Genomic DNA, 144,179 nt, shown 5'->3' with positions numbered 1-144,179 from the left:
TTGTGAACGGGCATAGTCTTCTGAGTATATGTGCCGGGTAGATCACAAAAGTCGCTGTTATCCAGTCCTGCAACCTCTAGGCCTGACACAATGCTGGTTTCAATGACCTTCCTTTGACCCATAGTTCTCAGCAGAATGTTTGACCTTTTGTTCATAAGCCCTAATGTGCAAAACGATGCAGTGCTGCCTGGGTCAAGAAATGCATAGGTATGCACTGTTGTGTTTCCCTTTTTAGCTTTAACTTGGACTGGTACTATGCAGAGTTTGCACCCATCTTCACCGGCCCCAGTAAGGCCACCTGTCTGAATTGAGGCGTCAGCAGTGTTTGCAGATGCTTCTTCCATTTCCTCCTGCTCATTTTCCATTTCCTTCCTTTGTTGGTAGATGTGCAACATTCTGGGATGATTTAGATTGCATATGTTGCACCTCATTCGTTTCTTGCAGTCTCTACTTATGTGTCCTTTACACAGGCAGCCAAAACAAAGACCATTTTCTTTAAGAAATGTGATTTTTTCATGATGTGTCCTCCTTTCTAAATGTGGACACATCTCCAGAGCATGTTCACATCTACAATACAAGCAGTTTTTCACAGCAGACAAAATCCCTTTCTCTACAGTGCCTCTGTCATATTTGTTTTCTGTAACTTTCACATTGGTTGCAAAGATGCTTCCTCTTGGATGAGGCTGTGGCCTTCTTATGTCTTTGCTTACGGGGGGGGGGGGGGGTCTTTAATGTCCCCAAATATGGGATCTGTAGCAATTTTTACTTGCCTTTCAAGGAATTCCACAATATCCTTGAAGGCAGCTCTTTGGTGTTGTTTTTCCTGGATGTCACATGCTACAGTTCTCCATAAATCCCTCAGCCTATATGGAAGTTTCTTTAAAATGGCTAGCATGTTTGCTGGAATGTTGAGCTCAAACATGTAGTTTACATCTTCCATCGCATTGCAACATCCTCTAAGGTAGACCGTGTATGCCTGTAGAGCCCTTGTGTCCTCAGCCCTTATTAATGGCCATGAAAGAGCTCTTTCCATGTATGCTGTAGCAATTTTATGTTCATTGCCAAAGTTCTGTTGCAGTAACTGTTTGGCCTTACTGAATCCACTGTCTGATGCCATATGTTGGCAACTCCGTACAAGGTCTCTGGGCAGTCCTGTTGTATATTGCTCCAGATAGTAGAGGCAGTCTCTGGGGTTATTGTTTTTGTTTTCAATATTAAATTCAAAAGATCTCACAAATGTTTGGTACTGAAGTGGGTCACCATTAAACACTGGAATGTCTTTCTTGGGCAGGGATGATAGACACTGTTGCTGGATTAATAAAGCGGTTATTTCATTTTGTTTTTCCATGACTGAAAATATATTGCACTTGTCACTGTTGCTTGTGGCAGTTACTGGATCTGGAGATGCTACATGTAAATGTTCATCTAGATTCCTGATGCCTGCATTGGGTGTTAGGGGAGCTGTATCAATGTTAGTGACAGCTCTGTCTGTGGTGGTTATGATTGGTTGTTTTAATGGTACAAACTGTATTTCCCTTTGTCCCGTTTCAAAGTATGACTGCATGCCATTGGATGATATAGAACAATTAGCTGATCCCCTGGGGGCTGCTAACACTTTCATTTTTGCAATGGTGGCAGCAATGTTTCCTTCTAATTCCATTTGCTCCTTTTGCCTCCTCAATTCCTGTTCCTGTGCTTCCAGGACATGTTTGTCCTTTAGGAGTTTTTGGAGTACTTTCATGGCTGCCACTTCGGCCTCAGCTTTTATGTGTGCAGATGCGGTGCTGGAAACTTTTGATCTTGAGCTTTGGCTGCTTTTTCTGCTACCAATGTTTGATATGCTGTCACCAGGTTGTATATCATCTTGTGTGCATGCTGTAGCCTTCATGTTTGACGGGGGAAAGAGAACGTCCTGCTGAGCCTCGGTGTGCTCGAATTGCTCCTTTACATCGGCGGGTGCCTTGTCTGGTAGAATGAGAGGAATATCTGTGTTTGCAGCGATTGGTTCATTGACAGTCACGTGACCCGTTTGCAGAAAGGGCCTCCTCCCTGTTTCCAAGAGCCATTGTTGTACATCCTCCATAAAATCATTGTTATGTTTTGTTATTTGTTGAAACCAGTTATTTTGTATTTCCAGGACGTCTTCGGAAAGCAACATAATAACTGATTCATGTGCTGTTTTTGCATTTTCATATTGATGAATTAATTTGTCCAGTTTGAGTCTAACATCCGTTGCATTTTCATCATTTTTAATTAGATGTTTGATTTCCTGTGTGCGTCCTTTAATCTTCTGCACGTTTGACTGACATTCTTTTTGTAGTTGTTCAATTTTGTAAGCCAAGCCTTTACTAGTAAGCTTGACAGCCCTTTTTCCCATTTCAACGTTTGTGTCACTCATATTTGATGCAATATGTGTGGTGCCTTAGCATTTCAAGTAACACGACAGTGTTCACTGGTATGAAACTTAAACCAGCGGGGCCCGGCCGCCACAGCAAAACAAACAATTCGAAAACTTCCGCCGCTCATGGCATAACAAGCACGCACAACCGCCACTCACAGCACAACACATAACAAAACTTCCGCCGCTCACGGCATAATAAACACACACAACAAAAGCCAAAGTCCCCAATGGACAAACGGTCACGCTTCCCAAACTGTGTCCAGCAAAAAATACACAAGAAAGGAAATAATCGTGCCTACCGCTTTTAGCTTGTTGTGCGCTGCAGTCAATGAGTGTCCATAAGTGAGTCCTCGTGGCTACTCCAATCCATATCGATCAGGGAAAAGGTTCCAAAGGTAGGCTACAAAATGTTAAGTCCGTTATCCGAAGCATCCAAGCGATCCGTAAGCTTAGGAAGTCAGCCGGTCCGTCCAGTTCGGTCGCTGATGGGAATCACCGAGCCATTTTTCTGTTGACTTAATGTGGCGGCTCAATACCCAGTTACATTTGAGTCGCCGAGAGGCTAAACTTGGCTTTAAACTGTGACGCGTTTTCGAAAAGAAAGTCCATGTTGAAACAATATAGTTGTAAGGATATTTAATAAACAAAATCAAAACATAGTAACTACGGACAAAAACGGTCAACAGAAAAAATGACAGCACAAGCTCACCCTCTGTCATGTGCACTCGACATCAACCAGGTGACTTATATAACCAAACCACACCCATGTGACAATTACCGGAAGTGCTCAACAAGAAAATAAAGGTGACGTAAATAATAATAATACAAATAATGAACTTGAGCTAAGTAGTGTTATGGCACCTACAATAAGGGTTAGTGCTGGATCGTATAGAGTAGCAAAGTCCCTCCCCTTCCGGTCGACCTCCGTGCCTTATTTCGGAAAAATTATGTATTGAAGTCAATGGAGAGAGAAAGATTATCTTTCGATCCCGTTTGAATTGTGCCACAAATGACACATATGATGTTTGTCAATTTAAAAGATCATTTTGCCAGTCGGAAAAAAAATAATGTGTCGTAAAACTGTGAAGTAACACATTTTTTTGTGTGAAACGCTCAATGAACTACATCTCTGGTCTCGCAGAACAACACACGTCACAAGATGGCCGTCACTACTGTCAATGAAACACGTCCAGAAGAATGTCATGCAAAGCTGCCTGCCTGCCTTCCTTTGATTCTCTAGGAACTGCCTGATCTTTTTAATTTTTAATGTCAACCATTTGTGCAGATAGCATGAAGTACAAAAGATCGCCGATGCTAATGTAGCGTTATAGCATTTCTCCCCCGGGCTTAAATGGTGTATTATAGAATGATCACACCGGTGTGACAGTACTCTTCAAAGGGTTCACGAAATATGACTGCTGTGATAAAACGCCATCCTGTTCTAAACCACATCGAGGATTATGTCTGAAACAGTATGGAGCTCAAATGCTTTTTTTCTTGAGGGTTTATCACAAGGTGAGTTCCTTTTTTTATTTCCTGCCTGTACTACTCTTACTGTTTAACATTTTGGGTTACTTAATGTTACTTCATGTTAAGGCTAATAAAAATGACAAGGCTAAGGCTGTAATGCTAACTAACGTGCTTGCTACTAGCTAGGTAGCTAACTTGATCCAGCCACTCCTGGTCCTTTCATCAGACGGGAAGCGAAAGAACGAGCAAGACCCATTGCTGATATGATAACAACCTGGTAAGCACACAGGCATCTTGTTAAAGTTATCTTATCTTAGCTATCTCTTATATTTAGCGGAGGAAAACAATTGTGACATCAGTTATGACATCCCTTACTCTGGGATTTGTAGTCTTTCTAGTTGCGTATTTTTCATAGTCTTATATTTCAACAGTTTTACGACAAACTGTGACTTTTTTGACATGGAAATGATTTTTTAAGATTGACAAACATCATATGTGTAATTCGTGGCACAATTCAAACGGGATCGAAAGATACGTTTTCTCTCTCCATTGACTTCAATACATAATTTTTCCGAAATAAGGTCCCATGGACCGGAAGTAGATGAGCGTGACTTCGCCACTCTATACCTCCTGGGTTTTATGCGGCGAAAGTGACGTAATAGTGGTCGTGGATGAGACGGAAACTTTTGTTGCACTCGCGCTCCAACAGACAAGGATGCCAACGCGCAACAATCAAGGATGCTGTTGTGGCAATTTAGCACTCACAACAGGAAAGAATGAAACAGAGAGGAATCAATTAAACACAAACACAGATATAGTTGATCAATTATTATTTCGTTGTACAACAATCAATAATAAGGAGGGAAACATTAACTCTGCTCTCAAGCAGTCCTACAGCAATGCTCCAACCCAGTAGAACTTTACAGAGACATATATACTGTAGGATTCTAAAATGACGCACCCTCATTTTCCTTACCTAAAACACAACATCACATGTTCTGCTTCTGAATGCTATACTTGTATGTTCCAGATGTCGAAAGTTTACTTATCTCATGACATCCTTTAGGAGTAGTCAACTAACAAAGGTTAACTGTTTTTATAACCTGAGGCCTTCTCTGAACTTCCTCTAACCTCGGTGTCAGCTCACTTAAAATGAATACATCTAATGATAATTAAGAACGACCATTGTCTCTCTAACTCTGTGTGACCCAACCCCTATATAGGCCTAAGTATATAAGTATAAGTATAATAATATATAAGTATATAAGTATAAGTATTAAGTATATAAGACGGTGTCACAATCTTAAGGAGAACCCAAATGCAGCACTCGAGAAACCAAGGAGAATTGGTAATAAACTTTATTGGAGATTCCACTGGATCTGAGGAATACCAACCGGGCAGTATAACGCACCGGAGGACAGCGGGCAGAAGGTGAGTCAGGGACAGGCAGAGGGTCAGGGAGTAAGCGAGGCGGTCAGCGTAGATACAGGCAGGGTCGGATAACAGGCCAGACAGGATAGTCGAGGGACAGGCAGGATCAGGGAACAGGCAGAGCAGGCAGGTCGGGGACAGGCAGGGTCGGAACCGGGTAGGCAATCTAGTTTCAAACGCGGGAAAGACAAGCATGAGGCAAAGTACAATCTGGCAAAGAGTGTGTGCAAGGTGCGGGTTTAAATACTGGCAGAAGCTAATGGGTGCAGAAGAGAAAGAGAGTGAGTTAACGAGTGGGTGTGGAAAACAGGTGAGACAGGTGAATGGAAAACTACTGGTGAATGATGGAGCAGACTATGACAGACGGGGCGGAATGGCCATCTGTGTGTTCTGGAGAATCACAGAACGGCCGGCCGGCTCGGTTCGCTGATGGCCGGCACAGCCGTTAATTTATTCATCTTTTAAACGGCATCATTTAAGTTGCGCTGACAGAGGTCCACAGTTTACCCGCAGCGAGGCTCCCCCCTGTTGACAGTTCACGAGCGTTCACACCACTCAAATGTTTATGTTGGTGTTCTGTGTTTTAATGCCTACAACAACTGAATTATAGGTTTGTAGTTTCAGCTTTCTACATAACACATAGATTGATAAAAGCGAAAAATACATGAAACTTTACTGTACATTCAGCAACAGGTTGAATTATCAGGCGTAAAGTTACTTAAGACATTTCAAATTCCGAGTGTCTTTCTAAATCTAAACTGACCAGATACATCTTGTATGGATAAAATATGTATTTTTATCACAAATGTTTCAATACAGACATGCAACCTTCACCAGGGAAAAATATATACTGGCAGTTGAAATGTGTACCATATGATAGGGTGCCATTCCAACTCGTGGGCACCAAGATATATGGATGCCAAGGAAAGGACAGGTGTACTCGGCAAAAGGAGAAGTACCAGGCACAAAAAGATAAACAAGCGGTATATTTATGAATTGACATGTTAAGCCCCCCTCGGCGGGGGCTTTTTTTTGTTTTTCACGACACTGTGTCTCAGGGCATCTTAATATTTAAGAACCTATTAATGTTTTTTACCAGATTAACGGGAAGAATCTTAGCTAATTGACGATATAAACCATTTTTACCAAAACAAAACACAAGTCTCATAAGAAGCATCTAAATGACCCCTGAGCGAAAAATGCTAACGCACTTTGGCACAGAACTCAAGATAAAAGATACCCTTATTACTTATCGTAGCTGCACATACAATATATCCGATTAAAGCTGAGGTTCCACATGTTATTTAGATATATATATCATCACTGAGTGATCCGAACTCGCGACAGGGAAAGCAAACACAGACATCACAACACGTACCTTTACAGCTTTTACGGGAGATCCTCTCACCGTAGCTATCAATCTGATCAAAAGACTTGTTCAATGCATAGACTGTATATATAAATGGACGTAGTGTCCGTGACGTCACCCATAGGATTCTGCAGAGTTGCCGAGAAGCCCTTAGTAGGCGGAGTCGGCCACTAACGGCTCGACTGTGACGTCAGAGTCTAATCCCGCCTGCTCCAAATAAGGGCAAAGAGGCGGAGCCTGCTGCCTCCGAACTGGAAGTAAACAGTGCTAGCTCAGGCTAAGCTAAGCTAACATGAAATACATGCATACCAAGTTACTGCTAACAGTGTCGTTCCCCTATATACACGTTACATTCATAATCAAATGAGACAATCTGCAAGAGAATTAGCTATATTTTGTTATTCTTAATGCTTGTCATTCACACGTTGAGAAAAGACGGACTCCACCGCCCGGACCTAGTGGATGAGTAATACACTAAAAAACATCAGTTTATCCTTGTTAATTACACAACATTGATTGGTTTAAATTGTGTACAATGCTTTTGTAAATAGTTTTTTCGGAGTTTAGGATGGACGAAGACACTACACTACCCATAATCCTCAGCTATCGTTTGGCACTACAACATCTGCTTTGCTTGACAAACCCCGTGATTAGTCCTCAAGCTCTGTGATTGGATGTTGGAGTGGCAGTGCGCCAAGGTTACGCCGAGCTCTTTGAAATGGAATGAAACCACGGCAGACTATCCAAAACTGGACTCGAACAGTCGAGATGTTGATGGGATCCAGGAGCGTTCCCCTGGTCCATAACCCTCCCATAAGTGCTTTGTTAATAGTTCTATCGCTCAAAGTGGAGTCGAAAGAGATGAGTTTTCAGTCTGCGCCGGAAGGTGTGTAAGCTATCTGCTGTCCTGATGTCAATGGGGAGCTCATTCCACCATTTTGGAGCCAAGATAGCAAACCCACGTGTTTTTGCTGATGGGAACTTGGGTCCCCTTCGCAGCGAGGGTGCAGCGAGCCGTTTGGTTGATGCAGAGCGGAGTGCACGTGCTGGGGTGTACGGTTTAACCATGTCCTGGATGTAGGAAGGGCCAGATCCATTCGCAGCATGGTACGCAAGTACCATTGTCTTGAAGTGGATTCTAGCAGTTACCGGAAGCCAGTGGAGGGAGCGGGGGAGCGGCGTGGTGTGGGAGAATTTAGGAAGGTTGAAGACCAGACGAGCCGCTGCATTCTGGATGAGCTGCAGAGGTCGGATGGCACATGCAGGTAGACCAGCCAGGAGGGAGTTGCAGTAGTCTAGGCGTGAGATGAAGAGAGCCTGGACCAGAACCTGCGTGGCTTTCTGGGTCAGCTGGGGACGCATCCTCCTGATGTTGTAGAGCGTGTATCTGCAGCAGCAGGTTGTAGCAGCTATGTTTGCAGTGAAGGACAGGTTGTTATCTAGGATCACACCCAGATTCCTTGCAGTCTGAGTCGGGGAAACAACAGAGGTGCCGATGTTGTTTGTTAGGTCAAGAGTGGGACAATATTTTCCCGGAAGGAAAAGCAGTTCAGTCTTGTCAAGGTTGAGCTTGAGGTGATGAGCAGACACCAATTAATTGGGTGTCGTCAGCGTAGCAGTGGTATGAAAAACCATGCGGGCTAATGACTGATCCGAGCGAGTTTGTATACAAGGAGAAGAGGAGGGGACCAAGAACAGAGCCCTGAGGGACCCCTTTAGTTCATTGACAAGGGTCGGACTCCGACCCTCTCCAAGTAACCCTGTAGGTGCGGTCTTTGAGGTATGAGGTGATGAGGGAAAGTGCAGAGCCTGAAACTCCAAGTTCTTGGAGAGTACGAAGGAGGATCTGATGGTTCACCGTGTCGAATGCAGCAGACAGGTCCAAAAGGATGATGACAGAGGATAGGGAGGCTGCTTTAGCAGTTTGCAGTTCCTCAGTGACAGCAAGGAGGGCAGTTTCTGTGGAGTGACCTGCCTTGAAACCAGACTGGTACGGATCCAGAAAGTTGTTCTGATGGAGATAACAGGAGAGTTGTTTAAAGACGGCGCATTTAAGTGTTTTAGACAGGAACGGGAGGAGAGAGACAGGCCTGTAGTTTATAACATCAGACAGGTTGAGAGTGGGTTTCTTTAGGAGAGGGTTTACTCTTGCCTCCTTGAGACTGTTTGGAAAGTGACCAGAAGTTAGAGAAGTGTTGATGAAATGGGTGAGAAACGGTAGAATATCAGGAGCGATAGTCTGAAGGAGGTTTGAAGGGATAGGGACCAGAGGACAGGTGGTAGGACGGGCAGAGGTAATGAGGGTAAGAACCTCACTTGGAGAGAGAGGGGAGAAGGAGGTTAGTGTGTGGGTGAAAGGAGGGTCTGGTGACCCAGCTGTGAGTAAAGGTGAGTCAGAAAAAGAAGAGCGAATATCATCAACCTTTTTTTCAGGTAGGTCTTACCTTTAACTCTTTTTAGGGTACAGCTATATGTTTTATTTATTACTTAAACAATCAAATTTCTTATCAAGCTCCACATTTGTGGAATCAGCTTCCAGTTTGTGTTCGGGCGGCAGACACCCTATCCGTTTTTAAGAGTGCGCTTAAGACCTTCCTTTTTGATAAAGCTTATAGTTGGGGCTGATTAGATTCAGCCCCTAGTTTTGCTGATATAGGCTTAGTTTGTCGGGGGACATCTTACTTCTTCCTTCTCTCTGTCTATACCCGTGTACACTCATGTTCCGATTAACCAGCTTCCCCAAATGTCTTTCTTTTTGGTGTCTATATACGCTGGGATCCGGAGTCATGGATGATCCTGCGGTCCGGTGTCCTGGATCGCGAGTCGTGGCTGTGGTCCTGGATCATCGGTCCTGGATGGATATCCTCGTGGATTCATCTTCCTATTATACACACATGCATTTCCAAACATTTGGTCTACCTATGTTGCAAATATATTATCTTTTCAATTTACACACGGCATCTATTGCACGTCTGTCCGTCCTGGGAGAGGGATTCCTCCTCTGTTGCTCTCCCTGAGGTTTCTCCCATTTTTTCCTTTAAACTGGGTTTTCTTCGGAAGTTTTTCCTTGTACGATGTGAGGGTCTAAGGACAGAGGGTGTCGTATTGTCATAATGATATTCTGTACACACTGTGAAGACCACTGAGATAAATGTAACATTTGTGATATTGGGCTATATAAATAAACATTGATTGATTAATTGATTTCAAAGTTGGCCCATTTTAATTATATATTTTCAAGTTCCCATCAGCAAAAACACGTGGGTTTGCTATCCTGGCTCCAAAATGGTGGAATGAGCTCCCCATTGACATCAGGACAGCAGATAGCTTACACACCTTCGGGCGCAGACTGAAAACCCATCTCTTTCGACTCCACTTCGAGCAATAGAACTATTAACAAAGCACTTATATACTAATAAAGGACTGGCTTACCTAAAGCCAGTTGAGTAGCACTTGAAATGTTTAGCTCTATGAAACCTGATGTATATGATTCTGTTTTCTTCAAGTTTGTATTTTGTTGGTCGAACGCACTTATTGTGAGTCCCTTTGGATAAAAGCGTCAGCTAAATGCAATGTAATGTAATATTTGTTCCTTCAAATGTGCAGAGGACTCCCGAAGTGCCGTGTTTAATTTATTTTAAAGTAGGCCTGTGTATTATTTGTAATTCCTTTGTTTCTTATTAGAGGTTAACAGTTTTATATAATGTAATACATAATAAATGCAAAAAAACTGTAGTTTTTGTCTATGATATAACAATAAATACAACTTTATAAGCTATCAAGCTATGAAATATGTTTTGCGGCTCCAGACAAACATTTTTTTGGAAAAGGGAGCAACATGGCTCTTTTGGTCAAAAAGGTTGCAGACCCCTGGCCTAAGGCATCCGTCCTTTTTTTCCCGGGCCTGGTGACCCGTTCCGCCGCAAAACTCCCTGTGAAGGGAAGATTTGACCATGGAGAGTCGAAACAGAAAGGGCCGATTATTTACTGAGGTCCCTGAACGCTACCACTACGGTAAACTGCATTAATTGGAGTCTTTGCTCGAGGCGTAGTGTGTTCTCTGACAGTAATACGCCGGCCATAATGTCCCTGTACCCGCATAGCACTATGATAGCACTGCCTGCGGTTTATCACTCTCATCTGCGCATGCCCACTAGCCACCTCCCTTACAGGAGCTACGACTGGGGCGGCGAGTGGGGAATTTGTACAGTCATCATTATGTGTAAGTGTAGCATTGTGGAAACAAAGGACACTTAGACTTGGATACAGATCAACTTTCTTTTTCTTGCAATAAAAATACTTTGTTGAGATCTGTGCATTAAACAGGGAGGAGGCGGGATTCGCCCTTGCGTCCCGGGAGGAGAGATTCTCTCCCCCCGCCGAGCCGCTTCCTCCCCCCGCTGTCGCGCTGCGCTCCCTCGCCTATAGGGAAACCCGTGGAGGAGCGCGCTGCGGTATTTATATATTTATGATCCACGTCACGTATTCAGTTTCGGCAGCATTTCTTCCAGATCTGTACTATTTAATGCAGCCGAACCGTGTATTACAATGCCGTTATGTGACGACTTTCAAAGAAGCAAACTCGGAATAAAGTATTCTTTTATTTAATTTATTTTTTATTTCGGATTTCACATCGCATAAACACCATATCCCAACGTGCATTGCGGCTACAACATCCAATCACCGAACTTCAACGATAGCTGAGGATTATGGGTAGTTCGATGTTTTATGTTCGATCAAAACCTCTGAAAAAGAAATGTGTCTCTCAGAATTGAAAAGGAAAAACCTATGGAAAAACACAAAAGCCGTGTACACAATTTAAACCAATTAATGTCATCTAATTAAGGATAAACTGATGTTTTTTAGTGGATGAGTAGTGCAGATATCACTTTAAAATCATTTGACAGTGAGAGGAATACAGTTTTATTATGAAAACTTCGAAACTGGAAATACTGTTTTCACCCCGTGAGGGTCGACGGTAACTTTACATGGACGCTGCCGCATATACACGTTCTCCTGGCGAGACCTCAAATCATCTTCGTAATATCTATCAAACTATAAATCCTACATATCCACTGGACGTGAATTCTAAAAGTACAATATACACTTTTCGCTAGAAATGTAATCAAAAAGCATTTGAATGGCCAAACTATTCTACAATTTAGGATTTTCCAGAGAGGGTTATTTGTGAATATTCTACCCTCCGGAGCGTTTGCAGTCAACGGGAGCACTAGAGGTCGAAAACTTTAAAACGTGATTATAGGTCGTAATAAGCGCTTGAACAATCGACCTATTTGGTCATATGAGTTGGAGGACTTGTTGCTCCAATCACTACATTTAACTCCATTAATACCGATACAATGGATAGTTGTAGCTCAAATGGTCTGAGCAAGAGGATTTATGTTCAGTCGTGGTGACCCTGGTGACAGACTTAATATGACTCCCTAATCATCAGACTGTCCAAACCAAAAAACAATGAAGAAAAAACTATTAACATGGCATTAAGTTGCATTTCTATTGGTACTTTAAAACTTTAAAATGATTTTGGATAAATTGCTCTGCCATGATAAGCAGTGGATGATACATTATTTCATTGATTTCTGTTAAGGGCCCTGTTTGAATGTCGAAAGCTTAGCCACATGAAAACGCTTCATATTGCCCCAAAGCTGCAGCACATCCAGTAATCCACATGCATGCAGCGTGGCTAAACAGAGCCAGCTGAATGTGTTTTCCTGAGTGTGTGTTTGTGTGCCCTTGCAGAGATGGAAGAAGGACAGATGTGCCAGAAGAACTGAGAAATTCCAAAGTCTCAAGCTTTGCCCCTTCCATATGTCTATCAGTTATTCTCTTCTTGTCCTCCATACCCTCAGTCAGCAGATGTGTTTGTAATGGAACATTTAGCATGGTCGTATAAAGAAACATACTTTTGTTTGCCCCAGAAAGGTGCACATATGAACATGCATGGGAAATATGACTGTGAGGGCTAGTGGAAAAGTCCTCTTAGCCAAGATGTACAAATGTATAGCTCCATTACGAAGACAGAAAGCGAACATAAGACAAAAATACTCCAAACAACAATCAGAATATCAAAGCAAATTCTCTTGCAAGCAAAAGAAAGACGTGGATGGATGAAAGACTAATGGCAGCAAGTGTTTATTATATTTGTAAATGCTTTTGGAATTTCAAGCAATTGAAGACTGTACCTTATGGAAGATGGATGGAAACTCTGCTTATGACAGTAGGCATTTATTTGTGTGTGGTCATTCTGCATATCATGACTTTTGCACTTTAGATGTCGCATTACATACCAAATAGTAGGAGAGTTCCATTAATAATAATGGATTACATCTTTTTATTTAGAGCGCTTTTACAGGTTTACAGGTACAGCACTTTACAATTACATATTACACATATTAGACATGTAAATGTCATTACTGTGGACATTACCCACAGGAGCAAATGCAGGTAGAGTGTCTTGCCCAAGGACGCAGTGACAGCCAAGGCGGGTTTCGAACTGGACTTCACCAACGCCCCTTGATCTGATGATCAACGCTCTAACCACTGCGCCAAAACCACCCCTTATTTGTTTAACCTTTCTTGGTGTTGTTCTTTCGTTCAAAGCGTTACATGGTGACTGCATTTCCACTGATACCGGTGTATATGTATGATCTGTGATGTCTGAGCTGCCGCTGTCATCCCTCTCACAGGAAGTCTGTCCCAGACATGCATTATCCAGGGAGAAGAGGGGGTTATCCCTGTAATTAGATGCCAGTTTCTCCCAACCCCATTCATGCACATGATTAAAAACAGCACAGAAGTGCTTGCAGGGCAACTTGTGCTTTGCCCAGTCTTTGCAGGTGCACGATGGCATGATGATACTTTCACCAAAGTTGATGTGGTGCTGTGTGCAAGGATGACTTGCCCTTTGCAACAACGTCATTCACCTCATAAAACTGGGCTTCTGTAAGCCTTGACATCCCATGGTCTGCTACACTTCTTGGTCTGTCTTTTAAGAACGTTGGCATGTTCTCATTGTACCTTCTGTAGAATGAGGAGTACTTGACTTTGGGTTCAATGTAATAAGAGAAGAGAACAATATCTTAGAAGTCTCTCTGTGACAGTTTTACACAGAAACATTATCAACCTATGGATTAACCGATTCAGCCGTGTTTTTTCTCGTTTTAATTCCATTGAACCAAGCGGCAAACTCTGGGGAAGAGCCGCGACGCCAATACGGAAGTGCCACACACTGCAGTTCAACTAGTGGCCAGTAGGCTGCAGAAGGGAGCAATTTCCGTAGACCCACATGTTAAAATGCCCAACTTTACAGCAGAAATAAACACGTTTACATCGTGGTTCAAAAAACCATATTCTCTGTATAGTTAGATTCCCCCTTCATGACTACTGTGTGGTGGGTGCATTTTTTCTCAACTTATCTGTTTAATTAATATTAAGCCTTAAATCTTTTGCATAAATTAGGGCGTGGTCACTTTACATGCCTCACTGTCAGCTAACAGCAACTTGTCCACTCTGCTAGGCTACAACCATAGAGGCTACAATGTTAGTTAGTTATAGTTACTGTACTTGACCCTTTAGCCGTGTTCGTGGTGATTGTGCCTTTTAGGGAATATTGTTACAAATACCAGACAATTAAAATGTCGTGCTGTGCGCTTGAATGTACTAACAGAACTTCCAAGAAGTCTAAAATGATAATATTATACATGTTAACCCCGTTCGCAGGTGTTTGTGTGCTTGGTAGCTTAGCTTGCTACTTATTAGCCAGCTAAGGACGTAACCCTTTATACATAAATATACATTTTAGTTTATGATTCAGCCTTGGGTAAGACTTTTATAGTCTATGGCTATGACGCACATAATGCTAAATGGGAGCAAATGTTAAGAGGGATTACCTGAACTGTATAAATAAATATAAAAAATGTTATATTCAAGACTTTGTCTCTGGGTCGCGCATTTGGGTTCATCAGTTTATGTCGAGGTCCTGACACCCCTGTATGTATCAGCTACTATTGAATACATACATATAGTACCTAATCCCCATAGGCGGCGCGTGAGGCTCAGGTTTGGGAAGGCTAAATAACTTTTTTTTACCTGACGCTACCCGCCTCCGGCGTCTATAGAAAAGAGGTCAGCTCAGTGAAAGTACCGCCTGCTGACCAATCAGAGCTCAGTGTGCAGAGTTTAAATATATCAAGTCATATTACAAGATAAAGGAAATACAGTTTAAACTGCCGTATGCAGGGAAGACGCAGACGTGTCATAATATATCATATATTTCCTTATCTGAGTCAGCTTCTGGAGCCGTATCTGGCCATACTGTATGCAGAAGTATTATTTTAAGCAACACATTGGGTTGACGAAACACTCAACTCAAATGTAATTAAAGTCAGATCCACTCGTGTCTTAGATGGGGCAGTGATATCATAAAACTGTTAAGCTTTCAAACACTCGGTAGTTTATTTATTTTTTAACCAGTTGTTCTATATTCACCTTGCAAGTGCAACTATGTGGCTTGTATCCTGGATTATATGTTTAAGTCATGGATGTTTAAAGTTAATATTTGCCTAATATTAGGTTACTTTTCATTAATGAAGTATGACGGTGCGTTGTCAGTACACTTGTCCCCGTTTGTGATTGTTCAAATGTTGCTAACCCTACCCCTTTCACATGAACGCGCTCTCAGCTGGTGAGAGAAACCGTGGCTGCAGTCGAATAGTCCATTTAGCTTAGGAACCTTCCTAACCGAGTGAAATTACCCGGAAGTCCCTCAGTGGCAGCCATGATAAGTGCCGAATTCTCTAGATGATAGGAAAGGAGGTTTGAAACTTCCTTTATAACCTCCTTTAGCTTAGGAACCACTGGACCACCCTCGACGAAAGGAGAGGAGAAAATGCTGCCCCACAATGCCTTGCAGCCGCATGCATTTGCAGTCACACAACAGTTGTGTTACGATTGGGTGAAGCAGGTAGGACTCAAATGCAGAATTTAACGAAAAGCGAGTTTTATTAAATAATATAAAGCTGTGGCAAAAAAGGCAGTATCCAAAATATCCAAAACCAACGAGCAGCACAAGGAACACAGACCGTGGAATAACATGGAGGGGAAACAATGAACCGCCATGGAACACAGGGGAAGACTAGACTAAATACACAGAAGGGTAATCACAGAACAAGACACAGCTGGGCAGGGGAGGAGAAACACAAGGACAACAGGTGAACACAATTGGGTAATCAGGGAGGGAAACGGACAGAAAGCAGACAGGCAGGAAACGGGGGTGAACACTTTACACAATAAAACAGGAAACCCAAAGACAAGAAAAACACCAACACAGACAAAACTACAAACGTGACATAACATGAGAATCGTGACAGAACCCCCCCCCTCAAGGGACAAAAAAAAAGGTCCAGCAAGGTGGGTGGAGGGGGACCGGAGGGAGGACACATAACTAGGGCCAAGAAAGGGTGGGTGGAGGGGGTCTGAGGACGGGTCTCGGGCAGACGGCCCGGGGGAAAGGCAGAGACCAAGGAGGGGGTCTCGGGCGGAAGGCCCGGGGGCAAGGCAGAGACCAAGGACGGGGTCTTGGGCGGAAGGCCCGGGGGGAAGGCAGAGACCAAGGAGGGGGTCTCGGGTGGATGGCCTGGGGGCAAGGCAAAGTTCAAAAAGGGGCGAAGGCCACAGCGGGCAAACTCAGGGGGCAAGAGGCAGGAAGAGTCAGGGGGCCGGGCCCGAGGGCGAAGACCCGGCTCTCAGGGGGCCGGGCTCTAGGGCGAAGACCGCGGCTCTCAGGGGGCCGGGCTCGAGGGCGAAGACCAGACAGCTCCGGAGGCCGGGCAGGACCCGGTGTCGGCCGAACAGGAACCGGAGCCAGTGGGACAGGCTTCGGCAGGAAAGAGGACCAGGAGTTGGCAGGACCCCCGGCGAGACAGGTGATGGTGGGGCCTCCAACGGAACAGGACAAGGGGTTGGCAGGACCCCCGGCAGAAGAGTAGTCGGTGGGACCCCCAGAGGAACAGGACATAGGATTGGCAGGATTGGCATTCTCTTATCCGCTATCCCTTAACCCCGTGACGTTTAACTCAGAGGTCAAGGAATAGATGATAGGGTTAGAACTTAGGAGCTGATTTTTGGACTATTCGACTGCAGCCCCTGGCTTGATTTACCGAGTTGATATTAACCAGCGCCGTATGACCGCTTAGCGAGATCTCGATTGGATCAAATTTAAGATTCAGCCGAATTAGTGTTGATAATGCAAGGAGACCTATTGTGTGAAAAGAAATGTACAGTAAGATGTTGTTTAATTGCTGATATATTTATGATCCACGTCACGTTTTCAGTTTTGGCCGCAGGTCTTCCAGTTTGTCTAGAAGTCTTCTCATCAGGGCTCTATAAATAGAGAACTACGGCAGATATGTAATATTTAATGCAGCCGAACCGTGTATTACAATGCCGTTATGTGATGACTTTCAAAGAGAAAAGCATGCACACTCGGAATAAAGTTTTTTTTTAAATGTTTTCGGTCTGTTTCCGGTATTTGTTTATGACGATATGATGTGAGATATGAGACTGGGTTGGAGAATTGCACAGGGGAAAACAACGTTTCTATGCCATAATTTTAGATGCGGATTTTGTTAATCTAATATGTTTGCGCTGTGGAACAACACTATACATTGACGGGGAAGGGCGTAGCAATAAAGATAACACCATTAAACAGTTACACAACATAACATAAATAATATCGATAGCAGCGTCCCTAGCAACCACCTTGGTAACAATGAAAACGTTGAATGGACACAATTTCCTGAAGTAATCTTCGTAATAACTAGCAAACTAAAGATCATGTACATCCACTGCACACATAATCTGAAATAACAACTCATATTTCTCGCATCAAATAACATCAACACGTATTTTAATGTTCAAACTAACCTTAAAATAGGCATTTTCCACCAAGAATAAAACGAATGTCGGCCATGTTTGTTTTTTTTGGAGGGAGAAATTTGAAGATCACGTGACAAAGACACCAGTCATTGGGATGAATGGTGGAAAACAACTTAGGGATCCTACAATTTCAGAGGCGTTTTTGTAGAAATACTACGTCCCAAGTTGTGGACCAACGTAGTTATTCCACGTTTTTTTGTGAGACTGGGTTGTCAATACCTGACAAGGTCGGAGATGAAAAACTTGGGTCGCAGGTTCCTAAACATTGGATTACAAGACATCTATCAATATGTGTGTATACCTCCACCATTAAACTGTCGTATTCTGCACATTTCTTATACTATCTACATACATCTTATAAGAGTATAATACATATGTATAATATCAGTTAAAATAAGTGCTTAAACATACATAAAATTGCAGGAAAGCAATATATTAGTACTTTATCAGGCTTAATATTTGTACCCCCAAAACTTTTTTCTTGCAAAATAATAAATGTCAATAACGTGCTTTAACCACCAGGTGTCCCTTTCTATCAGCTTTGCACCGTTATCGTGTAAATATACCAATATACCGATTGGATAAAATATAAAAGTCAGCCGAATTAGTATTGATACTGCAAGGAGACTTATATTGTGAAGAGAAATTGAAGATTTTATTTAATTGATATATTTATGATCCACGTCACATATTCAGTTTCGGCGGCAGTTATTCCTGTTTGTCTAGAAGTTTTCTCATCAGGGCTCTATACATAGCGAACTACGGCAGATATGTAGTATTTAATGCAGCCGAACCGTGTATTACAATGCCGTTATGTGATGACCTCCAAAGAGAAAAGCAAGCACACTCGGAATAAAGTATTATTTTATTTAAAAAAGTTTTTTTAGGATTTCACATCAACAGGAAGTCCGGTTAACTAAAATGTCCGTGCAGAACAATACCCCAACCCATACATCCGTGGGTGAATAATGTCAATCACCACATTACACACATCCCTTCACATTTTAAATTTAAATTGGCATTAAAGTATTTCGTGAAACTGTTTTTAAATATAATTACATGTAGGGTTGTAGTTGAAGAGTTTGTAAATTATTGCTTTGCCTGGCAACCAGGCCCGGTTCTACGGGGGTGCATAAGGGTGCATTGCACACTCAGTTGAGTCATTATGCACCCTCATTTGAAAAATGAAAAGTGAAAAATAGTACATATATAATAACAATAATAATAGTAATAATAATAATAATAATAATAATAATAATAATAATAATAATAATAATAATAAGAAGAATATAGTTGAAATAAAATAAATTGTAATTGTGGTTAAATAACATTGTCTGCTGCATTTATTTGGTCAATTTAAACGGTATTATAGCCTAACGTTATTATGTCAGGTGCGCTTGACCTGTGCCGCTGCGCGTTCGTCATCTGCAAGGTGCTTACACAGCAGTCAATGATGGACATCAGAAAATGGTTCAAACAACCAGCCCTTATCGCCAGCAGTAACACTGCAGATAATAACAGTTCAGATCATGGGGACATTACGTTACCCACGACCACTGTCGTGGACACTAACATCCTTCCGCCCGACTCGCCGGCTTTGCCCCGCCTCGCCCACGGAGGCGGAGCAGCCGCAGCCGTCTTCGTAGCCTCAAACACCGCAATCCCTCGGTGAACCGCAAGTGCCAGAGGACCTCGGCAAAACAGAGTCTGCCCAAATATATTTAAAAAAGTACCCAACTCGCCTAGTGGGGTAAGGCGCTCATTTTGCAGCTCATGGTTTCAAAACAGAGATTGGTTGGAATATTCATGTAAAAAAGCTGCTATCTTCTGCTATGCATGTAGACATTATCGGTCTTAAAAGGGGAGTGATTTGTAAAATATCCATAAAGAAAAAGTAAATCTGTTTACAGTTCTGTTTCATATGGGTGTTGAGATGTATCCATAGATCTCTTAATTTTGCTCTCAAAGTGCACCAGATTGATGCTTTTAAAGGTGGGGTAGGTAAGTTTGAGAAACCGGCTCGAGATACACTTTTTGTTATATTCCATGGAATGCTCTTAACATCCCGATAGCAATGAATATCTTAAGTGCTTTGACAAAAAATCCATTAAAAAATGTCATCTGTGGAAGCCGTGGCGCTGTAAAAAGCACGACCAATCATTTTAGCCGGCCCGGCTAAAATAACTGGATGGCCTACCTGCCTGTCAGCCTTCCATCTGTGCACAAACTTATCTCGTGCCCTCACTGGTCATGTGCGCGTTTGTGTGTGTTGGAGGAGGGGCTCTGTAAGGAAGTGGCAGATTTTTTCCGGCTGTATATTTTCAAATTCTAGCGCACTCGAGCTGGTTTCTCCAAAATTACTTACCCCACCTTTAACTTCAATATTTAAAAAAAAAAATCTGCCCGGGGGAGCATGCCCCCGGACCCCCCTAGAGGAAGTGAGGACCCCCCTAGAGGGTGTTAGGTCCACTCCCCACTTATAAAAATAGCACTTTACTACTGCACCCTATCTAATCTCAGATGCACCCTGAGTCATTTTGCCTGCTGGAAACGCAATCGCACAACGGCACGTCCATTAATTCCACAACCACACACATGGATTAACATCAATTTAATACATTAATGTAGCCTTTGTTTCGGCTAAAAGAGGTGTCAACCAGCTGGGGCAACAAGAAAATCGGCGAAATCGAGTGTGACTATTAAAAAATAAATAATTATTATATTAAAGGTGAGGTAGGTAATTTTGGAGAAACCAGCTCGAGTGCGCTAGAATTTGAAAATACACAGACGGAAAAAATCTGCCACTTCCTTACAGAGCCCCTCCTCTAACACACACGAACGCGCACATGACCAATGAGGGCACGAGATAAGTTTGTGCACAGATGGAAGGCTGACAGGCAGGTAGGCCATCCAGTTATTTTAGTCGGGCCGGCTAAAATGATTTGTCATGCTTTTTACAGTATTACGGCTTCTACAGATGAATTTTTTTATGGATTTGTTGTCAAAGCACTTCAGATATTCATTGCTATCGGGATGTTAAGAGCATTCCATGGAATATAACAACAAGTCTATCTCGAGCCGGTTTCTCAAACTAACCTACCCCACCTTTAATATTGACAATAACAACCGACCGCCGGGGAGGTCTATGAAGGTCTATGGGACTCCCTGCCCGTTGAAAACTGACTCCCAAGGGGTAGGCTACCCTGTCCGTAATAGAGTGATGTAGGAGGTTAAATAAATGAGATAAAAAAGGTCTTCAGTATTCAGAGTCTTAGTCAGAAGTTGTATTCATGATAATAAACCTAAGAACCATAATTAAGGGGACTCTTCACAACATCAACATCAACACGTATTTTAATGTTCAAACTAACCTTAAAATAGGCATTTTCCACCAAGAATAAAACGAATGTCGGCCATGTTTGTTTTTTTTGGAGGGAGAAATTTGAAGATCACGTGACAAAGACACCAGTCATTGGGATGAATGGTGGAAAACAACTTAGGGATCCTACAATTTCAGAGGCGTTTTTGTAGAAATACTACGTCCCAAGTTGTGGACCAACGTAGTTATTCCACGTTTTTTTGTGAGACTGGGTTGTCAATACCTGACAAGGTCGGAGATGAAAAACTTGGGTCGCAGGTTCCTAAACATTGGATTACAAGACATCTATCAATATGTGTGTATACCTCCACCATTAAACTGTCGTATTCTGCACATTTCTTATACTATCTACATACATCTTATAAGAGTATAATACATATGTATAATATCAGTTAAAATAAGTGCTTAAACATACATAAAATTGCAGGAAAGCAATATATTAGTACTTTATCAGGCTTAATATTTGTACCCCCAAAACTTTTTTCTTGCAAAATAATAAATGTCAATAACGTGCTTTAACCACCAGGTGTCCCTTTCTATCAGCTTTGCACCGTTATCGTGTAAATATACCAATATACCGATTGGATAAAATATAAAAGTCAGCCGAATTAGTATTGATACTGCAAGGAGACTTATATTGTGAAGAGAAATTGAAGATTTTATTTAATTGATATATTTATGATCCACGTCACATATTCAGTTTCGGCGGCAGTTATTCCTGTTTGTCTAGAAGTTTTCTCATCAGGGCTCTATACATAGCGAACTACGGCAGATATGTAGTATTTAATGCAGCCGAACCGTGTATTACAATGCCGTTATGTGATGACCTCCAAAGAGAAAAGCAAGCACACTCGGAATAAAGTATTATTTTATTTAAAAAAGTTTTTTTAGGATTTCACATCAACAGGAAGTCCGGTTAACTAAAATGTCCGTGCAGAACAATACCCCAACCCATACATCCGTGGGTGAATAATGTCAATCACCACATTACACACATCCCTTCACATTTTAAATTTAAATTGGCATTAAAGTATTTCGTGAAACTGTTTTTAAATATAATTACATGTAGGGTTGTAGTTGAAGAGTTTGTAAATTATTGCTTTGCCTGGCAACCAGGCCCGGTTCTACGGGGGTGCATAAGGGTGCATTGCACACTCAGTTGAGTCATTATGCACCCTCATTTGAAAAATGAAAAGTGAAAAATAGTACATATATAATAACAATAATAATAGTAATAATAATAATAATAATAATAATAATAATAATAATAATAATAATAATAATAATAAGAAGAATATAGTTGAAATAAAATAAATTGTAATTGTGGTTAAATAACATTGTCTGCTGCATTTATTTGGTCAATTTAAACGGTATTATAGCCTAACGTTATTATGTCAGGTGCGCTTGACCTGTGCCGCTGCGCGTTCGTCATCTGCAAGGTGCTTACACAGCAGTCAATGATGGACATCAGAAAATGGTTCAAACAACCAGCCCTTATCGCCAGCAGTAACACTGCAGATAATAACAGTTCAGATCATGGGGACATTACGTTACCCACGACCACTGTCGTGGACACTAACATCCTTCCGCCCGACTCGCCGGCTTTGCCCCGCCTCGCCCACGGAGGCGGAGCAGCCGCAGCCGTCTTCGTAGCCTCAAACACCGCAATCCCTCGGTGAACCGCAAGTGCCAGAGGACCTCGGCAAAACAGAGTCTGCCCAAATATATTTAAAAAAGTACCCAACTCGCCTAGTGGGGTAAGGCGCTCATTTTGCAGCTCATGGTTTCAAAACAGAGATTGGTTGGAATATTCATGTAAAAAAGCTGCTATCTTCTGCTATGCATGTAGACATTATCGGTCTTAAAAGGGGAGTGATTTGTAAAATATCCATAAAGAAAAAGTAAATCTGTTTACAGTTCTGTTTCATATGGGTGTTGAGATGTATCCATAGATCTCTTAATTTTGCTCTCAAAGTGCACCAGATTGATGCTTTTAAAGGTGGGGTAGGTAAGTTTGAGAAACCGGCTCGAGATACACTTTTTGTTATATTCCATGGAATGCTCTTAACATCCCGATAGCAATGAATATCTTAAGTGCTTTGACAAAAAATCCATTAAAAAATGTCATCTGTGGAAGCCGTGGCGCTGTAAAAAGCACGACCAATCATTTTAGCCGGCCCGGCTAAAATAACTGGATGGCCTACCTGCCTGTCAGCCTTCCATCTGTGCACAAACTTATCTCGTGCCCTCACTGGTCATGTGCGCGTTTGTGTGTGTTGGAGGAGGGGCTCTGTAAGGAAGTGGCAGATTTTTTCCGGCTGTATATTTTCAAATTCTAGCGCACTCGAGCTGGTTTCTCCAAAATTACTTACCCCACCTTTAACTTCAATATTTAAAAAAAAAAATCTGCCCGGGGGAGCATGCCCCCGGACCCCCCTAGAGGAAGTGAGGACCCCCCTAGAGGGTGTTAGGTCCACTCCCCACTTATAAAAATAGCACTTTACTACTGCACCCTATCTAATCTCAGATGCACCCTGAGTCATTTTGCCTGCTGGAAACGCAATCGCACAACGGCACGTCCATTAATTCCACAACCACACACATGGATTAACATCAATTTAATACATTAATGTAGCCTTTGTTTCGGCTAAAAGAGGTGTCAACCAGCTGGGGCAACAAGAAAATCGGCGAAATCGAGTGTGACTATTAAAAAATAAATAATTATTATATTAAAGGTGAGGTAGGTAATTTTGGAGAAACCAGCTCGAGTGCGCTAGAATTTGAAAATACACAGACGGAAAAAATCTGCCACTTCCTTACAGAGCCCCTCCTCTAACACACACGAACGCGCACATGACCAATGAGGGCACGAGATAAGTTTGTGCACAGATGGAAGGCTGACAGGCAGGTAGGCCATCCAGTTATTTTAGTCGGGCCGGCTAAAATGATTTGTCATGCTTTTTACAGTATTACGGCTTCTACAGATGAATTTTTTTATGGATTTGTTGTCAAAGCACTTCAGATATTCATTGCTATCGGGATGTTAAGAGCATTCCATGGAATATAACAACAAGTCTATCTCGAGCCGGTTTCTCAAACTAACCTACCCCACCTTTAATATTGACAATAACAACCGACCGCCGGGGAGGTCTATGAAGGTCTATGGGACGCCCTGCCCGTTGAAAACTGACTCCCAAGGGGTAGGCTACCCTGTCCGTAATAGAGTGATGTAGGAGGTTAAATAAATGAGATAAAAAAGGTCTTCAGTATTCAGAGTCTTAGTCAGAAGTTGTATTCATGATAATAAACCTAAGAACCATAATTAAGGGGACTCTTCACAGGTGTGTGTGTGTGTGTGTGTGTGTGTGTGTGTGTGTGTGTGTGTGTGTGTGTGTGTGTGTGTGTGTGTGTGTGTGTGTGTGTGTGTGTGTGTGTGTGTGTGTGTGTGTGTGTGTGTGTGTGTTCAAATCCAGTGGGTTTTCAGTGCAAGTTTCAGTAATTTTTCAGACTTATGTCTGAAACACATATCCATAGATCCATCATACCCTAAGGTTCTCATGTGCACGCACACACACATGCGCGCGCACACACACACACACACACACACACACACACACACACACACACACACACACACACACACACACACACACACACACACACACACACACACACACACACACACACACACACACACACACACACACACACACGTTATCATTGCAGTGTCGTGTCTCAGTGAGGGAGTATGTGTCTGTGGAAAGCTCTTTTCAACACAGTTCATGTATGGTGAAAGAGAGTCAGTGTGCTGCAGAAACACTGCTCATTTATTTGTGTCAGAGCAACCTAGCAGACACACACATGCAAACACACACGTACACACTGACTGCAGCCCGAAAACCCACCTCACACACCTCCAACCTGGACCAGCATGCACTGGGGTGACTAAAAATAGCTCAGCGGGTCTACTGTGGGCTTCCTTTGTGTGACGTTGTTTGGGACTTTATTAAAAAGAGGGGAGGTGTAATCAGCCCCCCAACACCCCACCCCCACACTATGACTGTCAATCATCCACACAACTACACCACCAGGTAAACTGACACATTTGTATTCACTTTTACAAACATTGCACATTTTAAACATATGTTGACCATTAAGGTCTATTTTGCCTCTTTAGTGCATCATGCATCAATAACATATATATTTTCCACTACACATAGAACTTTGGCTAGACAGTGGCCAGGATTATGGTAGATGCTGAAATAAAGTGTAGAAAGGTAATAAAGTCTGCCTCAGTAATGCCAGTTACAGTTTGTGCCCAAGAAGGTCTGGTAGTGGCACCTCTCCAGTTACAGGTCATGGGAATTGAACCAATGACTCCCCGGTTCCTAAGCCAAGTCCCAATGCAGCAGTAGCTAAATACTAAAATACTGTATGTTTAACTGAGCAATGGGAATGTGTTTAATTACCTATATGTATCTTTTCATCTGTAAAACGAGATTGCAATACTCCTTCTAATAGTGACATTATAAAAAGCAGACTTTACGTTTCTCTGCACAAACCCAGCTCTCTGTGTGCTCCCCTCTCTCCTCCTCTCCCCTCTCTCCTCCTCTCGCCTCTCCCTTCTCTCCTCTGAGCTGAAGCTGGAGGGCTTGTTTTGGAGCGACACAACAGAGTCTCTGTGCAGCGCTGCAGGAGTGGAGGAGGTGAGAAGGGAACCAGACACCAGGATCTCTCTGTGTCAAGTGGTGAGATTCACTGAGCCAGCCCTGAATCAAGCAGTTCCACTGTTTCTGCCAGAAGGTGCAGGACAGCGCGGTTATAATAAGCTTCAACCTTTAAACTAACTTTAGCACTTGCTAATCTGATTTTAGAACAGAAAGGGGGATATCTTTTTGAAACTGCAGCAAACAGTTATTGGTATTTTAGATATGTCATGCATTGTAAATGATTATTAAAGTTTTGCAAATAAATAGAAATTGTAATGCTAAAGTAAAATAAGTCTTTTAGCATTCAGAAAAAAACTTCAGTCTTACAGGTAGAGTCTTGAGAAGCTAGAAGCAGACGAACACATGCAAGTTTGACCTAGGCTGCACACTTTTGGCCAAGAAGCACAAACTGGATTAAAAGAAATGTGACAACAAATATCAAGTCATTGTGAGCCATCTCATACACAGATGTTGACAGCTACTTACTCATCCACTGACTGTTTGTGGTCAATACAATAAATGATACAACTCTTGTCTGATAATAAACAATGGATACATTATATGCTTGCATTTTTATTTCTCACCACTTCAACATATAGCCTTATCCAAGTGGCATGACCTTCTTGCAGGAAATTATGTCAGTAGGTGGTTATGCCACATGAGTAATTACAGACAATGTTAGTGCTTAATCCTAATATTAAATGGCCAGTGTGAAATAACACTTTTGCGACACTTGCTTAATGCTTCCTGGTGTAGACTTTGTACGGTTGGAGTCAGTAAGTTACTTCTCCGGTCGCTGTGCAACACTATCTATTGATTCTGGTCATATTTAAAAGGTTTGCAAAACAGAAGTTGTGAAGATAACCAGGATGGAATATGGCAGGAGCATGGAAAGATGGCACTCGTTCACACCTGTGAATCTCTCACTCTTTATTTCCAATCAGTCCCATTAGCCCCACAGCCAGTGATTTGAAGGCTTGACTCTTACACTATTGGTAACACTCAGTTGATACATGTAGTTACATTTTTGTTGGAAGCATGGAGGGACGCAAGGAAACCACGAGAAGCAGGGAAATGAGTTCCGGAGCCTCACGTCCGTTTGTGATGACGCTGCACAGCTGATCGCCTGACAGCAGCTCTGTCCCCGTTGTTTCCACACACACCCCCGCCTCTGTTAGTACACATTTACTGACACAAACATTTGTATCATCTGTTGTAGACCCAAATAAATAAAATCAAATAAGAACTCATTCTCAAAAAAGATAAACGCCATTCTTAAAATGTATAAACGAACATTAGTTGGATTAATATTGCTTAGAGTGCACAATAGAAATAAAATAATTCAGAGAAGAAAAAGAGATATGTTATCTATCAAAACCCAGTTAGATTAACATTCATTGGATTGCACACTTTGTTTGTTTGGATATGTAGCACATTAACATTTTAATAGCACTTAACGACTGAATGGAAATGACAATAAATGAAAATGTAAAACGAAAAAAGCGATCATGAAAATGTTTCCAAAAAATGAATAAAATGATTTGTGACCACGTTGTTGTTCAGATATATCACATATTTGTAACTAAATGAAACATGAATTGAAACAAAACACGGTATAAACTGAGGAGTGAGTCCCGTGAGGTTCATGTGTTCATCTGCTCTCATGTCAAGAAGCATATGATCAGTGCATGCACTGCATCGTCCAATCAGTGAGCGATACACAGTAAGGGGGCGGGGCGAGTGTCTGAGGATTTCATCGAAGGATGGTCTGGTGGTTCCTCGGTTATAGCTCCTCCGTTATCGCGTTTCACTTCTCTTATTTTTCAGGAGCGAAGAAATGAAAAATAAGAGAAGTGAAACGCAGCCCATGAGAAGCTTTAAACTCCCTGACAGCTGGGGGACAGAAGAACTGGATACAAAAACGCAGTGTGTGTGTGTGTGTGTGTGTGTGTGTGTGTGTGTGTGTGTGTGTGTGTGTGTGTGTGTGTGTGTGTGTGTGTGTGTGTGTGTGTGTGTGTGTGTGTGTGTGTGTGTGTGTGTGTGTGTGTGTGTGTGTGTGTGTGTGTGTGTGTGTGTGTGTGTGTGTGTGTGTGTGTGTGTGTGTGTGTGTGGGTGACGGACATCAGAACAGAGAGGGAAAGACGGAAAATAAAGATCTGTATGTAAAAAAAGAAAGAAGAAGAACATCTGCGTCCACATCCGACATCAGAATGCTGTCAACAAGAGTGACAATTATGACAGCGCTGTTTGCAGCCATGCATTACACCAGAGCTGTACAGGTTAGCGACTTCCGGCCTGGCCACATGAATTATAAAAATGTGTAGAGTGGTGACAGTGTTTACATACACCAATGGGCCTCAATTATAAACAAGGTTTGGGATGAGGGCCCCTATGGTCAAACAAACACTTCTCTCAAGCTTCCTTCACAGGATCAGTAGAGGAATGGTTCCGGGCTGACATGGTCGTTGTGCTTCTATATTGAACTTCAGTAAAAGTAGAAGTCCCAGAGTGTAGGGATACTCTGTTACAAGTCCTGCACTCAAACTGCTCAAGTGAAGTATTAGCATTAAAATATAGTTAAAGTACCAAAAGTAAAAGTAGTCGTTGTGCAGATTGGTTTATTTCAGAATAATATATATGATATGTTTTATAATGATTGATCATGAAAGTGTTCTCAAAGCTGGTGAAGGTGCAGCTAGTCTGAAGTACTTTGTAGACTGCAGGGTAGCTGGTGGATTTACTCCAGGTGGAACTAAAGTCTGATTTAACACTTGATTATATTTCACATCATTCATCCAGATCTGTGAAGTAACTAAAGGTATTAAATACATGTAGTGGAGTAGAAGTACACAATTGACCTCTGAATTATAGTAGAGTAGAAGTACAAAGTAGCAACATTTGAAATACTCAAGTAAAGTACAAGTACCTCAAAATTGTACTTAAGTACAGTACTTGAGTAAATGTTCTTAGTTACTTTCCACCACTGGACACAAAAAAGAACCAGCTGTTTTCACTGAAAGGCTTAGCGCCCAATCTCACGGTGAGCAAAGACAGAATTGCCAATCATGTGAAGGCAGCTTTAAGCTGAGCAAATATATCCCCCCTGGTTGAATAAAACCTCAGAGGGCAACACCATCTGACTCCAGCTTGTAGAGAAGCCCATATGTTTTAGTTTGTTACTGATAATCAACACTTTACCTGCCCAACAGAAGAACAAAGCAACTTGAGAGCGACTGACCGCTTGAGTATGCTTTAAATCACCTAATTTCTACAAAGTGTCAACCAAACAAGGCAAGTATTTTGACTGTTGTAAATACATGGCCAAATCATTAAAGTGTGATCAAAACGCTTTTGATGTAGTTGACAAACTCTTAATTTAGTATAGTGAGGTCTTAATGCTCTCACTGGAAGAAAGAGCAGCTCATTGTTGTCAAGGATGAGCTTACGGTGTGTGGAGAGGTCCACTGTGCAGAGCTCTGCTGAAAGGTCCAGCAGGAGGACAATGAAGGAGAGGAAGGCTGCCTCTGTGAAAACCAGGAGGCAGTCTCAGTGGAGTGGTCTGCCTCAAACAGACTGGGGGGGGGGGGGGGGGGGGGGGGGGGGGGAGGTTGTTGAGTGAATACAACATCAGCAAGTGCTTTAAGGTCTTTCATTTTTTATATTCAAACGGTTACATCTGTGTGTATTTAGAGAAGGTTCCTCTGGCTTCTAGCATGTTAGAACTAAAAATCTAGTTGCCTCTTAAAGTACAGGTACAGTCAAATTAAGAATCATAGCCACCATTTGGTTGGTTTGTGTAAAATATATAACCACAAAGAGCTGACAGCAAAGACTATCTGACCTTTCAAGATCTTGATTAGCTTGACGGCGTTTCCATGCAGCTGGTGCAAAAGTGGAAGAAAACAAACATTCCAAGATGTTAAGAAGATGAATAAGAATCGGCATTTAGACAAAAAATACAAACAAAAAAGTCTAACTGGAAACGAAAATGTGTCTAACCTGGTAATGACCGAAGCAAGAATTGTCAGAAAATTCTCAAATCCCATTACACGCTTGTAACCATGCAACAATGAACTGTTAGCAGGCATAAGGACAGCTATTAAGCAACGTTTAGCAGAATCTATTTCAAACTTCTCGACCCACGTTGAGCTTCAGCGTGGAATGAACTCAGCGCCATGCTTCTGTTTTGTCCCTAGCCATTGATTCGCCCATTATGGTTCTTTAATGCCAGCAGGGAGACTTGAATCACAAAAAGACATAAAGCTTTCAGATCTGCTGAAGAGGCCATCAGAATCTGGCTTTAAACCAAAGGAAAAAACGGACCTGATGCCAGAATCATCACTCAAGCCTCAAGAGGGAACATTTTACCTGAAATTGCAATTCATAATTCTATTCTGCTGGCAGATGTTAACATTGTATAATACCGTACAGACATCAACCATCCACTGAGGAACACTCCGGCCCCCGGCTGGGGACCCTCTCAGATGGCTTTCCCGTGTGCTGGACCTGATTTGGTGAAAAGGGCCACACTAACTGAAAGTGTGCCAAACAAAAACAGGTCTTGTTGATCCAGTCATCCGAGCCAGCTGGATAACACATTAAGCAACGGCTATGCTAGCTGCGCTGCACTGAGACCAGCTGTGCACGTGGCCAACAGAAACCACAGGAATAACAACAGAAGCCAACACCAATAGATATTACATCGCCTATATGGAAATGATTTACCTGACGGAGGCACTAACATATTCATTATCCAGTCATTTTGGATTAAATAATTAGCACTATGCTAGGTCAGTAGTTCAGGCTGGGGTTGAGTTGTGAATGCTTGGTTATAACTTGACACTATGACATAATATAGCCATGAAAAGTTGATTATACGTATATGAATGTTAGCTCACCTGTGTTTTTCTTTGACACAAGAGGACTATTCTCTGTGACCAAGACGCGCTGTGAATGACATGTTGAATCGGCCATGCGTCAGCCATGAAAGGCCAAATAAGGCGTGTCACGGCCGACGGTGCGGGACACACCAAATTGAGTTTGGGCGACAGGGCACGCTTCGTTGTCCGACTAACGAAAACAGCCGATTTGGGCCTGGTGTGTCAGGGCCTTTAGTCTAAGTTATCTCAGTGGGTCTGAAACGTTTTGATCACAATTTATGTAAACACATATTTCCAAGGCACTCCTTTATAGTTATTGGGATAAACAGGTTTTAAATCATTCCAATGTATACTATAGGACAGTAAACCAAAAATATCTTTTAAAACTGGAGAGATAAAAAAATATGCATAAATAAATAAATGTTAATAGGTCAAATAAGATATGAAAGAACAACAAAAATAAAATAAGTTACATTTATTTGTTATTGGCTATGGTAGGTTGTTGGTTAAGTTCACATACTTATTTGATGATTAAAATGTAAACCGATCTTTTTCATATGGGTGTTTTAGAGTTGTCCATCCCCCATTCTATTGTGTTATATTGGATACTCTATTGACCTTTATCTTTTCTACTGTACGATTCTCTGCTGAAATCTCGCCTAGGGCAGCAAATTGTCTAGAGCCGGCCCTGATCATCTGAAACAATTAATAGCTGTGATTTCCTGCGAAACGCACTCTCTGTAATGATTTGGTTCAGCGAACCAACTAGCTAGCTTATGGGGGCAAACTTCTCTTCCGGTGGGGGCACACTAACTTGTGCAATTTGAAACAACGCTAAATATTGGAAATTCACGCACTGCATACGTGTTGAGAGAGCACCACAGGGCAATGTACTAAGGGGACGTATTCAAATTGAAACACTGTTTGACATGCTTGTTATTAAACTTAAAGGTGGGGTAGGTAAGTTTGAGAAACCGGCTCGAGATCGCTAGAATTTGAAAATACACAACCGGAGAAAATCTGCCACTTCCTTATAGAGCCCCTCCTCCAACACACACAATGGTGTACATGGTTGTACCTTTTACAGTATTACGGCTTCTACAGATGACATTTTTGTATGGATGTTTTGTCAAAGCACTTCAGATATTCATTGCTATCGGGATGTTAAGAGCATTCCATGGAATATAACAAAAAGTGTATCTCGAGCCGGTTTCTGAAACTTACCTATCCCACCTTTAACGTCAACCAATGCTTGGATTTCCATGTTTCTAAAGTAGTGTTATGCTAAGGCTGGCGTCTGAGGGGGGTCAATACTGAAAGATACCACAGCGCTGCAATGGTTTTGCAAAAGGCACCTTTTTCTGCAGTCTCGTAATGGAAAGGGGTGAGCGGAGGGTTATTCAGTTGCTGCATTGTGCAACTGCAACACTACAAGCCACCAAATCCTGCATCATGTCCCTTTCAGCCTCGACACATTTACAGCTTTTACCTATACATCTATAAAGGAGTTAAATACACAAATGCCAAATTGTGATGGAGCATTCTGTGTTCCAGTCACACCGTTTTTCTTATTTCTCAAAGGTATAATCACTACTTAAACGAGCAAAATAGGCCAAGGCATCATCTTTGAGGATGCTGAGGGTCTTCACCCCACATTTAAAGAAATGGAAAAAATGGTATAGACATATATACTTCTTTAAAACAATAAATCACAGATGAGAAACTGATCAATTATCTCCCAAAATCTTGACTACTCTCCAGCAAAAGTAAAACTAAACAAAAATGTCCTCCATTTCACCTGTAATCATTTCCACAGTCCCTTACACGTCCACTGTGCTTCCTGAAAGCTGTTCAAACTGTATCTGAACATATTGAAGCTGTCCGACCCCTTACTCTGTGGTGACAGGTGAGGACAATCAGAGCCCAGCAGACAGTGATTCTATCTGTGCTTGAACTCAGTCGAGCAGGAACAAACAGGGCCTATTCTCTGAGCCGGGACATGTCTGACATGCACACAAAGCATTCGGCAGTCAGTTAGGATTGTGGGCCAGTGATGGAGATGATAAATCGTATATCATTTCAAGATCATGTTACATCCATCCATGCAAGCATCAGCCTCTGACATGCTTATCAAGTTAACATATACGAGGTACCTTCCTGAACAATGCTTTGCTTTGTCTCACAGTTTGTAAGTTATTGTTGAGCTAAAATGACTGATAGACATGAAGTGTTAGCAGAACAGCAGTCAGGCCAATAAAACCGGGAGCTGGCTGCTGTTGTTTTTCCTAATCGCTCTTCATTGGGAGCGCCTGCTGCTCACTGTTACTTTGGATCAGCTGACTCACTAGATTGGTCAAAGGGAAATAGGTTGTTTCCAGATGGTCGGCTTGAATGGATGTGTTTCTGGAGGAGATGGTGTTCAACATTCAAATAATCTTTTAAATATTTTCTTACCAAGATGTAGATTCTTCAAAATATACAAGTTATCATTCTGGTGTTTAGTATAGCAGGAGTTCTATTCCGCCTGAGAAACTCAAATAAACTGATACCAATAGTAGTGAGTAGGTGATTGTGTTTATCTGTTAAAATGGGATTATTGCAGCAGGCTTGGTATCTCGCAAGCAAAGTGTGGCTGTGATTAACTAGCCAGGAAGTTAAGCACAGCTCTGTAACATTTATTTTCCGAATCAAGTCGATGATTTTATATTAAAATTGTGGACTTCATTTTAGTGTCAAACCAACGGACTGTGGGCTTTTTAACATCTTTCAGCACATAGTTTGGGTTTTATGGCTCTCAGTTTCACATAGAACTCATCTTCTCCAGTAAACCAGGCAGCTGTTTGAAGTGCAAAGCTTCAAAAGCTTAGTAACCTGCCAAATGATATGTGCTTAGACTTGGATATTATTTCATGGCGTGTTGGAGGTTGCAAATGACAGTCAATACAACGATGCAATTTGAGTGTTTTGTGTGTTGCATAGTGGTGGAAGCCTATCAGCATTGACATTCTCCTTGCAACACTGACCATCTGTGGTTACCTGTCATCAAGTCACACAGTGAAGACATCTATACCGGATATATGCCTACATGTAGATGATGTTATATTGAAGGTTGATGGAGCATCTACAATTCTGGCTTCAATCCAAACTCCAAATGTTGTTTGTTTTTTGACTTGCGGACAGAAACACATAAGACATAATCATTTTAGATAGTTTACAAATCTGCATCATGATGAAGTTACTTTGGCATCCTTTTATCTGTTTAGTGCAATTAAATCACAACAACATCTGTATATTTGAGGTTTAATCCTCTGTAGTAAAATGTGCACGGTGTGAACACAACAGAAGAAGATTATTGTATTTTAACTTGTCGGGTTGTCAGAGACATAACCCCAAAGTAATGCAAATGTTGCTGCATGCTTACAATGATGTGTAGGATTGACTAAAGTGCCAATGTATACAATTAAAACAATAAAACGTAGCTGAAGCTGAATAGATGCAGCACGGTGATTTAGCATGGGGTTGCTATAGCAACAACAGTTATTTGGGCAACAGTTTGGTCAGTGTTGTGTAAATGAAATGTTTTGTTTTTTTATGACACATGGTTGGTGAACCCTTTAGTTATTCCGCCATGTACAGTAATGCTAGAAAACTCCATGATCCAAATGGTTTATTAGATTATAGATGGTTCCTTTCATTCTGAACATCATTAGATGGAAGGGCTTGATCAAATTGAAAAACAGAGGGGCAATGCTGAATCAGAAGACAAGTTCGACAAGGTCCATCCGAGGGAATGTATGACTCTTGTAGCAGGGCTTCTTGTACTCCCAAAAACACAAATTCCTGGAGAAATTAATGAGGAGTTCGTTTTTTGAACAACCTTTTTTTTATTGAGACTAATTCATCTCAACAATCAATTCTAGACAAAGCTGACATTCCCTTTCTATCCACGGATCAAAGTGTATCTTCACTGACGGGCGGGGGACTGTACAGCAGCTCAGCAGACTCCACCTGCCCTGTCACTGGCTCAGGAATGTCTGACACAATACCAGCGCCACAGGTCATGAGGGTGATCTGTAATCTTCATGTCAACACTGCAGCACTGACTCTTTTACACTCTGGGCTCATTGGACCGTATTGCTAACTTTAGGAGTGCTTGGAAATGTTGACATTCTCAATATGCTGCCAAAAGAGTTACAGCTTTTACACTGGCAAGAAGCTTTTATGAATGAGTGGAAATGTTTCGGCAGTTCCTACTTGGCACATACTTCTCCTAAATGAGAAGGCAATGACAATTTGGTCAAACAAGTGAAAATAGATATACTTTGGACATGAAAAGTGGTTTAAGCTTTACGTTTCAGCATGTCATGGAAACGTTTGCCTGACAACTGTGTGGTCTGCTACTGCCTGGCAACCATCACATTCTCCACATTTGTAGACTCTACAAATGTTAATACTTGTGTGAGCGGCCGTGCGTAAATGGCACTGGGCTCTGAGCCGGCCCTTTACAGAGGCTGCAGATTTATCATCAGGCTGCTTCCTTCTGATGCTGCAGAGATTTCCTGAGCATTTCACACTAAAGCAGCTGTGGGCAGCAGATACTGTAATATTGTTTCACACTCATAAGCTTTGCTGATTTGGGCTGGAGAAGACCTACGTCAGGCTGTGCTCCGGTAGTTTCAAATGGCACAACAGCTCTGAACATGTTAGCTCTACATGTCTTAATCGTTTCTAGATATTCTAGTCTTAATATTAGGGCTGTCAGTCGATTAAAATAGTTAATCGCGATTAATCGCAAATTAATCGCACATTTTTGATCTGTTCTAAATGTACCTTAGAGGAATATTTTTCAAGTTTTTAATACTCTTATCAACATATGAGTGGACAAATATGCTTTATGCTAATGTTTATTATCATTTGAACAATGAGAAATATTCTCATGAATATTAAACACAACAACCTCTGAACATTACAGATATTCGCCTCAATTCAACCTGGGACCTCTCTCATACAATAATACAATACAAATGGTGTGTGTGTGTGTGTGTGTGTGTGTGTGTGTGTGTGTGTGTGTGTGTGTGTTGGATCGTTGGAGCTATGTGCAACTCAAGGCATATGCTCGAACGGGAGCTGCCTGGACGCTGCAATCATGTTGCTGCAATCATGAGTGTGCTGACTTTTCGTACAATGTCCCGCTGTCTGCTTCCTGCATAAAGTCAAGTGCTCGGCGCAGTTGTGTGGATAGAGCGCTCTGTTTTCATTTAAACAGCTCCTTATATCCGTTAGCGCAGCTAGCTAGCACCAGATGCTAACAACAACAATGCACGTAAGGTCTCTCTCGCTCGCTCGGGCCACACACACCCTCCCGGTCCTCCCGATGGCCAGTCGGTGCCTGCCGGTGAGCGTGGAAGTGTGGTCTGCCACAAGCGGGCGGCAGGAGCGGGGCTGTCAGCATCAGCTTGTAGATGGTATTTTAAACTTGATGCGCTCTGAAACTACGGGGCGGCCGAGGAAAAAAAATACACATGCGTTAATCGCGTTAAAATAATTAGTGGCGTTAATTTTTTTTTTACAGCCCTACTTAATATGAAATGTATTTGCGCAGCAGATATAAAATCAGACAATTGCAGCCTGGTAAAACGAGGGAGAAAAACAAATAATTTCATCTTTAGTCCCCTGTGTGGTCCATCCATCTTCTCCCGCTTATCCGTGGTCGGGTCGCGGGGTAGCAGTTCCAGCAGAGAGCCCCAAACTTTCTTTTCCCTGGCGACATCAACCAGCTCTGACTGGGGGATCCCAAGGCGCTCCCAGGCCAGCGAAGAGATATAATCCCTCCACCTGGTCCTAGGTCTACCCCTTGGTCTCTTCCCAGCTGGACGTGCCTGGAACACCTCCCTAGGGAGGCACCCAGGTGGCATCCTTACTAGGTGCCTGAACCACCTCAACTGGCTCCTTTCGACGCGAAGGAGGAGCGGCTCAACTCCGAGTCCCTCCCTGATGACCGAACTTCTCACCTTATCCCTAAGGGAGACACCAGCCACCCTGCGGAGAAAACCCATCTCGGCCGCTTGTATCCGCGATCTGGTTCTTTCGGTCATCATGACCCATCCTTCATGACCATAGGTGAGGGTAGGAACGAACATGGCCCGGTAGACAGAGAGCTTTGCCTTCTGGCTCAGCTCCCTTTTCGTCACAACGGTGCGGTAAAGCGACTGCAGTACCGCTCCCGCTGCTCCGATTCTCCGGCCCATCTCACGCTCCATTGTTCCCTCACTCGAGAACAAGACCCCGAGATACTTGAACTCCTTCACTTGGGGTAAGGACTCATTCCCTACTTGGAGTGGACAGTCCATCGGTTTCCTGCTGAGAACCATGGCCTCAGATTTAGAGGTGCTGATCCTCATCCCAGCCGCTTCACACTCGGTTGTGAACCGATCCAGTGAGTGCTGAAGGTCGCAGACCGATGAAGCCATTAGAACCACATCATCTGCAAAAAGCAGTGGTGCAATCCTTAGTCCACCAAACTTCAGACCCCCTCCCCCACGACTACGCCTCGAAATCCGATCCATTTATATTACAAACAGGATTAGTGACAAAGCGCAGCCCTGGCGGAGGCCAACCCTCACCGGAAATGGGTCCGACTTACTGCCGAGGACCCGGACACAGCTCTCGCCCCTGTGTGGTGACGTATTTATTTGCAATGCTCATACAACATGGCAACAATAATATATTTAAAAAACGTTTGATGATTCAATAGGAGAAAGGCTGTGAAAACGTTTAGTTTAACATTTCTGAACATTTCTGATAATACTATCACATGTCTCAACTGTTTCACATCTCTGCTGTTGACGGCAGGGTTTGCTTTAAAAATATCAATAAATTCCTCATAGTCCAGAGTTACTCCAAGATCTCTATCAAAGTTAAGAGACAGAGCGATCGCAGGCGAGTGGTGAGCATAGTGCTTCTACTGGCAGTTTTTATTCTGTTAACACTGGAGAAATCACACTCAGCTGTACATGTCCAACCCAGTCTCACGGCATTTCGTGTTCACCAACACGATTTTTAATATATTGATTCGTGTTCACCATCACGATTTGCCCCTTTTTTTCGTGTTGCACAGCACGATTTTAAAAGCAATGTATTTCTACTGGTAACGTGTTTCGTGCCTGCAGGCTGCAGCACGTCTTTTTCTCCGGTCGGGTCGTGGAAGACCGGAAGCTGTGTGGTTCATAAAAACATGTTCTTACTCAATATCAAGCCACAATTATTGCTTTTATTTTAAATCGTATAATTTCGGACTTTTGTTTCCGTCTGTGAGGAAAATAAATGGGGCTCAGAGCCTCAGGATACTGAAATCTGTATTTTTAAATCTTTTTTTCCTTCTAATTTGTTATTCTTTTCAAAATAACACACTGTTATTTACTCACCAATAACACACAATTATCCTTGCTTTTATTTATTGGTTTGATTCCATAATCTCGGGCTTTTTTGGTGTCCGTCAGGAACTGAATTTCAAAATAAAAATAACCGGAAACAGACGTAGGCCTATAAGGGACATTTCGAGCATCATTGCGATTGTCAACATTTCTGAGTTTAGGATGGCCGAAGACACTACACTACCCATAATCCCCAGCTATCGTTTAGGACTACAGTTCCCGTAAGGTTACGCAGAGCGTCAAACAGCTGTGTGAAATGGAACGAAACCACGCCAGACTATCCAAAACTGGAATCGAACACCCCCCCAGAACTACACATGCTGGCTATTGTGTTTCGCAAAATGTTCTATGGGACGTCTCGTTTTCGTTTTTCCCACAATTAGAAGTTGCCATTATTAAACACATGGGGGTTATCAAATGTAAAACATATAATTAATAAATGGGTGAAAATCGCTTGTGTCCATAATGCGCAGCATTAATATATACCCACATGACAGCTCATTGCTACTTTGTAATTCTACTCCACTACAATTCAGAGGTTAACCTGGTATTTTTACTCCACTGCATTTATTTGAGTTACTTTGCAGATTCTGATTAATTATGTGAAATATAAACAACCCTTAAATCAGACTTTAGTTACACCTGAGTAAAATTCAGGTAAGGTGATTGTCAAGTGCCAACAATCAGGAGAGATATTTGATAGTTGGTGCTTGAGAAGACTAAACATGTATCTGCAATTGACATGAATGGAAACAAGTAATAAAGTATATTCATTACTCGTTATTCTCTACTAATAGTTAATTAAAGACTGTATATTATGGCTATTTTGCACATCCCTTTCAAGATTTTCAAAGGTTTATTGACATATCATACACAACTACGGTGTAGTTATGCAATGAATGAAACACTTGGGTCACAGGTTCCTCAACAGTGCATTACAAGACATCTATCAATATGTGTGTACCTCCACCATTAAACTGTCATATTCTGCACATTTCTTATTCTATCTACATAAGAGTATAATTAATGTGTATAATATCAGTTAAAATAAGTGCTTCAACATAGTGAACATTGCAGGAAAGCAATATATTAGACGTTAATTACTTTGTCAGGCTTAATATTTAATGTTTAAATAAAGGTTAATCCGTTTTTCTGTTTTGCACCTCCTCCTATTAATATCTTTGTACATCCTGCACTAAACTGTTTTATTGTAGAGATCATTTATAGTATCTTCTTGATTTCTTATATTCTATATTTCTATATTTATACTTTCCCCCTATGAAAGTATGTACTCTTAATATTTTTGTAATCAAATATTCACAGAAAAACAATAATTCAATAACGTGCTTTAACCACTAGGAGGTGCACACAAGGTACACACAGCCATAATAACTTTGTATTATTAGTGTGTATGTACAACATCTGAAGATGTATAGTTTTATGCATGCTTTCACATCATTTTACAGCATATTGCTATACTATTTCAGACTCAGTATTTACATTCTTACATTCAAAGAAAATCAGTAATATCTTTAAAAACTACAGTCCTTTTCTATCAGCTGTGCACCGTTATGGTGTAAATATAACCTATCTATGAATTAGATCAAATGTAAAAGTCAGCCGAATTAGTGTTGAGACTGCAAGGAGACGTATTGTGTGAAGAGAAATTGAAGATGTTGTTTAATTGTTGATATATTTATGATCCACGTCAAGTATTCAGTTTCGGTGGCATTTCTTCCAGTTTTTCCAAAGGTCTTCTCATCAGGGCTCTCTAAATAAAGAACTACGGCAGATCTGTAATATGTAATGCAGCCGAACCGTGTATTACAATGCCGTTATGTGATGACTTTCAAAGAGAAAAGCAAGAGCACTCGGAATTAAGTATTATTTTATTCTTTTAAAATGTTTTCCGGATTTCATATAATATAAACACCAAATCCCAGCATGCATTGCGGCTAACACATCCAATCAGCGAGCTTAAAACCATAGCTGAGGATCTTGGGTAATCGCTCGAAATGCCTACGTCTGTTTCCGGTTATATTTATTTTGAAATTCAGTTCCTGACGGACGCCAAAAAAGCCCGAGATTATGGAATTAAACCAATAAATAAAAGCAAGGATAATTGTGTGTTATTGGTGAGTAAATAACAGTGTGTTATTTTGAAAAGAATAACAAATTAGAAGGAAAAAAAGATTTAAAAAATACAGATTTCAGTGTCCTGAGGCTCTGAGCCCCATTTATTTTCCTCACAGACGGCAACAAAAGTCCGAAATTATACGATTTAAAATAAAAGCAATAACTGTGGCTTGATATTGAGTAAGAACATGTTTTTATGAACCACACAGCTTCCGGTCTTCCACGACCCGACCGGAGAAAAAGACGTGCTGCAGCCTGCAGGCACGAAACACGTTACCAGTAGAAATACATTGCTTTTAAAATCGTGCTGTGCAACACGAAAAAAAGGGGCAAATCGTGATGGTGAACACGAATCAATAGATTAAAAATCGTGTTGGTGAACACGAAATGCCGTGAGACTGGGTTGACATGTCAGATGTCTTGGGCAGAGTGACCAGGGGCCTCATTTATAAGCCTTGCGTAGGATTGACGTGGGAAGGTTGCATACGTAGGACAAAGCAAATAAATACGCACAGACATTTTACGATTCATAAAAGACTCCGTACCGGCGCAGGACTTGCGTACGGCACATCCTACGCCGGTTTCCCTTTATAAATCACAATCAACTCGAAATGCGTAACGCTAGTGCTGTAGCGACGCGTCGACAACGTGTCGCTACACACACGTGGGTCACCCACAGCAACAAGCAGTTATAGCTGTGGTGGCTACCATTAGCAGCTAGCATTTGCTCTCCCATTTTTACATTAAAACGGAATTATGGATTATAAATTCAATCATTTTTTTCTCATTTTAATGCCATTGAACACGTCTTTTGATCAGATTGACAGCTACGGTGGTGAGACGATCTCCCTAGAAGCTCTGTAAAGGTACGTGTTGTGATGACTGTATTTGCTTCCCCTGTCGCGAGTCCGGATCACTCAGTGATGATACTATATAACTACATAATCTGTGGAGTCTCAGCTTTAATCGGATATCTTGTAAGTGCAGCTACGATAAGTAATAAGGGTACTTTTATCTTGAGTTCTGTGCCAATGTCCGTTAGCATTTTTCGCTCAGGGGTCATTTCGATGCTTCTTATGAGACTTGTGTTTTGTTTTGGTAAACATGGTTTGTATCGTCAGTTAGCTGAGATTATTTCCGTTAATCTGGTATAACACATTAATAGGTTCTTAAATATTAAGATCCCCAGACACAGTATCGTGAATTTTCTTTTTTTTAAATTACGTTTTTTATGAATTGAAAAACAGAAAAATAATCGTTAGATTAGTCGACTAATCGATCAAATAATCGCCGATTAATCGTTTTCAAAATAATCGTTTCCCCCCAGCACTACGTAACGCCCATATTTGCCTATAAATAGTCAAAGAAACGCCCATTCATTTTGACTGACTGCATGAAGAAGATGGAAATGACAACAGAACAGCTAATTCTGCTCATGAGATTGATGTGACTATAGAATAAATAGACACAATCACTAATCCCAGGTTCTGATGGGTTAGATACCAACGAGGGGAATAGTCAGAAGAAAGTTTTAGCTTGCAATAGAAAGTAGCAGAAGCCAGATGCAGGCACTGTAGGAACAATGAGTTATTGATGCTATGGCCTGGCCGCCTGGCTTAGCTCCGCGCCCACGCATAGCTCGGAATCAGTATGACCAAGATTCCACTTTTCTGTAGAAGCTTCCTCAAAACAAATTACGTATGATGGTGCCAGAGTAGGGAGGGACTTCCACAGGCCGGCCGAATGCTGATTGGAGGATCGTGTTGCCAAGAGACTCTAGTCTGCGCACCAACCAAAGAGAACCAAATCTAAACCGTGGTATCTCTTCAGCTAGTCTTGACCAATCATAAATGTACGGGCAACGCCCTGTGTAATAAAATGTATTGTCGCACGAGGTTCGAGGCTCTTGACAGATTTGGTGGTTACAAATTACAGCTTTGCTGCCTGTGATTCCCAAAGACGTGATGAGTCCTTGGCCAAGTGAATATATATCTTTTGCTCTCTTTACAATAAATAGTTAAACTTAGAAGTTGTCTGTCTTTTCTGGAATTCTGAACCCAACACAACTATATATCCATAATCCACCAGGAAATACAACTAATGTGTTGTGTTATATTAGCTGTATAATTGACCACATATGGTGTCCTTAGTTTCCATACCTCCTGTGTTTTACGAGCGACTTAGGCTATTGGCGAACGGCATAAAACATGATTAAACATGATTATATAAAACCATGCTCGTGTCTATACAACCTATAGAAATGCAAAACGGCGTCAGTTTAAAGTAATTCTGTCCTTCTGTTTACCGCATCATTTATGAGAATACATTTCTTGACAAGAGAACATAATCGAGGGGTGATCAATAACATTTCCGTATTTATTTATTTCTCCAAGTTATGTGTGTGTGTGCACTAAGGAGTCTCAAACAGGCGTTTGTTAAAATCATTTTAAGATTGGCTTTAATCAATTTGTGAAAAATAATTCTTCATATCTGATAAATGAGAGGTAACATTATATTTATGGTATTATTTCCACATATTTCTCTCCATTCTTCCTTCTGCCAACGGTGTCGCAGTTTCTCGTCTCTCCCGTTTTTGTGCTTAGTGCGTACGCATGGGTTAGAGTTTGCGTGGAGGACCGCACGTTTTCCCGTCAAGTTTGTTTTTTATAAATTGCATCCGGGGAGCAGGATGTATCATGTCACTGACTTTTTGTGATAAGGTCACAATCAACTGATTTCACTTGTAAAAATAAGGTACAATATATTTGTTTTTGCCATATGAAATTAAAGGGTATGCAATCAAAGAATTACTGAAACAAAATGGCTTATCCCTGCGTGGTATTATATAGTAATAGCAAACAGCTACGTTAACTCCTTTAATGGTATATTGCAAGTGCAATAAGAAGCTACAAGGACGTTAATCTACGTCGGTAATATTAACTTTATTTAATACAACATTTACGGTACAATATGTATATCATACATACAGCCCATGTAGTATAAGATTTAAAAAATGATGAATTAGAGCAAACATGTGCAATATATCCATTATTGCAGCTCCGTGGGGCGACATGGGTCCGTTCTTATTGTGCATCCATGGGTAAAACCATGAGGGTAAAACTCATGGATGTATAATAAGAGGTAAAACTTACATAGTACTGAATACGTCACATGAACGTGCCTGGTGACGCGGTCCCGTGGGTTAGATGTACGTTCATAATGCCGAGGAAAATAATAATAACTCTATGTGCACATTTTACAACTTGATGACCTAATGTTTTTTAATAAGGGCTATACAAATGTTCATACTGGGTAGTTTATTAGGTTAAAAAAAATTATCCAACGATTTACAGACCACTCTTTCCTACGGAGCCCCCTAGGGGACATGGAGAAGAAAATAAATAATAATTTGAACAAAAAAATAAATAAATGTTTTGCGAGATCTCGCAAAACCCCTTTGCGACATATCGCAATACTTTTCATTTAGTACTTCCTGGTCAGTTCGGCTGCTACGGCAACACAGAAACCACAACAATGGAGTGGTTCGTCGATTTTACTTTGAGCTTGGCCTTAAATATAAATATATAACATCAGTGCTTGGCAATAGGCACGGTTTTCACACATAGACTGTATATATAAAAGGGTTTCACATAAGTGAAGACACCTCAAGAAAACCCTCAGAGCGAGGGGACATGCACGTTCCTCTGAGCTGAGTTATTGACAGATTCGAATTTCAAGGAACAATAACTCATGAACATAACGTTGTAAAACCGTCTTAGGTTACTGCAGTGGGAGGACAAAGACTGCAAAGACTCAGTTCTGCATGTTTAACATTCAGGTAGGTATAAAGTTCAGGTAGGTATAACATTTTGCGAGTGTTTATTTAAAAAAAAAATACTTGTTTTTATATACCGAGTGTGATTTTATTGTATACTGTGTTGGTAAAATATTTGTTGTTTTTACAAACCTACAGTGTGGTTTTATTGTATAGTACGTTGGTAAAATGTTTGTTTTTACATGCCTATAGTGTGTTGGTAAAATGTTTGAAATAAATCTGCCCCAGTTGGAGTCAAATGTTACCTATGTTTCCGGGTTTTTTTATTGTGCAAGTACACCTACACACAATGACCTACAGTGTAGTTTTATTGTATAGTGCGTTGGTACAGTTACATACACACACACAGCTGCACTTACACATACACACCTACACGTACCCACACAGCTACACTTACATACCCACACAGCTACACTTACACATACACACCTACACTTACACACCTACACGTACACACACCTACACACACTCACACACACAAATATTTTTAACATTTTTTTAAGAAATATTTTTTTTATTTTCTTTGGGTGGAATGAATACCTATAGTGATGATTCAATATAATACAATAATTTGTATAGTCTGGTACCTGAAAAAGGTCAAATGGCACTGATGGAACCAAATGTGCCCAAAGCTTATTCCGCCTGGACTTTATTTACATAAACCTCTCTAAAAAGGTAAAATGTCACTTATTTTGCCTCAATCTTGATACAGGGTACTTATTATATGTTATACTTTGGATTCCTAAAGCTTTTAGGCTACTAACCCATCATTCAAGGTTGGTCTTCACTATATGTAATGGGTTTTCTTTAGGCGGAGACAGGAATTTACATTTTTTTGCTATGTTCCATCTACATTTACTCTGACACAGAAAAAGCTATATTGATTCTGACACTTCTACATCCAACTCACAGATGTAACCTTGCTTTGACAACAACAATTATTCATATAAACCTTTTAGAAGTGAAGTTATAGTCATTTGTTCTGGGAATGTCATTTTCGAGCCTGAAACCTGAAAAACAGGCTCTGGGTTTAACAGGTTAAAGGCATTCCTTCTAAACAATGTGTGGAATTTAATACGACTCCCCCCACCACCATCCCTATCAAAAGCTTTCCAACAATAAGCACAACAGTGCATAATAGGTATCAGGCATGTACCAAGACGCCAGAAAGTTACCTCGGAAAAGTCTCCTGCCAGTATGTGTCAGGCGTGGGTGGAGGGCAGTGGGGGAGGGGTGATTTGGCAGCAGTCTGTGTGGGCACTTTCCCGCTGTTTTATGCAACCATAAAAAAAAGAAAGAAGGATTTCTCGGAAGCATCGGGCCTGGCATCGGTTTAGCCTAAACTAGTTTTAATAGTTGACGGCAAACAGTCCCCGCCCTGCTACTCACTTCCTGTCCTGGTAATACAGCGGCTGGCCCGGTGAGCGGTGACTCGGATGAGTTCATGCTGCTCCTTAAGGATGTTAGAAAGCTTGAAATGTTGGAGTGAGCGGAATTGTTTCTGGAAGACATCCTCAACCCTGACTTGGCATGACTAAGGGCTTTTATGTGTCCTTACAATGCCATTTAGTGAATTGGATTTGAATCTATTACTTCAAAGTAGGAGGAACTGAACACATTTCATTCCAACATTCTCTGCAATGATTCATAAATGTATGCTCATTCTGGTTACATGCGTAGACATGCTGGAGGCTCTCTGCTTGCTGTTTGCTCTGGGCCAGGGGTCTCCAACACGTCGATCGCGAGCCTCAATAAGTAGCTCGCCAAGCAAATCCAAAATGTAAAAAATACACACAAAAAAAAGAAATGTAATTAAAAGAATCTACCCTATGCATAAACGAAACCTCAATCATAGCGAAATCTACCTACTAACTCTATATGTAACACCCCTTCTCCCCCCACAATCAATCAATCACGTTCTTGCTTGATTTGCGGGACCAGCGTTGCAGTCGGGAAGAAAAGCAATGTGGAGCGGCACCTCACCGCTTCATAAGGAGTGTGACCGTGATTTTCCTTCTGGCAGAATCTACACCACATCAGCGCCATTGAACACAGCCTAGTCATATCTAGGGTTGCCAGAAACTGACCATGATCAAAATCGATTATTCGGCAGCCCTGGCGAATAATAATCGATTATTCGACTGTTTGTGTCCCCCCCACTTTACAAATATGTTTATTATTTATTTATTTTTAACGCAAGCCATCATCGCCACGGAGGAGCACACATCCTCTGTGAGCGAGCGAGACAGAGAGAGCTAGAGAGAGACCAGTTACGGGGATTTTTGTTGTTAGCATCTGGTGCTAGCTCAGAGCTAACAGATATTAGAAGCTGTTTTTACAACAAGGAGAGGGAGAGCTCTCTCCTGTCAGACTGAGAGGCTGATAACTACAGCTCAGTGAGGGAAAGCACTCTCTGAGTGTTTTGGATATAATAGTCTAAGTTATCTCAGTGTTTCTCAAATTCTTTGGTCATCTCTGTAAACAAATATTTCCAATGCACACCTTCATCTATTTAATATAGTTGTAAAAAATTAAGTAAGAAATCATTCCAATGTGTACTTTATAGGACAGTAAAACAAATTAAATAACAGTTTAAAAGGGGAGTGATTAGTAAAATATGCATAAATAAGAAGAAAGAGTGCTATAGGTAACATAAGATAAGAATAAACAAGTTTAAATGATTTGTTATTGGTTGTGATCATATTCTAAAGATTTTTGGATTATTGAAAAGTATACAGCTCTCTTTCATGAGTGTTGAGAGCTGTGTCCATACATTCATTTTGTGCTCAAAGTGCACCAGATTGATGCATTTAACTTCAACATTTAAAAAAAAATAATCCTGGGGGTGTATGTCCCGGAACCCCCTAGAGAACCACCCCCAAATAAAGCAGGTTAAAATAATTTAATTGCATAAATGTTCTTTTAGTAAACACTGAAAACGGGTCCCACATGACCCACACAGCACACAAAGGTTAAAGGTAAGCATATAATAATGTTAAAATGTGCTAAATATATAAACTGCAAAAAAAAAAAGAGGAGTAAAAGTAGCTCATGACTTGTTTTATTTATTGAAAGTAGCTCTCATCCTAAAAAAGGTTGGAGACCCTGCTCTGGGCGCTCCAATCTGTCAACTTTGTCAAACGGAACATTTATTCAAGTGTCAATACCACTGGTTTTACGGCTGTTTGTTCATGTGTGTTGTGCAAGCATGCATTTCCAGCAGCTTCATATTCCTAGCATGTGAGGGGTCTTTCAGAGGTACACTGTACAGGCCCCCAGGCCCCGGACACCTCCTGCCTGATTCAGTGGCGCACAGCAGGCCTCTTTATGGCAGCCCAGCAGCATCATGCTAATATTGGCAGTTATGGAGCTTTAATCAACAAACACCTTAATCCTGATCAAGCTGTTCATGCTGAAAGGCTACATTTACTTTTTAAGATTTTCAATATTTGTACACAAACTACACGCGTATACCTGCAAACATGTCACCTGTTTTGGGAAAGACTAATAACAGGTTACAACCTCTATGTTCCCCGATCATCCATCTTTTCTGCTTCTAATGTAGGTTCTGGAAGTGCTACTTATTACTTCCAGAACTTGGTGACAAATCTGAAGGAACAATAACCCTATTACTCAACCCTGTAAAACAAAGAACTGTGTGCCTTTTGTCAGATTATTAGAATTGGCAGGAGAGTAATAATCAAAAGCCTAATGGCAGGTTAATATAGATGTCTTCAATAATATGTTAATCAATGTGATCACAATGTATGAGTAAACCAAAAAGTAAACTACATTTGAGCTAATTCACCAACAATAATGACAAAACAACTTTACTCATCATGAACCAAAACACATGGCAGCAACAAGTGTGCATCACTGCTCACAGTTCCCTGGAAACAGTTGTTATGTTGTGCTACTGTCACAGGAAGTAACTAAGTAGTCCTTTACTTGAGTATTTCCATTTCCCCTACTTTGTACCACTACAATTCAGAGGTAAATAGTGTACTTTAACTCCACTACATATATGTATTACCTTTACAGATCTGGATTAATGATGTGAAATATAATCAACCCTGCAGTATACAAAGTCATTCAGACTAGCTGCACCTTCACCAGCTTTGAGAACACTTTGATGATCAATCATTATAAAACATAACATATATATTATTCTGAAATGGACCAATCTGCACAACGACTACTTTTACTGTCGCTACTTTCACTATATTTTGATGCTAATACTTTTCTACTTTTACTTGAGTAACTTTTGGAATGCAATACTTTTACTTGTAACAGAGTATTCATACACTCTGATACTTCTACTTTTACCTAAGTACAAGATCTGAGTACTTCTACTTTTACTCAAGTACAAGACCTGAGTACTACTTTTACTTGAGTAACTTTTGGAATGCAGGGCTTTTACTTGTAACAAAGTATTCCTACACTCTGGTACTTCTACTTTTACTCCAGTACAACATCTGAGTACTTCTCCCACCTCTGGCTAATGTTGTGGTTAGTTTTTTTAATATGCAGCATGTTTCTGGATCTTGTTGTGCTTTGCACGGACATTGTATATATGAGTACTGACTTGCACTTTATTACAATTTGGTCTAATCTTTTATTTCTGAGTTGTTCAGGTCTGTGCTGCGTGGCTCATGTGTTCATTGTGACAATTCAGGATTCCACTGCCTTGTCACTGCATCTTTTAAAAATGTTTAACAAGATCTCCATCTCCGATCGCTACATTCAGACATTTCCTATTGCTGCTCTGCATGTGCAAAAAAATAAATATTGCTTGGCAGTTTTCTTGTTGCTCGATGGCTACATACTGTAAAGTGTACAATGTGAATGTAATACACAGCTGATCTGTTTCCTGCGTCTCTTTATGGCTTGTGTCTTGAGAATGCTTTTTACTTTGTGTGTGGTGTCATCGCTGGTTTCAAAAAATCTCAACATAGGACTGCAGTTGAAATGAATACTAACACTGGTGCATTTACGACAGTGTTGATTAGTGTCTGTTGCCCTCATTATTAGTAAATGAAATACAGTTTGAAGAATGGTTGTTCTTGCAGCCTTACCTCTACATGTCACTCAGTGTACCTTCCTTTCACCAGGGAGGATGTGAAATATATCTCCCCTGCTGTTTTTATTTTATTTCTGTACCTATTTTATTAGTATTTTGTCTTATTATACTTTACGTAGTATATATATTTTCATATATATATCCCTACATTTTTATGTTAAAATAGTTAATTGTTTACAATTGTTTAGTTTATGGTGTTTTTTCTTTCAATTCATCTTTTTTGACTGTTCATGTATGCGCCAAATACACCTAGGAAAATTCCTCGTAGGCATATGTGTAAACTTACTTAGCAATACACCTGTTTCTAATTCTGATAAACAAATGTGATTTTTCATGGATGTACAGAAGAGAAAAGATATGCTGAATAACAAAAGATACATTAGAAAACGAAATGTGCAGCGTTACTTCCCACTAAACCGTGGGTGTCGAGCTTTCCGAGCGGCTCGTGAACGCATCAAAGTGTAGCGTGCTGCAGGGCGTCCACATGGACCAGCCTCCTCCTGAAACACGTCCAAGGTGAGCCTGAACTCCTCACAGGTTCTCCGCTCTCCGCCCAGCAGGGACAGGATGGAGGACACGATCTGCCGTGGACGCACCGCACAAGCCGCTTCACGGTCTGCTCGTTCTTTGGAACTTCTGCACGTCTTTTGACAACAACTTATTGAGTCGGAGGGGCGATATCCCATCCTCTGTACATACAGTTTTGGAACTTGTTTGCACCATGCAGAGTGTTGGGCTCCCCAGGGGTTCATCCACAGAGCTGTAGCCTCTGCCTCTGCCCCCCCCCCCCCACACACACACACACACACACACACACACACACACACACGCACACACCGCTGAGCTGTCAGTGTGTTTGGAGCCTCATACAGTCTATGTTTGGAGAGGAGGACTGAACACTGAACACGATGCATACCCGATTACCAAGCGGTGCTGCCCCCCCTGAAAATGTGCAACACGTTCCCACTCGGACACACCGTCCCACTGCCCGACAGTAACCGTGCCTGGAGGTGTGGACCCGGATCTATCTGAATCATGTTCCTGCTGTGGGTCCCCGTCACCCTGTTTCTCAGCTTCATCGTTTCTCAGACGTGGAGCGTTCAGATGTCGTGGGATAACTGGAACGCCGACCTGCGCAACCGGGAGAAGGAGTTTGAGAAGCCGAGCTCCCCGCCGCACATAATCTTCATCCTGGTGGATGACCAGGGCTTCAGGGATGTGGGGTACCATGGCTCCGAGATCAAAACCCCGACTTTGGACCGGCTGGCAGCGCAGGGGGTCAAACTGGAGAACTACTACGTGCAGCCGCTCTGTAGCCCGTCCCGGAGCCAGCTCATGACCGGCAGGTACGGTGGCTCCCTAATAAGGTCCTTAAACGTGTTGAAGATAATAATTTGATAGTTTATCTAAGAAAAATGTAGAGCATGAAGTCTACCCTGCCTCTGTCAGAAGGTCAGACATGGATAAACCCAACGTGAGTTTAAAGAGTTCTTCTGAGTTTGCTAAAGGTGTGAATGAAGTCTTATGTGAGAATCAGGAATAGGCAATGCATCCAAATATCATGGAACAGTTTGTCTGTCATCAGTTATTTTGGGTTTGATAACAATTTCCCCATTTGAGCAGGATTTACACTTGGGAATAAGTATCACACATTATAAGCTATAGCTGTCTCCTCTTGCATTAACATATCCAAAGTTAGAACAGGTTCTTTCTCCTTAACACATGTGAAGGATTCACCAACAGTCTGCTGAGCTATGTCTCACAGTCTGTCTCGTATCTTGTAATCCATTTAAAACTGCTCTTCACGGCCGAAAAGATGGAATTCTGCTTATTGGAAATGCAAACATAATTCAACACGCCACACAGAGAAGGGTTTTAGGGTAACTGGAGGTCACCAACACAAAGTCATTGGTTCATTGGTTTATCATCTCAGGAGGCAGGTATTTATGAAAAGACCACACAAATACACCCAAGTGACTTTCTGTGCATGTTTGCCTACTTGGCAAACGGTGAAGGGACTTGTATTGCGGCTTTAGTCTGATTTTTGGATCTGGTTCAAGAAACTCCACTCCAAATTGCTCACAGTATTTGGGTAAAGTGTCTAACAAGTGACATGTAATGTAATGTAATACACTACATGCCCGCATGCACCCCCCCCCCCCCCCCCCCCCCACACACATTCACACTGATGGCTGGGCGGCTCATGAGGATCTAATCTAATGCTCAGTCACAATGCAAATGCAAAGTGGAAGAGGGGATAGAAGCACATTTCTTCCGATAAGTGGAATACCCCCTGACCCACAGCCGCCCCATGCAGAGGAGCAGGAGTCAGCTTCGCTCTGTGGTGCAACTAGTTCTCCCTAAAGCTTAGTAAACCCAATATTACATTTCATTCTGTATTTCCTCTATCCTTAAACACTGCGTTAATGCCGAGGTACTGGAATGTGCTGACCTTGTCAATAGAAGTCCGATGAGGCGAGAGTCAAGTAGTCAGACAGCTCAGGAACAGAAGCAGGTGAGGCAGAGTTATGGGAAGAGAAAAACAAAGGCCAAATTACAAAGGTTGTTAAAAGGTAATCATACTTATCCAGGTCGTATTTACACACAAACGTTAACAGTGCTTTACAGGTGTGCTCAGTTTCAGTTTAACCTCTTGATTGGTGATAATAATCCTGTTTAACTGCTGCTTGTTAACACCCTGTCTAATTGCTCTGTCACATTCATCTTTAGTGATGTCACTGCATGCCAAGATTCCAGAAACTGAAAGGCTGGGCAAAAGCCACTAATAGCTCGTTACACTTCATGTAATGGGGAACATGTTACAGAATGTACACACATATAGGGGGAAAAACGAGGCTCAATATGTAGCAAGTAGCATTACAGAATGAATCCATGGTGCTCTGTGCTTACAGCAGCTGTATACATTACTATAGCTCCAAAACTCAGAGCGGGAATATGGGTGCAGTCTTGATCCTGTCAGTGGGCGCTCACATGGAAATCCCCTCCTCTACAAAGAAAAAGTTAGTAAGTGGGCCTTGAGCTAAGATTTTTTAAAGACAAATTAATTTGTAAGTGTTTCCAAATGGAGGAGTAGTATTGTTGCCTTAGGGATTTAGTGGCGGCAGCAGGAAGCTGGAAGGAGATATCAGAGGGCGGCATGGTCATGTGGTCTAGCTTTGTAGTTTGATACAGTACGTTTCACATCAGCAGTTTCCCTCTCTGTACATGCAGCTCTGCAGGGTTTCTCCTGCACCCCCCCCCCCCCCCCCCCCCCCCAAAAAAAACAGCTGTTTCACTCCTTGACAAAAAGGAGAAGGCTTTCTTTTTTTGGCAGGTGTCCGAGAAAATAATGAGAACATTGCAGCCACCTCCTGGTTCCACTGCTCTATACCCTGCTGCAGGGCTGGGCTAATATCCATGTGGACACAGTAGATACAATAATGTTTACATGCCTGTATTCCTGCATGGATGGTGAACTAGACGAACGAACAAACGTTAAAAACACTTGAAAACACTAAAGACTCGGGAGAGCTAGGGGCCGCTGCTGCATGTCTGCACCGCCATCTTATTATTAATAAATAATAAATAAACTCGCTATTCACACTGTTTTTGTTAACTGTCAACCAAATGGACAGATTCATATCTTGCCACATAAATGACTGCATATGCTCCAGATTCAGCAGGGTTGGGCTTTAGTTTGAGTGTGAACTAAACTAACTAGTGAACACATGGTACTATCATGGCTATGAATTGTTTGCAACAGGTTAAATATAAGCACTAGGTCACGAGTGGAGAGAAAGTTGACAGAAGTTTTGATGTGATACAAACTCTCTTTTGACGTTTCTGCAGCTTAACCACGATCTACTGCTGCCTTCAACATGCACATTCCTCTGAAGTGTTGAACAGTAGCATTTATTGTTGACCACAAAAGTGACATTTACTCAAGTATTGTACTTGAGTACCTTTTGACACATTTGTACTTTATTTAGGTATGTTCATTTATTGCTACTTTAAACTTCTACTCTGCTACATTTCAGAGGCAAATGTTGAACTTTGTACTCCACTACATTGTCCATATAAAATACCTGATATGCTGATATGGCATACTACAGTATTGTACTAGTACTCTCCACAGTAGTTCACATTTAGTCTACATTGCTGAATTACAATACTAAAATGAATATGTATAAAAACAGGATCATATAATAACCATAATAATATAATACTGTATAAAGGACCATTCTAATAATAATAATTCCTTACATTTATTATAGCGCTTTTCCAGTGCTCAAAGCGCTTTACAGATACACATTGCACATATTTTGTATACATGCAATGGTCACTGTGGACAATACCCACAGGAGCAAGTTCAGGTGAAGTGTCTTGCCCAAGGACACAACGGCAGGAGCGGGTTTCGAACTGGAGTTCCCCAGCACTCCCTTGATCTGATGATCGGATGCACAGACCACTGCGCGACCTGTTATTCTGCATAACGTGTACTTTCGTTTTGATACTAAAAGTACATTTACAGGGTTCCCACGGTACCTGGAAAACATGGAATTAATTTTTTCATTTTCCAGGTATGGAGAAGTCATGGAAACTGAGCAAAAGTGAACACTTACATGGAAATAGAAACAGTTGTCCTGGAAATTGTTATTGGATGAGGTGTAAAATACTAATAAAATGAAACTATTGAGCACAGAATTAAGATGAGTTTATAAAAACACTTTACATGTGAACAGCTTTTACTGTAGATAGAAATGGATGATCCCATGTTGTAGAGCATGCTCTTGGCATCCTATATTGGATGTTGGAATTTGATGCAGGCAACTTGGTGATATGGACTTTAAAAGTATAGTTTCGGATTGGTGGACTTCAGGAATAATAACGTTACTCGCGATCTCAATAGAAGGGTGAAATACATGCATTTCCAAGCCAACACGGGAGCCTTGACATCTATAGTGAAACTTCTTATGCAAGTTTATCCTCAAATGTAAGTAGCTGTGTTTAACTGTGGTAAACTTGGGTTTATCAACATTAGTTAGTAAGCAGTGCAATCTTGCTAACTAGCTAGCAGTTTGAGTTTGTTTTGAATTTGGATTTGTTAATGATGGTTAGCAAGCACATGGAGTGCAATCTTGCTAGCCAACATTCAGTTTGCTAACTAACTAGCTAGTGTTGGCTAGCTTGCATTGCTAGCTAACTACCAATACATTTTCACATTAGGCTGTGCCTGTGACATTACTTCTATACTAGTTGACATGAATAGTCTAGTCTTGATACATTTTGTAACATTCATTCTTATATCTACTATTTTGTGATTTTTCGTTTTTTTCTTAAAAAAAATTATACTAGTAAATAGGAACATTTGGGGTGAGACATTTTTGAAAATTCATTGATCATGCCTAGACTGATTCTATACATCTATACTGTTAAGCTAAGCTTACTAGTGGGGTTGCTGTACTGAGGAACCACAAGGGAACCAGCCTTATGTTTTCCCTTTTAGGTTCATTAGTAAGACTCATAATCTCAAATGTGTGATGCATTACGGGAGTGAGTGACAATGACACGCGGCAGATTCAAGTCACATTGGAAAGATGACTCTCAATACAAGGACTGGATTGGAGAGGTACCAGGAGGAGATGTCCACAAGGCTTATTGCAAGTTTGCTGCAAGTCATTTGACATCAGCAATATGGGGGTCGCTGAAGATGGTCAGGTCACACTTCACAAGCTTCAGGGGCCTATAGATCATCACTTAATATGGTACCTGGAAAATCAGGAGGTAGCATGGAAAAAAATGTCACGTCAAGCGTGGGAACCCTGATTTAGCTTATTATACTTGTGTACTTTATATTATTCTGATGTGCAGAATGAGCAATTGTACTTTAAGTATATTTTGATGCGAACACCTTTGTACTTTTACTTAAGAAACATTTTGAACTTTGACAAAGTATTTGTACTTTTACTTAATTAAATGATCTGGGTACTTCTTAAAACACTGGTGTAGACACGCTATTACTGTACTTTTGACTTGTAACCAATCCGATAGCAATATACTATTACTATGTTTTATAAATATATCCTGGTTTCAGTCAAGTTGTTTGACCTGCAAATGAGCAAATTAAAGCGTAATAGAGGTAAACGCTGTGTAGTACTTACTTCGGGAGTAAATGCAAGAGCACGTAAGATATAAACGTTATCAATGAATGAAATAGACGTAGCAGACTAATTGCAGTAGTTGTGCACCGCTGCTGGTTACGCTGTAGAAAAGCACTGTAACTGTAACCAGCAACAGGAGCTTGAGAAAAGATCTCCACACTGTCTGTCCCGTGGGAAAGTCAAAGCATCAGAACCATTTCAACCGGTCTGCTTTCCTTTAAGCTGCAACGACGAGATTAGAGGCTCAGACCTCTCCCTTCAACCACAGTTGTTGCGCTCTACAACCCCATCATACTTCCACTGATCTTTACTGGATTGCCAAAGGCAGGGCAAAGGGCGCTCCTCTTGGAAGCCCCTTAAATTGAGAAATGTTAAATATGTTTGAGGAATGTACATGAAATGGTTTACCAATATTACTAAAACCATCCCACTTGTTTTGTTTCCTTTGTAATTAAGTACCCACTACACACCTCAGGAGTGTCAGAGATGAATGTTCCAGAGAATGACAGCCATGTCTCCGTACCTGTCCAGACAAATCCACACTCTGGCATGTTCCATACATCATACAGTAAACACAGCTTCAGCTCTACTATCAGTTGCTGAATCGCTTTTAATTTTCATTTATTTTCTTTGTCGGTTACAGACCTGCAGGCAGTCCAGTAAATACACTCAAATGATAGCAAGTTTAAAGTTCCATTTTCATTGCAGACAAGAAAACCTGGACTGTGCAGATTGTTTTCGTCTTGTCTTCATCGTCACCCCTGCTGCATGCATTTAAACACGTCATACAAATGTAATTATCAGCCTCCTGAGTAAGATACCGTCCATCAGCAAGCAGTAAAGGAGGCCTCACCGAGCTCTTCTGCCGAGCTCTTCTGTCTTATACTTTAGCCCACTAAATGTAAATCTGGCCTAAACCACAAGGAGTAAGGGGGCGTTTATTTGCTCAAAGCAGTTCTTTTCACTCAGCTCCTCACTGGCTATTCTGTGTCCTACTTATACGCACATCCCTCCACACTTATCTCAAACTCTTCTTAGCCGTCCATTCACCCTTTTCTTGTTGTTTCAGTGATCTGTCAGCATTTCCCTCCCCTGCCCCCCCCACACCAGTCTGTCCTAGAACTCTGGGTGGAGTTGCGCAAAGATGAACAGGGCAAAGGGAATGGGTGAAGATTAAGCATGGCTTCTATAGAAGCTTCAATTTGGATGTGTTTAAAGTACGCCCTTAAAAGAAAGATCCCTCATATTTTTTGCAGGAGCAAAAGAAGAGATTTTCAGAGATAGCAGAAAATAAAATGAGACCCTGCTCAAAGGAAGATGAACTACCCCAGGGCTGACTTTGATTAAACACAGAGCGCTGAGCTTGGGTGCTTATTGGAACTATATGTGAGCAGACGTGGCGCAAGAACAGAAGACAAGCCCCAGCCTGGGCAGCAGATCGGGATCCTCCTCAACCTCCGTGGCTGAGGGGCGGCCAAGACACATGTCTTGTGGGACTTGAACGATTGCAGGCGTTTGGTGATTCAACTTTAATGACGTGTGTGATTTGTGGCTCAGCGTCTGTGTAAACAAACCAGAAAGATAGCGTGGTTACAGCAGCATTCAAGAACATAACTCAGCTTTCTACTGGAGGAATGTACAGCACCCTTCGCAGCGATAAGACTTCCTGCCTGTATATGGCTTTAATCCATCCAAGGATTCAGATATGCTGTTGCCAGATGTGGGATGTAACCAATTACATTTACTCAAGTACTGTACCTAAGTACAATTTGGAAAGACTTTGATTTACTTGAGTTTACTATGTTATGCTACTGTGTACTCCACTACAATTCAGAGGTAATTTGTGTACTTCTACTCCACTAGATTTATTTAATACCTTTAGTTACTTTACAGATTTGGATTAATGATGAGGAAACCACGAGAAGAGAGGAAGTAAGGAAATTAGTTTTAAGAGCAATGGGACGTCCTTTCCTCGGAGCATCACGTTAAGGGACGTCCGTTTGTGATGACAGTCCTAAAACCCGGAAGTGAGTTAGCGTTTTACCACTACGGGTTCCCTCGTCTCAGAGTCAATGGGATTTCTACATAGGATTTTGGAAAATGGCTGGAGATATGGTCTGTTGTTGACACAAGAGAGACGGATCACGTTTTGTTCTACGACATTAAATACATCAGCAGGGTGATTTCTGAAGAGTTTACGTGTCTGAAAAACGATGGTTGTTACCGAGTGGCTGAATAGGAGTATGGAAGTTGTGGAGGACGTTGTACGTCATTACGCCAAACACGTAAACACTCCTGTTTGTTTGCCCCTGTTCTGCTTGAAAGCAAGTACTGTTAAAACAAACGCTTCAACTTGTACAATTTTGAATCTGTATTTTTCAATATCGATCTTAAGTTAGCGTGACATTGAAGTTGTGCGACCCTGCTGTAGTTCGTTTATAGCATAACGTTAGCATTTGCTTCTGGTGATTCGATTTATGATTCAACAATTATAAAAGTAGGGTAGACATGTGGATATTATCCGGCTGAACAAAACGTGCATTTATCAAACAGGTTCGTTTTCCACAGATCTTATTTCCAGCTATTTTCCTAATCCTATGGAGAAATCCCACTGCTTTTTGTCGAGGGAACCAGAGCGCAGTTTACTTCCGGGTAAATATGTCATCCCTGCACCACTCTATACTTTTCTACTTTTACTTGAGTAACGCTCAACGAATGCTAGACTTTTACTGTAACAGAGTATTCCTACACTCTGGTACTTCTACTTTTACTCAAGTACAAGATCTTAGTACTTCTAATTTTACTGAAGTACAAGACCTGAGTACTTCTCCCACCTCTGGCTGTGGCTGCCCATTCATAATCTGTTTTGTTTTCCAATGAAGCCATTAATCAGTTGCGTTGGACATGTGGAAGGACTGTGGGCAGGACGGAGCCCCCAGAAGGCAGCACTTACTGCTGTCATTATTTCAAGGCCTCATAAATAGTAAAGATCTAGAACTGTCCTTCAAAGCCTGCAATGTCAAGACCCAGTTCCTTTGAGAATCCCCTTGTCTGTCAGAGAGAAACTACACAGGTACACTTTGAAAGTGTTTGCGCTTCACCTCAAACCGCTCTTTGTCAGACCTGCGGCTGCTTTGACTGATTCTGGAGGAATCACAGGCTGCACTTAGCATGACATTCTCATTACACAGCTGTAACCTTTCGGTATGTGAACACCACCAAACCTGCAGGAGCTGCAAGAGCAGGGGCTGGGGCACTTAAGGGGTCGGACTTTAACACACACACACACACACACACACACACACACACACACACACACACACACACACACACACACACACACACACACACACACACACACACACACACACACACACACGCACGCACGCACGCACACACACACACACGCACGCACGCACACACACACACACACACACATCTTAATACATTTTCACATGTATGTTATGTCCATTATATTCACTTCAGATTTTACAAGGCTGTTCTTTCTCAGTTCCATTTCTCATTTGGCAATGATGTAAATTTTAAAAATAAATGAAGCAGAATTGGAAAAATACTTCTACATGGAATGGATACAAAAGGGAATTGAAGATAATGCAGTATGTTATATCCAAAAGTGGTTTGATAAAACATTTATGGGCAAGTAGCAAGATTAGGTTTACAATGTCCTATGCTTATGGAAAGTCTGTAAAGATTACGAAGAAAAATATTTGACAAGTACTCTAGTTGTTTCCAACCAAACATTGTTGTGAACCAGCTTTTTTACATCTATTCTCTTGGACAGAACACTTTCCCATGCCATGCTTGATTGACTCCTTGTTGTTTACGTTAATGTCTTACCCACAAACACATGTTGCATTAATTTCTTCCATTCATTCCCATCCCTTTCTTATTGCCTTGCATTCAAATCTCCTCCCCTAATGACACATCAACAAAGCCTCCCTATCCCCAGTGTAATGTCTGTAGTTGGGTTTCAAAACCTAGACCGTCAAGTGACAAGACATTCTTCTCATCGCCATATGTAACCATACTCCCTCTTGGCTCCCACTAGGTTCAGTGTGGTCTCATATGAATCCATCGACCTGACCTCAAAAGCTTACAATGAATAGAGGGATCAAATTCTGAATTGGGCTACATTATTATGCTGAGGAGTTAAATATTTTCTTGGGAACCAGCTTTGAAATCTGCTGGAATTATTGTTACCAAATTATAAACATAACACTTCTCATTAGGTGCATTCACACTGCGGTACTTTTCCCACAAAGGTTCATGCGAACTTAGTTCATGCGAACTCTTTAGTTCGCATGAACTAAGTACAGATCGCGTTCACACCGGAAAAGGTCCCTGAGGGAGGATTAGGCAAATTAAGCCGCTGACGTCACTTCTTCTTCTTCTGCTTTGGGTTTACTGGCAGGCCGCAACCCACTTCACGGCGTATACTGCCGCCCAAAGTCCCCGGCCGGAAGTCCCCGGAGTTGGGGAAGGCTTCAGTAGAAGCTGCTGGGACCCCCAGCAGCTTCAATCCAGGGTGTCTTCTCCCTAGACTGCGATGGAATGGAGAGGCTCGTCCTGCTCCGCATACCGCCGATGGAACTGCTGGTGGCAGCCCACCTCCTACCGAGGATGGGCCCGTCACCAAGCAGAAACCCCACGCTGCCAGCGAAGGTGGACCGTTTCCAGTCGACCATGAATGAACGGTCCTACAGAGCCGCAGCGTTGTCCGCCAGGGCTCTGAACGTTGCCTCACTGCTAACCGCATACCAAGCGGAGCTCTGTGAGGATATGTCGAGTAATCCTGGACCGGCCGTTCTGGACGAGTTGTCCGCGGTCACAGACATTTGTCTCCGTGTCCAACGCTGCGCCGTCCAGGCCACGGGCAAAACAATGGGGATCATGGTGGTGCAGGAAAGAGCTAGATGGCTCAACCTCACCAACCTCCCAGACCGGGAAAAGGAGGATGTGCTTGACATGCCCATCGTTCCCGAGGGGATTTTCGGCTCCGCTCTTGCCTCCATGCAGAGGAGATGCGAGTCGAAAAAGAAGGAGGACGAGGCCCTCCACCTCTGCCTCCCTCGAAGGGCCCAGCCGCTGGCTTCGCAGCGGCAGCCCTTCGTCCAAGCTGCCCCGAACCCTGCTCGGTTCAAAATACCAAAAACGCAGAGGTCGCAGTCCGCCCGAGTCCCCAGCCCATGCAGGGGACGAGGGCGAGCTGGCCTAGAAAATCTCTGGTTCCGTCTGCAGCCCAGACGCAGCCAACCCAGAATTTTTGCCAGCAGTCAAGGAAGAAGAAGCGGGCGGCGTGACAGCCCCTCCTTCTCCCCTCTGTGACAGAGCTGGAAGTCCACGGTTCCCCAGCTCTAAATGTGTTCCTGCCGCCTCGAGAGATGCCTCAACACCATCCTCAAGTCCGCATAAACACATGTCACACACTTATTGATTATTCTGTCATAAAACATTTTCCGCAGGCCCGAGGAGAGTCAGCCCATATTCTGGAGAGAGAGATTCTCTCACTCCTAGAAAAGAGGGCTATATCTATTGTACCCGCCGAGCAGAGTCAGGGCGGCTTCTATTCCAAGTACTTCATCGTTCCCAAATGGGGAGGGAACGGAATTCGGCCGATACTTGATTTGAGGGCTCTGAACAAATATCTAAAAAGATATAAGTTCAGAATGCTCACTCACACATCTCTGCTGCGGCTCGTGTGACAAGACGACTGGTTTACATCGACCTGAAAGATGCGTATTTTCACATCCCAGTATATTACCCACACAGGAAATATCTGAGATTCGCATTTCAGGGGATCTGTTATGAATACAGAGTACTCTCCTTCGGTCTGTCTCTCAGTCCAAGGGTGTGTGTACGATGTACGGAAGCCGCGATAGCCCCGTTAAGACAACAGGGTATTCGCCTGGCGACCTACCTGGACGACTGGCTGCTTCTCGCACAGTCGGAGCAGGAGGCTGTTACGCAGACAAATGTCCTCGTAAAGCACCTGCTCAACCTGGGTTTCATAATAAACACAGAGAAGAGCATGTTGTGCCCCGCGCAGACTATACTCTTCCTGGGTTTACGCCTGAACTCGGTGCCCTTTTCAGCTCGCTTGTCAGTGGAAAGAGTGAAAGCTTTCAGAGCTTGTCTCGCTCTTTTCCAGCTGCACAAACATGTTCTCTTCAGATCATGCCTGCGATTGCTGGGGCTCATGGCGTCAGCCATCCTGGTCATACGACTGGGACGCTTACACATGAGGGCGTTTCAGCGCTGGGTGGCCGCCCTAAAACTAAAAGAGTGATGGTTACTGTGAAATACGTAATGGAACTGCGCCACTGGCTGCACCCGACTTTTCTAGTACGAGGTGTGCCTATGGGTGCTGTCCTTTCACGGAAAGTGGTCACCACGGACGCATGTCTGACAGGTTGGGGAGGTATTTATGAATGTCGCCCGGTGAGGGGTCTCTGGAGCAGAGACCTCCAGCGGGCGCACATAAATTACCTGGAGCTTTTAATAATAATAATAATAATAATAATTCATTTATTTTATATAGGCGCCTTTCAGGGCTCTCAAGGTCGCCGTACAAACACATAAAAACAAGATACACAATACCTAACACCAGCATAAGAAACATAAACAAGACAATGCAGTATATAACATTCTCACCCTAAAACGCTTTCTGCCTTTCCTCAGGGGACATCACGTCCTCGTGAGGACAGACAATACGACCACAATATCGTATATCAACCACCAAGGGGGTTTGCGTTCTCTCCAGTTACACACACTGGCGCGCAAACTGATCCTATGGAGCGGTAGACGTCTCCTCTCTCTGAGAGCGACGCACGAACCGGGAGTGATGAACCTCGGGGCAGATCTACTGTCCAGAGGTATACCACTGGACTCTACATCCAAGGATTGTGAGCCAGCTGTGGGTGCGTTACGGCAGAGCCGCGGTGGATCTGTTCGCATCGAAAGACAACGCTCAGTGTCAGCTGTTCTTTTCGATGCACGATCTAAATGCACCGTTAGGCGTGGATGCACAGCTATTTACTGGCTAGCGGAGATATATCGGCTGCTGTGCGGGCAGCCATGGCAGCTCCCACTACGCAGGGACATACTGTCCCAAGCGGGGGGGGACGATCTTTCACCCACACCCAGAGCGCTTGGCTCTATGGGCCTGGCCCGTGAGTGGTACAATCTGAATACAGTGTGACATGAAGCTGACCCTGGCAGCTGCCAAGCGAGCCAGTGGCACTCATGCACTATCTGTACAGTCTTCATGCACTCGGTTCGCCCCAGGGCAAACAGAGTGTGGTTGAAGCCCAACTCTGCCTTTATCTTAAGGCGGTTGGTTCAGGTACCACATTTGACATTGAGGCATCCTCCCCGCCACTGTATTCCTCCGGGGAACAGCGGCCGGATTTGCCGTGTCTAGCCCGTGCTTTACGCACGTACAGGGACAGATCAAGGGTGCTTCGTCATAATGACCAACCCCTTGTGTCCTGGGCTAACCCTTATAAGGGCAAGCCTGTTACTAAGCAACGGCTCCTCTCTTTGTGGAAGCAATTGCTTTGGGGCCCATACGAGTCAGAGTTCGCAGGCACCCTCGGGTCCGCGAGCTCTTTCGACTCAGGGTCTGGCTGCATCCTGGGCTCTGTCCAGGATGTCTCCCATCCAAGACATTGGTGCAGCGGCGAGCTGGTCCTCGCCGCTCACTTTTGTCCGCCTCTTAACAGGTTGGACGTTCTGCTCCCAGTGTGACTCAAGCAGTGCTGGGCACCTGGTTGAGTCAGAGCTCTACCTGTTAAGTTCTGGTTGGTTTGGTGATTTTCGAGATAAGCTCGTCTGACAATACGGGAGCTACAATTTCCCATAGTGAGACATCGAACGGAGTGTTATGAATGAGAACTATAGGTGACCTACGTAACCCCAGACCTCAGAGTAACATGAAGTGAGATGTCTCACCAGACGGTCCTCCTTGCTATGGTGAAGCGAGAAGAGGTGCTTATTTTGAATGACGCATGCGTCGTGGCTCAAGCTACTTATAGGGGGTGATTCCCTGACGTTGACTTCAAGATCACCAGCCAATCAGGATTGGCGTAATGAGATTGATGCTTCTGTTTGCTCCGCGATGAGGCGCATCCCATAGTGAGACATCTCACTTCATGTTACTCTGAGACTGGGGTTACGTAAGTAACCTATAGTTTCCTAACTTGATCTAAAAAATGTTTGGCGGTACAGTACCTAACCCAGATGGCATTTTGTTTTAGCAAAGCATTGAGCAAAACAGTCTAAGACTGTAACAACTATTCAAAGGAAATATGAATAACATTTCACCATTGATTTGTTTGGTCTGTTTAAGGATACATGACACACGCTGTGGTTATGTTGGTAGGAGCAGTAAGACAACCAATTATTAGAGAAAATTACATTTGTTGTTTTTGTCTCTTCAATTGAAAAGTGGTAGAGGAAATTAAAGCAATACAGTACAGATCAAGTCCTATGCAATTGCACGATGAGTTTATGAAAGAACTTAATGGTAGTGATAGCAGTTTGACACTGAAGCTTCGAACTGAGCTTCAACCCTGGACTTCCTATTCCATAGAAGCAGTGCTTCGAAGCTTGCTTCAAATCACGTGACATATGACGTCAGAAGCATCAATTGCTTCAAATCACGTGACATGTGACGTCCGAACCAGCAACTGCTTCATTTCCTGAATGAATCACTTGACTGGTTCGCGGTCCATTCACGCGATTCAATGCACTGCCTCGGCTCGATTCTGACAGGTGACAGGTTGAAACAGTTTCGAATTTGAGCCCTTCAACACTTTATGACCGCTCTAAACAATGCGCAATGTGTGGGTTGTGGTAGTTTGCGTTGTTGCTGTTGAGTTGTTGTTGGTATTGCATTTGAATTGTAGTATCATTATAGAGCAAGCCAGGAAGAAAGATAGGTCGTTCTGGCTCGGGAAACACTTCGAAATGTGGAGAAGTTGTGAACAAAAAGACAATCATCAGTCATATAAAAACAGTTCAATATTTTAAGGAATAGATAGCCCAGTGGGTAGAGCCGGCGGCCCGAATGCAGTGATGTCCTCCGCGCAGCTGGTTCAAAGCCTGGAATGGATGTACTTTTAATCATTGCTTTTCAACTTTAATACTTTAATAACTGATAAAAGGCCCTCTCCTCCCAAAAAAAAGTCCAGCACTCTCTAGTCTCTTCTCAATAACCCACATTCACACAATTATCAATCTTTAATTGCAAATAGAACATGATATTCAGTCTTAGTGTGTGTGTGCATCGAATATTTTTCAAGGCAAAGATACGTTAAACCCGGCTCTGGATAAACCCACTGCAGCCTTGCACTTCGCCAGGAGAGGTCGCTGTAACTGAAGCTTCGAGAAATGAACCTATTTCCGACACAATTGTCCAAGTGGTTCGATGCTTCATTCAAAGCTTCATTTTGCCATCACTAGTGATGTTACGTATTGCGCCGAGGCTTCGGAGCGTGTGTCGAGTAATCCCCGAAGCTTTTTGTGAAGCATGTATCGAGGCTTGTATCGTTTTGGGCCAGTGACGTCATCGATGACAAACGAAGCCTCGCTGCCTGTCGACACCACGTGACTGCTTCAGGAAGCGATTCAGATCGGTTGAACCGTTGAACCACAATGCTCATAATACCCATGGATGTATAATAAGAACATATTACCCCTCCTGTACCCGGGCCCGCTGGTGACACGATGGAATTAAAAGAGCTCAAAACCTCACTTATATTGAGGTCGGAACATGTCATAAGTATAAATAGATATAAGCATAAATAAATGTAGGAAAAAAAACATGAATGAATAAATACAGGAATAAATATGTTACAGTGTTTTCAGGGATATTCAGCGTGTGTGCTGTGGCTCAGCTGGTTCAGCAGGGTCCCTGGTTCAACGACTGAACAATACGTATTTTTTGTTGTTTATAAAAGCTACAGCTAAATGAGATAATGTAGTTAATAAATGTATTCTTTGATATGGTTTAGCCTTTCTCAGGCTACAACATGGTTAAGTTTATGAATATTATTAAGGAATACAAATCCCTCTTTGCAATGTTTACCAGCCTCCTTAGGCTTTTCAATCACAATCATTCAACTGGAATAAAAACAATATTGTTAACATGAAAATATGATTTAATGTTCGTTGTTTAGAGTTATTCTAAGGCTTTACTCATTGGGAACTCGGTATGAGATAGAGCACACTGTTGAGATGTCCAATCTGCCTGTTTTACACACTTTGACCAACAGGGGGTTTGTGTTCAAATGAAGCCCATGATGAAGCCTCATGAGATGAACCCTTTTGCGAACCAATTGGCTGGAAAGCTTCAAAGCTTCATAAGGCTTCATCTCGCCATCACTAGCCATCACTAGTGATGGCAGTTTGACACTGAAGCTTCGAACGGAGCTTAAACCCTGGACTTCCTATTTCATAGAAGCAGTGCTTCGAAGCTTGCTTCAAATCACGTGACATATGACGTCAGAAGCAGCAACTGCTTCAAATCACGTGACATGTGACGTGCGAAGCAGCAACTGCTTCATTTCCTGAATGAATCACTTGACTGGTTCGCGGTCCATTCACGCGATTCAATGTACTGCCTCGTCTCGATTCTGACTCGGGAAACACTTCGAAATGTGGAGAAGTTGTGAACAAAAAGAAAAAAAGTCATCAGTCATATAAAAACAGTTCAATATTTTAAGGAATAGATAGCCCAGTGGGTAGAGCCGGTGGCCCGAATGCGGCGATGTCCTCCGCGCAGCTGGTTCAAAGCCCGGAATGGATGTATTTTAATCATTGCTTTTCAACTTTAATAACTGATAAAAGGCCCTCTCCTCCCAAAGAAATGTCCATCACTCTCTAGTCTCTTCTCAATAACCCAATACACACAATTATCAATCTTTAATTGTAAATAGAACATGATATTCAGTCTTAGTGTGTGTGTGCATCGAATATTTTTCAAGGCAAAGATACGTTAAACCCACTGCAGCCTTGCACTTCGCCAGGAGAGGTCGCTGTAACTGAAGCTTCGAGAAATGAACCTATTTCCGACACAATTGTCCAAGTGGTTCGATGCTTCATTCAAAGCTTCATTTTGCCATCACTAGCCATCACTACTTAATGGACCAAAATACTAGTGATGTTACGTATTGCGCCGAGGCTTCGGAGCGTGTGTCGAGTAATCCCCGAAGCTTTTTGTGAAGCATGTATCGAGGCTTGTATCGTTTTGGGCCAGTGACGTCACCGATGACAAACGAAGCCTCGCTGCCTGTCGACACCACGTGACTGCTTCAGAAAGCGATTCAGATCGGTTGAACCGTTGAACCACGACGCTCATAATACCAATGGATGTATAATAAGAACATATTACCCCTCCTGTACCCGGCCCGGTGACACGATGGAATCAAGAGAGCTCAGACCCTCACTCATATAGAGGTCTGAACATGTCATAAGTATAAATAGATACAAGCATAAATAAATGTAGGAATAAAAACATGAATAAATAAATGAATAAATACAGGAATAAATATAGTGCAGTGTTTTCGGTGAAATTCAACGTGCGTGCTGTGGCTCAGCTGGAAAGCAGTTGACTCACGACCGCAGGGTCCCTGGTTCAACGACTGAACAATACGTATTTTTTGTTGTTTATAAAAGCTACAGCTAAATCAGATAATGTAGTTAATAAATGTATTCTTTGATATGGTTTAGCCTTTCTCAGGCTACAACATGGTTAAGTTTTAGAATATTAGTAAGGAATACAAATCCCTCTTTGCAATGTTTACCAGCCTCCCTCCTTTTTAATCACAATCATTCAACTGGAATAAAAACAATATTGTTAACATGAAAATATGATTTAATGTTCGTTGTTTAGAGTTATTCTAAGGCTTTACTCATTGGGAACTCGGTATGAGATAGAGCACACTGTTGAGATGTCCAATCTGCCTGTTGTACACACTTTGACCAACAGGGGGTTTGTGTTCAAATGAAGCCCATGATGAAGCCTCATGAGATGAACCCTGTTGCGAACCAATTGGCTGGAAGGCTGGAAAGCTTCAAAGCTTCATAAGGCTTCATCTCGCCATCACTACAAAATACCTTTCCGTTAGGGCTGCATGATATTGGAAAAAACAGACATTCACCGCCCTCCTCTGACTGAAGACTGGCTCTTTTTATAGAAGTTCTTCAGAGGATTTGATTTGGAGAAACCATTCACAGGTACACTTAATAAATACATGTGTCATTATTATTATTATTATAAAGAAGATCCACAATATCATTTACATAGCATTATTAGTTATTCATAGCCATCTGTTAATTGAACACAAGAACAACATTATAACTGTCCACAATAAATATAACTACATTCCCAACTAAGACAGAAACCCCTATGCCTATCTCGCCACTTGGTTCGTCCCGGAACCTTCTTTGTCAGTGTTTGTTTCCCCCGAGGACCTTTTGGCCAAACACACTGGAGCAGACACAGGACGAAACAACATGGGTGAGTGATAGATGTAAACTTTACAGTGTCCACTTATACAATCAAAAGCAACTTTAACGTCATGTTATATACACGCTAATACTAGTGATGGCGAGATGAAGCCTTATGAAGCTTTGAAGCTTTCCAGCCAATTGGTTCGCAAAAGGGTTCATCTCATGAGGCTTCATCATGGGCTTCATCTGAACACAAGACCCCCTGCTGGTGAACAGGTGTAAAACAGCCAAATATTATTTGTCATCTTTGACATACTAAAAATACTGGAAATAATGATACAAAAGTGTAAAAGATGTAAAATGTATTTGCAATCCTGTATTAACAGAATTTTGCACCAGTGTTTTAAAATGACTGTATATAATAATAATAATAATAATAATAAAAACAATGTATCAATAGAGTATCTTGTTGTTATATCTATACATAAATAAATGTCTGCTGCCTTCTATAAAGACAAAAGAAGCAATATATGTTTGAAAACTGGAAAAGAAGAAGGGTTTAACTTTGCAGAGGGCAGTGAATGTGCTTGTGTGACTTTGCAGAGGGCAGTGAATGTGCTTGTGTGACTTTGCAGAGGGCAGTGAATGTGCTTGTGTGACTTTGCAGAGGGCAGTGAATGTGCTTGTGTGACTTTGCAGAGGGCAGTGAAAGTGCTTGTGTGACTTTGCAGAGGGCAGTGAATGTGCTTGTGTGACTTTGCAGAGGGCAGTGAATGTGCTTGTGTGACTTTGCAGAGGGCAGTGAATGTGCTTGTGTGACTTTGCAGAGGGCAGTGAATGTGCTTGTGTGACTTTGCAGAGGGCAGTGAATGTGCTTGTGTGACTTTGCAGAGGGCAGTGAATGTGCTTGTGTGACTTTGCAGAGGGCAGTGAATGTGCTTGTGTGACTTTGCAAAGGGCAGTGAATGTGCTTGTGTGACTTTGCAGAGGGCAGTGAATGTGCTTGTGTGACTTTGCAAAGGGCAGTGAATGTGCTTGTGTGACTTTGCAGAGGGCAGTGAATGTGCTTGTGTGACTTTGCAGAGGGCAGTGAATGTGCTTGTGTGACTTTGCAGAGGGCAGTGAATGTGCTTGTGATTCATGGAACAATTTTATTGGTTTTTGTTTAAAAACAATATTTTTTCCACAGTTTTCGGGCTTAGACGATTTCTTTTCTTTGACACAACTTCTCCTGCCTTTGAAAATACCCTTTCACACGGGACTGAGGAAGCAGGTGTGCACAACAAAGTGACTGCAAGTTTATGCAGGTTTGCCAGTAGTTCAGAGGGTCCTCCAAGCGTCCGCTATTTGGTTCGGACAGTTGCGTCAGCTGTGCATTCTTGGTCTTCCTGGACATCTTCACAGTCTGATCCAATTTATGCCAGAGTTTGTTTCCTGACAAGTATACACGGAGAATGTCAGTGGATGTAGTAATTACATAAAATTGCTTTGACATTAATAAAATCAAGCTGTGTTAAGAATGAGTATCTTGTAACTTTCTTTTATTTGCATGATAAAGTGAAGTTAACATGGTTAAATTATAAAATATATGATTCCAAAATATGAAATGACAAACCTTTAGCAGGTCCACTTCCATGTCCCTCCTTGTTCTCATGTATGGTACGATAATGCCTTAGCATGGATGAAGTATTGTTATTGTATCCCAGTTCCCTGGAGCACAATAAACACTTCACATTTGGATGAAATAGAAAAAGTAAAAAAAATGAACCATACAAAATCTAACATAATACATCTGTTGTAATATACTATGTATGCAACCTACCTTATTGGGAGAAATCAGATCAAAGTGTTCCCACAGAGGGGGAAGTCCTTCTCTTCTTTGCTGGCTCCATTCTCACGAGTTGCAAACATATCGTACAACCAACACTGGCAAACGACAGTGTTCTCCTCTCACAAGGTTCACACATCTTGATTCGAATCCCATGGGTTTTTATCTGTCAGAAGCTCGCGCCAAGATCTGAAGCGCTTCCTGAAGCAGTCACATGGTATCGACAGGCAGCGAGGCTTCGTTGGTCATCAATGACGTCACTGGCCCAAAACGATACAAGCCTCGATACAGGCTTCACAAAAAGCTTCGGGGCTTACTCGACACACGCTCCGAAACCTCGGCGCAATACGTAACATCACTAGCTAATACATATTATTTGCACACAATGATTAATCTCAACCGCTGTCAATCTTACACAATCATAAACACTTTCGGCGCTCTCGCTAACTCCCCTCTCTTTTCAGGTAGAGCCGAGGACCCGCTTGTGAGACTAACTGTTGAGCGGCCCGACCAAGCAAGGAGGCAGAGAGTTCACATATATCCCGGTGTGGGCATTTATTTAATCATAGACACATGACACAGCCTCAATCTGACTGTCCATGTGAACACCAACCACAAGGATCCCACCCACACTGACAGGAAAACAGAGCCTAAATAGACCCAGACCAATCGAACCAACAAGACACAGGTGAGGGGGGAGGGGACAACACAGGGCACCAGGTGCACACAATCAGCAGCAAGAGACATGGGGGAGTGATATGTCAACTTTACACAGTGGTAACTTGTACAATTAATGCAACTTAACGTCATAATTTATACACCCTCAACATATCATTTGCACCCTGATTATTCTCAACCGCTGTCATTCTTACACCAGCATAAATACTTTCGGCGCTTTTGCGATATGAAAACATACAGGAATTGAAGAAAAGACCGTTTTTTTTTCCCGCAAACCATCCTTTCTTGAACTTTAATGCTATACAATTGGTATTTTTTTAATTATATTTAACCGGATGAAGGATTTTAGTCACGGACGTCTGGATCTTAAGTTATCAGAGCAACAAGCTGAGCTAGCTCGGTTAGCAGCGCCGAACTGCCCTGGAGAAACACATGAAACTACTTTATTCAGTGTTTCTACCTTTAATCACGGGGTCTGTTTGCTTTGGAGATTTGATTGTGATTGGTGGTTTGCTGTGCATGCAGAGCCTGCATGTCACTCACTCAAGTACCCCTGACATGAGAGCCGTGCAAGTTTTCCTTTTGTAGCAAGCAGCAAAATAATTGTAACATGACGTGTTTGAGTTAATTTGCCTACTTAATATCTTCTTTTTTTTTTAAATCGCACGTCCACGCGATGTGAATATCACGCATGCGCATATCGCGATTATCGTCACGACACCATATATCGTGCAGCCCTACTTTCCATCTTTTCTTTCAGTTTGTGATGGATCAATTTACTCAGACCCCGAATAAAGATATTTTGAATTCATAACATAATGCCATGGATTTGTTTGGAATATTTCATATCATTGGTCAGAGACAGTCTAATTTCAAACAAGCAGAAACTTATTAACAATATCAATAAAAATAAAGTAGATGCTCAATTATAATAGGCCATCAAGTTTACTGTCATGTGCGGAATGTCATACAATAAAAAAATAATAAATACAAGTACGTTTGTGGACGTATGCGCAACCTTGTGGAAAGAAGCCACTTACTAAGCGGTTGGTGTGTGATTTAGAATGGAAGGAGCAAAAACAAAGCTTAAACAGAACCAGAGATCATTAAGAATAATAAAAACAAGATAATTAGTAAACCATTTATATATATTCATAGCATTTCATTCTTATTCTCGTTTCAAGTCATACTCAATGTATTTAATTTAAAAAAACAATTAAAGTTATGTTTACAGTGGGAAAAAGCTTTTTATCAGATGTACTACCAGCTTAATCAAACAAATGATCAACAATGTATCTTATCAATAGTTGTCATTGCAGAAGAGAACAGACAGGATCACTCTTCCTTACACAGCTCGTCTACCAGGTTCAGAAAGTCTGGAACCCAGTGGTGATGAGGTGGGTCAGCGGTCAGGGTTTCCCAAAAGAAACTAGTTTGTGGTGGTACAGTAAGAGAGTTGTGACATTGTCACAATTCACATGTTATGTCACGTTTGTAGTTTGGTCTGTGTTGGTGTTTTTCTTGTCTTTGGGTTTCCTGTCTTATTGTGTTAAGTGTTCACCCCCGTTTCCTGCCTGTCTGCTTTCTGTCTGTTTCCCTCCCTGATTACCCGATTGTGTTCACCTGTTGTCCTTGTGTTTCTCCTCCCCTGCCCGGCTGTTTCTCGTTTTCATGATTACCCCTTCTTGTATTTAGTCTTGTCTCTGTCTGTGTTCAGTGTTGGGTCATTGTTTGTTGGTGACGGAGTTCACCGGAGAGTGTTCTGTTCTGTATTTGTCATTTATCCTTTATCCTTGGAATAAAGGGTTTCTCAAGAGTTATCTACATTTGGGTCCTGCTTCCTTCACTCATCCGTGACAGAATGACCCAACCCGAAATGGACCCAGCAGACGATCCTTTTGAGGTGGAGCTGCAACATTTCTCTTTTCCTTTGGAATGTTGCCACGATTGGTGGAAGGAAGCGTCCAGTGTTCGGCTGAAGGAGGCCGCCCTGGTAGAGGCGCACCGGTTGGCGATGGAGAAGCCCGACTTGGTGGAATTCTTACCTGACTGGATGTTGGACTTCCTCTGGAGGTGTGATTTCCAGCCTGCTGACTACCGACGTCTCGGAGTGATCCGCCTGGGTAGTCAGCCAGCCATGCTTCTGTCCCAGTTCCTGCTCCTGTTCTGGAGTCATGTGCTGGAAGTCGTCAGGCTTATGGAGGCCCACGGAGTATTCAGGCGGCTGCTAAGAAGAGTCGTTGCAAGGCCAGACAAGGAGCACGGGCCCCAGCAGCCATGGTTCCAGTCCCAGTACGGGCCCCAGCAGCCATGGTTCCAGTCCCAGTACGGGCCCCAGCAGCCATGGTTCCAGTCCCAGTACGGGCCCCAGCAGCCATGGTTCCAGTCCCAGTACGGGCCCCAGCAGCCATGGTTCCAGTCCCAGTACAGGCCCCAGCAGCCATGGTTCCAGCCCCAGTACAGGCTCCCGCAGCCATGTTTTCGGCTCCAAGACCGCCCCACACAGTCATTATCCAGGCTCCAGAACTGTATCATACAGCCATGTTTCCAGCTCCAGGGCCGGCCCCAGCGGCCATGGTCCCGGCTCCAAGAGCGCCCTATACAGTCATGTTTCCGACTTCAGAGCTGGATCTTATAGACAGGATTCTGGCTTCAACAGCCATGATTCTGGCTTCAATTCCGGTCCCTGCAGCCATGGTTTCAGCCCCAGTTCTGGCCCCAGCAGCCATGATCCCGATCCCAGCTGCCACAGTCCCATCTCGGGTTCCCTCCTCTGGTTCCTCCTCGAGTCCCCTCTTTGGTTTCCCTCTCGAGTTCCCTTCTCTATTTACTCATCTAGTCCCTCCTCTAGTCTCTCCTCTAGTCCCCTCTTTAGTCTCTGTTCGAGTCCCCTCTCTGTTTCCATCTCAAGTTCCCTCTCCAGTTCCCCCTCGAGTCCCCTCTCGAGTTCCCTCCTTTGGGCCCTCCTCTAGTCCCTCCTCGAGTCCCCTCTCTAGTTCCCCTCTCGAGTTCCCTTCTCTAGTTACTCCTCTAGTCCCTCCTCTCTCCTCTAGTCCCCTCTGTAGTCCCTTCTCGAGTCCCCTCTCTGTTTCCATCTCCAGTTCCCTCTCGAGTTCCCTCCTTTAGTCCCTCCTCTGGTTCCTCCTCGAGTCCCCTTTTTGGTTTCCCTCTCGAGTCCCCTCTCGAGTTCCCTTCTCTGGTTGCTCCTCTAGTCTCTCCTCTAGTCCCCTCTTTAGTCTCTGTTCGAGTCCCCTCTCTGTTTCCATCTCAAGTTCCCTCTTCAGTTCCCCCTCGAGTCCCCTCTCGAGTTCCCTCCTTTAGTCCCTCCTTTAGGCCCTCCTCTAGTCCCTCCTCGAGTCCCCTCTCTAGTTCCCCTCTCGAGTTCCCTTCTCTAGTCCCTCCTCTCTCCTCTAGTCCCCTCTGTAGTCCCTTCTCGAGTTCCCTCTCTGTTTCCATCTCCAGTTCCCTCTCGAATTCCCTCCTTTAGTCCCTCCTCTAGTCCCTCCTCGAGTCCCCTCTCTAGTTTCCCTCTCGAGTTCCCTCTCGAGTTCCCTTCTCTAGTTACTCATCTAGTCCCTCCTCTAGTCTCTCCTCTAGTCCCCTCTTTAGTCTCTGTTCGAGTCCCCTCTCTGTTTCCATCTCAAGTTCCCTCTCCTGGTCCCTCCTTTAGGCCCTCCTCTAGTCCCTCCTCGAGTCCCCTCTCTAGTTCCCCTCTCGAGTTCCCTTCCCTAGTTACTCCTCTAGTCCCCTCTGTAGTCCCTTCTCGAGTTCCCTCTCTGTTTCCATCTCGAGTCCCCTCTCGAGTTCCCTCTCGAGTTCCCTCCTCTGGTCCCTCCTCGAGTCCCCTCTCTAGTTCCCCTCTCAAATCCCCTCTCGTGTTCCCTTCTCTAGTCCCCTCTGGAGTCCCCTCTCCAGTCTCCTCTCGAGTCCCCTCTCAAGTCTCCGCTCGAGTTCCCTCTCCATTCCCTATTCAAGCCCCTACGCAAGTGTCGTTGGAGGTCCCGCCGTCTACTCCCCTGCCGGGGGTCCTGCCAGCTCTGTGTCCTGTGCCGTTGGAGGTCCCGCAGAATACTCCCCTGCCGGGGGTCCTGCCAACCCTGTGTCCTGTGTCGTTGGAGGTCCCACCGACTGCTCTCCTGCCGGGGGTCCTGCCAACCCTGTGTCCTGTGCCGTTGGAGGTCCCGCAGAATACTCCCCTGCCGGGGGTCCTGCCAACCCTGTGTCCTGTGTCGTTGGAGGTCCCGCCGTCTGCTCCCCTGCCGGGGGTCCTGCCAGCTCTGTGTCCTTTGCCGTTGGAGGTCCCGCCGTCTACTCCCCTGCCGGGGGTCCTGCCAACCCTGTGTCCTGTGCCGTTGGAGGTCCCGCCGTCTACTCCCCTGCCGGGGGTCCTGCCAACCCTGTGTCGTTGGAGGTCCCGCCGTCTACTCCCCTGCCGGGGGTCCTGCCAACCCTTTCTCCTGTCCCATTGGAGGTCCCGCAGAATACTCTTCTGCCGGGGGTCCTGCCAACCCTTTTTCCTGTCCCGTTGGAGGTCCCGCCGTCTACTCCCCTGCCGGGGGTCCTGCCAGCTCTGTGTCCTGTGCCGTTGGAGGTCCCGCCGTCTACTCCCCTGCCGGGGATCCTGCCAACTCTGTGTCCTGTGTCGTTGGAGGTCCCGCCGTCTATTCCCCTGCCGGGGATCCTGCCAACCTTTTCTCCTGTCCCGTTGGAGGTCCCGCAGAAGACTCTTCTGCCGGGGATCCTGCCAACCCTATATCCCGTGCCGTTGGAGGTGCTACCGGGGGCCCTGCCAGCCCCATGTCCATCACCGGTCTCGCCGGGGTTCCTGCCAACTCCTGGTCCTTTTCCGTGGGGGATCCTGCCGAAGCTTGTCCGACCGGCTCCGGTTTCTGTCCGGCCGACACCGGGTCCTGCCCGATCTCCGGAACTGGCCCATCAGCGCCTTCCTGCCCAGCCTCCTGATCCTGTCCGGTCGACACCGGCTCGAGCCCGGCCCCCTGAGAGCCGCGGTCTTCGCCCTCGAGCCCGGCCCCCTGAGAGCCGCGGTCTTCGCCCTCGAGCCCGGCCCCCTGAGAGCCCGGCCCCCTGAGAGCCCGGCCCCCTGAGAGCCGCGGTCTTCGCCCTCGAGCCCGGCCCCCTGAGAGCCGCGGTCTTCGCCCTCGTGCCCGGCCCCCTGAGAGCTGCGGTCTTTGCCCTCGGGCCCGGCCCCCTGACTCTTCCTGCCGCTGCCTTCGGTCCTCCATGGTCCCCACCTTGGACTCTGTTTTGACCCCGGGTCGTCCGCCCGAGACCCCTTCCTGGTTCTCGGCCTTGTCCCCGAGCAGTCCGCCCGAATCCCCTTTTTGGACTGTACCTTGCCCCCCTCCGCCCACCCTGCTTGGGGTTTTGGACTTTTTTTTTTTTTTTTTTTTTAGGGACGTCTGGAATCTGTCCCTTGAGGGGGGGGGGTTCTGTCACAATTCACATGTTATGTCACGTTTGTAGTTTTGTCTGTGTTGGTGTTTTTCTTGTCTTTGGGTTTCCTGTCTTATTGTGTTAAGTGTTCACCCCCGTTTCCTGCCTGTCTGCTTTCTGTCTGTTTCCCTCCCTGATTACCCGATTGTGTTCACCTGTTGTCCTTGTGTTTCTCCTCCCCTGCCCGGCTGTTTCTCGTTGTCATGATTACCCCTTCTTGTATTTAGTCTTGTCTCTGTCTGTGTTCAGTGTTGGGTCATTGTTTGTTGGTGACGGAGTTCACCGGAGAGTGTTCTGTTCTGTATTTGTCATTTATCCTTTATCCTTGGAATAAAGGGTTTCTCAAGAGTTATCTGCATTTGGGTCCTGCTTCCTTCACTCATCCGTGACAGACATAATTGCATACACAGACTCACAACCAGTGCAAAGCTACCAAGCTATAGTGAACATATTTTCAGTTGTGCATATTGGCTGTTTAAAAACGTACTGTGCTGGCCTGGCATCATAATCTGTTACTAAATATCATTGTCCCAGAGTCAATTCATCACACATGTGCATAACCAATCCTCCGGACACATTAGTCCTGTGTAAACGGCTTAAGGCAAATGACTGTACGGCCAAACATATTAACAAAATAATTTCCCAATTTGGGATTAATAAAGTATACAGTGGAGGAAATAATAATAATAATAATACATTTAATTTCAAAGCGCTTTTTCAGGTGCTCAAAGATTTACAGTGGTGATAACATGAGATAAAATAGAATCAAAAATTATTAAAACAGCAACACAACATAATTCACAAATTAAAAGCCAGTCTGAAGAGGTGTGTTTTGGTCAGTGTTTTGAAAGTGGGGGGGTCGGTGCAGTCTCTGATGTGTTGTGGAAGGGGTGAGTGTGGAGTGAGTTGTGGCAGTGATGGTTTCTGTGGAGATGTAGAGTTGGATGTCATCCGCGTAGCAGTGATACTGAAGGTTATGGCGGCGGATGATTTTTCCAAGGGGGAGCATATAGGGCAGGGGTATTCAACTAAAATTCAACGAGGTCCAGGTAGAGAAAATGTCCCCATGCAAAGGTCCAGAACATCAAAATGTCTAACTTGCTTTATGAATTAATGTGATATATATTGACGTGTGGACTCGAGTCACATGACTTGGACTCGAGTCACCAATTTGATGACTTAGGACTCGATTTGACAAAATCACAAAACACTTGCGACTCGACTTGGACTTGAACACCAATGACTCGGGACTTGACTTGGACTCGAGCCTTCTGACTTGAGGTGACTTGATCATTTAATTCAGAGGTCTCCAACACGCCGATCGCGAGATGCCGCTAGAAGAGCAGACTCCAGTCGGGGAGAGCAGAATCTTAAGCCGCTTCAACTCTTGCTGAGAATCCTTGCAGGCGGGGGCGGGACTTTATTTTGCTGAGCCACCATACGGCCAATCATATGCGAGGACACACTAGGATCATACCATTATGTGAAAGAAGGGTGGGGGCCAGACGCTCGTGGTACAGGCCAGCTACACAGAGCGACGGGGGAGACGGGCAGCCGGATTTAACTGCAAGGGCGTCGGAAAAAGTCAAGAAATTAGCGAAAACCGAAAAAGTAATAATACATTATTATAAATTATAAAAAATAAAATAGTGAATCACAAACAAAAAGGGTTAACAGGATTTTCTACAACAAATAGGTAGATTGTCTCCGCAGTTACACTTTCTTACACACATAAATACAGCACAGTGTCTCACCCCGACCTATTTTCTGCAAATGTGCAAACACTTTGAAGTAGCGGAATCAATAAATTGGCATAGTTTAAATAAGTTAAAATAAGTAGGGTTAGTCGTCAGTTTGTTTAGTATTTGGCCGTGTAATAAGCCGGATAATGTGCAGTGAGCCGGTCATTATTGAAAGAAAAAAACACAGACAGTATGATCACAGAGACCGACGCGAAGCAAATGTTTACATTTGAGATGTTCCCGCATCACTGTGGTGCTCCTGTGCCATGCAAGTTCGATTTCACAGTTTGCAGGTAACACACTTTTTACTGTTGTTTAAAGTGAAGTGCTCTCACGCTGTTGAAGATGTTAGTCGGACTGTGCTTCTCTACGCCTTCGCCATTTTTTGAATGTTTTTTTTCCTCCTGTGACGTAGCCAGCGTCGCAAACAGAGAGTAACAACATAGACCCGACGAATCAACGACTGAATTAGTTGCCAACTAATTTGGTCATCGAATTTAATCGATTAAGTCGATTAGTTGTTGCACCCCTACTTGAGATAATTAACAAGTGTAGTTCTTTGCTGATCCCTCTCCTTTCTCATGATCATCGATATCGAGATCTTGTGTGGAGCCCCAGACCGAGGGCCATTGATTATCGATTGATGCTTTCTGATGATCTTGTAGCCAATCCCAGCCTTGTTCAGGTCTACAATCTTGTCCCTGAGGTCCTTAGAGAGCTCTTTAGTCTTGCCCATGGTGGAAAGGTTGGAATCTGATTGATTGATTATGTGGACTGGTGTCTTATATACAGTTAACAAAGTTGATATTGGGAGTACTTTTTTAAAGGAAGAGGAGTTATTTAACCGGTCTGAGGGAGCCAGAATTCTTGTTTGTTGCAAGGGGAGCAAATACTTATTTCTCACAGTTCAATGCAAATCAATTTTGATCTTTTATATAATGTCAATTTCTGGATTTTTTTGTTGTTGATATTTTTACTCTCACTTTTAAAATAAACCTACCATTACAGTTATAGACTGTTCATTTCTTTGTAAGTGGGTGAACTTACAAAATAGGCAAGGGATCAAATAGTTACAGGATTTCCTCCACTGTCTACTGTCAACCTATTAAAAGTCACCTATTATCCAAAATGCACTTTTTATGTCTTTTACACATAAATATGTATCCCCGGTGTGTAAGGACACTCAAAACGTGTCCGAAAATACAACCATCTCTCTTTTCCTCCTTACCCACATCTCTAAAAACGGGGTACAACAGAGCTGATCCAGATTTGCTGCGGTCATGACGACATTACTAAAATGTGGGCTGGCTTCACGCTTCAACGTTGCTGTATCAGAAACAATGCACAACGTGTTTTGGAAATAATACAACCCAGTCTCACGGCATTTTGTGTTATAGTCACGACATTTAATCTATTGATTTGTGTTCACCAACACGATTTTCTCCTTTTTTTCGTGTCACACAGAACGATTTTAAAAGCAATGTATTTCTATTGGTAGTGTGTTTCGTGCCTGCACCACGTCTTTTTGTCCGGTCGGGTCTTGGAAGACCGGAAGCTGTGGGGTTCATAAAAACATGTTCTTTATATATACAGTCTGTTTATTACTCAATATCAAGCCACGATTATTGAATTTAATTTTAAATCGTATAATGTCGGAATTTTTTTGCCGTCAGTGAGGAAAAGAAATGGGGCTCACAGCCTCAGAATACTGAAATCTGTATTTTTTGTAATCTTTTTTTCCTTGTAATTTGTTATTCTTTTCTAAATAACACACTGTTATTTACTCAACAATAACACACAATTGTCCTTGTTTTTATTTATTTGTTTAATTCCATTATCTCTGGCTTTCAGGAACTGAATTTCAAAATAAAATAACCGGAAACAGATACACACCTACTGAACTGATTAACCAAGATCCTCAGCTATGTTTTAAGCTCGCTGATTGGATGCTTTAGCCGCAATGCACGTCGGGATATGGTGTTTATGCAATATGAAATCCGAAAAACATTAAAAAAAATAATACTTTATTCCGAGTGTGCTTGCTTTTCTCTTTGGAAGTCATCACATAACGGCATTGTAATACACGGTTCGGCTGCATTCAATATTACACATCTGCCGTAGTTCTTTATTTATAGAGCCCTGATGAGAAGACTTCTGGACAAACAGGAAGAAATGCGTGTCCTTGCAGTATCAACACTAATTCGGCTGACTTTTATATTTGATCCAATTCGTAGATTATATTTACACCATAACGGAGCACAGCTGATAGAAAAGGACTTGTAGTTTTTAAAGATATTACTGATGTTCTTTAAATATAAGAATGTAAATACTGAGTTGAAAGAATAGTCAGGGGTTTTGGGTGATGGGAGACACATCTATGGAATCTCAATTTCAATAGCTTACCATTAAATGACGGATATACCTTTCTGTCTGTTTTACAAATTAGATATTAATGTGTAGAACTACAATATGTGAAATAATATAGCAATATGCTGTAAAATTATGTGAAAACATGAATAAAACTACACATCTTCAGATGTTATACATACATAAGTGTCCTACACTAATAATAACAAGTTATTATGGCTGTGTGTACCTTGTGTGTACCGCCTAGTGGTTAAAGCACGTTATTGAATTATTGTTTTAATGTGTTGTATTCAATGAAAAAAATATTAAGAGTATATACTTTTCATTTAAATTCCAATCTTTATTTCGAACAGATTGACAAAAAATAACAAATACAAAAATAAAAAATGTGAAAAACAAAATACCGTATTGTTAAAATACAGTATTTATCCACATTCATGATAATATTTATATATTCAAGAAAAAAAAGTCTTCATATTAATAATAATAATAAATCATATGTGTCCGAAAGGGAGCAGGAGGAAGCAAATGCTTCACGTAGTTTCAGAGTGCATCAATTTTAAAATACCATCTATACAATCCAAGCACACTGCTGATGCCGACAGCCCCGCTCCTGCCGCCTGCTTGCAGCAAACCACACTTGAAAGTGTGCGGGGGAGACGCCTGGACACGTCTACGAGCAGCAAACTTTCAACAAAGATCGCTAAATGGGTGGCGACAGCTTGCAGGCCAATTAACATTGTGGAGGACGAGGGGCTGCGTGAAATAATTCGGGTGGCATCCAACGAATTTATGAATTGCCTTCCAGAGTGTTGTGGCAGACGTCATTCTTTGGCGGGGGCTCTAAGGCCCCCCTCTGCCTCCGCGCGTCCTTTTGTGAATGGGTCAGATTAACAGAGGAAGAATTCACAGCAACCATTAGTAAAGTTATAACAAATATGCTGATTTAATGGCAAAAGATACAATAACACAACATCACGAAGTAATCCGGATTACCCCGGCCCTGGTCCTAATGCCGGGAGAACATCATCAGTCTTGACGGCAGGAGGAAAAGAGACCGGACACAAGGACCAGAGATGGGGTAGTTACTAAAAAAAAGTAATATATTACATATTACATATTACTTTAAAAAAAAAGTAATATATTACACTACTTCGTTACTCTCTACATAAAGTAATTCGTTACTTTACTCGTTACTTTACTCGTTACTTTACTCGCAGGGCCGGCCCGCCCCTCCCTGCAGGCAGATCACGCAGACTGCTAAAGTTTTAAATGTTCTCTTTAGTTCAGTTTCCATTATCGCATAAGACTGATCCAGATAGCTCCTGAATGTTTTCCTATCTGACCGTGGCTGTCCTCTGTCTCCTGCTATCTGTATATTTTGCGCAGTCTATCTCTGCTCACGCTGTTGCGTCAGCGTGTTCTCCTGCGTGTTGGCCATGTGTTGCACTGGAGCCAGACTGGAGCACACCGCAAAGACTTCAGCCGAGCACGTACGAACTGCGCATGCGTGAGTGGCAATAACTCTCCTTACCAGCAGGCGGCGGTAGTGTGTATTCGTCATTCAAGACAGGCAACAACCGGAAAACAGAGAAGAAGAACAGACTACGTGTGTGATATAAATAAACAACAGCTATGTGCGTTAGCTTCACCTTAGCATGTGTTCTTTGCAGGTGTTTGTTGAGGTTTGATTATGACTGATTTTAGAAAGTAACGAAGTAACGCGTGTCGGGGCAATGTTAGTAACTGTAGTGTGATTACTGAATTATAAAAGTAACGCGTTACACTACTCCGTTACCGACAAAGTAATATTATTACAGTAAAGCGTTACTTTGTAACGCGTTACACCCAACTCTGACAAGGACTCAACAGGAGATATTGTAAAAACAACAGGAGGAGCTGTGTGCATGATACTCCCATACAGGTCATCTATTGGCCCATATACAAACGATGGGCTTTCGTAGCGTATTAGTGCGCGCCAGCCGAGATGATCCGGAAACAGTCTCTCAGTTTGAAGCAAAACAAACACATCTGGCGTTCGCTGTCTCGTATTACTGCAGCTTTCACACACACACACATTCTTCAGACTTCTGTCTATAGCATATGTCTATATAAGGATATTTCCTCTCTGTCCCCTACACTTCTCAATGACAGGGAAGTTTTCACTCCTCATATCTCCAGCTTTTTGTTCATATACACTGCCACTATTAAATACAAAGTACTTAAGTACACACATGAATATATAAAAACACACTTCTTATATATCAGGGGACATTAAGATGAATATACCAAAAATACGCTGTATCAAACTTTCACTTCAAACTTTCAAGTTACTTCAATTTTCGCACAATTCCCCCTTTTTATCTCATTCTCAAGAGATAAACTTACACAAGGCATTTCCGTCTCCCAACATTGTATAAATCTATCAGAAACTGAGACCCAAAGTACTTGAAACCTTTGGGAACAGAACACAACTTTCCATGGCAGTGAAGGAACCATTAGAGGGCAACCTGAGTGCTAGAAAGCAGTCTCCTTGTGTGGTGAATCATCAGCCCCCCCCCCCCCCCCTCAGAGGAATACGCCAACAAGGGCAGCTGATAGGGAGAGGGAGATGCGGCTTTCCCTTCACTGGTGGAACTGATCAGAGAGAAGTAGACTCCTCTGCTGCCTCGACAAGTTCCCCAGCCCGCTGACAGCCGCTTCCGAGTAGTCGTCCTCTGCGAGGGCCACGTCCGTCCTGATGTCGTCCCCGGTCCTAGCAGGTGGTTTCCTCGCTGCACATTGGCACCAGCTGTCCCCCTTTCCTCCTAGGCGGACGGCATGAGAGATCCGCTGGGTCACTCGGTCGGGGCCGGAGAGCCAGGGGTTGAGCCACTTTGGCCTGATGACCTTCAGCCAGACGAACTCCGCTGTGTCGGCCTCCTGGGTCCCCCTTTGGCCCCAGCAACCTGTGTGGAGAAATCTGACACCAATCCCTTAAGACTACGCTCAGGGCTCCTGTCATCAAATGTCTTTCTATTATGAATTTAGATGAAATGTATATCCCCATAATGACCTAAACCAGGGATGGGCAACTTTGATGGTGGTGGGGGCCACATCATTGATGTACTGGCCACCAGGGGGCCACAGATTCACTTGGAACACACACACACAACAATTCCATGTGTTGTATGTAATTATTAACAAATATACTAAGTCTGACATCTTCATTGACATTTTACAATCAAAGGGAACATCCTCTAATAAGCTCACTAAACAAATATCAGTTCACAGAAATGTTATTTCATTTTTACAAGTGGCATGTTTGTATTGAACAGGTTATTAAACAGTGGAATAAAACTATTTTAAACTATTGGAAAGCACGGGAAATGTGTGTGCATTGAGATTAACCATTAGATGACATACACATGAAGTCATGAACACTAACCCAGACATTAGTTGTCTCACTTGAACCTAAAACACTTGTAGCCAGTCTCTGCATTCCCCTTATTCCACAATAAGGGGAATGTCCACACAGACACCTGTCAGCCCGCACTCTGCTGTTCCTCAGCGCCACTCCCCCTCCCTCCCGCTGAAATTATGAATGAAAAGCGTAGTAATCATAGATCACACGGCAGGGTCCGTGACAGTTTGTTTTCATCTGATTTCAAATAAACAAAGTCTTGGTTTTTAGAATATTAAACTTGTTTCGCCAAATTCAGATGATAAATACAACTTTTAAGCTTGAAAATGCATAATTACAAGCGGCAACTTAACGTCACAGCAGGCATAACAACAGCCGGTGTTTCTTTTGAGCGTTTCCCCGGGAAGCAAACACAATACACACAAATGCGTCACAGATTATTATTATTTTTTTTAATTAATTACGTTGTTTATAAATTAATCTGAGGGCCGCAAAAAGAGGAGGTGGGGGCCGCATGCGGCCCGCGGGCCGCCATTTGCCCATCCCTGACCTAAACAATAAAGTCTATGGCTTTTACTTCTTTACCAGGCTAGTTACATGATGTTGTCTAAATTAAATTCTGTCTCATTACATTTCTATGTTTTAGCTTTAACCGTAATATGTTCTTTCTACATTTCAAACCTCAGTTACTTTAATACCTGTTGAAATATTACAAAATTGTTTCATCATCACAGGTCAACTTCTCTCAGAGTAGCCCCTTGGCCACTGATTCTGCATCTGTGTTACCTGTTATAACTCAATCAATATTAGAGACATGTCAACCTCCATCAAACAGTATCTTATCCCCAGATATGGAGCAGGTCAATTCTAAAACTGTCAAACAATGGTCAGATTGAACATCCGAGTTGGGGCAGCAGGTTCCTTTCAGTCCCTAAATGAAAAATGTAGATTGTGAAGTTTACACTCCCCCTTTTTACACATGAACTCAGGTGTAACCAAAATCCTGTATGGGAAGAAAACCTTCAGGTAACCATTGATTAAAAGAAAATACCAAACATCATTCACAAATGTACATCCATCATTTTCCACAGTAAACACTAAAGTGAAATTAAGTGTTTCTCTCCATCCTTCAGTCCTAAAAGAAACAGAATCTTCATGTGTTAGTTTGAGCTTCACATTCTGCAAACTGCCACTGCCTGTGGGAGTGAAATATCAAGTAGATTAGAAACGGGTCACAAGTGCGGTTTTCCAATTCTGTGGAATGTTAGGAAATCTCTCATTTCCCACAGAGCCCCAGAATAATGTGTTAGTCCAAAAACATGCTTGATTAGTCATTGTTTTAAATCATGCAGTTACACTGATCAGATGCAGACATACACTCACTCACACTCACACTGTCAGATTGTAAAGTCAAGTTTGGTCAGGTTCACCCCAGAGTCAGTCATTGACAGTGCCTTTCTCAAGTAACACTGTCGGTCAGGGTCAAAGGTCAGTTGGTCTCAGTCTTTTTGGCCATGTGTCGTGCTCTGCAGAGACTTTGATATTTCAGCATAGGCCAGTATCCTTTGTCTACAAAAATCTGTCATATATGGAGCGCCATCATTAATTAATTCACGATTTCAACTATAATTTTCCAGATATCTCTAACTTTTCATCGGACCAGCTGTTTCCCACATTCCCTGAAAAGTGTTAGCCAAAAAGATTTCACTTCCTTATTGTACTACTACTGCAGTTTATTAACAACAATCTATATTAAGATGTCTAATAGATCTATTTCAGAAACTTGTGAACTTAACTCTTATCTTGAGTCAAACCATTACTAGGATCTGTGTAGCTTTGCATTTCATAGCTCATTATACCCATGTATCTTCAATTCTGGTATACTTAAAAAACAATGTTAAACTCTTTAGCAGTGTGTAGAACCCTGGGTGTCCGAACATGCAACAATTACTCCCTACTTTTTCAAGGATTTCCTATGGTAATAACTATGGCACAATGGTGAAATCAATACTTTATAGATTGGAATACTATATTTGGCTTGGCCCTAGCTCTCCCTTTAAATACCATAACAATACAGATTTGTCTTATAGAGTGGTTCCTAAAACTATCCCTGTAATGGTGATCAATATTGTAACAACTGAGATCAGTACTTTATTCACAAGTGAATAAAAATCTCTTGAAGAATAATTTGTTAACCTGATGAAAAGATTGAAGCATATGGTTCTACTCTGTCATGTCTCCCCCTTCATCCCTCAGTGTGTTTTAGGATGATTCTCACTTCACTTTAATAGTTTGCTCTTTACTGCTATTTTTAATTTACTAATTGATTAATTCATGGTTAATACATCTTCTTATCTTCACTTATTTATCAAGTCAATTCAAGTTCTTTAAATGTGCGCTTATAATAAGTGTGTTTATGTGTAAACTCACTCATTCCCGTTGATTCCCTTCCCCTCTCCTCTGGTTTATCTCAAGCCTTGACCCCGGCCACCTCACATTCTGCTCGACCATCTCCTCTGATTCTGACTCATCCCCCTTTGTCCCTCAGTTGTTGAATCCATTTTGCTGTAGTTCTTTGAGGCAGCCTTTGGCCCAGTCCCCTCTGCAGCCCCCTCATGCCACTGTTCTTGCACTGCTTTGCATTTCATCTCCTCCTTTACAGTCTCTCTGCTGCTTTATGGAGGGTGGATTATGCTCTCATGCCCCACACTTTGCTCTTGTGCCAAATCTTGTGGCTCAGCTTGGAACTTCATGCCCTGCCTGAGGGACTGATGAGAGTAGATCTCTGCCTGTCAGCAAGCTGTTTGGTTATGGATGCCACAGGTGGAGATAGTTCTGGCTGCAGTTCTTATTGTTGTTGTTGGTTTAGCTCTGGTTCTCTGTCTGGTCTATTGAGAAGGAGCAGTCTCCTGGTTGGGATAGGCCTTTGTTTGCTCCAGCGGATTGGGGTCTTAGCCGTCTGACATGCAGAGAGAGAGAGTCCAGGTCTCGGGACGCATTACCTATAGAAATGTCATGCGCTGCCCCTGCGTTTGAGCTCCATACTGTTTCAGAAATAATGTTTGATGTGGTTTGGAACATAATATAGCGCTTTTACAGGTGCTCAAAGACGCTTTACAGATATAGTGAAAAGAAAAGAACAACAAATAATTAAAACTGCGGTCACAGAAGTGCGCGCAGTGATGAGCGGGCCCTCGCGTCCGTGCGCCTGTCGGGGAGGGCAGCCAGTCGTCCCGGCGCCAAGCAGACGTGCGAGTCCTCCGAAATTAGCCGTTTGTCATTTCTATAATGTTCGCGTCCTCCCAGGTCCTCCGGCAGTAGGGGTGCAACAACTAATCGACTTAATCGATTAAAATCGATTACCAAATTAGTTGCCAACTAATTCAGTCGTCGATTCGTTTGTGACGTCATCACGTGTCTTTTAAGCGCCGTTAAGCTCCAACGTTATTGGTCTTTTTATCGGTAGGCTACTGGAGACATTAAAAAAATATATGTCATGTATTATTGCTACATAAGCATTATATCGCAGTTTTAGTGTCGCCAACTCGTTTCTAATATGCAAAAAGACAAACAAATGCGTCAATGATATATTTTCGATCTTTCCGATCCAGAAGAGAGATCTTTCTCTCTCCGGGTCTGTGTGCGAGGGGGCGGGGCAGTTGACACACACGCAGCTGCTACATGCAGCAACACACACACACGGAGGAGATGGCGGAGAGAACGCGATCCGAGGTGGTTAAACTTTACCCGTCTCGATGTGGAAAATGCTCGTTGCCAAATGTGCAATAAGAGTTTAGCATGTAAGGGCGGCAACACGAGCAATTTGTCTAAACATTTAGCAAATGTGCACCACATTCAGACGGAGGAATGCACCGGGTTCGACTGTCTTTCTAGTAGCGCTGTAGCCCCATCCACGAGTAACATTTCCACGTCAGGTATTATGTATGCTAGCAGCAACATACAGAGTTAACTACATTATACAAACATGGGTTAATGATTAGATGTAACTGAGTTATTTATTTTGTTACAGTTTCAGCTATTCTGTTTACAGTTCTGTCATCAGATTATTTAATACGATTTGTTGAAACACTGTTGTTTCTTTTGATGTGAAATATTATGTAGCCTATTTAATTTAAATAAAAAGCAATGTTAATTTTGTTCAAAATGTGTTTAATTAATTTAATAATATTTTTGAATCTTTATTGTCTTCATTGTTAGTGCCTAAACAACTTCAAGCTAAATCTAAAAGTAGCTAAATAAGAGCGTTTGAGAAATTGTGCAAGGCGTAATAGTCCGAATAGTCTAGTAATCGTATCATTAATCGATAGATTAATCGATTATCAAATTAGTTGTTTGTTGCAGCCCTATCCGGCAGCGACCCGGAAACGGATGTCGGCGCGCCGTCTCGAAGGAAAACAAATTTCTGGAAAAGCTCGTCAAGGATCGATTATCTAGGAAGCTGTCTGGAGGAGCCGTAACCGAGGATACACTGATTTAGAGGAGAAAGGAGAGAGGAGTCTCTCTGGAGGAGCTATAACCGAGGGTACAAAGATGTAGAGGGGAGAGGAGAGAGGAGTCTCTCTGGAGGAGCTATAACCGAGGGTACACTGATGTATTCTCCGGTGTCTATTTCAGCCAATAGTGATGTTTAAAAGAGGCGTGACGCATGGCTGGACTTATGTCAACGAAGCACAGCTCTGAAAACTGTTTGTGTTTGTTGTACAATCTGTAGGTGTGTTTTGTAGAGTGTATGTGTGTTGTGTGGGTGTGTGTGTGAGAGTTGATGTGCCGGGCAGACAGGCGGGTCTCAGTAGCTCAGTAGCTTAAGGTAGTATCTGACATATAAATGGTCAAAAAAGGTACATTCTCGGTTAGCCTAGGACAGGCATCCTCAAAGTACGGACTCTGGTCCGGATCCGGACCGAACCACAACTGTCTCTGGACTCTGAGCAAATTATACTTTTCATATGTATTATCTGTATTATCTGTGTTATCTGCGAGACATCGCCACAACGCAACGAGTCAAAATGATCCGCTATGTCCATAGACTGCAAACAGCGCTCCTCGGACATTTATGAGAGAAAGTCTCTAATGTCCGAGTGCAAGTGAATGCAGCACAAGATGCACGTCATGTAACCCCTCCCCCGGTCCTGGCGCGAGCGTGGACATATGATTGGCGGCGATTTCATTTGAACGGGACGGCGCAAAACGAGAAGCATTCGGACCCAAGCACTGAAGGAATGAGGTATTTGCGGTCTACTGACAGAGAAGAGACTGTCAGTTTGGCTGTACTCAGCATCGAATCAAAATGCACTAAAGTTGTTGATCTTACGTTTGTGAGGCGTTTTGCTGAACAAAATGGTAATCGCCGCATTCAGCTGTAATACACGTCAACTTGATGCTCTGCTCACGGATGAGCATACAAAACTATTAAGATGATGACCTTACGTGTGTAAATATATTTTTTTCTTTGAGGGGGTCTGCCCCAAAAAACAGTTTTAAGTCCTGAGAAAGTCAAATAAGACGGTGTGTAAAACTACACTGCCCAGCCAAAAAAAAGTAACCACTTTGATTTAACTAGGCCAGTAGGTAAGGACTTTCCACTGGATAATAACTGAAGTATAAAAGAATGCATGACTGAAGTGATGGAGACCATGTTGAAGGCAAACAAAAAGAGAAAATATCAGGTCAAATCAAGCAAATCCCTCTCTCAGATTCCACAGCAACCAGAAGAAAATAAATACTGGCTGGTGATTTGATTCATCAGCTTTGTGATGGAATACAAAATGCACAGTGCATTTCCTTAGCTGTGGATGAGTCCACTGACACCGCTGACAATGCTCAGTTGCTGGTGTTTGTGAGTTTTTATGATGAGGCAAAGGGGGAGTTTGTTGAAGATGTGTTGGACCTGAGGAACCTCAGTGGACACACAAGGGGGCAAGACATGTATAAAGCACTAATGGGAATGCTGAATGAAAAAGAGTGTAGCTGCCTTTATTCATAACTGTGCAGCTCTTACACTGCGACTCTGAGGGGTCAAGCACAGACACAATAACAATGAAAACTGCTGCATACAGATTATTTTTGTTTTTGCAACCTTGTGTTAAGAATCTTGTTGCAATTGTTTAAAAGTTTGAATGACTGTAATAAATGGACCTTTGTCTTATTGGAACATTTATTTCGGACCTTTAAGATTTGTATTTGAGTACCCCTGGCCTAGGAGCTCCACGTTCAAGCGATGGACTATTCCTTCGCAATGTAGCATCACTTTGGATATGTACTTAAATCAAAAATGTGCTCCGCAATTTAGCATCATATTGGATAGGGGCTGAACTTGTCCTGGATTGGAATTTTTCCGATCATTCCAATAGGAGGAGTTCGCAAAAATGTGCTTAAAATGCATTTTTTTAAATGGCCGACGATGAGGAATGTCTGTGCCAAAATTCGTGAAGTTCTGAGAAACAATATGTGACTACCACACAATAGTGAGCAGTGTTTTTGAAAAATTACGTTTTTTTTTTACATTCTCGAAAAGGTCGTGGGCTGTGATGTGTGTCCCAAGTTTTGCCTCCGAAGCTAATTTTATGCTATCGCAATTTAAAAACAAATATATAGGCCACACCCACATTCTGAATTTGTTGCGACACTTTACATCTCAGTTCATATTCACCCCCAGAGTATGTGTAAAAAGAAATTATATATTTTTTTCCGAGTACGTTTTGATTCATGGCGGCAATATTTATCGTCTGAACATACTCATTTTCTACGGTAATGTGTCCGACCCTCCACCGATGCTGTATACGAAGTTTGGTGTTGAAAAACTGAAAATTGAAATTTAAGTTAATATTTCACTGTTTTTAAAAATTATGCTAATTACAAAAAAATGTAAGCGGAGTTTAGGGTTCCAAGAGGATTATTTGTAGAGCAGGTCCACCCGGATATGTGTGCAAAATGTCAAGTCATTCTGAGTTACGGTGCGACTTTGTAAATCTATTCCGAAATGGGATTTTGATAGGTGGCGCTAGCGAGCACGTTGGAATATGTTAACCCATTGACTCCAGAATGTTGCAATTTGTACCGGTCCTGGCGTACGAGCAAAATTATACAACTTTTAAAGCATCCTAAAGCCCTCAAAAACAGGAAAGATGGCGACTAATAATAATAAGAAGAATTCCTCCAATAACAATAGGTTCCTTCGCACTTCGTGCTAGGACGCCATTGGGTCCTTGCGCTCCGTGCTCGGGCACTAAATATATATAGTTAAAGTCAAATTAAAATCAAGCAATACAGTTTTTTGAAGGTGCTGAGGTCAGTGCAGTCTCTGATGGGTTGTGGGAGTGAGTTCCAGAGTTTAGCTGAGTTTCTGCTGGTAGACAGCCTTCTCTTCACAGAGCTCACCACTTGCATGCAGACGCTCCAAAGGGGCAATCTCAAAATGGCAAAAGAACGGCAAAAAAAAACGTTCACAGAGAAGACGACAACAATTGTCACTTGCACGAAGCAAGATTATTCAAAAAACAAATGACCCCGAACATGAAATACCTTCACGGAGTGCGTTGAGGCGCAAGCTATCATCCAAAGAACAGGAGGGTTGAGCTAGCGCCTCACTGCAATCTTTAAAGGTCGTTTTCTCAAAATGAGTTTTTTCTCCTACTCTGAGTTCGAAATTTCAACTTCAGTAGCATATAGATACACCAAACCTTCCAGTTATATTCCTATCAATATTATGAAGGCTTTTACAGAAGGGTTGTTCATATATCATTCATAGCCTGAATTATACAACATTGTACACCTAAAAACATGGCGAAAATTGATATTTTAGGGCTGTTGACAGTATTTTCTGATTTATGGAGTGATAAAAAGAGATATCCAATATCCCTTCTGTAAAAGCCTTAGATACTAATATGACTACAAAATGAAACAATAATTTTGAACCTGGCTTTATCCAAAAGTTCAGATTTCGATTCCTGAAATGTGTTAAAATATGTGCATATTTAATGAGATAATGGATAATTGTATATTTAAACATGCTATTTTAGAAAACTTGTAATACAAAAAACAATTGCCTTATTGTAAGTAATTAGCTGGAGAAGTTTCTAGCTGATACCTTTAAGTTAAAAAACGTAACCTATTCACCTGAGGTGTCTCGCCTTAAGGCACTGTTCTCTATTATTCATTACAAATGCATATTTAAATGTAGTGACAGGAAGGCCAGGATGCAGCCACTAATTATCTCTTGAAAAAGTATGAATAACAAAATCTCATTGGCTGAGGATTTCAAAGTTTACATAAACATTATTCTATCAAAGATCTCGGTACATTATGTCTAGTAAAAATAAACTTAAACTAACACATAACCATCTAGCTTCCTGAAGTACGAGTTGGTAACATTCAGGCTTGTGTGTTAGCAGTTACAGTCGGCTTTTATATGGATATGTAGTGTCTATTGTGTTTGTTGGAGTAGGATTTGAGTTAAAATCACTAGTTTATTGGTATGTTTGGAATGTTGCACTTACCACTAGATGATGACTTTTCATGATCAAGGGAAAATGGAGGTTTTCTGGGCCTGACCACATTCTAGGTTCTCCTCAGACCAAATCTTCCTCTCTAGAAATCAAAACTAGACACTTTATTTCACTCCCTCTGCCTGCTGACAGCTTGACTGCACACCACTAACCTCAGGGAATAGCAAGGGAGGGTCAACAGAGTGAAGAAGGGGAAGAGCCATCAAGCTTCTTCAGTTCCTTTGATCTGGGGTGTATTGCTTTCAATCACAGCAGGCAGAAATGAAGTCAAAATGCTTCCAAAGCCTTGCTAGGGGCTTGGAACACAATCAATCTCAATGATGACAAAGTGGACTAGCCATATTTACGTCATCCTACAACTCATATTTCTAATTGAGTACATATATTTACTGTGTGTATGATTGGGGGCATTTAGCATTGTAAACTAAAAACCACTTCCTTTGCCAGGCTGTGGTAACTTCAGAGGCCATCCTTACCATGACACTACTTTAGGAGCAACACATTCAGGCAGCAGTTGACAGTTTCATGTGTTGGATACATTGAGTAGCCTTAAGGTAACGTAAATACGTGTAAGGCACTGTATAGAGCCGCTGTGCGGTTTGTCTGTTTTGAGCTACTCTTGGAGATGATGGTAACACTTTGAACCCCATGGTACAGGAGCTGGATAGGATAAGGTCTCATTTTAAGGACAACACAACTTAGTTTCAGGGGATATAATGAATACTCATGTATGGATATTATATTCCACTGTTAATGAATGATCCCCCTAAATACATACAGTAGTTACAGAGTTATTTCTCACTACTATTGCAAATTGCAAACAGAAGCGCGGAAACAGGGCAGCCTTGCCGTGTGCCAGAGATGGAGAGTGCCGATTTTCGGGACTCGTGACTCGACTCGGACTCGCGCACTGATTGACGCGACTCGGACTTGGACTCGTGAATTCTCGCGCACGATGACTTGGACTCATACTTGGACTCGGACTCGTGAATTATCGCGTACGCTGACTTGGACTCGGACTCCTGAATTCCCCACCCCACGATGACTCGGACTCGACTTGTACATTGACGCTCCGACTTGGACTCGGACTCGAGCAAGTTTTCTCTGGAGTCTGATGTCCTCTATCCTGGCGTGTGCACCTGTGAGGCGAGTTCACGTACTGGGCCCCGCTATTCCAGTCTAGAGATGTCTAGAGACACACCCCGCATCGTGCTGTATGCTTTCACACATTCTGCTTCCACAGCAGCGCAAAATGCTCGTTATGTGGAAACAATATTGAGACATATAGGCTGTCTTGAACACTATCATCAGAGTAACGTGATCCAATCAATAAATAAAGATTCAGCGGATAACACGAAAGCACATGGCTACTTAACATGCAGAATGACATCATTTTGCATGCTAAGTAGCCATGTACTTTCTGGGGCTAAATCTTTATCAGTAAACCGATTTAACCGGTCCTTCAAAATAAGAGTCCCGATCGTATTACTATCAAAAGTGCAAAACGAAAACTTTACCATAGGAAAATATTGGCATACAAATATAATCACTTCTCTAAAAGGTAACTCATTTTAAATATAGTTTATTTATATATAATAATAATAATAATAATATTAATATTAGTAATAGGCTTTATATTTGTATAGCACCTACTACAAGAATTGTAGCCAAACTCGCTTCACAGCAGTTCAATAGACACATTAGTCTAACATGACAGGATAAAAGCAATGTAGAGGAGCAGCTACATTTCAACACATATATATATATCCACGAAGATTAATACATGAAGACTTGTGACTCGGACTTGACTTGGACTCTTCTTAGGTGACTCGGACTTGGACTCGGACTCGAACACAGGTAATGATGACACGGACTCGACTCGGACACTCCTTGGGTGACTCGGACTTGGACTCGAACACAGGTAATGATGACTCGGATTCGACTCGGACACTCCTTGGGTGACTCTGACTTGGACTCGGACTCGACTACGACTCTCCCTTGGTGACTCGGATTTGGACTCGGACTCGAAGAGTGGTGACTCGGATTTGGACTCGGACTCGAAGAGTGGTGACTCGAGAGTGACTTGGACTCGTGAATTGGTGACTTGACTACAACACTGCCGTGTGCCACGTAGAATTGGAAATCTAGGTGACGACTGATTGCCTGTCAGAACCATAGCACTTGGATTATTATATAGGATCTTCAACATAATCATAGATGTTGCCCCAAAACCCATTATTTGCATTATATGCCACAAAAATGGCCATTCTAGCCTATCAAAAGCTTTTTCAGCATCAACTGATAATACGGCGCAAGGCGATGTTATGTCTGCTGCAAAATGAATAACATGCAGTAGTCTCCTTATATTATCTGATGAGAATCGGTTTTTCATAAAGCCTGTTTGGTCTGATATTGACATATGTGATATTTCAGTATTTTGAACTAAATCTACACGTTTAGAGGAGATTAAAATATAGTCTATCCTTGAAAATGTAAGATGCCTCTTATCAAAGAAAGTAAACTCTTTTGATATAGGATGCCTTACTCTCCATATATCTACCAATGCATAATTATTTATAATGGTACTTAATGCTAGGTTGGCTGATGAATTGCTTTGGGTATTCCTTGATCTATCCAACAATGGATTAATTACAGCATTCATATCACCACCAATAATAATATCATAATTGGTCATTTCGGAAATTACTTTTGAAAGTGATTCAAAGAACGTAGGTTCATATGAGTTAGGTGCATAGCATGCGATCAAAGCTATCTTTCTATTGCAAATGACTCCTTGAAGATAAGCAATTCTTCCTTCTTGATCTTGACCTTTGTTAACAATATGTAATTTTAAATTATTGCGAATTAAAATGATTACTCCTTTAGTTTTACTGTTTGAAGATGAATAAGCCACAACTTTATAAATATTATTCCCAACTTTATGTATATCTTCAGCTAATATGTGGGTTTCTTGAAGAAATGCAATATCAGCCTTTTTTCGACTCAAGACATCAAGACATTTTGTAATCTTTAGATTGAAGTTAAGATCGCATACGTTTAATGAGAGAACAATTAATCTAGTCATATGTATCGAACCAAATATACTTTGTGGACTTAGTTATGCATATTTTAACGTAATTTACAATGTCATATAGCAAACCCTGATTGCGATTTGGCAAGATTACCTCCATTCCCTTAATTCCCAACTTTGCTCCCTTCTCCTCACCCCAAACAAAAAACAAAAAGAGGGCCAATGAAATAATAATATGCAATATCAGCAGATAAATCATAATTTCCGTATTTAGACTCCTACAACTCCGCTCCATTTAGCAGAGTTGTGGCACGTAGAGCAGTAAGCACGCATGCTCAACATCCCCTCTAATGTAACAAGTTGCACAATACATTCAAAGCATTAAAGGTGGGGTAGGTAAGTTTCAGAAACCGGCTCGAGATACACTTTTTGTTATATTCCATGGAATGCTCTTAACATCCCGATAGGAATGAATATCTTAACTGCTTTGACAAATAATCCATAAAAAAATGTCATCTGTGGAACACCTCACTCCTATAAATATATATTATTTTTGATATATGGGCCACATTTCTTAAAGTGTAAAGAAAGATTTAAGCATTTATGTTCAATAACCAATACTACACACTATTGAGTAAGCAGTGTCATATTGTGCAGCAGTGGCTTTGGTCAGGCATATCAAAGGGGCTTTAAGTTACTAAGAACGTTTTTCTGAAGCAGCCACTGAGTTACTGATGATGTGGTGCTGTGGGAATGGGAGAGTCTTGAAATTCCAATGGGTGGAGAGGGTTTGTTCTGAGACGGAATTAACCAACAATTCTGTTTTACATTTTGTGTCTTAATAAAAGTCAATAAACCCCAAATGTTGGACTGACATTTGTGCCAAAAGCACTTGAGAGTTAACATTTGCAGTGAAATTAGTCACAAAGTACTTGTTTTCAACAGTTCTCAAATTATACATGGGGTCTGTACCTCAGTTATCAATAGTGCTGTGTAAGCTTGCTGCCAACATGGCTGCCTCATTATCTCCAGGTCACAAATGGGGCGAAGCCTGCGAGCTAGTTCAGGCAGTCAACTCGAGCACCAATGATACATTAACACGTGACGCACCTCCTCCCTCTTACAACCAACCAAACACATTCTCCTAAACATGCCTCTCTATTTAAGCTGCCAGGTCTTTCTGCCTCGCTATGCTGCTGCTGCCATTGCTGTGTTCACTTGCTATTGCTGCGTTCATGTTCATGTTCATGTTCCTGCTGCTGTGTTTCATGTTGCTGCTGCTTGCCTGCCCCACCACCACCCCAGCTTCCACCTGTAGGCTCGGGGATAGTTATCTAATCATCACTCAATGTTCTTTGTAAATCTGTGGAGTGATGAGGCCCGAGCCTAGACGCCAAACTCAAACTATATGCTCAGGGTCGGCTCTAGAACAAATCGAATGGGGGGGCAATCATTTACCAAGGTGGGGCACACACTGCCGTCAACAACCAACACACAAACACCAACGTAACTTCAATTTCAAAAAACATGCTGTAAAGTCTATTGTCTTTCACACACATTGCAGGGTGTAGTGCTATTTTCTAGCACACCTATGACCTGTGCATGCATGCACGGTTGTGGCACGACCACCAAAACAGAAACATATGGACATAGGCCACCATATAAAAAGTGTGCAAATGTATTTAGTATCCTATCCATGTGAACATGTTTTAGGTGGGGGTGGACCTAACCTCCTCTAGGAGGGTATGGGGGCATGCTCCCCCGGGAAGATTATTTTTGAAATATTGAAGTTAAATGCATCAATCTGGTGCACTTTGAGAGCAACATGAAGAGATCTATGGATAGCCTACATCTCTCAGCATCCATATGCAACAGAACTGTACACAGATTGACTTTTTCTTTATGGATATTTTACTAATCACCCCCCTTTTAAACTGTATTCTTGTGTTACTGTCCTATAGTATTTCATACACGTTTTTCATTTATTCTCTTATTCTTTTAATAACTATAGGCTAATGATCATATAAATGTGTTCCTTGCAAATACTTGTTTACATATAGCGACCAAACCGTTTGAGACCCACTGAGATAACCTACACTAAAGTGAACTATCTAAACACTGAGAGTCCTTACCTCACTGAGCTGAGGTTATACGATCCTCTCAGTCTGACAGGAGAGGACTCTCCTCCACCTTGGTGTAGAAACAGCTCTTTATATCCGTTAGCATAGCTAGCTAACCAGATGCTAACAACAACATTCCACGTTACCGCTCGCGCACTCACAAAATGCGATCGTGCCACACACACACAGAGCCGAGCTTGAATGAAACACAGAGACCCAGAAGTACTTGTACTGTACTGTATATCATATTATTTCCGATGGCTTTACTGTATAATCAGTGTAACAGATGAACAGATCGCCACCGGCTTTCATCTAAACACACAACCACGTAATGATAACAAAACAAAAGTCGGGGGTCATTGGTCAAGCAACACACCAATCAGAGAGCAGCAGTGAGCACACCTCAGGCTGTGTTTTATATTTGTATTCTTTATTTCTGATGTATTTCACACAAAAAACCTTTAGTGGAAACGTTTTCACTTATATGATTAAAAAAAAAAACGGCAAAGTGGCAAGGCTTGTCCATCCTGCGTTGGGGGGGCACAGTGACTCATTTGGGGGGGGCATGGCCCGCGAATGACCCCCCATGACTGCTTATAATAAACATATTAAGAAACACGTGAGTTGTCTGACTGAACTCTGTATCCAGTCTGGTCTTGAGTGACAGGCCTTCTCTTTTAGTTTTTTTATGACAAATATGATGGTAGATACTATCCTTTTATTTTAGTCTTGTGTAGCATTAACATGTCAAACAAGGGAGAATGTTGTCCTACTAGAGGTCAAGCTTTTATGAAAGTTGCATTTTGCTTCCAAACTGTTGTTGATGGCAGATATCTGTTTTTGTTTTGTAGGTATCAGATCCACACAGGCCTTCAGCACTCCATCATCCGAGCTACCCAGCCCAACTGCCTGCCCCTGGAAAATGTCACCTTGCCCCAGAAGCTAAAGCAAGCAGGCTACTCCACCCACATGGTGGGGAAGTGGCACCTGGGCTTCTACAAGCGTGACTGTCTCCCCACACAGCGTGGCTTCGATACTTTCTTCGGTTCCCTTCTTGGAAGTGGGGACTACTACAGTCACTATAAATGTGAAGGGCCTGGAATGTGTGGCTATGATTTGTATGAAGGCGAGGAGGCAGCTTGGGAACAGGACCGTGGATTGTATTCAACTGTGATGTTTACCCGAAAGGCTATCAACATCTTAGCCAATCACGATCCTCGCAGACAACCCTTGTTCCTCTATTTAGCTTATCAGGCAGTTCATTCGCCGCTGCAGGTTCCGGCCCGCTACCTCGAGCGCTACAAGGGGATTCCAAACATGCATCGTCGTAAATATGCCGCCATGGTGTCGTGCCTGGACGAATCTATCCACAACCTCACGTTAGCGCTAAAGCGCTACGGTTATTATGACAACACGGTTATAGTGTATTCCTCAGATAATGGAGGCCAGCCTTTAGCAGGTGGAAGCAATTGGCCCTTGAGGGGAAGTAAAGCCACCTACTGGGAAGGGGGGATCCGGGCAGTGGGTTTCGTTCATAGTCCACTGTTGGTAAACAAAGGGACAAAATGTCGATCTTTGGTCCACATCACTGACTGGTTCCCTACACTGGTGACTCTGGGTGAAGGGACTTTAGACGAAGATCTAAATCTGGATGGGTACGATGTTTGGGAGGCCATCAGTGAAGGCCATCCATCTCCTCGCCATGACATCCTTCACAACATTGACCCAATCTACACAAAAGCTAAAAATGGTTCCTGGAAGGCCGGGTATGGTTTATGGAACACGGCCATCCGAGCTGCGCTGCGAGTGGGCCACTGGAAGCTCCTGACGGGGGTCCCTGGTTACAGCGACTGGGTTCCCCCGCAGACCTTCTCCAACCAGCGGCTAACAAACCGGTGGCATAATGAGCGTGTCCGTTGGGACCGGGGTAAGTCCATCTGGCTGTTCAACATCACAGCTGACCCCTACGAGAGAGTGGACCTGTCCCAGCGATACCCCCACTTAGTGAAGAAGATGCTGCTACGGCTAGCGCAGTACAACAGGACTGCAGTGCCGGTACGCTACCCGGCCAAAGACCTGCGCTCTAATCCTCAGTACAATGGGGGTGTGTGGGGCCCCTGGTACAAAGAGGAGAGGGAGGAACCAGAGGAAGATGAGAGATACAATAACTTGCTCACCAACCACCTTGGAAAAAGGAGGTGGAAAAATCAATCAAACAACAGAAAGCTGAAAAGGAAGGTAGAAGAGTAGCCTCCCACATTTGTGAAAAAAACTTCAGTTGCCTTTCTCAGGGATTGACACTTCCTGTCTCAGGATTGTCCTCTTCGGATGATCTTACTCTCGCTAGTTTGAACTTGATTCCACTACATACTGTATGAAAAACAATGCAAAGGAACCTATTGAAATGTGTCAAGAGAATAAGAAAAATATCCTCTCATTCAAATACTGGCGTCATGCCCAGACACAACCAAGACCTCATGTTAATGTTAGGAGCATTTAAAGAATGTTCCTTTCCTCAGATTGTTTTGCATGTTTGAACACCTTTTGATTGTTCTGTAGATTGATGTCCCAATAAATGTTCCAAGACAGTTGCCATACATTTTGGTGACAGAAAAATAGAGTAAGACATAGTTCTATTATGTTGTTGATAGACACGATACAGTATCGTGGAAACAGATTGATGTGATGTTATGTGTGTTTGAATTTGGGTATGTTGGTTTTATAAGCACAGTCTGTCTAAAGCTTTAGAATAATAGATTTAGTTCCCTTTTAGATGGTGTCTGGCATATGGCCAACCCGAATGTAAGACAAGCTAACAAAATAAAAGCCCCGGACACAAAGCTCTTTGTTTCTGGTTTGCATTTCATGACAGAAAGATTTACTTTATTCTGATGACAATTGCTATTAGTGGTAACTGGAGACTATCATTATAAGAAGCTCACACGTCCACTAAGTATTTAGTCGTTCACTTAAAAGAGCCGGCTCTTTGAGCAACCCATCACTAATGTATTCATGGAATACAGTAAAGTGGCATATGACAGGAGATAAAAACCTAAATGCTTTATTGCAGTCCCCAGAAATGGCTGCCTGTTATGGTGTGCTGTACAATAAATTGTGTTCTAAAAAAAGAAGAAATGGAACTATTCACGTGGAGTGAAAATAACAATCTGTATAAATATATTTCTCTTAGAAATCTGTTGATAGGCACCCGTGTAAAATTCACAAAGCTCAAAATGTTGACGTCTGTCTTGAGCTGTTCATGAGTTGTGCAAGGCTTTGGTGTACTTTACAGGCCAATTAGCTATTTTAATGACACTAAATTACTTCTAAATGTACTGTACCATAAAAGATTTATAGTTCCCTAAAAAGGGAACATGTTCTGTGCTGCTGTTATTAGCTCCTATTTGTCTTTTTAATAAGCAGCTTTCAAAGACAATGCAAGGCTTTGACTCTGTTACAATCTGAGATCTTGAAATTATTTTGAACACATGAGTCAACAGGAGCTCCAGAGAGAGGGACTTTCCTAAGGCATTTTTTCCTTTAACCAAGCTGTAAGGCAATACATCAACACCCCATTTGTGCTCATGTGGAATGATATGAGAAAATACGCCTGACTGTAAGTGCTCCGTGTGAAACATAGTTTTAAGTCCTTGCATGATCAGGGTGGAAATAAGCTGAATTATGTGTAGCCAACTGGAAAGAGAGGACCGCCTCGCTGCCAAGAGCTACATGTGAAACACCATGACTCAGCTAGGCTGTGGCTCTAAAGCGTCTTTGCCAAAGTCAAGTGATGAAAAACAAGACAAATCCCAAGCAGCTGTTGCCCAAAAGAATCAGAATTAATTCAGAATCCATGAAACATCCTGAAACCCCCCCCAAAAAGCCAAAACAAATTGAAGGCCTACAGTCAGAGCGTGACACATGGCGGGCTTTGCTTTCCAGCTACTTGGCAAAAGTGGGACATTCCGATCATCAGACGTAGTTTCATCTGGTTGTACGAGCATTAGATGATGCTCTCATGTTTGACTGACATTATAGGAAATCCTGCCTTGGAAGTGAAAAAGTCTGCAAAATGATAAAGTTGATCTTTGTTCCTGTAAGAAGCATGTTGGAGTTCACAAGTACATAGTGTACCTGCTGGCAAAAAGATTGAGCATACTGTACTATTATAATTATAGAACAAGGTACATAAGTTTGAGCCACATTTATTGCAGCCCATATGAATATTAGGTTTGTGAAAAAAGCGAGTTAGTGTATTGATGGAAAGCCTCCTGGCTGCTGTCTCTCTGCAGACATGGGGATTTCCTGGAATGAACAATTTCACCCATTAAAAACTGGTCGTTTTCTTTGCATTAACAAAGGTCCAGCCCTCCAACTTTATACCTTATGTCCCAGTTTTGCTCTTCCTCCCATAATATCTTCACTTCTTTTTACTTTCATTAATCATATTTGCATTTTTTGTATCAGCCGACGGTTTCCTTTTTCTTTTTCTCTGTCATTAATCATGTGATCTTTTCATGTCCTCTTATCTGCCGTCTTTCTTCCCTTGCTCCCTGCTTAGCTCAGCGGAAGTCTTCCAAAGGTTCAGATCATGTTCAGGCCTGTGGATTGATGTGTTGGATCTTAAACACAAACACAATTCCTCCCTCTCTCAGCAGTAGTGAGCCCCAGGCCAGCTCTAACACACTTCCTCCTGATTTCTCTGCAAAGACGAGACGAAAGAATTTGAAGGAATCAGTTAATCAGCTACAGACGTAAACATGTACAAATTAAGATCGGTTAAACTAGTGTTCTTTTTCATCCAGCAGATTCCAAGCTGATTGAATCAGAATTACAGATTGTCATACTGGGCAGCTATCTTTGAAAGAACACCCTCTAGAACAGTGGTTCCCAACCTGGGGGGTGCAGGGGGGGCGCCAGGCCTCAGATGATTCGAGGCCAAATATCATATTTAGACTTTTTTTTTTTTACTTTTTTTTCTTTACATATAATTGTAAGGCAATACATGATTGTCACTAAAAGCCTTGTCTCTACATTACAATAAAATATAAAAATAATTGACTAATTAATTTCAATAAAAATTCAAGTTAGTATTAAAGGCATAAAAAGACAGACATGTATAATTTTTTCTTTGATAGAAATGTTTCTTCTGCCCATAAAGTGTCCAAACCAGGCTTTTCTGGATAAGCGCATTTTTAAAACATAGTCGTTGTCCATGCCGGTTTCAGTTGGATTATTTGTCACAGTTGCTCCGATCAGATCGGTCTCCTCCATTTTGTAGATTATTTACGATTTTTTAATCCACATAAACACATCGGCAAAATCCGGCTTACTTTGAGCATGTGTTTTAAACAGTTTAATCCCTTTGTGAATTGTTTCCACTTGCGCCGTCCTTTAATTTCTTCATACAGCGGGAATCCAAATGAATTAATCCTGAGTCCAATAACCATCAAAGTCGCTCCAATAGCTCCTTGATTACGCTTTCATCTCCTTTAACAACACACTTCACATTCATCCAGTTTGTGACAGCAGTTGTAGCATTTTGAGACTTTTAAACTTTAATTACCGCTGTTAATTACTCCCCCCCCCAACAAAGTACATTTACTCAAGTACTGTCCTCAACAAATCTGGAGTACTTGTACTTTAACTTCTACTCCACTATAAAGTTTGAAAGCAAATGTTCGTACATTTTACTCCACTACTGTATATTCATTTTACAGATTTATTTACTAGTTACTTTACGAATTGAGATTTTGACACACAATACTTAGGATACACTTTTAAAATATGATTATCTGGTATAGTTTAAGCCATCCAACATTATATTTAAGTAACTCAAACCATGAGGCTTTGCAAGGCACTTTATAAACTCAGATTTGAGATAAACACTGTATAAATAAACCTGATTATAGCTGCCATTGAAATGAATGTCTGAGTGTACTGTATATTGTTCTTTTCCTGAACACGTTTCCTATGTGAGGGCTTCAGTATATCTACAGTTCACGCATCCATCAATCTTGCTCCGGTGACCTGACCCTGGGTGGAAAGCAGCTGGAGAAGAGGTGAAGGTCCAGCTGTGGAACCTCAACTCCAACTGGATCTGACATGCAGGCCTCAACCCCCCCTTCCCCCTGGGTAAACTCAGGAGAGGGGGGGGGGGCAGGTTAGTGTCTTATTAAATTAAATAAGGTTCAATTACATTTTTGTCAATGATAATTTGAGTTACGACTTGGTCCTTTATAGTTTTATCATTACAAATATGTCAGATGGGGCAAGAAACACAATCCTTAAGGTGAGCCACACTTATTGGGGGGAGAAAAATATGGCCAAACATTCCTCACAGCTTGAAGGAAGAGCCTTTTCCCCAGAGTAAGACCAAAAGTTCAGGGTGATATAGAGCCAGGACACAGTAAGCCAAGCTTAGCATAAATACTAGGAACAGGTGGAAGAAGCTAAAAAAAAAAAGGCAACAACACCTGGAAAGCATACTGCACAAAACTGAAATGTAAGATTATGTATATATTCGAGGAAAATGCTAGGACGTCTTCTCAAAATATAATAGATTAATCCGCCCAGTATTTCTATTTAGTGCCTCAAGCCATAATGCAAGTGAACACATGTTGGTCTGTGGCAGGCATGATGCTATCAAAGCTGGCATATGTGACTGCGCCCGGCTGGGTACAACATGTTCATCTGTCTGATTTCTGCCTCTTGCCCCATCTGACTCTGTTATACAAATGAATTATTATGACTTACTATCTCATTATATTTAATCCAACTAATGAGATATAAGCAGTACTCAAGTTGTAAAAAAAAATCAGGGGGGATGTTGGATTTTATCAGGGACATAATTTGTGCTGATAACCCGCCGAGAGTTGGAGACCAACCGGCATAAAGATAATTATTATACTCCTAAAACAACATGCATGTTATGGATGTTCAGATACTCCTTTCATTGCTCTTGACCAAGGCACCTCAGAATTAGAGTCGGTCCCCGGGCTGCCATGCCACCACTAACATTTAGGGTCAAATGCAGAGGACAATTAGTGCAAAATCTTTTTTTCACTTTAATTTAAAGGGGGGGAGGGGATAACAAAATGTGGTTATAATGGAAGTATATGGTACAAATCTTGTAGGTTAACAGTCCCTCATTCATTATTCAGATGGATCAGCTGATTATACTAATAATAAAGTCAAAATAGTTTTTAGAATATTGAATTATAGTGTATTTTTTCAAAAAAGCAGTTACTGGTATACGATCAAAACTGGTATCTAAAGGGTTACATTTGTATCGTAATTAATTAAATCATTATGTAAATTCTTCATGAAAAATGTGAGGGAAAAAATTAGGAAAATATTGATCCGTCATCATTTTATTGCAGTTCAAATACAAATATTTTATGTTAACATTCCCAATGTTACTTTTTTTAACAGGGCATTAAGTGCAAATTGAAATTGTTTACAACATATGAAAATATATTAAAAGATTATACAGATAATACAAAATAGGACCAATGTTGTCAATGGCTGCCTACTCCACTCTCCCATCTCATAGAAGTTTCCAAAGATTTTCATAATCATGCTTTTTGGTCTCAATTTTTCTGGCTCTTGCTTTTGGATTGTTAGCTAAGCAATGGCTTTGAAGCCAAGTCTTGACATACCTCTGGTCTGAACTTGTTCAGTGGAGGGCCAACACACTTGATGAAAAGCAAGGCTGACATGCTTTTTACCTCTAGGGAGCTTCTAGTTGTGGTTAAAATGTTCATCTGACTAAACCCACGTTCACACTCAGCTGTGGAGTAGAGATGGGCGAGTCATGATTCATCCGGATCATTAACCCGGATCCTAGTAATGAGCCGGTCGTGACGAGTCTCCCTCTCGATTAACCCGAGTCCTTTGAGTCCTACACCTGATGTGACGTAACAATTAAAACTATAAATTGCGTCACTCTTTACTCTCTTTATAACGTGTACAATCACATTACAACGTTGTTGTATCCAGAGATCCAGCAGACTCGTCGCCATGCACGAATCAACAGCAAATTCAGCCCCTCCTCCGGCTCCCGCGAGAGTCCCGTGAGCCGTGAGTGAGCCGTGAGTGAGCCGTGAGTCGTTGGACTCGCGGGAGCCGTGAGTGAGCCGTGAGCCGTGAGTGAGCCGTGAGTCCGCAAATCTCTGAGTCTGCTGCGACTCGTCGAGGGAGCCGTGGGACTCGCGGGAGCCGTGGGACTCGCGGGAGCCGTGCGAGCCGGAGGAGGGGCTGAGTCTGCTGTAGATTCATGCATGGGGACGAGTCTGCTGGATCTCTGGATCTGCTGCCTGCTATATGTTACGGCTCTGAGTCCTCGTAGGCTACTGGTCTCTCTCGATCATTGACCTGGATTCACGGGATTTTTCCGGCTCTAAATTAAGTTTCAGTGTAGACTTCTAACAAAATGGTCATGTTGTGCAACAGTCTCCTTTAATAATATCTGCATTTCCAATAAGGATCTTACTTGGAAACTCGTTTATTTTGAACATGGCACACAAAAAGAAACAAATGATAGAAAATTGCAAAACAGTTAGAATATATAAAATGTAATTATACAATTATTATTATTATTATTATTATTATTAAATGAAAACACAATTGTGCAAAATTAGCTGAAGTACAGGAATATATTAAAATAACTATATACATATAATGCAAAACACTTATTTTTTAAAATGCACACACACACACATGTTTTATTAAAGCAAAAGACACTGTGTAGCGGAGGTTAATGTAACGTTAGTTTAATATGCTGGTTAAATGCAACAACTTTTCGGTTTCACCGGTAGGATTTCTACGGTCTTGGTCATGCTGACTCATATGACTCAAATGACTCGTATGATCCGGATCTCTTCAATGATTGACTCAGAAGACTCCGAGTCCATAAAATGATCCGGATTTGCCATCTCTACTGTGGAGATGACCAGAGTGTTCACTGCTTGAAGGAGGGGTTTCAGCTCTTCTGGTGCTGGTGGTATCATTTCATCAACCGTGTTGAGTCTGACCAGCTAGCTAACACGAGAGAAAAACGTATAACTCCAAACTAAGTTGTTATTGCTGCTTATGTCCATAGATTCCACCTTTGGTGACTAAAGTAATGACTAAGATTACTGACTCTTGACTTACCTGAAATGTTATTTTTAGTATTTTTAAATATGAAGTCCCTCAGATCGCTTTGTCCTCCTGGTTGCTTGGCCATTGTGATGACCGTTACCTGCGCTTCTGGCATCGATCAAACAGGCGCATCACAGCGCTCTGGCGCCCTCTAGGGCACTCACATAGTATAGCGTCAGTGACTTGGTAAAAATGTCATTGCTCCCTCGCCCACAGTATTTTACTCAAAATGCGCAAAATTAATGTTGAAATAGCAGTAATACCAGTGCCAGTTCATTGATAAAATTACATAAAGGATGGAAAGGGGGAATGGCAGTTTTAGAAGGGCGATGATTTTGACCGTTTTTATTTCAGGGGGGATGCCATCCCCCCTCATCCCCCCTCAACTCGAGTACTGGATATAAGTCATTATAATGAGATAGTAATGCATAATAACGAGATTGTAAATCATAATGATGTAGTAAACCCTAATATTCATGAGATAAATAAGTCGTAATCATGACTTACAGGATAAACATAGTCTTTTCTGTGGCGGAAATGGGCTTCCATAACATGTCAAATGATTAATGAAAGCAAACAAACTAACAAATATGAGAAGACAGAGGCAAACGCTCACTTATAAAGGAAAGTCAAGATTGTTTTTTTATTTTTGTCTACAAATATGATGATTAATTATGGTTAATCTTAAGGAAGACAAGGTGTAAGCCAAAACATTAATCTGCTTTACACACAAATGACAGTAAGTAGGTCTAAAGTCCTAATAGGTTAAACACTTGTAACCTTTTAAACATAAAATAACAGTAATCCTTTGGATTATTTGTAAATGTTTTTCTTTTAAACAAAGCAATAACACAGGTTTAAAAAACAGTTCTAATTAAATGTTGGCTTTAAAGCTGCACTTAAAACATTTTATTGATTGAAAAACGATTAAATGACTACGTGTAATATTAAAGGCCGTTCCTTTTGAAGAGCCCAAATTAAAAAAGCAGAATTTAGCCTTTTTCTTCACTGATTGTTTAGATTTTAATTATAAAGTATAATTTGCAGCAAAGAAAATCTCTGAATAAGTCAGAGGACGCTGCCCAGCACCAAACGGCAGACAGACACAATCAGGCTTAGCTACTTCTATAACATGACGATAGCCTGGCAGAACTTCCTCTTTTTACTTTTACACAATAAATTATCCGGACTTTGTTTTAATTAGATTGACCAAGACAACCTCTTGACGTTGAACCAAGGTCTGGCTGTTTCAGAACTGTAATATTGGGAAGGATCAAACAATAAAATGATTTTTAAAGGTCTACTATTATACTACTTTGAGGCATATATTATACGTCTCCGATATATAACAAACATATCTATGAAGTGTTTTGCTCAAAATACCAAACAGGTCACCCATTCTAGCCTTATATCCCTCTATTTAAAAAAAAAAACTCAGCTAAATGCTGCCGTGATTAAACGCCATATTATGTTCCAAACCACATCAATGATTATTTCTGAAACAGTATGGAGCTCAAACGCTTTCTCTCTCGTGGGTTTACCACAAGGTGACTACCTTTTTATTTCCTGCTTCTTTAAACGTACTCTCTGCCGTACAGGTTAGCTCTGAGTGTTAGCGATGCTTGGTAATGTAAACAAAGACCATATTACTTCCAAAACACGTCAGGCACTGTTTCTGATAGCGACTTTTCTGATAGGGCCGTGGGTGTAAAGCCAGCCCACATTTTAGTAATGTCGTCATGACGCAGCAAATCTGGATCAGCTCCGTTGAACCCCCGTTTTTAGAGATGTGGGTAAGGAGAAAAATAGAGAGGGTTTTTTTTTTGGACACTTTGTGAATCTCTTTACATATCGGGGACACATATTTATGCATAAAAGACATCAAAAAGTGCATTTTGCATAATAGGTGACCTTTAAAATCTAAATATTTATATCAGGTCATACTGAGGAGAGGATAAGGTGGATAATACAAAAAAGGCAGATGAAGATGTGATGACCCTTCTACACCACTAGGGGTTCTGTTCTGGCTCCGTGCTTCCCGTTGCAGGTTCCAGTGGGATGGGGCTGATGAGCTGCACCTGGCCAGCGCCATATAGATAGAAGAGTTACGACACCGGAAGTCCAAAAACGGTTATCGTCACGTGGTTCATGTAGAAGAGGATCGTTCCCCGGAAGTTCATGGCGGGCAATGTGAATGCATTGATAACAGGAGATAGAACTACGATTTTTGGTAATTATTAGTGAATAAAGGTTTTGATTTGCAATATTTATACAACAAATCGATATGTGTATGTATTTACATCAATATGTTTTAAAAAATAAAATCGAATTTGCTAATATTAAGTGATAATATTAGGATTAGTGTGAACAACTAGTTTACATGTTACTAACAGTGCCTTGGTTAAAGAGCCTGTTGCTGTTTATTTATAGCTTTGAATTCTTTCAAACCAATATTATCTTCTTAAACTTGTATGGTAGTCAGGAGCATCACTTTCTAATGTTTATTGATACATTTAGAGGGAGGGGATCTAAAGTAATGCTTTAAAATTCAGATTGGATTCATTTCTACCATTTTCTTAAATTCATGGTAGTTTCAGTAATCCCCTGGTAATTGAGGACACAAGTTATCTAAATGACTAATGTCATCTTTATGGCTTTCAGAAAGGACAGGAGACCGACAGGTGACTATCAAAGGACTAGCAGCAGCAGCAGGACTAGCAGCATATGATGATAATGATGATGTTAAATGTGTTGTTTTAGGAACATCCATTACAAATACATGGAATTCAATAAACATTGAATAGCATATCATGCAGTTTGTCGGTGCCTTTTCCTCCGTGTTGTCCTGGTGTGTTGTGCTGCCTCCTAGTAGCCACCATGGTTTGATGTGCTGCCTGGGGATGCTCAAATTGCTCAGAGAAAGGAGTACGAATGTACGGCTTCCCCACTGACACAGAGCGGAGGAGAAAATGGCTGGCTCAAGTCAGCAGGAGCAATTTCACGACCAACAGCAACAAAATATGTGATGTAATTATATACAAACACTGCATTTGCACTTTTTCACAAAACGAAAACCACACCATTGGGAAAGCTTAATGTTTTGTTTAATACAAAAAAACAGGGAAAGGCTTGAAAAACACTGAGAGTTGAGACTCAGGGTGCAGGGTGAGGGTCTCAGTGCAGGTATTCAGGCTCCATTGAACCCCCCTCTGGTTCTTGTGCTGAGAGAGGGAGCAACAGACAGGAGAAAGGGTTATACACACAGCACACCTATTGGATGGGAAATGCCTTGGGGAGATAAGGTGTTTACTTATATAAAACAGTAGTATTAAACGTACTTTGTGTTTTCACTCTCACTTAAGTCCCTCTCCCTTTGCCATCAGTCCAGAATCAGCTGAGCTGCAACATTATACAGACAGGTAATAATCAACAGAATCACAAGGACACAATATGGCTCTGCTAAAAACACTCACTCTTACACGCACCAAAGTTATATTTATCTAATATTTAACTCCCTCCACCCCCGCATGCAATCCCGTTTAGAAGCCCCTCTTCTCTAATTCAACATGTTGGACGAAATGACATAGAGAGAACGGAATTTACAATTAAAAGGCTGTTCAACGTGTGTTGCTAACTTGCTTCGGTATGCTAGCTTAATCTGTTATCTGTAAACGTTCCTTAAATCTACTAATTTAGGGATAATCCACTGACATCCTTTAATACACATGTTCATTTGAATCAGATGTACTGATAATATCCGCAATATAAATCTTTAAACTTCTTCTTACCTTTAAAAGTCCGTCACGAACAGTGTATTATGCTGCAACTCCACAGCTCTGCCAGCCTTGGCGCTAACTTCCGGGGAACGATTGAGAGGCTCCACGATCCGCCATTGCTGTAAAAAGGTGGTCCATTGGAGTGAACGGAGATGTCGTAACTCTTCTATTAAATAGCTCTGCACCTGGCCATTGAGCCCTCTCTCTCTTTTTCCTACTTCTTCATTTTTTGTTTTTGTTTAATCTTTCCTTGTCTTTGTTGCTGCCCGGCTCTTCGGCTGCAACAACAACCTGGGAGTTGAGACGAAATGTATGAATATATAACAACAATTAATTTACAAAAGCATAAATAAACAGACAGCCGCGCGGCTGGGAGGTGGGCAGGATCAGGGATCGCCTCCTGATTCCTCCCACATGGCGTCACAGCATTCAGCTGTTCCTGACCTGGCAGACACCCAGGAATCCACAAATCTCCCCCTTTTTCTCCACTGCCAGTAATGGAGAAAAAACTACTGGATATATTTCAGCTGCATACTTTAAACATCTCCACCTGTCACATGCCAGGCTGTGTGAAGGAAATAAGGAGGCAATGGAAGGTTGAAGAATACTGTACTGCAGTTTAACGACGACTGTAGCCTCAGGATCACCTTTCCATTGATTTCCTCCTGTAGGAATGTGGAAAGTGTGTGTTAAAGTAAGTGTGTGTACTGCCACGATGCACTGATGACCTTTAATCTGATGCAGCTGTGATTGAGGATGTGATTGCTGTTATTCTTATAACTGCTGTGTACGAAACTTAACCTGTTAAGCCCCGAGCCTGTTTTTCAGGTTTCAGCTCAAAAATGACATTCCCAGAACAAATGACCATATCTTCCCTTCTAAAAGGGTTACGTTAATAATCTTTGTTCTCAAAGTAATGATAAACCTGTGAGTTGTATGAAGAAAAGTCAGATTCAATATAGATGTTTTTTATTTTAAAGAAAATTCAGATTGAACATGGTAAAAAACTGTAAATTATAGTTTCCGTCCAAAATATATTTTGTACTTATAGTGAAAACTAACCTTGGATGATGGGTTAGTAGACCGCGGCGTTCGCCAAGATTGCGGCCACTCTAGTCAATGGGTGCTATTCCACCACACGCAGCGCGTTACGGCTCAGAAGCGTCCCAGAAGCGTCCCAGAAGCGTCCCAGAAGCGTCTCTGCGCAGGGCAACTCTAACAAAATTAGGATGAATCCTATTTTTGACGCGACGCAGCCGTAAGGTAATGTCGGGCAGGCAGGACGTGGAACGTTCAGAGCATATATAGCATATATATATATATATATACATATATACACACACACACACACTAATTTTGCAGACCCTATCCCTCCCCTTATATGGCAACAACCTCCAACAGGCCACACTGGCATTGTAAATACCATTTTCATCATGGGATTCATCCAATACTGATGTAATTCATAGGTATACTGAGTTAAGTCAAAAGTCAAAACATGGGAAAAAATCATTCATTCCTAAAGATACATTTGGTACTTCCTGCAAAAAATGTAGGAGATGTTGGATAGCAGCAGCATGATGGCAACATGAAGACCCATCAGAAAATATGACATGCATTAAACGGCTGGCTTGTTTACAGTGGGGAATGTCGTGAGCTACTTTTATTCTTTTTTGTTTTGTTTTTTGCAGTGTATATATTTAGCATATTTTAAAGGTCCCATGTCATGCTTTTCCGGTTATTACCCGTCCCCTTGTGTGTTATGAAGGTTTTTATGCATGTAAGCGGTCCGCAGAGTCAAAAACCCTCAGGGTGCATTCACACCTAATAGTCCGTTTTCTGGTGCGCACCAGACGACAGTTTGTTACATTAGAGGTTTCTCAATACTCAAATTTCCCCTCCTCGACTCCTCGGTCCTCCGATAGTGACCCGGAAATGAATTTCAGCGCGCCATGTTGAAGGACGTCTCATTTCTCTAAATGCACTTCGAGGACCGAGGACCGAGCATCGAGCATCGAGGAGGCTCTCTGGAGGAGCTCTAACCGAGGAGACTCTGAGCCCTTCTCACTTCTCTTATTTTTCATTTCCTCGCTCCTCGGTCTCGGTCTGACCGGAATTTGATTTGTCTGCGCCGGCTTGAGTAGCGTCCCAATGGCCTTATTTTTGGAGGAGCGATAATGGAGGAGCTATAACCGAGGAACCACCAGACCATCCTCCGATTAAATCCTCAGACACTCTCCCCGCCCCCTTACTGTGTATCGCTCACTGATTGGACGATGCAGTGCATGCACTGATCTGATGCTTCTTGACATGAGAGCAGTTTCCCAGCGGAGTGAAGAAAACACATGAACCTCACGGGAGTCACTCCTCAGTTTATACTGTGTTTTGTTTCAATTCATGTTTCATTTAGTTACAAATATGTGATATATCTGAACAACAAAGGGGTCACAAATCATTTTATTCATTCCCTGCTTCTCCTGGGCTGCAGTCGAATAGTCAATTTAGCTTAGGAAACTTCCTAACCGAGTGAAATGACCCGGAAGTCCCTCAGTGGCAGCCATGATAAGTGCCGTTCGAATTCTCTAGATGATAGGAAGGGAGGTTTCAAACTTCCTTTATAACCTCCTTTAGCTTAGGAACCACTGGACCTCGCTAACCGAAAGGAGAGGAGAAAATGCTGCCCCACAATGCCTTGCAGCCGCAGCATTTGACGTCACAGAACAGTCGGCCGTTCGCGGACACAAACGATTATGACGTAGAAATTATATCATGAAAGCTACGGTGCTTATTAAGCATTTTAAAACGTATGTGGTAAGTTGCCAAAGTGCTTTGTTTTGAACGTTCATCAGTATTATAATCAAAAAGAGAAATATGAACGTTAGTTTTTACTGAAATGATCAAATAAAGTCAACATTTCACAGTCTTCACTGAGCTGTGTGGGGTTTGTTCAACTTTTAAAATATGTTTGAATGGTGATATACACAGTGATAGGTGTTAAAGACTAACGTTTATAATAAATAAACGTATTGTATTGATTTTAAGATATTTTCATAGTTCATACAATCATACGTATTGGGATCATTGGTATTAATGTGGACCGGAGGGAGAGGGTGACGAGCATAAGTTTCACTTTTCATTTTTTATCAGCAGATCGCAGCAACGAGCCTCTCAACATCCCGACCAATCAGAGCACACTGGGCTCACAGGAAGGGGGGGGGGGGGGGCAGGAGCTCCAACAATCCGTTTAGGACAGAGAATGAATACCGGTGAATACATATAATTTACAGAGATGCTGTATGAGAAACCAATGTGAGTTTGGAAAATTGCACAATACAAATCTATTTTAGTATACCTCAACAATGGAATTATGATCAGTAGAAATGGCCATGACACGGGACCTTTAACATTATGATATGCTTACCTTTAACCTTTGTGTGCTGTTTGGGTCATGGGTCATGCCATTTTCAGTGTTTACTAAAATAAAATAAAATAATTTTAACCTGCTTTATTTGGGGGTGGACCTCACATATTCTTGGGGGTTCCAGGGGCATGCTCCCCCGGGAAGATTTGTTTTAAATGTTAAGTGAAATGCATCAATCTGGTGCACTTTGAGCACAACATTAATGTATGGATACAGCTCTCAACACTCATATGAAAGAGAGCTGTATACTTTTCAATAATCCAAACATCTTTAGAATATGATCACAACCAATAACAAATCATTTAAACTAGTTTATTCTTATCTTATGTTACCTAGTTAGCATTCTTTCTTTTTATGTATGCATATTTTACTAATCACTCCCCTTTTAAACTTTTATTTTTTTTACTGTCCTATAGACACATTGGAATGATTTCTTACTTTATTTTTACAACTAGGCTATATTAAATAGATAACGGTGTGCTCTCTCTACCTCTCTCGCTCTCTCTCTCTCTCTCTCTCTCTCTCTCTCTCTCTCTCTCTCTCTCTCTCTCTCTCGCTCGCTCACAGAGGCTGTGTGCTCCTCCGTGGCGATGACGGCTTGTGGTAAAAAATAATAATAAACATATTTGTAAAATGGGGGGACACAAACGGGATTTCGAAAAGTGTCACGGTTAATCTCCTTATGAAGTGGTGAGGTGCCGCTCCACATTGCTTTTCTTCCCGACTGCAGTGTGTGTGTGTGTGTGTGTGTGTGTGTGTGTGTGTGTGTGTGTGTGTGTGTGTGTGTGTGTGTGTGTGTGTGTGTGTGTGTGTGTGTGTGTGTGTGTGTGTGTGTGTGTGTGTGTGTGTGTGTGTGTGTGTGTGTGTGTGTGTGTGTGTGTGTGTGTGTGTGTGTGTGTGTGTGTGTGGCAGACAGGTCTCAATAGCTTAGCTGACATATAAATGGTCAAAAATGGTATATTCTCCATTAGCCTACGAGCTCCCCGTTCGAGCGAAGGACTATTCCTTCGCAATGTATTATCACATTGGATATGCGCTTCAGTTGTCCTGGATTGGATTTTTTTTCGATCGTGTCCTATGAGGAATTAGCAAAAATGTGCTTAAAATGCATGAAAAACGCACATTTTTGAAAATTACCGACTTTCTGGGGGGCGGGGTTAATGGAAGGCAATTAGAAATATGTCCAGATTCATAATAGCAATGTATATACAGCATTTCATGAATATCGGTAAAACTGTATGCGAGTAGTTTGGACGAATTTGTGACATGTAAATCGTCAAAAATTGTGTATTCGCTGTTAGCTTACGACCTCCACAATTGAGCTATCAAAAATAAGCTTAATAATTTAGCAACATATTGGATAGGGGCTGAACTTGTCCTGGATTGGAATTTTTCCGATCATTTCCCTTGGAGGAGTTTGCAAAAATGTGCTTAAAATGCATGAAAAACGCACATTTTTGAAAATGGCCGACTTTCTCGGGGGCGGGGGGGCGGACTGGCCATCTGTAGAATCTGGAGAAGCACAAAACGGCCGGTCGTCAAGGGCCGTCGGCCGGCCCTTTAAAAAAAAAAATAGTTTAACGTCATCATTTAAATTGCGCTGACGGCCGACAGAGGGCGACAGCGGCCGCTAATGCAGTTGTGTGGTTCTTATCTGTCAAATAATCACACACGAAGAAGAAAAAAGACCGGCCACACGAAGAGAAGGGATTTGACGCCGCGGCAGACAGGGAGAATGAAAACACATGGATAAAAATCAAAGAAAACGAAAAGAAAAAGGTGGGGCCGAGAAGGCAAGAGAAAAAAAGGTGAAGTCACTCGCAGGTGAAGCATATCAATGTCGCAAATTGACAAACCTTTTTGGCAGCAGCACTGCTACAAGCACTATCAGCAGCAGCTTAGAACAAGTGCAAGATGATGAAGAGAATGATGAGGGCGCGAGTTCAGATATACAGCCAGCCTCCTGCGTTCATGATGAGGGACAGAGAGTTAAGCTGGTGGAAGAACCAGCTCCTCTGGCTCTGGCACATACAAGTGCAAGAGGTGGGTGAGAATTATCCCTTGAACTCAGTGGCGTTTTCTCCTGGAGGCCAAGGGAAGCCAGGCTTCCCCTGTTTTTTTGGATTGTAGTTATAATTTTAATAAATAAATAAAAACACTTCGGCCCGTCTCTCCCACCATTCTCATTGAGTATTTTACAAAGAGTGAAACAGCGCCCCACTAGATGTTATGGTGAAATATGTCCGCAATGATAAGAGCAATGTGTATACAGCATTTCGTGAATATCGGAAAAACTATATGCGAGTAGTTTGGAGTAATTTGTGACATGTAAATCGTCACAAATGGAAAATTCTCCGTTCGCTTAAGAGCTCATCGTTTGAGCGATCAACTATTCTTTCGCAATTTAGTATCACATTGGATATGGGCTGAACTTGTCCTGGATTGGAATTTTTCCGATCATTCCCCTAGGAGGAGTTTGCAGAATTGTCCTTAAAGAGCTTACGAAATGAAGGACAATACTTTTCTTATTACGATAATATATATACTATTATTAATGGGAAATCATGTCATTAATGACAATATGTCTGCTGTATTTATAAATCGTGGTTTATTACAACTTTCCATGCTCGCTTCCGATGTTACACGAGCGCTCCGAACAAAACAGTTTTCACCGGTTAGTGATGTCACGCACGTCACGAGTAGAACACTTGTTGAATAATACACTACCTATATGGCTGATGTCGGACTCTGGAGACAGAATCGAGTGACAGTGAGTCGTCAATATTATTGAAGAGGATGCCGGTGTGGTGGAATCAGATCATGCGGACGAGTCTAACGTGGTGGAACCATACCAGTTTGAGCCACAGTATTCAAGTAGCGGTAGAGATACAGACGGGACCGAACTAGGGGGGTGATGATCCTGGATTTGGCGGAGATCCGATGCGGCAACAGAACAGACTGGTATACATTTGACTTTAATTCATAGAGATTCTCAATAAATAGTAAATCAATAATAATATATCGTAATGTAGCAGGCAAACTTGGCTCAGGCAACAGAACAGAGACTGGTACATTTGACTATAATTCATAGAGATTCTCAATAAATAGTAAATAAATAATAATGACTCTGCTGAAAAAACCAGCTTAGATAAATGTAGCTGGTCAGGCTGTTGTAAATTGACCAGCCAGTAGATATTAGGCTGGAATGGTTGGCTGGAGAGGGGTTTTGGACACTTCAGCTGGCCAGGATGGCTGGTTTATCCATCTATCACCAGCTTATGTTTGATAATAGTATTAAATATACCCTGCTGGGAGCTTACCAGGATTCCAGGTGACCAGCACACATTAAATACTGGTATGATTATTTAAACAAGAGTACATAAATATATTCCACAGATTCATTGTGTCATGTATCTACCAAAATAAAGACATTGTATGGTGTTCATAACAGTATTTTAATTGAATAAATAGCTAGTTAATATAATAAAATACAGTAACAAATTACAATAATTATACAAATAACAACCAACCTGCAAATCAACCTACACATCAAAATAAATATATTATCTAAAACCGGTGCATTTGATTTAAAATAAAAGTAATACATAGAATTCAATATTTAAATGGTAACAAAAAACGTAACACTATATATGATAAGAAAAAGGCAACAAAGAAAGTGTTTTTGTTTTTTTCTTGTTCATGTCCATAATGTTTCCTGTTGTGTAGCGTCCAGCCTTTCTCAATCTGGCCTGCACTTATGTCTGTTTGTTACGTACTCCCCCCCTTTTGTTGTCCTCTTTGTTCTCTCTGCTGTGCAGGTACACCTGGCTCCGCCTTCCCCAGGTGTTCCCGGTTGTCACTCAGCCGAGCTTGGCGCAGGTGTTCCCAGTTGCCAATCAGCCGAGCATAAAAGAGGAGACTGAAGGAGAAGGAGGAGGCCGATCACTACTCCGGATGCCTCTGCTGTGTCAGAGCTCTTTTGCCTTTTTGTTGTGTTTCCTGGAGGACGTGTTAGTATTAGGTTTTCGCGGCTTTATTTTTCCCGTTAGGTTCTGTTGGATTTTGGGTAGCGGAGGAAGGCTCTGGATCCTACGGCCCGTGGTGTGGTTGGCCCAAGTCCCCTCCGTCTGTTTGTTTGTGTTACCTGTCCTCCAGTGGAATGATTTAGTATTGTGGCAATAAATGTATGATCACAGTTTACACGTGTTGTGTACTTTTGTTTTATGTTGCGGACTGCCTCACGAGCCACTACTATTGAGTAGGGAGGCGGGTCGTAACACTGTTGAAGCCACTTCTTGAAGCAAACTGAAAATAAATGAAAATACACTGTAAAAAGAAAATACACTGTAAAAAGAAAACTTGACATTTACGTTAACATTTAGGCTGCTGTGGTTGCCAGAACCGTTCAAGTATAATACATTACAAATGACAGTCGGTTGGCATAGACGTTACAGTCAACAATTGCTTATGGTGAATTGCAATGGCAAAAACCAATAGAGCTAGTGTACACGGTGCAGCTGTATTATCTGGGAAATAGAATAATCGGATCACGATTCGGTATTGGCAGACAGGCCCGGACTGGCCATCGGGAGGACCGGGAGGTTTCCCGATGGCCTGGCCTGCTAAGTGGCCTGCTGGCCTAAGGATTTTTATTTTTATGTATTGTGAACGCAACGCTGCGCAAATGTGGGTCTGACTCTGCCTCACAGAGGGTGACTGTCTGTCTACATGATGTGGCCTGCCGACATGGCCACTTTCATACAGATCATAATAATGCCCTCGATTGGTCTCTGTGTGTCATTCAAGCTCGCGAGGGTGTGTGTGTGTGTGGCGCGAGCGAGTGAGATAAAGCGCACGTGCCGGTTACGTGTATTGTTGTTGTTAGCATCTGGTGCTAGCTAGCTGCGCTAACGGATATAAGGAGCTTTTTCAACAACAAGGTGGAGGAGAGTCCTCTCCTGTCAGACTGAGAGACTGATAACTACAGCTCAGGTGAGGTAAAGGACTCTGAGTGTTTAGATAGTTAACTTAGTCCAAGTTATCTCAGTGGGTCTCAAACGGTTTGGTCACCATTTATGTAAACACATATTTCCATTTGAGGGGGGAGTGATTAGCAAAATATGCATGAATAATAATTAAAAAAAACGTTAACTAGGTGAAAAAAGGAAAGATAAACTATTAAAACTTGTTGAGAGCTAAAACTAGTCTTTGCTTCTGCCTCAAAGAGGAGCAGGAGGGAGAGGAGGGAGACAGGTGAGGCTGGTTCAGGAGCACAGACACTCACAACTATAAATGAACCAAAAACAAATAAATAAACAACTTTCAATGTTCTTTCATATTGGATATGATATGTTATTGGTTATGGCCATGTTTTTATGATTATTTAAATGTATACAGTTATGTTTCATATGTGTGTAGTCTCTTTATTTCCCCCTCAAAATGCACCAGATTGATGCATTTAAGTCCAACATTTAAAAAGAAAATCTTATCGGGGGAGCATATAGAATCCCCCCTATAGGATTTGAGGTACACCCCCACTTAAAATATGTTCACATAGGTTCCTAAATAGATTTGCACATTTTTAAAAATAGTAACCCATGTCCATATATTTATTTTTGGGTAGATTTAGAGGGCTATCACTATGGGCAGCAATGCTGTAACAATTGACAAATAGATCCAGCAAAATGGCACAAAAAACTGGTAGTGGCCTAGCTGGGTGTATAATTCCCGGCCTGACTTATTGTCCCAGTCCGGCCCTGTTGGCAGACAATCAATATCAAATGAATCGGATCATTATTAGCATCTGATCACCTTTGTCGACTTGCAGCCTAAATACTAAGATAACTCCACTCCTCTCCTACCACTCTTACCTCTAATAAGCTTGGGAGAACTAGTGTCCGAGTCATAGGGTCCAGAGGCCTGTACTACGAAGCCGGTTCAACCTAACCTGGATATGTTTGAGTTAGCCGGTTGGCCTAATCCAAAACATACGCGCTCTCGCTAAACGGTACTACGACGCGGGTTATCAAGTGGATCGCTCAAGCCAGCCGTGTCCTATCTAGTTAGGTGTGCGTTCACATAAAATGGGTGGTATTTGGAGCATTCGACCAATCACAGACATGGAGAAGCCTACTGACAGCGCAGCGCGTCATACTTCCTGAATGAAAAGTGAACTATAATATTTAGGGATGCACGATAATTATCGGTCCGATATTAGGAATTATGACGTCATCCCGATAAACCCGATACAAGTATTAATTGCCCCGATAATATACAATATATTTTTTGGGTAAAAAAAAAAGAAAAAAATCCTGCGGTGTGGATGGATTGGGATGAGGGGCGCTTGTTTTTCACTCGGCTCCTCCCGTTTTGCCAGTACTGTGGTATTAGTGGTTTAGGAAGAGGGGAGTTCTTCACAAATCCAGCGCTCCCTAACTCATGCCTGGCTGTGACGTGTGTGGCCGTGGAGCCAGGACAGTAAACAAACATGTTGCCGGTGGTATGGGACTATTTCAAAGTTTCAGAGTTGGAAAGTGCGCTTGCTATTTGTAACAAATGTAATGCAGAAGTTCCACGAGGAGGGAAAAAGGCAACGAGCTACAATACTTCGAACCTGATCAGTCACCTGAAACATCGCCATCGCTACGATGGTGTGTTAAAAGCGTACGAAGACGCCTGCACTGCTAAACTAGCGGCAAATCCAAAGCCAGCTGCAAAGGCACCAGGGCTTTTATCTATCCGCAAGGCTTTTGAAAAAGGCAAGAAGTTTGCCAGTTTTGCAACTCAAGGCATATGCTCGAACCTGAATCATGTTGCGCACTATCCGTGCTGAGTGTGCTGACTTTTCGTACAATGTCCCACTGTCTGGCTGCCTGCATAAAGTCAAGTGCTCTGCGCAGTTGTGGCGAAATGTCGCTCCTCTGTTTTCATTTAAACAGCTCCTTATATCCGTTAGCGCAGCTAGCTAGCACCAGATGCTAACAACAACAGCCCCAGTGAGATGATAGTGAACTGTTCATGAACTTGTCATGAAAAGTTCATGGAATATCAGTGAACCATATTCATAAACAGCTCATAACAAAATTGATGAACTGTTCATGAAATTGTAATGAACATTAAATGGCACTAGGGCAGTTCATGAACTACTCATGAAACTCCTGTGCTGGAATGGTTCATGAACAATTCATGGAATATGGTTTTAGGCAGGTTCATGAACAATTCATGAAATGGAGTTTTCAGTGTGTAGGGATATTCAGTTTTCAACCAAGAACATATCAAGAACTGTTCATAACAACTTCATGAACAGTTCATACCCAGTCACTGAATATAATTCAATGGCTGACTATGAACTGTTCATGTACATGAACTGTTCATGAACGATTGACTGTGGGTCAATTGGCAACCATAGAAAACAACAATTATGTCAATCACAATGGAACTTTACTCAAATTAACATACAAACATACATGTATACAGGTGGAGCACTACAATTAATCCTATCACTATTTGAAGCACAGTTCTTGATACTCAGCTGCACAAAAAAATGTGTTACGGGTCCCAAAAGCTTGGGTACCACAGCAACAATAAATGATTTCTGTAGAAAATAGAAAAGTACAGCATCAATAATTATACACAGGATCCGGTTGATCGTCTGGATTTCTTCTTATTCAAAGTACACAGTTACATTCAAATAGCTGTACTTTACAAACATCACATTTCTCCATTTAAGTTATCCGTCTGTCAGTCAATTACTGTATCTCAAGGAGAAATTCAACATAGTCAATATAAACACATAACATAACGCTATTAAATAATACTTTCTATCAATATATCCATCTTTACCAAATATAACATATTATGGAGATCACAAAAATACACTGTCAATGTTAATAAACAAAAAACAAGGCAATGTGCCTGCAAGACTTCACTCAGGTAAACAAAACATATTACCCGTGCGCAGCAGCTAACCTGCCTGCGAGCCTTCGCTCAGGTCACACTTACCCAGGCGCGGCTGAAGCCCGCGAAAATGGCATCTATTGTTGCCGACAGTTTAGTATTTTTAAAATACCGTTACTATGTCAAACATGCTCAAAACTTTCTGACACACTTTCCTAAACATCATATCTAATTCACACAAGTTAACATCGATCATTTTCATCATGTAGCCTACTGACCTGTAGAAAACAGAAAAGTGCAGCAGCAATAATTATACACAGGATCCGGTTGATCGTCTGGATCATAGATATATATAAACACTAGATGGCTCATGGGAGATTTTCCAGCGTAGCTGACCGGCCGCCATCTTGCTACAGTTAACAGTTACTCTGATTCGCGTTATGGTAGCTGTTGTAAGGTGAGTGATCTGCACAAAAATACTCTTAACTCACTGAAATCTTGACTGATTTACAAACGGTTTGGTTTATTATAAACATGATTAGCATGGCTATGATACAGGATGCTTGGACATGTTGAAATTGCAGCTTTTCTTTGTGTATGTGGTTGTATTTATTAGCTGGCTAATAACAAGAGGCTAGTGAGACCTAGTATTACAAAGTTGACCCAGCAACTTTACACCAGTGGGAGAGGCAGAACCAACCTGATCTCACCAGAATGCGTGACTCCACCACGACTCCTTAACACCGCATTGCGTGGTGGTGTCACGAACTTTGTTACATTTACGTGTCTGCACCACGCAAACAACCCCAATGTAAAGTGAATGAGTCTCCTTTGTCGTGGTGCACACACGCATTTCTACAACGTCCTGCAGTGAGCTTTTATTCTATAAAACGTTTTTAAAATCTACTTTATAGCTTGTAGTAACTCACGGGAGGCTTCTTTTATTTTATTTGTATTCATAATAATTTTTATTTTTCGTCAGAATGTATTATGGTGCATTATTTACGAATTTTTGGTCTCAAAAACAGTGCATTGTGTGTAATACAACTGTGATTTTTATTAAATTAGTTAGTTTTTAGGGAAGGCCAGAGCTTCAGCTGTGTCAAATAGATTGTTCCCTTTAGTTAACGTTATTTAAAAGAACATTATATTCCGATTTGATCATGTCCCATTTATTGTATTACGGAGAGCAATGTGAGCGTCCATTCCCATTGGACAACGGAGGATTTTACACCCGGAAGTAAGTATACTCTTTACTGTCGATTGATTTTACAGTGATATCTGCACTACTCATCAACTCAAAAACACCAGTTGATTACACAACATTGATTGGTTTAAATTGTGTACAATGCTTTTGTAATTTTCCCCTTCGATTCGGAGAAACAAACATTTGTTCAGTTTAGGATGGCCGAAGACACTACACTACGCAGAATCCTCAGCTATCGTTTGGGACTACACCATGTGCTTTGCTTGACAATGTTGAAGTTTACGCTGAGCGAAAAACAGCATTTTGAAATGGAATTAAACCCATCGACGGCACACTATTCAAAACAGGAATCGAACGTCTCCTCCCCCCCTTAGGTCACAGGCTCCTCCAACAGTGCAACACAATAAAACAGATAAACAGAAAAAAATAGTGAAAGTCAAGGCGGTGGTGGCGAAGTCCATAGGGACTTGGCTTGGCAACTGGAAGGTCACCTGTTCAAGTCCTGGCAAGACCAAGTGCTACCGAGGTGTCCCTGAGCAAGGCACCGTTCCCTAAACTGCTCCCCGGGTGCCGTTCAAAATGGCAGCACACTGCTCCTAACACTAGGATGGGTCAAATGCAGAGAAAAAATTTCCCCACGGGGATTATAAAGTATATCAAAATCAAAAAATACAAAAAGAAAAATAGTAAAAAGTGAAATAGTGCAATAAGAGTCTATACAAGTGATTGGAATATATGATATATTAGACAAATCATTTCTAAGTAGCAGCCAGATGAATGTTATGGATGTTATTTCAAAGTTCAGGTGTTTAATAGTCTTATGGCCTGTGGGATGAAACTGTCCCTGAGTCTGGTGGTTTTGGTCCGGATGTAAGATAAGATAAGATAAGATGGGACATTGTTTTTGTTGCAGCAGCATAAAAGACAAGGCATTTTACAATAAAACAAAACCACAAATAAACAAGAATAGAAAGAAAAGAAAAGAAAATAGAAAATATACGTGTTGAAATAGAAAACATAGATGTAGATATTATATATGCAAATATACATATTCAAAAATATATGACAATGGAATATGGAATATCAAATATTGAACAGATTATATATGTGTACAATGTACAGCGAGGTTGTATTAGAGAAACTATGGAGCAGAGAGTTCTCTTCCAGCCAGAGGTGATTTATTGGACAGAGTTATGGCAGTGGGCAGGAATGTGTTCCTGTGTCGGTCCTTGTGACAGCGGAGCTGCAGCAGTCTGTTGGAGAAGGAGCTCCGTTGACTGTCCAGCTGCAGGTGGAGAGGATGGGTGGGTTATCCATCATGGACAACAGCCTGTTCAGTGTCCTCCTCTCCACCACAGCTTCAAAGGGGTCCAGTTTGATGCCGATGACAGACCCAGCTTTCCTGATCACTTTATTGATCCTGCTGGTGTCACCGGCTCTGATGCTGCCCCCCAGCAGACCGCAGCAAAGAAGAGTGCACTGGCCACAACAGACTAGAAGATCTCCAGCATCTTGCTGCACACGTGGAAGGATCCCAGCTTCCTCAGAAAATAGAGTCTGCTCATCCCCTTCTTGTACACAGCGTCAGTGTTGATCCTCCAGTTCAGCCCATAAGTGCACTCCCAGGTACTATAGTCCTCCACAACAGCCACATCCTCTCCTAGAATGCGGCTGTTGTGCCAGACGGCAGCAGACAGAACAGTTTGTGGCTGGGGTGATGGGGTCTTTTATAATCCTGAGGGCTTTCTTTAAAGTTAACCTGGTATTTTTACTGCACCACATTTATTTTAGTTACTTTATAGATTCTGATGAATGATGTGAAATATAAACAACACTTAAAGCAGACTTTAGTTACACCTGAGTAAAATACAGGGAAGGTGATTGTCAAGTGCCAACAATCAGGAGAGATATTTGGTTGGAGGACTGGCTTATCTAAAGCCAGTTGAGTAGCACTTGAAATCTTTTGGCTCTATGAAACCTGATGTACTTTATGATTCTGTTTTCTTCAAGTTTGTATTTTGTTGGTCGAACGCACTTATTGTAAGTCGCTTTGGATAAAAGCGTCAGCTAAATGCAATGTAATGTAATGTAATGATTGTTGGTGCTTGAGAAGACTAAATATGTATCTGCAGATCCCTATAAAGTATATACACTACTCGTTATTCTCTACAAATAGTTAATTAAAAACTGTATATAATTGCTATTTTGGACATCCCTTTTCAAGATTTCAATATTACTCTAAACGTGTAATAACGTGCTTTAACCAGTAGGTGGTTTGGGTTAAAAAGCTGTCAAGTTTACAGTGTTTACAAAATAAAATATACTGCTGTTTCTGGTTTAGTTTACGACGGATATATTTAGTTATTGTTTTGATATTTGTAACACAAAAGCGATGGAAAAACCCCACAGCAACACAGAAAAGATGGTCTTAACATGAGTAGTTAATAAAAAACAATAATATCAAAACAAATTATTACTACTAACTGTATTGTGAAATTAAAACAGAACGGTAAAAGAATAGTTTCCGGTCTATTCTGATGCCCGATCTCTGTAGATAAATACAAATACAGAACTACGACAGATGTGTAATATTTAATGCAGCCAAACCATTTATTACAATGCATTCATGTGATGACTTTCAAAGAGTAAAGCAAGCACTGCTGAATAAAGTATGATTTTGATTTTACGAAACGTTTTTTTTCATATGGAATGCAGTCAACCAATCACAGAGCTTGAGGCAACGCAGACAATAGCTGAGGATTCTGGGTAGTGTAGTGTCTTCGGCCATCCTAAACTGAACAAATATTTGTTTCTCCGAATCGAAGGGGAAAATTACAAAAGCATTGTACACAATTTAAACCAATCAATGTTGTGTAATCAACAAGGATAATCTGGTGTTTTTTAGTTGATGAGTAGTGCAGATATCACTGTAAAATCAATCGACAGTAAAGAGTATACTTACTTCCGGGTGTAAAATCCTCCGTTATCCAATGGGAATGGATGCTCACATTGCTCTCCGTAATACAATAAAGGGGACATGATCAAATCGGAATATAATGTTCTTTTAAAAAACGTTAACTAAAGGGAACAATCTATTTGACACAGCTGAAGCTCTGGCCCTCCTTAAAAACAAACTAATGTAATAAAAATCACAGTTGTATTACACACAATGCACTGTTTTTGAGACCAAAAATTCGTAACTAAGGCACCATAATACATTCTGACGAAAAATAAAAATTATTATGAATACAAATAAAATAAAAGAAGCCTCCCGTGAGTTACTACAAGCTATAAAGTAGATATTAAAAACGTTTTATAGAATAAAAGCTCACTGCAGGATGTGGTAGAAATGCGTGTGTGCACCACGACAAAGGAGCCTCATTCACTTTACATTGGGGTTGTTTGCGTGGTGCAGACACGTAATTGTAACAAAGTTCGTGACTCCACCACGCAATGCGGTGTTAAGGAGTCGTGGTGGAGTCACGCATTCTGGTGAGATCAGGTTGGGCAGAACTGCTCTTTCTTTTCAACACAACTTAAGTTACACATGATTTCTTCCAAGTGGTTTGGCTTGTTAAAAACATCTTGCATTATGATACAGGAATTTGCTGGCTTTGTGTTTACAGAAGTACCTGACTATGCCGGACTTTTGTGCAGCCTACGGATGCTCTAATCACCGCAGTCTGCAAACAAGAACCCGTGGGATCACCTTTCACGTGTAAGATATGACAATATTATGACTAAAATTAGGATAATCGTTAATTACTTAGTGGATGTATGTACATTATAGGGTTGCCAGAAACTGACCATGATCAAAATCGATTATTCGGCAGCCCTGGCGAATAATAATCGATTATTCGGATTCTCTAAAGTACAGTCTCTAAAGTACAGTCTCTAAAGTACAGTCCTTTTGAATTCTCCTATCCACTATCCCTTAACCCCGTGACGTTTCACTCAGAGGTCAAGGAATAGACGATAGGGTTAGAATTTAGGAGCTGATTTTTAAACTATCCGACTGCAGCCTCGGTCTCCATTGGCCAGCAGCGCGGGTCAGTCATCTAGTGTTTATATATATATCTATGGGCTGCAGTCGGATAGTTTAAAAATCAGCTCCTAAATTCTAACCCTATCGTCTATTCCTTGACCTCTGAGTGAAACGTCACGGGGTTAAGGGATAGTGGATAGCAGAATTCAAAAGGACTTAGGAGAAGAGACTGCGGTACTTTAGAGAATCCGAATGCACTTTCACTATCCGACGTGTTTATGATGCGCCAGCGGACGTCATTGTGTGCATCTGCTGCTGTGGGGAAACCATGGAAACCACAGTTTTCTATACAGCGGACTACAACATGGATGTTTAATAAGAACGAGGGACTCATCTAGAGACTCTGCACCGTGCTCTGATGCTGCTGCTTTGCTTTATGAACGGGGACAACAGAGAAACATATTCTTCATGACCAAAGTTGGAATTGAAATAAAAAAGGAAAGTGAAACTTATGCTCGTCACCCTCTCCCTCCGGTCCACATTAATACTATTGATCCCAAAGATTGTATGAACTATGAAAAGATCTTAAAATCAAAACAAATGTATTTATTATAAACGTTAGTCCTTAACATCTATCACTGTGTATATCACCATTCAAACATCTTTTAAAAGTTTAACAAACCCCACACAGCTCAGTAAAGACTGAAATGTTGACTTTATTTGATAATTTCAGTGAAAACTAACGTTCATATTTCTCTCTTTGATTATAATACTGATGAACGTTCAAAACAAAGCACTTTGGCAACTTACCACCTACGTTTTAAAATGCTTAATAAGCACCGTAACTTTCATGATATCATTTCTCCGTCATAATCGGTTGTTTCCGTGAACGGCCGACTGTTGAGTGACGGCAAATGCTGCGGCTGCAAGGCATTGTGGGGCAGCATTTTCGCTTCTCCTGTCGGTTAGGGAGGTCCAGTGGTTCCTAAGCTAAAGGAGGCTATAAAGGAAGTTTGAAACCTCCTTTCCTTTCATTCTCATCATTCTAGAGAATTCGAACGGCACTTATCATGGCTGCCACTGAGGGACTTCCGGGTCATTTCACTCCTTTAGGAAGGTTCCTAAGCTAAATGGACTATTCGACTTCAGCCCTGGTCTGGATTGCTTCTGAGGAGGGGGCGGAAGTGTCCCCCCTAAGGTAACCCAGATGTCACCGCTCACCTGCCAAAGGTTCCACCTTGGCGCTACTTACTCGTACTGCTTCTCAAACAGTACAGATAAACCATAAAATGATATGAATGTCACCAAAATAAATACAGATAATGTTCAGTTTCAAATTCACTATTGTTTTGTTTTAAGATTAAAAGTTTTAAAAAATAAAGAAATGTTCAAATAGTAGATGAATATTCAAGAGGTCTTTAAAATCATCACACTGATCATCAAAAGTTCATAAAATGCTCATGAATATTCAAAAATATTCTGAACTTGCCACAATCTTCCAAAATTCATGAAATGCTCATAGTCATGAAAAGTTCATGAAATGCTCATGCAAACTTTTTGGGGTTTTAATTATAATGTTGTGATTGGCTGGATCATGAAAAGTTCATAAATTGCTCATAAAAGTCTGTCATGAGCAAAACAGGAACTTTATATGAATTAACAATGTTCATAAAAATGTCATGAACTGCTCTTTAAAATGGTTCATGAGCATTTTAAGAATGTTGGTTCATGAACATGACAAGTGAACATATAATGAGTTGTTCATGAATGTTTCATGAGTGCTCATGAACAGCTCATAAAGTCATGAACTCCATCTCGCAGGATGCACGAAAGGTCTCTCTCTCGCTCGCTCGGGCCATACATACACACACCCTCCCGGTCCTCCCGATGGCCAGTCGGTGCCTGCCGGTGAGCGTGGAAGTGTGGTCTGCCACAAGCGGGCGGCAGGAGCGGGGCTTTCAGCATCAGCTTGTAGATGATATTTTAAACTCGATGCGCTCTGAAACTACGGGGCGGCCAAGGAAAAAAAATACACATGCGTTAATCGCGTTAAAATAATTAGTGGCGTAAAACATTTTTTGTTATCGGAATCGGTCTTGAGAAGCAGGAACTTATCGGGATCGGTTTCAAAAAACCAATATCGTGCATCTCTAATAATATTAGACAAATATGAAGAAGTTCAACTTTAAACATCCATGACTTAAACACTTGATCCAGGATCAAAGCCACAGAGCTGCACCTGCAAGGTGAACACAGCTGGTAACAGAACAAGTGTTTGATTATGCTTAATTCTCTCAAAAAGCATAGACTGTATATATAAATGGACGTAGGGTCCGTGACGTCACCCATAGGATTCTGCAGAGTTGCCGTGAAGCCCTTAGTAGGCGGAGTCGGCCACTAACGGCTCAACAGTGACGTCAGAGTTCAACTCCCGCCTTCTCCAGCCTGCTCCAAATAAGGGCAAAGAGGCGGAGCCGAGGCGGGACCTGCTGCCACATAGCTGGAAGTTCCAGAGCTAGCTGAAGCTACCAAGCTAAGCTAACATGCTCCCCATCTGCACGCTGCCGTCGCATTTTACGTTTCTAAGGTAAGCGGCCTTGAAACTATTCAGCAAAACTATAAATAATAATCTAAGTTATTGAGTTTTTAGCATAATACTTCAGAATCTTAAAACCCCTTAACGTTTGTATGCAATTGTGCTAAATTCAACACTGGAATCAAGCATATATTAATGTTTGCATGACATTAGTTATTTATATTTTGATATCACTTAACTATATATTTAAGTCAAGCTAAGGTACATGTGATGTTAGCTAGTTAGTGCTCTTACCTGTGAGGCCTCCTCCAAACAGCATAATAACCAGACTGTATTATTCAAACTAAGTACCAGTTCTAGATCCTTGACTTTAGACAAACAATTCAAAAGACAAAATCTATTTAAAGACCATCGGACGTTGCAAACTCTGCGGTACAAGGCACAAGTGATGTGAAGCTCATAAAGTGAGGCAAATAGAAATAATCAGCGGATGGAGTGTAGATGTGGAAATAGCTGCATTCGATCAGCTGACTGTGTTTTCACAATAAAAGTTGTTTCTTAGTGAATGTCCTGTACTGGTCTTAACATCTCATAGCATCAGCTTTTAATGTTGCTTTTGGATGTTCTTCTTGACCCTCAGAGAAGGAGAAGATGTCGTGTCTTTCAGGCATGACCTTTCCTAACAAAAATGACAGGAAACATAAAACATATTATTGCAGAACAAGTGTGTTATTTATGAAAGCGGTGTGTTTGTGTGTTTAGGGGCTGTAGATATAATTATTTTGTAATTGTAATGTTTTTTTTTTATTTTAACAGTGAGCTACACAGTGAGCTACACGGCTGTTCCCCAGAGTTTGCCGCTTGGTTTGAATCAAGCGGCAAACTCTGGGGAACAGCCGGGAAGCCAATACGGAAGTGCCACACACTGCAGTTCATATATTGGCCGATAGGCGATGGCTGCAGAAAGGAGCAATTTCCATAGACCCCCATGTTAAAATGCCCAACTTTACAGCAGAAAAAAACATGTTTCTGTCCCTGGCTCCATACATTTTTATTATCGATATAGTTAGATTCCACCTTCATGATTATGGATCTGTGAGTGAATTGTTTTCTAACGCGACCCTTTTATTTATATTAGGTCTTAAAGTTTGGGCATAAATTAGGGCGTGGTTACATTGAGTGACGGCTCTGTCAAGTGCCTGCCGCTGTTAGCTTCTTGTCTCTCTGCTAGCTGCTCCGTGAAGCTAGCTACAGGGACTCTGCCTACTCAGCTCATCCAGGAAACACAACTTGTAGCCGGCCGTGGTTGTTTGTTCTTCATGCTTATATATCGGACTATTGTGACTCGCTCTGCGGTTAAAACAGACGGTGCATGAATGCGGTAAGTGAAATTCGAGTGCTTTATTTATGTGTTAATGATTTTAATCAGCTACGTAATGAATGGTAAGGCTTGAGTTAGCATGTAAGCTAGTGGTAGCTACATCGGTGCTAACGATGCTAATCGTAGCCTCCAAGTTAAAATCATAGACTGTATATATAAAGGTTAAAACGAAATAGACAAGTGTTAAGTGGGATAATACTGTTGAACAAACGGCTTCTGTTTGAGGTTGATAAATAAGGTTACATCCTTGTAACTTAGAGATATTTTATTATGTAGGAGGAACTGTATGCATCGCTAAGGTTAATTTAAATTGGCTATACTCAAGTATGTAGACAAGCTAATGTCGAAGTAGTGTATGTGAAATCAACCTCACAATAAGATGTGTGTATATTACAATTATTAATGTCATATTTCAAGATGATTACTTAGATATTACAATATGGTTGGTTGAGCTGGAGTTCATTATTGAGCTTCCACGTTAACGTCACAGTCATCTGAAGAACGAACCCAAACCTTATTGTTTTTATTAATTGCATTACCAAATGGGTATCAAATAAACAGTAAGCATTGGTAACACAACTTCCAAAGTTACAGTAAAATAAAAAGGACCCTGACTCGGACAATACACAATCCAACATGTTCAACAGCAGAGAATCAGTTATATTGTTTGTACACATGGTACTTTACATATATATATATATATATATATATCTGTTTGTTTAAGCTGTCCAGGTGATGCAGACAGGCTGGACCAGAGAGTGAGAGACAGAACTGGACTCCTCACAGCAGTGAACTTCAGCACAGGTACAAAGACTCTTTTTTCATACTGTACAAAGAATCAAGAAAGATATTGGTTTAAATGAATGAAGTATTGACTTGAATACATTGATATACATTCCAATAAACAATACTAAATACTAGATCACCTACACATCAGTTAAGTTGAGGGTTTATTCCATGCAAAAAGTTACATTTAGATATTTAGCAATATGACTTTGTCAGCTTTCTAATTTAATGTATTGAAGGCAAAGATATGTAAGTGAGAACTGCTACTATTTATCTCTCAATATTGTCTGTAAAAACGTGGTAAAAGTTATTCTTTCAGTGAGACAACAGAGCAAGCTTCTACAGTTGCACTACGTTTTGTAACAGTTAAATATTATTTTGATAATAACATATATTTCAATGTTGACGAACTTCATACTGTTCATTCATAATCTGATTGTCTGTGTAGCTCACTGTTAAAATAAAAAAAAAAACATTACAATTACAAAATAATGATATCTACAGCCCCTAAACACACAAACACACCGCTTTCATAAATAACACACTTGTTCTGCAATAATATGTTTTATGTTTCCTGTCATTTTTGTTAGGAAAGGACATGCCTGAAAGACACGACATGTTCTCCTTCTCTGAGGGTCAAGAAGAACATCCAAGAGGAACATTAAAAGCTGATGCTATGAGATTTTAAGACCAGTACAGGACATTCACTAAGAAACTACTTTAATTGTAAAAACAGTCAGCTGATCGAATGCAGCTATTTCCACATCTACACTTCATCAGCTGATTATTTCTATTTGCCTCACTTTATGAGCTTCACATCACTTGTGCCTTGTACCGCAGAGTTTGCAACGTCACAAATAAATGGGGCCAATCTTCAGTCAGATGTGAATGTGTAATCTAACATTTTCAGTAAGAATAATGGACAAAAGGAGTGAAAATACAAATACAATTTATTGAAATGTGAACCAAAAGTTAATCAAATGTTTTAAATAAAAAGCACATATGGACAGAAGGTGTAAACCTATTAAATGTATAAGTAAACACATTTAGTCAAATAAAGTGACAGACTAGGCCTGTGCAGTTGGTATCAGCTGTGCCCAGCATGGGCTCCTCCATCAGCCCTGGTCCTTCTCGCAGAGGAAAGACCCTCAGTCCTCTCCAAACCAACAGACAGGACGTCCATCACAGAGGTTTCTCCCTGAAGTCTCTGCAGCTCTCTGGACACCACGCTGTCTCAATCCGTACACACTGAATATGAGAGGGGGAAAATGAAAATAATAAATGCTTTAGACAATAAGAAACATAAAGTTGACTGTTGAGTTGCTCAGTTTTTTTAGATTGTCAATACTATTACTGTATAACTAATATCTCAGGTTAAGAGGCACATTCAAATAAAGATTGGTCTTTAAATACATTTTGTCTTTTGAATTGTTTGTCTAAAGTCAAGGATCTAGAACTGGTACTTAGTTTGAATAATACAGTCTGGTTATTATGCTGTTTGGAGGAGGCCTCACAGGTAAGAGCACTAACTAGCTACCATCACATGTACCTTAGCTTGACTTAAATGTATAGTTAAGTGATATCAAAATATAAATAACTAATGTCATGCAAACATTAATATATGCTTGATTCCAGTGTTGAATTTAGCACAATTGCATACAAACGTTAAGGGGTTTTAAGATTCTGAAGTATTATGCTAAAAACTCAATAACTTAGATTATTATTTATAGTTTTGCTGAATAGTTTCAAGGCCGCTTACCTTAGAAACGTAAAATGCGACGGCAGCGTGCAGATGGGGAGCATGTTAGCTTAGCTTGGTAGCTTCAGCTAGCTCTGGAACTTCCAGCTATGCTTTTTGAGAGAATTAAGCATAATCAAACACTTGTTCTGTTACCAGCTGTGTTCACCTTGCAGGTGCAGCTCTGTGGCTTTGATCCTGGATCAAGTTTTTAAGTCATGGATGTTTAAAGTTGAACTTCTTCATATTTGTCTAATATTATTAGGGATGCACGATATTGGTTTTTTGAAACCGATCCCGATAAGTTCCTGCTTCTCAAGACCGATACCGATAACAAAAAATGTTTTACGCCACTAATTATTTTAACGCGATTAACGCATGTGTATTTTTTTTCCTTGGCCGCCCCGTAGTTTCAGAGCGCATCGAGTTTAAAATATCATCTACAAGCTGATGCTGACAGCCCCGCTCCTGCCGCCCGCTTGTGGCAGACCACACTTCCACGCTCACCGGCAGGCACCGACTGGCCATCGGGAGGACCGGGAGGGTGTGTGTATGTATGGCGAGTTGAACTCTGACGTCGCTGTCGAGCCGTTAGTGGCCGACTCCGCCTACTAAGGGCTTCACGGCAACTCTGCAGAATCCTATGGGTGACGTCACGGACCCTACGTCCATTTATATATACAGTCTATGGTTTGAATGCGTACATTAACAGGTTTATGATATCACTGTCCCGTCTAAAACACGATCTGACTTTCATTACATTTGACTCCAGTGTTTCGTCAACTTAATGTGTTGCTTAAAATAATACTTCTGCATACAGTCTGTGACACTGTGAGTGTTGCACGGCCAGATACGGCTCAGCTGACTCAGATAAGGAGATATATGATATGATGTGATATGAATGATAATGGGACACATCGACGTCTGCACTCATAGTGCCGCGGACTGTACTTAATGTTACTCTGATCCGTTATGTTGTGGCAGATATTTAAGTAAGCTTTCTTAACGCTAATGTTATAATAGTCAGATCGCTCTGAAGATGGGAGGTGATATTCTATACATTTTCACGTTCACACAGTCAGTGATTTTTGCCGGCCGTCTTTCCTGCAACGGCAATTTAAACTGTATTTCCTTTCTCCTGTGACTTGATTGCATTAAACTCTGCACACTGAGCTCTGATTGGTCAGCAGGCAGTGCTTTCACTGAGTTGATCTCTTAGCCTGCAACCTAACCTGCTCCGGGGCAGGTTAGCCGCTCAGCATAAGTTACCATGGAGAGCTAGCCCGCTAAAAAGAGAAGCAGCTTCGTAGGACCGGAAAGCCGGAGTTTTCCCTGAAGTTAGCCGGCTAAGCGAAAATCCTGCTTCGTAGTACAGGCCCCAGGACTGACTGAAGACATGTGGAACAGAGGACAGGCATGGTTCCATGTACAGGAATCTGGAACTTTGAACTGGTGTTTTCATCTTTTCTGCCTGAAGATTCACAAGTTCTTGATCAGGTGTTTGATGTGGGCTGGCATGATCCTTTCTGCAGCGATAAATAAAGAAAACAAAGAAAACATTTTTAATAATGGTAATGATGGTAACAACAATAATATTAATATAACTATTTATATAGCACTTACACAATTGCAAAGTGATTCTCACAACAAAAATAAAGAACAAAACAATATCAACAATAAAAAAACTAATTATTACAGGAATGTTAAGAGACAAAGAAAAAAATGTTCAGTCATTACAATGCACTGTTGGAAATTACCTTCCAAAGGCTAAATTCAAACTCAATACCATAAATAACTGGGTACCAAAGTGCTTTGCCTGATAGAACACGTTCCGCACGGAGCAGCAACCATCCGGCTCGGCCTTTTGCTGCATATCATCTCCTTCCTCTCTCTCTCTCTCTCTCTCTGGTGTTAGGTTCCAGTAGATTTCTACTATCCAATAAAACAGAAATTGCCCAAAAAATCATATTAAAAAAGTTAAAAACAATGACTTGCTGTTGGCATTGAAATGGATTAGAATCTCACCATTTTCCTGGATGTCAGGAAGGCCAGGGAGTCGTTCCCTTCAAGTCCGTAACCAGTCATAGGAGTTCAAATGCAAAGCCTGAACGATGACAAGAGCAAGAGACTTACATTTTACAATTATATTTTTAATTCAACACACTCTCACTCCCTAAGCGTCCAATAGCGACGTTTGGTCAGCGTCCGTGGCGTCCAATTGTGACGCTCCTAGTCTCCTTCAGCGTCATAAAGGGACGCAAATAGCTTTCAACTGATTGCAATGTATTCCCATCTGCGTCGGGATTTGACGCTCATGGAAGCACGGCATTCGTTTGTGTCGGCTGCCCTTAAAGGTAATGTGAGCGTCCATTCCCATTGGATAACGGAGAATTGTACACCCGGATGTAAGTAATCCTCTTACTGTCGATTGATTTTACAGTGATATCTGCACTACTCATCGACTAAAAAACACCAGATTATCCTTGTTAATTACACAACATTGATTGGCTTAAATTGTGTGCAATGCTTTTGTATTTTTCCCCTTCGATTCGGAGAAACAAATATTTTTTCTGAGTAAAGGATGGCAGAAGACACTACACTACCCAGAATCCCCAGCTATCGTTTGGACTACACCATGTGCTCTGTTTGACAAACCCCGTGATAGTCCTCAAGCTCTGTGATTGGAGAGTGTGCTCCGAGGGTTAAGCCGATTCTCGAACAGCACTTGAAATGGGATGGAACCACGGCAGACTGTCCAAAACTGGATTTGAACGGGTCCACCGCGTCCCCCCTTCCCCACCCCGTCCCCAGAACTACACATGCTGGCTATTCTGTTTCGCAACATGTTCTCTATGGCACGTCTCTACTGGGAGTTGTAGTTTTAAAAGACGTTTTCCCATAATAAGAAGTTGCCAGTATTAAACTGTGTACATCCCTGGAGGTTTAGGGGACAGGAAACACTCACATTTAAAACATATAATTAATAAATGGGTGAAAATTGCTTGTGCCCATTATGGGCAGTATTAATATATATACCCACATGCCAGCTAAGGTCAGAAGAGCTTTATTTAACAGCTGGTCTTATGTTTGTGACCCCTGTGATAACATTACATTACATTACATTAATTGATAAGCCTGAAACATGTACTTGTCAAGGTTCAGAGGCACATTTTTCAAATATTGCAGTAGCCATCGATCAGCTTAAGATAAGATATACTTTATTGATCCCAAGTTGGAACATTTGCGTTACATCAGCATGTGTAACAGTTAAATATGCAGTTGTGTTTATTTGAAAATCATTTAGTATAATCACACAAATTCTGTGTTTTATATTCAACAATTCTGTGTTCTTTATTTATTGATTGTTCAATATCTGACAAGGCCGGAGATGAAATATCTACATACATCTTATAAGAGTATAATACATTATGTATAATATCAGTTAAAATAAGTGCTTCAACATAGTTAACATTGCTGGAGGTATGCACAAATATTGATAGATGTCTTGTAATGCACTGTTGAGGAACCTGCGACCCAAGTGTTTCATTCATTGCAGAACTACACCATAGTTGTGTAGGCCTATATGATATGTCAATAAACCTTAGAAAATCTTGAAATCTTGAAAGGGATGTGCAAAATAGTCATTATATACAGTCTTTAATTAACTATTAGTAGAGAATAACGAGTAATGAATATACTTTATAGGGATCGTATTAATATCTAATAATAAAAATAATTAAATTCAATAACATGCTTTAACCACTAGGTGTCCCTTTATATCAGCTATGCACCTTTATGGTGTAAATACAGCCTATCTACCAATTGGATCAAATATAAAAGTGAGCCGAATTAGTGTTGATACTGCAAGGAGACGTATTGTGTGAAAAGAAATGTAAGATGTTGTTTAATGGCTGATATATTTATGATCCACGTTTTCAGTTCCTCATGTTTGTCTAGAGGTCTTCTCATCAGGGCTCTATAAATACAGAACTACGGCAGATATGTAATATGTAATGCAGCCGAACCGTGTATTACAATGCCGTTATGTGATGACTTTCAAAGAGAAAAGCAAGCACACTCGGAATAAAGTATTATTATTATTTTTTTTAAATATTTTCGGTCTGTTTCCGGTATTTGTTAATGACGATGTGCTGTAAGATGTGAGACTGGAATTGCACAGGGGAAAATAACGTAGGCTATCTTTAGATGCAGATTTAGTTTTTTTGGCTGTGGACCAACACTATACATTGACGGGGAAGGGGGTAGCAATAAAGATAACACCATTAAACAGTTACACAACATAACAGAAATAATATCGATAGCAGCGTCCCTAGCAACCACCTTGGTAACAATGAAAACGTTGCGATTTCCTGAAGTAATCTTCGTAATAACTAGCAAACTAAAGATCATGTACATCCACTGCACACATAATCTGAAATAACAACTCATTTCTCGCATCAAATGACATCAAAACGCATTTTAATGGCCAAACTAACTTTAAAATAGGCATTTTCCACCGAGAATAAAACGATTTCTTTTTCTGCAGGGAGAAATGTGAAGATCATGTGACATAGACGCCAGCCATCGGAATGAATGGTGAAAAAAACGGGGTTTGTCAAACAGAGCACATGGTGTAGTCCAAACGATAGCTGGGGATTCTGGGTAGTGTAGTGTCTTCTGCCATCCTTTACTCAGAAAAAATATTTGTTTCTCCGAATCGAAGGGCAAAAATACAAAAGCATTGCACACAATTTAAACCAATCAATGTTGTGTAATTAACAAGGATAATCTGGTGTTTTTTAGTCGATGAGTAGTGCAGATATCACTGTGAAATCAATCGACAGTAAGAGGAATACTTACTTCCGGGTGTACAATTCTCCGTTATCCAATGGGAATGGACGCTCACATTGCCTTTAAGGGCAGCCGACATAAACGAATGCCGTGCTTCCATGAGCGTCAAATCCCGACGCAGATGGGAATACATTGCAATCAGTTGAAAGCTATTTGCGTCCCTTTATGACGCTGAAGGAGCCTAGGAGCGTCACAATTGGACACCACGGACACTGACCAAACGTCGCTATTGGACGCTTAGGGAGTGAGAGTGTGTTGCATATACGCAACATTTGATAATTTTTTGGCCACAAAAACATCCCATAACCAGATGTTGAGACGGCCCCACATCCCCATACAACATATCGCTCGCCAATTATTCTTGGCGTCTTATTGCTGTGCATCCTTTGTCATAATATTTGGCCCTTCAATGCTCATTGACGTCACCGCCGGAAATGGCCGAAGTTGATGTTTCCGGCGCAACGAACGATTGTTACTAACTGACAACTTTTGTATGCTATTATAATCGTGATTTATTAAAAATAGATCAAAAAATAAAAAAATAATATGGCATATTTCACAATACAAATGCAACCTCTATCATATACTAAGCCCACTAACAGGTGCTAAAAGCATTTCGTAAGCTCTTTAAAATGCATGAAAAACGCACATTTTTCAAAATGGCCTACTTTCTGGAGGGCGAGGCTAATAAAAGCAAATTTGCAATGTGTATACAGCGTTTCGTGAATATCGGAAAAACTATATGCGAGTAGTTTGGAGTAATTTGCGACATGTAAATCGTCAAAAATTGTGTATTCGCTGTTAGCTTACGACCTCCACGATTGAGCTATCAAAAATGTTCATCATAATTTTGCATCATATTGGATAGGGGATGAACGTGTCCTGGACTGGAATCTTTCCGATCATTCCCCTAGGAGCAGTTCGCAAGAATGTGCTTAAAATGCATGAAAAACACACATCTTTCAAAATGCCCGACTTCCTGGGGGGCGGGGCTAATGGAAGCCATCTAGAAATATGTCCGCAACTCCATGAGGAATGTCTGTGCCAAAATTCGTGAACTTCTGAGAAACTATATGTGACTACCACACAATAGGGTAGTGAGCAGTTTTTTTTTAAATTACGTTGGTTTTTTTACATTCTCGAAAAGGTCATGGGCTCTGAGGTGTGTCCCAAGTTTTGCGTCCGAAGCTCAATTTATGCTATCGCAATTTTAAAAAAATGTATAGGCCACGCCCACATTCTGCATTTGTTGCGACACTTTAAATCTCAGTTCGTAGTCACCCCAGAGTATGTGTAAAAATAAAATAAAAAAATTCGTCCATCCGTTCTTGTGTTATAAGAACGGTGGTGGTGGTGTTTTTGGCGCCCCCTATAGTCAAAAATGAAAATTATTTGGTGTGCGTATTCCCCAAGACAGACTGAACCTATCCACCAAAATCTGTGATGTTTGGATACATTGTTGATGAGTTATGAGCATTTCTTTCTCAGCCCTGCCTTTTTGCGAGTACGCTTTGATTCATGGTGGCAATATTTATCGTCTGAACATGCTCATTTTCTACGGTAATGTGTCTGACCCTCCACCGATGCTGTATACGAAGTTTGATGCCGAAAAACAAATTTTTTAAGTGAATATTTCACTGTTTTGAACATTATGCTAATTTAAAAAAAAAACTTAGGGGTCTAAGAGGATTATTTGTAGAACAGGTCCATCTGGATATGTGTGCAAAATGTCAGATCATTCGGAGTTACGGTGCGACTTTGTAAATGTATTCCGAAATGGGATTTTGATAGGTGGCGCTAGTGAGCAAGTTGGAATATTTAACCCATTGACTCTAGAATGTTGCAATTTTTACCGGTCCTGGCGTCCGTGCAAAATTATACAACTTTGGAAGCATCCTAAAGCTCTCAAAAACAGGAAAGATGGCGACTAATAATAATAGGAAGAATTCCTCCAATAACAATAGGTTCCTCGCACTTCGTGCTTGGACGCCATTGGGTCCTAGCGCTCCGTGCTCGGGCCCTAATAATAATAATGCAGTTTATTTATGGGCGCCTTTCAAAGCTCTCAAGGACACCTTACAAAGCATAATCAAAAACAAGCAACAAAGAAGATCACACAGTAATACAAGACTTCAAAAACAAAGACTTAAAAAGAAAGAATTAAAAACAACAATCAGTTTAGCAGAATTAGGGTATTGAGTACGCCAGTTTAAAAAGGTGTGTTTTCTTATCTTCCATATTTGCCGTACACTTGTGTTTACGGAAGTTGAGATGTTTCTCGGTTGTGATTGGTTGTTCCTCGTCACATGACGAGTGGTGCGCGCTGCTGCAGTGCACGTCTCCATTGAATGGAAATGAGCTCGCAACGCTGATGTGTATGGCTCCGTACAAAGTTGTACTCATTGCATTAGTATACTGTAGCTTTTTACACTGGAGGCGCCCATCTCGGCCGAAGTCGGTTCATATTAACCTAAAGGTACATCATTAAATGGTAAATGTCGCCTTTAAGGAGCAGAACATTTTTGTTTTATTTGTGTGTGAATAATGAAATAATTTCAAATATGTTTTTCTGTGATTGACCTCAGCCTTGCTTTGAACATTGGTCCAAAGGCTCTGTAGTAAATGGTGAGTATTCAAATGTTTTGTGTGATTTACTTGACTAACTTAAACTTCATCTTTAACAAATTGAAAACTGGTATTCGTCTGACAATTTCTGAATATGTATTCATAACATTTACATACTGCAAACATTGCAGGGATATACACATTTTCTGATTTATTAGGCAAAAGTTATTCAGAAACTGAGAGGCAAAAGCCAAACATTGTGTGATAAAGCCTCCTTCACAAAAGTCATCATGCTTTGTTTGTTAAAATGGCTATAAGGGTGTTTCTTATATGTAGTCTTACTGTAGGAGCCAAAATGCTTGTTTTGCCATTACTTATTATGTGTATTATTATCTTCATTTCTGTTTGCATCGCGTTTAATTCTTATTGTTTATCATTTCCGGCAATGGTCACGTGGGTGTGGTTTATTGGTATTTAGGTCACCTGTTGGATGCCGGTTTGGGAGGATATGATGTAGGAAGAGGGTGAATTTGCTCTGTTGACCGTCAGGTCGGGAGTTGTACATTGTTTGTTTGCGTTTTATTAAACACGATGGACTATATGACTTCGGACTCTTATATGGAACGTGTCACAGCAAAGAGGACATTTTAGCCTCTCAGCAGCATAACTCATATGAGTTTGTGCCGCTACACTTACATTACAGTAATACTTATTTTAAGTCGCTTTGGAAAAAAACGTAAACTAAATGAAATGTAATGTAGTCTAACCTGGTTGTTCGTACTTGATATAAAAAGTTATTCTCACTATAGAGCCAAAACAGGAGTAATGTGGTCCCTTTTCCGTGCTCAGGGGCCTCATTTATAAAGGGATATACACTCAAAAAATGGCGTACGCCAGTTTCTACGCAATGTTTGCGATTTATAAAATGCTAACTTGACGGGAAAACGTACGGTCCTCCACGCAAACTCTAACCCATTCCCATAAGCACAAACACGGGAGGGACGAGAAACTGCGACCCCGTTGGCAGAAGGAAGAATGGAGAGAAATATGTGGGAATAATACCATAAATAAAATGTTACCTCTCATTTATCATATATGAAGAATTCATTTTCAAACATTGATTAAAGCCAATCTTAAAATGATTTAACAAACGCCTGTTTGAGACTCCTCAGGGCACACAAAAACATAACTTGGAGAAATAAATACGGATATGTTATTTAAAACCACCTCGAATATGTTTTGTTAATGTTATGAAATGTTTTCTCATAAATGATGCGGTAAGCAGGAGGACAGAATTACGTCTAAACTGACGCCGTTTTGCATTTCTATAGGTTGTAGATACGAGTATGGTTTTATATACTATCATGTTTAATCGTGTTTTATGCCGTTCGCCAAGACTTGACAAGTCGCTCGTAAAACACAGGAGGTATGGAAGCTAAGAACACCATATGTGGTCAATTGTACAGCTAATATAACACAACACATTAGTTGTATTTCCTTTAACTGGTGGATATAGAGTTGCTGCGGGGAGGGGGGGGGTTGAGACGCACAGGCTGCAGTGGAGACGCTGCGCACAGCTGATCGACAGCTGGGACACAAACCACCAAATACAAAAAAATTATTCAGATCCAGTCGTCATGACTCCACTCCGGGGGGATTCCCCGATCATTTCTTACAGTTCCTCATCAAGGGGGGTCTCCTGTCCCCGGTACAAACACACTGCCTGAGGAAGGCTATGTGTATTGTTTTGTCATGAACCTTTTTCGGACCACTTATTTATTTATTTTGGTGACGATCCGACCTCCATGCTGCTACTCTGTTCAAACTGCATCTCGACCTCCCCAAAAGAACCAGAATCTGACACGGTGTGAGACGTCTTTTTGAGCTGTTCTGTCGTCATTTCCTGCGATCTTCTTCATGCAGTCAGTCAGAATGAATGAATGAATGGGCGTTTCTTTGACTATCTATAGGCAAATATGGGCGTTACGTGAAGCCCGCAAAAGCTGCACCGCATTTCAAGTCGATTGTGATTTCTAAAGGGAAACCGGCGTAGGAAGTGCTGTACGCACTTTCCTTGCCAGTACGCAATGTTTGGTGAATCGGAAAATGTCGGAACATTTCTGTACCTATTTTTTGGATTTCTACTACGTAAGCAACCTTCCCACGTGAATGCTACGCGGGGCGTTATAAATGAGGCCCCTGGTCAATACATTTTGAATCAGCTGAAGCAACTTAACTGACTTTTTGGTACACCCTGATAATAAAGAGTTACACTAAGCTAGCTTTGAAGTAACAAATGCATGGACTAGTTTCTCTGCATCGTTTTGAGGCAAGATATGCCTGGTATGTGATTTTGTAAATACATTTAGCACACAACTACAATCATAACATCATTAGAAAAGGAAATGATTTCATGATGTTTATGACTGTGATATTTTGTTTTCTTTGATAAATGCGGAGTTTAAGCGCATAACAACCCTGTCCCTCCAATCAAGAGTTCTCTCTCACCTGGATGTGCTATCTGACAAACTTCTGAAGATTTTTTAGATGAGAGGAGGACAGATAGGCCAGCGTCTGTACTGTATTATGGCAAACATGACTCAAGTCAGAATTAATTTTAAGGACATTATACAACGAGTCAATAGTGTACACATTTCATTGAGCAAAACAGATTCTTTAGATTCTTATTCCCCTTCACTTAAGTTGATGATGTCGATTTAGGGCGGGAATGTCTTCTCAAGGGGCTGTGTGTGTACCTCTGTGTGTGTGGTCAGTAGAAGTAAAATTTGACCTTTTGATATTTTTGTCGGGCTTTAAAATATGTATTTATTGAAACACCACATAGTATAAAGCCAAAAGTATATGAACATCCTTGTTTTTTGTTTAATAGCCAGACTACACTGAAAAGCTAGAGGGCTTTTAATTTAAAACGGATACAGGAAATGAAACATGTGTTATCAGGTCAGAAAGGAGTATATCAGATAACAAGGAGGCTTAAAAGTACTGAAATCTGACCAAATGTACTTGTTAAACACAGGGATTTAGTATTGGGTATATATATGTATTGATTTGTTAGATCTCACTCTATTCCTTTTGTGACTGTGCACTCTGCAGGCAGAAGATGAAGACGTCATTCTGCGGTCCATTGAGGGGATTACAGTGGGACTTTATGTTGTCAAACACAATTCCACCATGAGACCATGCAGAGGACAGATGAGACCAGAGGACAGATGAGACCAGAGGACTGATGAGACCAGAGGACAGATGAGACCAGAGGACAGATTGTCCTGGAAGACCAACAGGTACTAACTGATGTGGACAACATTGCATTAGCTGCTACCATGCTGTTTGGACTAATGTATGCAATGAACCTGAACTACCCCCCTAAAGTGAAGTGCACGTTCGAAGTGCTCCAGCAAATGTTAATGGAGCTAGACGGCAACATGCTCTCCAAGAAAGCCCAAGCGTTTAAAAACAAACTGTTTGAGTGAGCTGTTGCCATGGACCATTGTGCACTTTTACAGCATTCATACTGGACTTTCATCGATACAACTGCCTTGCACTTCCTTTGCTCATGCTTTTTTCTGTATTGATTTGCATATTTCAGAAATGTGGGTTTTTCCTGGGGTCATTGTCATGTGTTTCAGAATGTACTAATTGCGCTACTTCAAAATGTCAGTTCTTGTTTTTATTTGTAATACTTTCTTTAGTGCATATTATTATACTTTCATGTGTTTTTCCAAAGCAATGCCATTGCTTTTTTGTATTAAAGTGCCCTTTCATATTAGCAGGTTACTATTTAAATAATGGATTTGCAAGAACATTTCCTTTTTTCGGCTAGGCGTTGACATTTTCTGTTAATTGTTTACTATGAATGAGATACAAAAATAAGCCTTTCTTTTCCATTTGGCAAAATAAACCTTTATTTTGGTCGGGAGAATAGTTTCCTTTAAGCTTGCTGTGTTCTAACACAATAATGTATATGTACATGCATCACAAACATTTTCTATTTCTTCTATTTCTTTATTTTCAAT

At 41.6% G+C, this 144,179-nt stretch overlaps 1 protein-coding gene and 1 long non-coding RNA gene across 2 annotated transcripts; one reads left to right on the top strand and one right to left on the bottom strand.

Moving 5' to 3' along the window:
* Positions 1-49,613: 49,613 nt before the first annotated feature.
* Positions 49,614-101,811, top strand: arsj (arylsulfatase family, member J). Its single transcript, XM_034106487.2, has 2 exons — positions 49,614-50,425; positions 97,714-101,811. Exons 1-2 carry the CDS (start codon positions 50,115-50,117, stop codon positions 99,110-99,112), a joined length of 1,710 nt encoding a protein of 569 aa, XP_033962378.1. The 5' UTR covers positions 49,614-50,114; the 3' UTR covers positions 99,113-101,811.
* A 7,320-nt stretch (positions 101,812-109,131) lies between these two features.
* On the bottom strand, positions 109,132-110,155 carry LOC139435734 (uncharacterized). The gene is made up of 3 exons (XR_011644944.1): positions 109,795-110,155; positions 109,345-109,405; positions 109,132-109,227 (listed from the first exon to the last, which is right to left on the bottom strand). It is a non-coding gene; the product is annotated as an uncharacterized lncRNA (long non-coding RNA).
* Between the last annotated feature and the right edge of the window lie 34,024 nt (positions 110,156-144,179).

The sequence above is a fragment of the Pseudochaenichthys georgianus genome, chromosome 18 (genome assembly GCF_902827115.2).
Source record: "Pseudochaenichthys georgianus chromosome 18, fPseGeo1.2, whole genome shotgun sequence".
NCBI lineage: Eukaryota > Metazoa > Chordata > Actinopteri > Perciformes > Channichthyidae > Pseudochaenichthys > Pseudochaenichthys georgianus.
The sequence above is the reverse complement of the archived record's forward strand: the minus strand, read 5'-3'. Positions and strand labels throughout refer to the sequence as shown.

What these genes read in the sequence shown, in the direction of transcription:
- arsj (XM_034106487.2), top strand. Translation starts at nt 50,115, where the DNA reads ATGTTCCTGCTGTGGGTCCCCGTCACCCTGTTTCTCAGCTTCATCGTT. An exon ending in AGCCAGCTCATGACCGGCAG is followed by an intron (nt 50,426 to 97,713) that starts GTACGGTGGCTC and finishes TTTGTTTTGTAG; the next exon opens with GTATCAGATCCACACAGGCC.